The sequence below is a fragment of the Lepidochelys olivacea genome, assembly GCF_965140295.1.
Source record: "Lepidochelys olivacea isolate rLepOli2 genome assembly, chromosome: 7".
Lineage (NCBI taxonomy): Eukaryota > Metazoa > Chordata > Testudines > Cheloniidae > Lepidochelys > Lepidochelys olivacea.
The window spans coordinates 20,040,958-20,185,136 of NC_140417.1; the positions used below are offsets into that span (position 1 = coordinate 20,040,958).

General features: G+C 42.5%; 3 protein-coding genes across 7 annotated transcripts in view; 1 reads left to right on the forward strand and 2 right to left on the reverse strand.

The window, feature by feature from the left end:
- Positions 1 to 21,581: 21,581 nt before the first annotated feature.
- On the reverse strand, positions 21,582 to 71,405 carry LOC311524210 (uncharacterized protein C3orf20; the record flags this gene model as incomplete). Its single annotated transcript, XM_084635090.1, has 12 exons — positions 21,582 to 21,808; positions 24,634 to 24,759; positions 36,662 to 36,804; positions 45,406 to 45,522; positions 47,604 to 47,916; positions 49,870 to 50,125; positions 51,392 to 51,512; positions 57,712 to 57,843; positions 58,968 to 59,088; positions 61,119 to 61,260; positions 69,110 to 69,232; positions 70,967 to 71,405. The coding sequence occupies 12 exons, from the start codon at positions 71,403 to 71,405 to the stop codon at positions 21,682 to 21,684; spliced, it is 2,160 nt and encodes a 719-aa protein (XP_084491216.1). The 3' UTR covers positions 21,582 to 21,681.
- A 3,504-nt stretch (positions 71,406 to 74,909) lies between these two features.
- CCDC174 (coiled-coil domain containing 174) lies at positions 74,910 to 100,850 on the reverse strand. Of its 2 annotated transcripts, none has more exons than XM_084635500.1 (11): positions 100,475 to 100,850; positions 96,298 to 96,402; positions 94,892 to 94,992; positions 93,343 to 93,401; positions 91,857 to 92,037; positions 88,633 to 88,728; positions 86,297 to 86,433; positions 85,788 to 85,882; positions 84,650 to 84,797; positions 82,918 to 83,067; positions 74,910 to 78,062 (listed from the first exon to the last, which is right to left on the reverse strand). In XM_084635500.1, the coding sequence occupies exons 1-11, from the start codon at positions 100,514 to 100,516 to the stop codon at positions 77,788 to 77,790; spliced, it is 1,389 nt and encodes a 462-aa protein (XP_084491626.1). In that variant the 5' UTR covers positions 100,517 to 100,850; the 3' UTR covers positions 74,910 to 77,787. The 2 variants fall into 2 exon arrangements, with proteins under 2 accessions (XP_084491626.1, XP_084491625.1); XM_084635499.1 differs by having other exon boundaries at positions 82,918 to 83,070; positions 100,475 to 100,842.
- A 24,197-nt stretch (positions 100,851 to 125,047) lies between these two features.
- GRIP2 (glutamate receptor interacting protein 2) overlaps positions 125,048 to 144,179 on the forward strand; it is a 479,198-nt gene continuing 460,066 nt past the window's right edge. For 3 of the 4 annotated variants that reach the window (XM_084633196.1, XM_084633197.1, XM_084633198.1), the window contains exon 1: positions 125,048 to 125,257. In XM_084633196.1, coding sequence (XP_084489322.1) covers positions 125,203 to 125,257 — 55 coding nt within the window. In that variant the 5' untranslated portion in view covers positions 125,048 to 125,202. The remainder of the gene's footprint in view (positions 125,258 to 144,179) is intronic. The other variant, XM_084633199.1, reaches the window with a different exon arrangement.

Sequence of the window (144,179 nt, forward strand, 5' to 3'; positions counted from 1 at the left end):
CAGTCATACCTTCCGTGGTGGTGAAAGGTCCTGAGGCTGACAGCATGGGACATTGAATACTCCTGGGGAAAGTACAGCATTCAAGTGTCTTCACCACCAGCCTGCCCATGTGCTTCTCCCCTGTCCTGAAATGACTCCTTCCAAGCTTGGGGAGGGTTCATCTCCATTCAGTCCCTGATTTCTCAGTTGTCCAGTTGAAAGGGAGCTAGAGAGATAGTACTGTAAAGCGTATACTTGTTTATAGGATGTGGACTGAAATCACTCATTTACTGTATGTGTATTGCCAAACAGCCCTCAGATGGTAATGACATTTGCTCACTGCTGACCTGGCTGGATTTCAACCTAAAGGTGAAAGGCTCTATATGCCATTATCAACCCCCTAAGCGATCCAGTCCCCTCTACGCATTCACCTCTGTGACCCATCCAAGCTTATGCTCAGCAGTACAGCCCATTTCACTGGGCAATGTACATCTCCATCACCTATTGGTATATTCAGTTAAATACAGTTGGTTGGGTATGGGAAGAGCGTATGGGTTGTAGCAATCCCAAACAAAGGTTAATTGTATCTGGGACCTAGACATTAATCTCCATTGGGCTATAAAAATGAAATACAATGGAGACTGTTTCAAACTTTCCTGTTCCTGTTGGTATAGGGAGCAGTGAGACAATGCATTGTAATGTGGATTCCACTGATTTGTGCCCAAGAACAGTAACAAGAAACTTTTGAATGAACTGTAAGATTAATGAACTTGGTTTCATGCTGGACAAGGGACCATAACAAAATTTAAATACTGTAGTGTTCACATAAGCCAGGTTTTGTGAGTTTCATGCATTGCTTACACACAATCAATAGAGCAGACCAGGAAACCTAATGCAGTTTATTACTATGGACATACCAGAACTAGCCAACAAAATTAGTAGCATTAATATAATAAATGAAGACTGATCTGAAATACAATCTCCGTTCCAGACACCCTTGAACTTTGGGGATATTAAAAATCCAGATCCAAACCCTCCAGATCCAGCAGAAATATGGTTGCTTGAAACCATCTCTAATAGTAATAAATTGAGAATAATAATTACATTGTTATATTTAGACTGTGGTTGACCCTGCAGGAACCCAGAATTAACTGTGGGCCCAGTTTTCAGACTTTGGGTGTCAATTGGAAATACAAATCATGCAGCTGGATTGCAAATCAACACTCAGGCAGGTAAAATACGAATTTCCTTACCTAACCCCTGAAGTGAGCATCAAAATGTGGGAAGTGGATGTCCAAAAGAATATATTTGAAAATGGAACTTTCCACATACAATATAGGGATCATCCACCCACCAGTGAAATTGTAGCCACCTCTAGGATGGAACATAGCAGCCCTTCTGCACACCATGGTGCAGCCTTTATATTTTTAAAAGACGGAGTATCGAATAACTTCTCCAACTGAAAGGACAGAGGCAGTTTATTTTTTACATAGGTGGAAGATGTAAGGGGTTAACTTCTTTTGCACTCTTAGCACTGGCCTGGTGGGCTGAAAAGAAGGAAGGGAGGACAAGCAGAAGGAGAAATCAGCAGTTTGCATTTGCTGAGCAGCACACAAAGCCCTGGTTTTAATACTGTAAATCCCCAAAACCTCATAAGCACTAAATTAATCCCTACAAATTAAGAGCACACGCCACAGCAGGATTCATTGCTGTGCTACTCACTAGCAACTGTATTTAAGACTATGTAACTATAAGCGAAAACCCTGAGCTGGCACAGCCTGCCATCATCATGATCCCTTGACATGCTTTCTGTTCTCCCAGTAACTTTTGTAAGAACTAATCTCAGATGATAAATTCTCCCCTCATGTAATCAAGAGGGGAATTTGGCCCTAGATATTAACAACTTTCAGGCTGCTTTTAAATCAGGGTGGCTTGAAAACAATTAGTGCTTTGGTTAATTATGTAATACAGCTGGGGTGGGAGAGAAACTTTTGGGGTGGGTAAGGGACACTTTCAAACCAACCCTCTGATCCAAACACCCATAAATTAAGGGAAATTTTAGAATCAGATGGGAATTTGTCTCCCAGTCTCCTGAACAAAAAACTAAAACAGAAAAACAACCAAAATGAAAATCTCATCTTTTTGTGGATGTTCAAATCTGGGTCAGTATCTAGATCAAGGGTGGGCAAACTTTTTGGCCTATGAGCCACATCAGGTTTCTGAAACTGTATGGAGGGCAGGGTAGGGAAGGCTGTGCTTCCCCAAACAGCCTGGCCCCTGCCCCCTATCCGCCCCCTCCCACTTCCTGCCCCCCTCAGAACCCTTGACCCATCCAACCCCCCCTGCTCCTTGTCCCCAACCGTTCCCTCCCTGGACCCCCTGCCCCTAACTGCCCCCCTGGGACTCCACCCCCTATCCAACCCCCCTTCTCCCTGTCCCCTGACTGTCCCAACCCCTATCCACACCCCCACCCCCAGACAGGCCCCCCGGGATTCCCACACCTATCCAACCCCCCTGTTCCCCATCCCCTGACCACCCCCTAGAACTTTCGCCCCATCTGACTGCCACCTGCTCCTTGTCCCCTGACAGCCCCCTGGGACTCCCTGCAACTTATCCAACCCCCCCACTCCCTGCCCCCTTACCATGCCGCTCAGAGCACCAGGACTGGCAGCCGCACCACCTGGCCGGAGCCACGCAGACTAGAGCAGTGGGGCAGGCCAGCGGCTCTCGCAGCCACGCTGCCCAGCAGGAGCTCGCAGCCCCGCCGCCCAGAGCGCTGGCAGCACGGCGAGCTGAGGCTGTGGGGGAAGAGGGACAACAGGGGAGGGGCCGAGGGCTAGTCTCCCCAGCCGGGAGCTCAAGGGATGGGCAGGAGGGTCCCAAGGGCCGGATGTGGCCTGCAGTTTGCCCACCTCTGATCTAGAGCCAAACTTTTGTGTGTGTGTGTGTCTATATATATATATGTATATATATATATATATACATTCATTGTTCCAGCAGCTTAAAGTTCTTTGGGTTTATTCAGTGTTCGAACATGTAGAATCCAGCCTGCAAATCAGAAACCTTGGTTATTTTTTATATCCTTCATTCTTTAGTAAACAAGTCCCTGCTCTCTCTAAATTCTGAAAGCAGCAGGCGTGTGGGTCATCTGAAACTGTTCTCAATGGATTCCCTCAAAGTTAGAGTCTAAGGAAGCTCCATACAGTAGACTTCCACTTGGTACTAGGGTAAATGCCAGGAACTGTCATTCAACTTTAAATGGTGTGATCTTAATCTTTATGGACGGAGTAGTAGTAAAGTATAGCTGTGTATATTTCTAGCATATTTGTTCAGTGGAAAGGGGAAACTGCGCACAGTCCCAATCACATGTCAGGAAAGTAGACATCAGGGAGTTATATAATCAAACAATGTGAAAACTGCCATTCTTCCCCCCCCCCCCCCGGTTTTATCCTCATCCTCACAAATTGTCATCTCCTGTGTGTAAAAACCAAAAGCAACAGAAAAGCCATCAGAATCCCTGTCTAATTGTTAACACACACTTACCTTAACCAAGCAAATGCAGTTATTAACTAGCCCTTAAACAATAAGTGGTGTCTGTTGGAGAGACTGCCCTGCAGTCATTACGACTCTAGGGTATTAATAAAATACTATGTCTGTTACTCCAATCTCCTGGTTTCCATACACTGTAATTTTCACTTTATATTGAACTCCTCCCCAGAGCAGTAAAATTCCACATTGCTTTAAATGTTGTCTTTCTCTCATCAGAGTGTGAAAGAAGTGAAGCCTGTAATAAAAATCAAGATATATTAGCTTTTCTCCGCTGTCCCCAAGGCTTGAGAGAGAAGCTTATTGGAATTACCACGTCAGATGGTCCAGCATTCATGCAACAGTCATAAAACTTCTATTAGGTGCAGGGGGCTGGAGGGGCGGGTGTAGATATTTACTTCCGATGCAGCAGGAACCGCTGCCAAGACCTGCAGTAAAAGCCAGATATTGGTTCCCTTCGCAGCACTTTGAGTCTGACTGTGTGTGAAATAAATAAGGGAGAATTAAAGTGAATCCCAATAAAAAAAAGAAGAGGATATTAATGACCCTATTTCTTAAATGACAGCGTTACTGAACGTGAACGGTCAAACACACACAAAGAAAATGACTTTGGATTTTTTTGATGGCGTGGTGGGTTACTTGCACAGACCCAATGTCTTCAGGCGGAGAAGAATGTGATGAGTTATTTATCTGGCTTATTATCTAAACAGCGGGGTCCTTACACCTGCTTGCTCACCCTAAGATAAACTTGTGCATTTTGGTGCCCGCTCCCACTCCTATGGGCCACTGATATAAATGAAGTGGAATCAGCCCTTTAATAGGCACATGCTGCGAAATAATAATAATGAATACTTGGTCCCAATTCCAAACTGCTGTAAGCAGGGGCAACTCCATTCATTTGAATGGAATTGCAACTGCTCAGTCCAGATCTAAGTTTGACTGGAAGAGAAAAATCTACCATTCAGCAGCTTCTCCAAGTACGTTTCCTTTTGGGTGCTGCTCCGCAAGACATTGTACTTGATCCTCTTTATCATTCCATAGCTGGGGATATGGCAAAGAAGGAAATGACTACAGGTGTGTTTGAGCCATTGCATTTGGACCTGGATTTGGAACACCCCAAAGTGGGGCTGAGAGTCAGGCCAGTCTAGAGATATGGTCTCGCTGCAACATGTGCCTGTGGATCAGGATTCAGATTCTAGCCCTCCTCCGCCATGAAATTTGTTGGGATATCTTGTTTTGAGCTCATTTGTAGCAATTGAGTGCAGGCGTGCACTCACACACCCATCCCTCTTTCTCTCCCAGACAGACAGACATAGCCACTGTCATGCTGTCTGGAGTGGCTCACAGCCATGATTGCCAAACTCAGGGCAGACTGTCAAAAAAGCAGGGCAGACACCCCAAGCTGGTGGTGTGTTCTTAATTAGATTTCACCAACCCAGTGACAAGTGTGAATTCCTAAATAACAGTCTTACCATGGAGTCACCGACAGTTCTCTTGGGCATCCCAGACTATCCTGCCACCCAGGCAAGCTGGACTATGTGACAGATGGTCCCTTACACCAAAAATCGCAACAATATTCAGGTTACTCCTTGCCCCAAAGGACCAGTCACTTACCCCAGGTCAACTGGACTCAGATCTCAAACAAAGGACAATTGCCTATAGCCAATTCTGTAACAAACTAACTACAGATTTACTAACTAGGAAAAATAAATCTGAATTGGTTACAAGGTTAAAATAGGAAATATATACACACAAATGAGTTACAGTCTTAGATTTAAAAAGGTAATATCAGCTCCTGTAATAAGCAGCTCTATATGGCTAGGAATCTTTGTCCTCAGAGCCCAGACAGCATAGACCCGCCCAGTTTCTCCATGTCAGGGACTTTTATTCCCCCCTCACCCCAGAGTCCAAGCTGATGGGTGAGTTCATGTGTGGGCTTTTCCTTCCTTACAGGAGTTAGGGATGCAAATAAGGTCTTTGTCCTTTGATGCTACACAATGCCTCATCTGCCTTCATTGGGCCATCTTGTATGCAGGACTGAGCACTTTATCTTAATTAATGCTTTTTTCCCGGGTTGGTGAGTTACACACTTACAGAGGTTTACAATGCAAACACTCAACATAACTTCATACCATGTAGTACAGATGTTATAAGCAGGATTCATACCTGCAGCCTTCTGCAAGCATTCCATAAAGTCTATACACTAAACGCACTCTTATAACGCTAATATCTATTTTAACTACACTAACCCACAGATGATTTGCAGCTGTGCATTTGTCAGTGTTCATGGCCTTGCACGAGCTGGCACATGGTCTGCCAGCATCAGTCATATTGACTGCCCTGGAGAAGGAAAAACCACGCTTTATCCACACCTCAGACAGTGGCAGTGGAAGCTCTACCCTTCTCTGAACCTCCCAGCGTGCCCCAGCCTTCCTGGATGGGACTGCCTTTGAGGGACAAAAGAAATATAAGGGTATTTCTTCTGCTGCTGCATGGGATTATCTGTTTATACAAGCATAGCTACTGAGCACCAGAGGTGTGAATGGTGCTGTGCACATGAATAAAACACATGGTCGCTGCCCCAAAGAGTTTGCAATTTAAGATATAGTCATAACATGACAAATGATAACACACACAGGGGTCGCTAAGGGAATAAGGGAGAGCGGTTACATAAAGTAGTTACATCTTTGTTGACATGTTTCTAGCCTAGTGACGGATTAGGATATTTGGAGCAAGGGCGATGGGGAAGAGCTTTTTACCATTTTGACCTTGTTTCAGGATCAGCCTCAAAGTGCCATGAATTTTAATTAACTGAGTGACTTTCAAATACCTAGTGGACAGTAGCACACATGGAAAACACTACCCTGACACATTCCCTTGCATTCAGACTCCTCTATGTGAGGACTGAGCAAATGTGGTTGCACTGGACCAAGAAAGCCAGTGGCAGAGAGATATAAAAGCTGATAAACAGAGACCTATAAACGAGTCATATTAAAGATATAGGGACAGATTAATCAGAGTGCTCTGGTTGTTTTGAGCCTCTCCAGTGATGCAGAGCAGCCATAAACTCAGTTTAACTTGCCAATTAAGCTGATTTTACTGTTGCTTTATAGTGTCAGAACAGCAGAAAGCAGTGGGAATTTCACAATGAATGAGGACCACAGATTATAGGTAGAAAGGCTAGAATTGGACCATGCTGTGATTTTGCAGGACTCCTCACTATTTTAACATAGCATAGAGATGTCATACTCCCTCCTCATCTGAGCTTTGTCTAAACCTTTACATTGCAGTTGGTTACAAGAGTTATAATTATTTTACTGACATTTTTAACATCCAATTTGCCTCTAGCTTGGTGTATGTGGAGATGAGAATAAATGCAAAATCAAAATGCAAAACCAAAGGAAGATCTAAAAGTCCCATTGAAGCAATTGTGAGAACCTCACGTGAAAACTGGAGACCTTCAAACAGCTTAAAGGTTCAGGTCAGGTAACCACCTATAAGTTTGGGTGTTTATCCCAACTATCTGAATCTCCTGCATTTGCAAAACTGGGCTGGAAATCTCTTGAGACGAGACATTGAGAGAGTCACTTTGCTCCAACTACCTGTGCACTTTGAATTCAGAAGAGTGACTGCATAATTGGGATTAGTTAGTTGATTAAAAACTTTTTCAGGAATCCCTCATCCACTTTTTTTTTCTGTTGAAATTTGAGATTTCAATTTAAAAAATTCAGCAACATTAGAATTGTTTTTACCATTTCTAGTTGGGATTTAGAGATAGCAAGTGTGAGGGAAAGAGGATTTGGTCATTCAGTATTGCAGGGTTGTAGTGAGGTCTCTCATGTTAACTTTCAGTGCCTACCAGCACAACAGAATTCTGTAGTCTCTTTCAGTGACTCCAAATCAAATTTGCTCATTTTGCAAGTCAAAACATGATTTTTCTAATTGCTACTACAGCAATCTCCACCAGGGAACAGAAAACCAAGCTGGGTTCTTTCTGTTTCCCATACTATTAGTAATTAATGTTCCTCAGTCTGGAATTTAACAGGCATCCTTGACAATGCGGAATGGAATCTAACTTGCTCTCCAGAAGCTGTATTGGCTCCTGGACAACAGTATAAACTGCTTTTCTCCCAGTAATCAGATGTGACTTTAAGACACTCAGGGAAGGATGTATGTAAATTGAGTAAGATGGTGCCATTTTTACACTATCATTATTCTGACCATAACACACTTTAATTCTTGACATTACAAAATACAGACTACAAACGCATGGTCTAAAGGATGTAGGATTTCCTCTGCAGAATGGCCATCTTTAGTATATATTTATATTTCCAGCACTTGAATACCAAGGTTATAGATGCTTTGTAAATATGATAGATATCGAAGTAAAGAATCACTGATGGTAGCTTTTCTTCAGAGCAACAATGTCCCTCACTAGAATATCTGACAGAAATAGGTCTGAGCCATCATATACAGACCTTGAGCAAAGTTTGGGCTTTTGCTTCAGGCCATTCACTAATCTCAGACATGCTGACACCCCATATATTGTTACAAGTAGCTGAAGGGGTGAGAGAGGATGGAGGATTCCAGTATTTTTGCTTGAGGTTATCATTGATCCTGATACAGGCTCTGAGAAGAAAGTAGGAACTTTTTTTTGCCTGGTGAATTGGCAAGCTTTGTGCATATGGAAATTAGTATTCTTGCCAGGTACCTGCAACTGTCTGTCAGGGGCATATCTCATTAATCACCCAATTACGCAGACAGGCAGTGAAACCTTCCCTGCAGAAGTCTCCATGGCTGGAGACTGCTGTGCTCCTGCCTGAATCAGGAACACCAGTCCCACCAAGCAACACGTTCAACACCATTAGATTAATGGATTTTCAGAGGAGCAGCAAGAATTACCTGAGGAGGTGTCTGTCTGCTTACCCCTCTATCTGGCCTCACACTGTGAGACTCCTGCACTCAACCCCTCCCGAGGAGGTTCCTGATCTTCCATCTTGCTATTTAAAAGGGAAGCACAGATTTTCACAGCTGCTGCTTCGGGCATGGGCTTCAGCCAGTGCCAGGGGCTGTCTATCATAGGATGCCATTTTGCCATTTTCATACATCCTCTGCACTGGCTCCAAACACATTCATTAATGAAGAAGTTGTAAGCATAGGGATAATATCCGTGTGAGTTTCCTCTGTGCTGGACTGGGAACCAACAGGCGTGCTGTTATAGCCGATAGAGACTTCCGCTTTCTGTGACAGCTACAGATGGGCTTGAGCACCTGGGATTCCCCAAAATTCTGGGGTGTTTGGATGCAGAAATTTGGTTCAGGCCCATCTTTTTAGTGACTATGTAACTCACATTAAGAGGGTGGCTCTTTGTCTCCCTCTTGTGGCAGGACCACAGAAGAGTTTATGAATCTCATGCAACTCGTAGCTACTAAACCTGTTGTCGGTCCAAATTTGAGTTGACCAGAATCAAAACCAGTTGAGGACTGGCTCAGGAATAGGACAAGCATCTCAGTTCATCTCCCTATTACAGCAGTGCCCACAGAGGGCCAGAGCACTCCATTCGCTGAACGCGTTTTTTTCAAACAGACATCTCCACCTCGTGAATGTTCTGCTGCTATAGTTGAGGGGGGAGTTTATTTAATTATTTTTTTAATCATAGTGTGTTTAGGCTGATGAATGTGAAGCCTCATTAAATATATAATAATATGGTCCTGAGGACATCTGTCATGTTAGTCTACTGCCTGACTCTCAAATCACATGAGAGCCACCTATTCTCTCTATGATACTATTTAGGTTTTTTGGGTTGCCAGCAACCCTCTAAGAGAAGACATTGTTGGGCGTATAAATACATGAACACACTTATAACAATTCATATATAGATGAGATTAGATGATCCTTTCTCTATTAGTCCTCTGCTTTAAATCTAAGCCAGGAGACCAATCACTGAGAGTCATGACTATATGATGGCCAAGGCATGAGCTATGTCACATGGGCTCTAAGCCTAGCTCCTAGTGTGGACAGGTACCCATTTTACAAAACCCACGAGAACTATATCTGGTTTCTTTGTCTTAGCAGAAGAGTGAGTGGGCCTGGAAAAACCAAACTACCCTCTAATCCCTAGAGGTGATTCCTCTAGGACAGAGTTGAGACATGTGAGAGGGTCGGAGTAGGGGAGGTTTTCCTGCCCTTGTGCTTGCTTCCCTTGTTCTGTGGACGAGTAGAAGACTTCATTTTCCTGTCAGTCTGGTGCCTTTCATCAGCACTAATTAAATACATTCAATTAAATAGAAAAAAAATGAAGATAGGTTGAAAAATAGAACACAAAAGTGAAATCCATACAAAGCTACCAAAAAGCCTCAGCAATTAATTGTTTGTTCATTATGAGATTAATATAGTCCTTTGTTCTAACACTACAACAACAAGACTCTTACTATCCCTTCCAATATATCACAATAACCAAGAAGACGGTTATCACTGACAAACCAAACAACGTTGTAGAAAGAATAACAGGGACTCCTGAAGTGTTTGCTTTGTTGGGAGAGCAAATGAATGAATGTCTCCTTAATAGAGAAAAATAGGTAACATTTTAATATAATGAGCTAATCATTATTCACTCCTATGGTATATTCATTATGCCTTATGAAGTCCTGTCATTATAATCTAGGTGCCAGGAATCCTTGTATCGGATTTCCACTGTAATTTAGCATTCATTAGCGTCACCATTACTTTAAAGTGTTACAGACATGGGACTCCAAATGTATGTTCTTTCTGCATTTTCGGCCCCCTTTTTTTAAGGGGACACTGCCAATTTAAGTCATATAACAAATGATTTTACCTGCGTAACCAGCTGCAAGAATTTTAAAAACCCAATTTACTTTTCACGGTTTGTGCCTGTTGTTTGCTTTGTATACTTCTCTCAGTGCGGCAAAGGAAACACAATGAAGTCAGCTTCACTTTAGTGTATATTCCAGTTCACTTTCAGGTTCTCATTCCTGAAAAATGTTTCTTGCACACAGAGCAGGGGAATAAAAAATGGTTATTTAAAAGCAGTTGTTTTGATTGGAGTTTTTAAATATGAACAGAAACTTTTCCGTTGGGCTTAGGGTTATATGGCTATTTATTATTATGAGAGGTGCCGAATTCCTCTCTATCCAGAGGGTGCTCAACCCCGCCTCTGCCCCAGGCACTACCTCCACTCCATCCCTTCTTTCAAGCCCCCGCCCTCCACCCTGCCTCTTCCCTCCCTGCCTGTTCCTGCCCCCGCTCCTCCCCCCCTCCTAGCACCTCCTGCATGCTGCAGAACAGCTGATCCCCAGTGGGCAGGAGGTGCTGAGCAGCGGGGCCATCAGTGGGTGGGAGGCGCTGGGGGAGGGGTAGGCACTGACCCACAGGGCTGCCAGTGGGTGCTCCAGCCCTGGAGCATCTACAGAGTCGGTACCTATGTTATGAGATGGGTGCGGTCTGACTGGAAGGCAGTTAGAAAACTCCCCTGATGTTCAGAATTCTTAGAATTCTGTTTTGTTTGGCATGAATAAAATATCTCACCAACTTCATCTTACAGTTGATTCTCCCCCTCCCTCCCCCCAAATAATACAGTATGTCAGGAATGATTTAGGTGTTCTTTCAACAAAGCATTTACACACAAGCTAATATTAAGCATAAGCTCTTTGGGGGCTGTCTGTTCTGTATTTGTACAGCACCTGGCACAAGGGGTCCTGGTCCATGACTAGCACACTCCTAGGTGTTATTGCCATACAAATAATAATAATTAAAAATTAATGTGCTTAACTCTAGCCCTATTCAAAAGACATTTAAACACAGGCTTAAAGTCCACTGACTTCAATGGGACAGAAACACTCTCTTCAAGTGAAGCAAGTGCATAGCTACTTTGCTCAGTTGGGGCCTTAGTGGTGGTGGTCAAAAGTGTCAGTCTTCAAACTAAGCAGCAGCAATAAAAACTTCCCCACAGCACCCCAGCAATGTACTGCCCTGCCAGACTGGGAGGGACCCCTTGCTGGGCTGAAATAATAATTGAGTCTTTGTGCCCCATCGATCTTGGGCATCTCTGCTCAGGTGCACTTGATGCCAATTGCAATGGTGGCCTTTAGGATAACATTGCAATCTATAAATTCTAACAGTTTCCTCCACTGGGGCTAAGAGAACCATGTGGCTGTGATTAATGAATCTTCTTTAGCTGTCCACTATTAATTGGGTTTTTTTTTAGCCTTATTACAGCCAGTAAATCTGAGGGGGTTTAGCCCATATTTCTTCCACACATCTCCCCCACCTCTCCACTTTTTCCATCCTTCCTTATTGCATCCAGTTACTCTGTTTGAGCTTTTTTTAAACTCCTTACATGATTTTACATACACAGATGAGATTTCATTGTGCACCAAACCTCTTCTATTGGATTAGTGTCCTGGACCTCTCTGGGAACATCCAGTAATTGGGTGTTATTGTCCTTGAACCATCACTTTCTTTGCTTTTTCGAACATGTATGAATAATTAGCTTTGGTCAGTCATCTGGAAGGTGCTCCTTCATACTGTACAGCAAGAATCAGTCAAGTCTAGTGTCACGGTATGGGAAGTCATAATTCTTAACAGAACATATACACAGGGTCCCTCTAACAGAAGTCGTCTAGATGTGCTGTATCTTGACTGTAGGAACTCCATTAGCCTTACCCTGGTTATTTCACTTCTTCATATGGCTATTCCTGGCCTCCCAAAGTTGCTGTTACATTGCAGGGGTGATTGACAGCTTTCTTCACAGCTGTCACAAGGTACTACATATTGCAATGCTTCTGGTGTAAATGAATGGCTATAAATGGGGTGTGTGTATGGTATAGGAGATGACCTATAGCATCAAGCACAGATATGAGATATGCAAACCTTGACTCTGGCACCTAAATAATGGACTAGAAGAACATACCCAGGAAGGTGTACAGAAAAGAGTGCATTCACTGTCTGAGCTGTTCAGATTTTCTTGCAGGTGTTAGCCTTTGGAATTCTCTGCATTCTGTTTAAAAGTGGTTGGAAAGCCAGTTCTTTGTTATCTTTTAATCAGGAGAGTGGGTGTACAATATGGCTCTTGTTTCTCTAGTGCCTTTCATCGAGCATATCAAAGTGCTTTAAAGGCATTAATTATTGAGCCTTGCAACAGCCCTGTGACGTAGCTTCTTATGATCCCTGTTTTGTAGATTGGGAAACTGAGGCCCAGGGACGTTAAGTGACTTGCCCAAGTTCACATGGAGTGAATGTGAGGCTCTGTTTTTTTTAGTGCTATACGTATGCTTTATTTATGTCTGCAATTGCGTGGCTATTTGTGATAACTGCATATGCAAATTATGCAAAACTGCACATGCAAATTTAAAATGTATACAATTTTAAAAATCTGAGTTTAGCCCTCTTGGTCCCTGGTCCTGTGCTTTAATTAGCAGACACTATTACTATAAATTCCCACAGAGCATATCAGTTGTCTGTGATTGTGGCAGAACAGGTGTCCACTCCTGCCAAGGCTTTAGGCCTCCGCTGAGCACTGACAAATTCACTGCTGCAAACCAGTCTGTTTCACCTGTTTGTTAGTATGGTTAAGATGGGTATTGAATTTATAAAAATGTGTTGAGACTTGTAAATTGCTGCATGCGCTAATCTCACTTATAATATGTTATCATGTGCTATAAGGTAAGAGTTACATTTTTTCTTTAGGCCTGTAAAAATGTTTGTTCTGAAACTGTGAACCCAGTCAGGAGGGATTGTCTTGTAACCATCAAGAAGGCCTATCAAAACTAACTGGGCCATTGTCGGACATCACAATACAAAGACTTTGTTAATTGCCTCTTCACATGCATGAAGACGGTAGGTTTCAGAGTAGCAGCCGTGTTAGTCTGTATTCGCAAAAAGAAAAGGAGTACTTGTGGCACCTTAGAGACTAACCAATTTATTTGAGCATAAGCTTTCGTGAGCTACAGCAAATAAATTGGTGAGTCTCTAAGGTGCCACTAGTACTCCTTTTCTTTTTATGAAGAGGGTAGTACAACAGGCATTGTCCCACTATCTTGAATTCTGGACAAAGGAAATAAAAACATCCGACGAGAAAATTTTTCATCTCTCTTTGCTGTTTGGACTGTCATAAGGCCAGAGCTATGAAACAAAATCAGCGCTCCCCAGGGTCAACCTGGGTTAGTCCTAAAGCCATTCAGAGCTGACAGATTACTAGAACTCTGTCACCTTTTAAAACCATAGACCAGTGTTTCCCAAACTTTTTTGGCCATGGAACACTTTTTAGCCTATTACGGAATACTGAAATATATTTTTGTAGTCGTTTGGTTTTCAGATAAAAAATTGCATTATTTATGCTCCAATATATTTTATTTTATAAAACAAAGCAAAACCACAAATTTAAAATAAATTGAACTAACAATTTCTAACTGGAAAGCGCATATAAAGTAGTACAAAAATCAAGTGCAAGAGTCAAAATTTAATTCTAGATTCTTTCACGGAACACCTATTCACATTGTGTGGAACACCAGCGTTCTGCAGAACACAGTTTGGGAAACTCTGCCATAGACTATAACTCATTTGTGTATATGTGTTTTCTTGCTTTCACTTTATAATACTCTCATTTATTTTTCCTAGTTAATAAATCTTTAGTTAGTTTATTACAGGATTCGCTACAAGCATTGTCTTTGGTGAGAGATGGGGTATAAATTGACAATGACGTTGGTTAAGTGACTGGTCCCTTGAGATAGGAAGCAACCAACTATAACTAAGTCCAGCTTGCTTGGGTGGCAAGATAGACTGGAGTGTCCAAAGGGACTGACTGTGACGCTGTGGTAAGACTGTTATAGGGCTTCAGGAGTTCACATCTCTTGATGGGTTGGCAAAATCTAATTATAGAACATACAACCAGTCTGGGGGTCTCTGCCCTGCTTCTTGACAGCCTGCCCTGAGGTTGGCACTCACGGTTGAGTGCATGCCACTCGCTAAATGTATTGAGTTTTATGCTGTTGTACTAAATGGAAGTTTGAATTTGTTACACACCAAAGATTTTCAGTATAAATAATCCAGGCTGTCTACAGAATATATGGCTGGGATGTGTTCCACATGGATTAAGGCTGCTGAGATAAATTACATTTTCCCCTGCTGAGATAAGTTACATTCTCCCAGCTGGCACTGGATTCCCTTACCAGAGCACATCACTAAGTTGCACAGATTGTAAGTGTCTCTGGTAGGGAGATACAGTGCAATGCAGCATGTCTTCGTCATGGCTGATGATATCCCTTTCTCAGGGCAGCAGGCTGGGGCAGACTCGAAAGCTCTCTTGTTTCAGTCCTTGTGATTCAGGAAGCTACTACGAAGCTATACAATAAAATTCTCTTGAAATCACCCTGATGAGAGGGCGGTTTTTCTTCATGTGAGAGATGATTCTATGGGAAATTGCGCAGCTACAGCTTTAAGGCTAACCCAAGGGGTGGTGGGTGAGAGTCTGCCTCATTTTACTTCCCGGAAGCAAAGCCTCAGCCCGAGTGGAGGCTCTGCTGTCAGTTTCCAGATGGAGGGAGATGCCTGGAGATGACAATCCAGACAGCTGTTGGTCCTGCTGAAGCTGGGTGTACATTGAGGAATTACCCATATCCAGTGTGCACCAGAGCAGCACTCTGGATAAGCTGGAACAAAGTGTGGGTGCAGGAGGTTGTGACAGGAATTCAGGGGATCCACAGGATCTATGATTATATAGATCCAATAGCCAAAACCTCCATGAAGGGGGTACAGAGGGGCATGGGCACTAGTTGTTATTCCAGCCCATGAGCTTGCAGAGGGGCTGTGCCGTATTGGGGAATTCCATTCCCTTGATGTCTGCCTAGTTCCTTGCCTGAAGTCTGATTACCTGGGCTTTGTGAGGGGAAGAGATTAATTTCACCCTTTGGGACTTCCTTGATAAATAATTGGGCTATTGTTTAAAGGTCCTGGGATGCTAGATTCTCCTCTCACATCAGTTTTACCCCAGTGTAACTCCACTGAATTAAATGGAGTTAAATTGGTTTTACATCACTGCAAGTGAGACATGAATCAGGCCTAATATCTTCATGCTCACTGCTTTAGAAAGATTAAATCTTAGGGCTGAGTTTAGTAGTAGCAATCCAGGATTTTATATTCTCCAAGAGCATGGTGGGGTAGATTGTTTCCCTTGGGTCTATTGTGATTATACTGCCTAGATACCATGGTGAGTGACTCAAAAATATCATAGATAGATGATAAACAAAAGGGTAATTATTCCCTTGTGATCTTAACTATTCATCTAGATTCCTTTCTGTCCTCCTCTGCCCCACAGGATTAATACAGGCATCAGTTGTGTAAAATCACACAGCATCTCTTAGATAATATGGGGAAGAAATAGACAGCTACGGCAATAAAATGTTGTTTTAATTATGGCAATTTTCTGGCCCATATTAATTTATCACACGCTCCAGAGGGCACTTTGTTATGAAGCTATTGCATCCAGCACTTGCCTGCTTTATTGAAAGGTAAAGAAGAAAAAAAGCTCTGAGAGCTGGCAGAGGAATTTTATACCTGTTCTCACAATCTTGATAACTTGCTATCTGTATTGAATGGATACGGAAGCAGCCACTAAAGATCACCAATAGGAGTGTCAGGAGGAGTAACTCTGGCCCATTCCAAAAACAAGGAAAGGGCTCAAACCTCCGCTTCCTGAAAGGGCCCAGGAGCTGAGGTAAGTGAAGAGGGGACCTGAGCCTCTTGATCCCAGCCGCTTCACCCCCACCCCCCATCAGTTTGTCCAGCTCAGCAACATAACGAGTTCCTTCCCAGTGTCATTTCCCTCACAAAGACATCCCTGTTTCTATTCCAGTCATGTTCACCTGCTCCCCAGAATCCTTTGCATTGGCTTTAAGGAACTCCAAAAATTATTCTTAGATGTAGCTGAGAATCAAGGCTTCAGATGCACATGACGCCATGTTGGGCAAGCAGAAGCTCTACAGCTGAAGAAGGGAGGTTTGGGCCTGCATGACTCTGGTGGTCCCAGTACTACATCGCTCAGATGGACAACCCTACTCAACTTATGCCTAAAGCCATCTGCATAAGTATCTTCTCCTCAGTAGTGGTGCCCTTGGGTAAAAATGTCCAATTTTCAGAATCTGCAGTCAGAAAATTACAGGTATAATCTTTCCCACTGATACCCATTAACATCCATAGGAGTCCCCTGTAGCATTTGTTTGAACAATTATGCCTCACTCACCCCTTGTAAGCAATGCTGGCTCATAAGGCTGCATCACCAAAACAGAGTCAAATGATGTTCCATCCCAGTCTGCCTTCTGGCCCTGGGTCTAGTATGAGGAAGGCTTAAGAAGTAATGAAAGCTTAGCTCACTCCACACTATTAGGTCACATTTACATATCTGACTTCTGGAAATTATTCACTGACCCCTGGAGAGCCCAAGGAAGCTGTAGGGCTGGAGTCACAATTCAAAGGGAAAATTTCACATAACAATTATCCCGAATCATAAAACTACAACACAGTACCAGGGGAGACTAAAACTCTTAGCACACAGAAAATGTAAGATCAGTCACCACCATTTTGTTACCTCTGTTTACAGTCAGCACCTTCCTTACAGCATTTCCCTCCTTCTATTGGGAATGCACTGACACAGAAATCACAGTGCTTCTCAAGGTTCCATTTGGGAACCTTATGGTGTGGAAAAAAAAATCCAGATGTTTACACTATTATTGTCATCCGTTGCTGAGGTCAAAACTAAAAGAGGAAACGGAGACAGAAGAAAGTGACGGAGGAAACGTTCACATTGATTTTATCTGCTTTTCCAACTGTAAATGTTTTTACAAGCAAATCTGTCACACTGTGGGAGTGGGAGATGGTCTGAAAGGAGCCATCAAAGTGAATTGTGTATGGAGAAAAGCAGACAAAAGACCCATTCAAAGAGACTGAGGAACAGAAGAGGAGCCAAGAGACACAGTTTGGGATGGAACAAGGACGTACAAACTTTTGATGCTTATCTAAAACTCCAAAGCTGTTGAGGTTCACTCTCTTCTATTGTGAGCCAGAGAAGTGGCATTGCTATGTAATTCTAGCGTGTGACTTGGAGTCAGGCTTCAAATCTCACCTTTGTCTTGATGGGTGTGTCTATAGTGCATGCTATGTCCAGGCTCTGACTCAGGTCTGAGCCCAAGCCTGTGCTTCCGTCCACACACAAATCAATCCGACTCAGGTCAGCAAGCACTCAGGACCTGGGTCCTAGAACCCCGCTAGGAGGGTGGATCACAGCTTGAGTCCTGCTATAACTCAGGTCCAAGTCCTGTCATTTTGCAGTCTGGATGCAGATCAAGCTGCAGACCCATATCAGAAGGTCTTCGTAGTGCAGTATGGCCGTGATAGCCTGTCTGTGACACCCAAGTCCAGCAATTGTAAGCCCAGGTTTACCATGCAATGTGGACATATCCTGGGTGTCTTTGTGCAGGGCATTTTAATCTCTGTTTACTTCATTTTCTCCATCTGTAAAATGGGGCTAATAATTATTTCTAAATTGCTTCACGATCCTCAGCTGAAAGGTGCTATGTTAGTTCAACACATTATTATATGCTTCATAATAAGGAACAATAATGGGAATGCAACCCTGACATCCCAGCTGTACTTCATGTTATGCTGATAGAATATTATCATTTAAAAGGTCAGCACTCTAATCCATGATCGCTATGGTTGCAATGTGCACTCTTCACAAGCTCTTTTGGCAAGCACATTTCTCATGGCAGGGGCTTTTTATTTGTACCCTTTGTGCTATTTAAAGATCCATGTTTTGCTCCCGAGGTATCTTTATTCCTAGAGAAGAAAAAAAGTGAACAAAGGAATAAAGGTCACAGCACATTTCAGACAATGGCTTAGTACATCTCACTCTCGTGCCCATCTGCACTGTCAATCCACACAGGATACATGTAGCAGCTGGATAATAATTAGGCATTATGGCTTGGAGGGCAACTTGTAAGTCTGATGGATAGTTCATGGCACTGATTTTCTTCCTTGCTGACACTAACAAAACACGACAGGGAAATAATCAAATGAAGTCAAGAATAAAATCAACCCAACAAGCTGCCGGCAGAGGAGACTCTTCAGCCCTGGACTCCCCTTCAATTACTGAAACACAGAGGTGTCTCCCAAGTACTCAAGGTTGGGTCCCCATCCTGTGAGGAGCTGTGCATTCTCAATTCGCCAAGGCAGTTGAGGGTATTCAGCACCTTCCAGGAGGTGCTCAGCACTGGTAAGGATGGGGCCTTTCCTGGGGAGCACATAACTCTCTCTCTCTCCCCACCACATGCATCTGTGCTTTAGCAGTGCACTCACACCCAGTTCTAGTCATTAGCTTTTTTCAGTTACCTTTAAGTGAACAAATTAAAGGGACATCATGAGAACAGAAATTACAGTGTAAATCAGGGCAAATTCTAGACCTAGAAATGTAACAGAAAAAGCTTTATCTGTGATACCAGTAACAGAAAGATGAAAGAATTTTAAAAATTCTAATTTGTTTTCTTCACTGTTATTGTTTCCTTCCTGCACCTCCCCCACTTACACTTCATTTAACTTGGACAGTAAAACTAAGTGGATCAATTTCATTTCCCAGTCATAATCGGTTTCACTTTTAGGTTTTTCAGCAGCCCTAAGGCAATTCTGATACTCTTTTGAGTTGCAAATGATGTGTGCGAATGTTTAAATGAAACAGAAATGTTCTAAGCAGATTAGGTCTTAGTATACTACATTAGATAATATTTACAACTTACACAGTTCTTCAGAGATATCCAAATTGCTGTATGTTAGCCAATTTGTATAAAACACTGTTTAAAAATCCAAAATCTGAATTGTGGTCATGTCCCTTTAAATATAATGACAGATGTCCTTAATGGTCGACAGAAAAATGTTACACTAAAAAATGTGATGAAAGAAAGAAATATTGAAATACTCTGTATGGGTGTATGAATGAATGAGAAATATTGATCTCCAGTGTCTGCCTCAGAGACAAGGTAAGAGTTCTGCTACTACTACTAGCCGAAGGAGATCTCAAGTGGCAGAGGGCCGTGTTTTTTGGCACTAAGGCTGAGGCTCTGGGCTCAATTCCCCACATGGGTGGGTGTGCAGTTTATACAGAATTTGTCTGTCTGCAGCACATGCATTCACTGCAAGATGATTTTCAATTTTTGCTATTCAGCTAGGTTCATTAATCAAACTGACCCAAAGGTACAATATCTGTTCAAGACTTCTGAAATCTAAATCCCTTAGCTTATGAAAATCTTAACCTCTTTTACTTTTCTTACAGTTAGACAGTGATCATGTTCATTTTGTTTCACCCATTCCTTCTTTTAAAGTAGAGGTGCCTCCCACTGCTTGAGGATACCCTCTTACTCCTTTGGCTCCTAGACAAATGGACAATAGTTGGGAGCCCTGAAGGGATACTTTAATACAAGAGGAAAATCCAAATCTGTGTAATTGGTGATGACCTACTGGACAATTCAAGTTCAATAAGACAAGAGCTCATGGGATGGCAAAGAGAGATGGACACCCCTAAAAATATGTATCATCTCAAAAGGATGTGAGAGGATGAGATGAGGGTGGATTTTTTTTTATACATATACAAAGCCAATTGCTGAAGTGCATGCCAGATTATGTGCTTAAATTAAAGAGCCAAGATTTTTCTACCACTCATTGTCTGGACAGATGTTGATAACAAATGTATCAATCAAAAGCAAACAACAAATATTGCTAAAGAAACATTGGCATCTACAGCTATTGCAGTGGCTGACTCTGAGCTGGCTTCTTTGAGACTGCTGTGCCCCTGGAAGCCAAGTGAGTTTGATTAAATATGCTGGAGAAAAGCCTACCTATATGTTCTGATGAGGAAAGAAGCCTGCCTTAAATACCACTGCAGTTGTGTTGTAGCTGGGTCTGTCCCAGGATATTAGAGAGACTCTTCTTCAGGGTCATATAAGCTCAGAAGCTTGTCTCCCTGACTAACAGAAGTTGGTCCAGTGAAAGATATTACCTCACCCACCTTTTCTCATTAAATGTCGTTGGTAGGTAGCTCTCCATATGTATTTAAAAACAAGGGCATTATGCCAGTGCAGTTTTGTTATGTGTTTAATGTTAGATAAACTCCACCTCCAATCAGCTGGGAGCTCTTCCCTGATGTCCTTCCTCTTTTATCTGCAGACAATGGAGCAGATTCACTCCTGCTGGCAAAGGGATGTGAAATGTCCTCCTTACAGACACAGGGGCTGTTGCACTGGATTGGAATCCTATTTCAGGGGGTGGGTGGCAGCTTTAAATTCTGACCAGAGCACCACATGGCAGGAGCCCACTGGTTGGGGTTGCCTGGAGATGCACTGAAGTATCTTTGCCAATATGCCTTCATCCTGACCTGTATCAGTTCCTTTCCAATTGTAGGGTCACCCCCACAGCTCTGTCAAAATCCCTCTATCCTGACCTGCTTTACTCCTAGTTATTTCGGAGAGCCCCCTTCTCACAACTCTGCCAGGGCACCTCAGTACTGCTCGCCAGCATCTCTTGTTTATCCCAGTCCTGGGCCTCTCCAGTCATATAGAACTGAGTGTACTATCATACTGGTTGCCAGAGTATTATCTAAACAGGCTGTTATCCTCCCTTTTTTGCTTCTTACACCTTTATGGCAAGCCCTCGAAAATGCAGATACTCCAACAAGCTTACTGCAGAGATTCCTCTACGTTCCTGGCTCACCTGGACTTGTTCAGTGTTAGCTTATTCCCCTACCTCCATTGCAAAGACATTCTAGGATGTCTTTGGACACTTGTTAAAGCAGACACTTAGTTCACATGAATCCTCAATGATTTGGTTTCTCTCTGGTTCTTCTGTCGAGCTCGAATTCTCCAGGCATTGTGCAAGCACTGGGGTCAGTGTACATGGGGAGGAACCTTCTTTAAGTGAGGAAAACAAGACCAAGCAAACCAAGAAGCATTTGCTGACTGCAATTTTATATTGAGATTTTAAAAGTAAATATTTCCTGTTACTAACAATCAAAATATAACAGATTGGACAAAATGGCAGAGTAGGTTTAGAAAGATGTAGCTATGGACAGGTATCTCTGTGTGAAGTAGATGCCTGGGGTGTCTATTTTCTAGCCTCACTGGTTCTTCTGCTGTCTTTTGCTTGTGCTATTTGAGATTTTTGGTTTTTCTTCTGCTTCTGCTGCTGCTGCATTGAAAAGATGCACTTTATGGCTGTCAAAGTCTTTAATCTAGTAAGGAAAATACAGAGAGGGTAAAGGGGGTTGAGTTGTCTTGTAGTTTGAGGGAAGGTATCTATAAATCAGATCCTAAATATTTCATATGGGAAAAATAAAGCCCTGTTAGGAAAAGCACAGTTCAGCAATATAAAGATATGATACCTATTAAAACAGCCTCCTCAGAAATGGGCTAACTCATTTAAATGCCCAAGACAGTCCTAATTATGTCTTATTTGACCTGACCCCACACTCCTACTCCACCCATTGGGGCTCTGATTAGAAAACAGGAGAGGACTAGATTAGTCTTAACTGTGGGGGTTGGAGCAAAGTGCAACAAACCAAACCAAAGCGGCAACATAAGGTTGAATTTAGCTCTCTGTTACACCAAAGAAACTCCTGTCAAATCAATTAGTCCCAACTGAGGAGAAGGACATTAGTGTGAACTAGGGATATGTATATTTGTGCCCACAGCATCCACATGGGGGATTTACAGTGCAGCATTTTGGTGCATGCTGCTATTCACACCTTCACAGTCCAAACTGCAGGGCAGTGTAGACATGCCCTTAGAGCAGAATTCAGCCTCTATCTAAGGTCTCATTTTACGCTTTGATAGGTTCTTTGTGCTACATTCTGTCCTTTTTATGTATATTCATGGGCAGATTCCCATTGTGTCCAGTGGGAGATTCACAGGTATATGTCAGAGTGGAATCTGACCCACAGAAATTTAGAGTTGGGAGTGGCCTACTGTGTGATAATATTCACCTGTCCATCCAGAACCATTTTCTGGAGTGTACAGTCAATTGCTTTGTCTAGGCTAGTTCTAAACAACTTGAGGGATGGAGTTTCTATCCCAGGCATATTATCCTACAGCCTGAGACCTCACTGTGAAGATACTTTTACTAATAATCACCCTACATGTTATTTTTTCAGTTTCCTCCCACTGCTCCTCGTTAAATCCTATGGGCCACTCTAAACAATTTCTCGCCCTTACCAAGGATTATGATGATTGCAAAAAGTTCTACATATTTAGGGTGCCTAAAAGTTTAGACAGCACTCCTCTAAAACTTGAACTCTACAGATGAGGGGGATGTTTCTCTAGACACATCACTTAACTTATTAAGGGCTTCAGAGGCACAAAATCAGATTCCCTTCTCCCCCTTATTGTGGAAGTACTAAAAAACTGTGTCATTAATTTAAAAAGAATTAATTTGCAAGTGGCTTTCCACAAGACAATGCTATTTTATTCCTTTTAGAAAAGCATGTTTTTAAATTCCCCGGGAGTGAATGTCCAGTCTGTTGGTCAGTCCTATTTTAATACTGACTACAGTAACTTGACTGATGTAATCAGTGCTGACTCATCAGAACAAGAAAATCTAAGAGTCCAACATCTAAGAGGTGATGTCCTGGTCAGCTGAAGTACAGGACCAAGGGGCCTCCTCCACTTCTGCGCAGGCTCTCCTCCCCCACCCATAGCTCGGTAAATGCATCTCAGCATCATGGCACATAGCCCCACATATCCCCTGTTGCAATCTTCAGAACTCTACACCGGTCTGCCAGTGTGCCTCACACCTGACCTGTTTTACCCCTTGTTAACTCCACTGCTGGGCTTCTCCTAAGCAGAACATATCATTTATGCTAAATGCTGAGGCAGCTGAGTGATGGACAGGTATGGAAATTATGTTGAGACTACAAATAAAACAAATTTTGGGTTGACTTGAATTTGGGCAATCATAGTTATGGAAGCCACTGATGGAAAATTAATTTGGAACACCAAGATAGCTTGTCAGAGCATTCAGCACCTTTGAAATAGTGGGAAAAACTTCATCAGCCATAACTGATCCCCACATCCACCCTGTCATCAGTACCAGCCATCACAATTCTAGGGTGCACATCATCATAGTATCTGAGATAATTCACTGGCCTAATGCACGAGATAATGTCTCACTCCACTGGTTAGTTCTAGTGATTATGGAACCTCCTACTATTTCACAACTAGAAGGGTTCTCCTTTAGGTAACATGGTTGAAGCCCATGTTTAGGTGCTGAAAGTACCATGAAATCAAAGAACCCAGTTCTTCATGCAACGCAACCCCATTGACTTCAATGAGAGCAAGTGAGGGCATAACTGAGCCCAGTGGCAGAATACAGCTTTGTCCTTCCAAAACTCTCATATGTATATGATGCCTCTCACAAGCAAATCTTCTACTGACTTGAGCTCAGTTCCATGGTCACTGTGCTAAAGTCAGCAGCTACCAAGAGGTATCACACGGTGGCATGAGATCCAAATGGAATCAGTGGGTGAAGGGTGAGGCAGAGGAGAGACCCCCATCTAGTCCCTCCTCAGTCCAAACAAGGAGTGTTTAAAAGTTCCTCTTCACTAACATAGGGGATGCAGGCACAAAAACAAATGACATGTTTTCCTGAGGATCTCTGTGCATCACCACATTCCCTACAGCACTTTTAAGGAAAGGTCAGATTACACAGAGTCACCTTTTCCATTAAACTCGCCACTCCCGCTGCAGCAAGTTGTCTCCTGAGTGGAGGGAGAGAAATGGCATCCTAAGCTAAAAAGACACCAATCCTTTCTTTAGCTTCTCTCTGCACCAATTTTAAAAAAAGATGTCGTTTACAATCAGGGTTAGAGAGGAGCTAGCAGAAAGCCCAGGAGGCCTGCAAAATAAGTCACTCCCATGCCTCTTTTTTCTCTAAAGACCAAACCCTTGATTTAAAAAAAGTTTTTAACCGAGGGCAGCTAATAGGGAACACCTGCAGATGTTTCAGCTAATTCCTGGCTTTTTCAGGGGCAGCCTTCCCTGGGACAGCCTTCCCTGGACTTACATCTTTAGCTTTGAGCGGGGAGTATCTTTCCCCTTGGGCACTAAAGAAGGCTCTTCACTAGTTGTCTCCACTGAATCTTGTTGGCTATTCAATTTGTCCTGGTCAGGGTCCTCCACAGGGATAGAACTGCAAAGACAAAAAGAATTGCATTCGGTAATGCCGATTAGCATTTCAAGAGCATCTGTTCAGCATTGCCAGTGGAGAGCCAGAACCACACGTCCAGACCTGAACACAGGAAGTCTAGGGCAAAGCCAGGAGCAGAATCCAGAGTCTGCTGCCTTGACCACAAGATCATCATCTTACATCCTGAAGAATGAGTTTTTATAACTGTTATTACCTAAGCCTAAACAGCCACTAAATATTGGATCTAAAATTATCTAGCCCTTTTCTGAATTCCATCAATAGCCAAATGGAGAAGGGCAACATGGTCTGGTAGACAGAACACTGGACTGGGAATCAGGAAAGCTGAATTTTATTCCCAGCTCTACCACTGACTAGCTGTGTGATCTCGGGCAAGTCACGTCACCTCTCTCTGACCCTGTTTCCCATCCTACCCTTTGTCTGTCTTGTGTATTTGGACTGTAAGCAATTTGGGACAGGGATTATGTCTTACTCTGTGTTTGTACTGCACTTACCACAATGGGACCTTGATCTCAGTTGGGGCCTGCAGATGCTACTGTCATATAAATGGTAGCAGTAAAATTCAGAGTTAGTGTGTCCACGTACACACCATTTACTCCAGCATTGTTCTTGTTGCACCCAGTTACACCAGTTCTGAATCTTGCCCACTCTCTATCTGGTTTCTATAAAAGTGAGGGAGATTAAATCTCTGCCAATTTGTTAAACAAAACTGGGCTTCACCATGGAAAATGGCAAAAATTTGCTGCGTGGAATTGAAAGGGAAAAAAGAAAGCTTTCGCCCAAGTTGATATGTTGCCTTGTTCCCAGTGAAGCAACATATTCACTGGTGGAAATGATCCAAAGTTTGTCCTGAATGCTCACAGAGCTGTAGGTGGAATCATGTCCCAGAATAAGCGAATGGTCTTTAAATGCGACATTATTTAAAATGAAAACAAACACACTGTTCCTTATAACCGCTCCTTGCAAGCTGGAACTAAAACCTTACCACCCATTTCGAATTCCCCCTAGACGCTCACAGTGGCTTGTGTGGGAGACACCATCGTTCTGTGGTGCCTGAAGATTTGGGTCCTATTCCCAGCTGTGCCACTATCTCACCGTATTAGCAAAGGTAAACCTCTCTGAACACCTGAAAAATGGAGACAATTATGTTTATTCGTCCTTGTAAATCACTTTCAGATCTGTGCTGATAAGGAGGGCTGCTTATAAGTGCTAGACTTTAGTTAATTTTTGCAGTGTGACTCATGAGAACTAAGCCAGGGCCAGTAGTTTGTGGTCCTAGGGTTACTGTGGTGGTGTGATAGATTTTAGGACGGGGTAGCTAGCACTGTTTATAGAAAAGAGAGCATTGGGGGGGGGGAATCACATGTAAGAATCAAAGAGAACAAAATGAGACAAAAGTCAAGTTTGGGGCTCATTAAGCTTAACAATTTCCCTTTAAAATGCATTTTTCCTAACTACTTCTTTATACCCTTGCTAGCCCCCAGATAAAGCACACGGCTTTACAAGAAACCGAATTTCCAGAGGGCTGCTAAAGGGTGAAGTGAATAGTGAAACTTCATTACACTAAATGGGGCTGATAGCTTTTGTGTAATGAAGTGATGAGAAGAGTCCATTATGAAATACACCTGTGATCGCATTCTCTTGTTAAGGGAGAATGCATACCTGCAATTCCCTTCTAATAGGTTCTTACTTTGCGTCGTTTATTTTTTCCTAGCTAAATTAATTCATAAGCCTGATTACTCACAATCCCAGCAGGTTCCTGATGTACAGTTTAGCACTAGTACTTGAAACAGACCATCTGGATCATAGGCATCAAACTTTGCCCAAGTAAAGACTGCACTGACAACTCCTCGTAGGCAGCACCCTGTATCAGCAATTAGGCTGGCTGCGTTACAGGACTTCATGGGTCTTAGCTCTGTTGTCCATGATCTGGACACTCGCTGTAGCTTACCCAAACCATTTGTAGCTAAACACAAATCATTAAAAAATTATATGCTATGGTAAATATGGACAGTCACAGACCCATGCACACGTGAACCCTCTTTATAGGGTGAAATCATCAGGAATTTTAAATGGGCACATAAGGGCCTAAAACAGTGGAAGTGATGTGTTTCTATTGGCTTGGGGAGGGAAGGGGAGCAAAGCAGCAGAGAACCTATTTGGGAAACAGTACACCCACTCTGCATGCTGGGAAGGTGATAGCCATGCTGTCTCCTTCCAGGGAAATGGAGCGGGGAGAAATGAATGAGAAATGGCCATGAATGAGAAATGGCCACGTGGTCCAAAGACAATATGGATCTACCTTATGGAGGGGACAGACGAGAACTGCACCCATGCCTATGTAGAGTATAATCTTCACAGGGCAGGACATTTAGTCATTTGCCTCTCTAAAGTATCACGCACTCAGTATTAGACTCCCATAGCCTAACACCCAGCACTAGCCATCAGCGAGCTGGCTGGACACGTATACCAGGTCCTATGATCGACATTGGGATGACGATCCGTCCCTTCAGCTCTGCTGTGCTTTAGCACATTTTCATGCTACTCCTTTAACTGGGGTTTGCTCACTTTTTCAGGACAGGGCTCACACAGAAGACTTACATGGCAGGCGGAGGTCTCATCCAGCTATAAGTAGATGTCTGCACACTACAATGCATTGAAATAAGTCAGGGCTTTCATTCTACTTTGCCACAAGTGGAGTTTCGCTATACCCAAGGTCACTGTGACCCATCTAGCTGAGGTTTTTCTAAGGCACCTTCCACTGTGGTATCATCTCAGCATGTATATAGACAGATTCTGGTGTATGGGGCAAGAGAGAGGGACTGCAGAGTTGCAACTGAAATTGATGAGGAACACATGTCAAAGGAGACTCTGTACCACATTTGGAGAGCTAGACGCTAGCAAAGTGCCCTCAGTATATAACATCATATCAATGGCCTCAGCTATGTAATACAATGGCAGTGCCAAGGGAGGCACATTCATTGAGCGGTGTCCCAATCAGCCTGCTTTATGAGATCCCTGGGAGGAAGATATTGAAAGTTTAGTCCCATTTTTCAGTGACCTGATATAGTTATCACATGCTGTTTTGCAGGATAGATTGTGGAAAATCACAGCTTGATGGAGGATCTCTGACATTAAGGGTGGAAATGCTTTGGGCTTTATTTTTCACTACTTGCCTCATTTTATCTTGGATTGTTCCTGATAAAACAAAATGAGATTTCTCGTTGAAGTATCCATAAAGGGACTTGCCGCTCAAGCAACAGAAATTGCTTCTATCCAAGGAGAGCCAGCCGTCCACAGGTGAGACCATGCCTTGGAGCTGCTGCCCTTTCCAATTAAGAGGTAACAGCTTCAATTTCCAGTGCTCCAGCTGCCGTGGCCTGTTATTTAGATACTGATGGTATCTTGGGCGTAGTGTAATGAGATGCTTAGCCATGGCGATTTCTGTCAACATGGGCACGGTTAAACTGAGTCCCAGGTTGGGGAAAATGTATTCACATAGGCTTTAGGGTTTTGCTGTTGTCTTCCTGTGCAACATGGGTGTAGGTGGGTATACGTCATGGATACCACCATAGAATAAAACCTTTAATTTCCCAGAAGAGCAATATTTTGTATTGCAACTGGCAGGTTTTTCATTATTCTTGTCAGAATTTTTATTAACATTAGTACTGGGTCTTTCCAGCTAACTGCACCGACTGTGTCAATGATCATATTGTGTGCGAGGGTGACTGTACCTCAGGAGATTTATGGGGATACTGCAAAAAGGAGGCTGATGGATCAGCAAGTCTGATACACATTTTAAATGGTCAGCTGTAACCCTGCTTTCAGAGCAGTGGGCAGAGGCTGCCCATTTGGCTCAGACAGGCACATTCTATATGACCTGTTTATTACCAATGCCAGAGTGTGGGGAGCAATTAGCAGTCTTTTACATCTTCTTTTTCTGTTCCTTCTAACAATGTCCACATTATTCAGAAGTTGGAGGCACTGTGATTGAGAGGCGAAGACAAAGGACTGGGAGACAGGAGATCTAGGCTTTGTTCACAGATTTGCCCCTGACTGGGCTTGGGAAAGTCACTTGGTAATAGAACTGGTTGGAACTATTGGAGGAGGTTGGAGCAGAACTGTTTCAGTTCTGCTGAAAATTTTGACTTTTTGGCCAAAAATCAAAATCTTTCAGATGGAAAATGAAATATTCAGTGTGGAAATGCAGGGGCTGTGCCTCATGAGAGTTACAGTTTGGGTGTCCCATGCTCCCATTCTCCTCTATAGGCCAGGCTCCCTGATCCGACTACATTTCTCATGATGAATCACACCCTTTGCTCGAGGGAAGGCAGTACATCAGGTAAGGCCCATGGCCACAGTGCATCACAGAAGATGAAGTTTAGCTGAAGAGCCCAGCCCAGGAAGAAGAATGGGGACATGTTGCAACTAAACTCCATTCAGTTTTCAGCCAAAAACAACACACTTTTCAGTTTTGGGGTACCTGTTTGATGAAAAAAATCAGACATTTCCAGAGAAAGGTGACACTTCACCAAAAGGTTTATTCTGTCAAAAAACAAATTTTCCATCGAAAAACAGTTTTGACAGAACATTTTTGGCCAACCGTACTAAATCTCTTTACACTGCAGTTTCCCTGAAGAAGGGAGATGACACTTTCTTAGTGGAGTAAAGTGCTTTGAAAGCCATGAATGAAAAGCATCCTATAAAGTGTTATAAAGCTGAGGAAATCCTTCATGCCAGCATGGACTCTTGCCATCTGGTATTTGCCTGAGCAAGAAATTGCTCTGTGGTTGCATACTATGGGAGAGGATTTCCTGTGGTTTTAAGCACTAAGATTAGTCAGAACTCAAGTTCTCTAAAGACCTGGATTCAGTTTTCAGTGGGCTGTGCTTTTCAGGGAATATTCCCACAAAATTAATGCTTGAAGTAACATCATTCTCAGGATTCTCCTGTATGGTGCTTTGAAAGTTTCCTCCAGAACACTGAAGAATGGAAGCAACAGTAAAGAAATGCAATACGAAAATGAATGTCAGAAGAGAAGAAAAGCTGGGATCAAATCAACATTGGCTTTATCCAAGAGCCTTTACAAAGCAGAAGTTGTTTTGGTTTGATTTTGGGGGATGTCAGAAAGTTGGGGAATGTATATGGAGGGCTATTCGAACTTCCAGCAACAGGAATAAAGCTCCAAATGACCCACCTATGGACATGGTTTGCAGTCAGTCTTCTTTGTTCCCTCCATTACTCGCTTTAATTTGAAAGCATTTTAACTATTAGCAAAGTTCCAGCCTATGTCACTGCACTCAATTATTCACAGCAATGGACAGAGACATTGACGGACTGCACAAGCATTAATGCAGTTTAGGACTGGGAGCGACTGGCTCTTTGATAATTTATTACAGCCGATTATGCAGACCAGCAAAAACTCAGGGACTTTACTTACGATAAATGTGCAATGCATAATCCATCACTACCTGAAACATTAACTGGATAACCCAGTTCCTTAGTCTCTGTGGGGTTTAAGGCACCTGTGTTTGCCCGAGACACAGTCTTGTATTGTTTTCTGCATACCCTGTCCTGGGATAAATTTCACTATAGGTGCATTCAATGCAATAGCAACACTATTGCAATATTCTTAGTGCTAATAAAAACTAATAGGAATAGCACTGAGAAACAGCAGGGACCTCAGACTCTTAAAGCAGCTGAGCAAATCTTATGACTTCTGCATATTTTGCTGCTGTCATGCTGAGCCTTTAAAATAATTACTACTAAATGGCCAGTACTCTAGGAAGCGCGATTCTGTCTTAGATTGTCTATTTGTCTTATGACAAAGCCATGATGTATTCACCTTCTTCTTACTCCCACTCTCTGACTTGTTTCAACAAGACAAATATTGATCGCTTGCTATGACTTCTTAGGAATCCAAGCAGGTGGGGTGGGATATGGACCTGTCTTGAAACGTTTCATAAACATTCCACTACCTTTGACCTTTCCTGAAAATTCAGTGCCAGAGATTTGTCTCACTGTCCTTCAGACTGATAGGTTTTCCTTTTTTTTGCCACTTTCTAGCATTCCTTTTCTATGTTGAATGCATCCTAATACACAAGCCTTTGGCTTATTTTCTTGCCCACACCCCAGGCAGTTCACAATGGCACGCCCAGAAGAGAACACAGCTGTGGTGCTTTCCTGTTACTGGCTGAACTTGGTAGCATGGTTCTGTTTTCTTGTTTGTTTTGTAAAAACACACCACCACTGACCTGTGTTAAATCCTTGGGAGACTCCAGCCATTGACTGCAGCCCTTGTTCTTGTCTTGTCTATGACAAGCCATGTTCTAATTATTGGGTTCATGTACAACTTGATGGCCCTGACCTCTCCCCTTCTGCATGGTCCCACATCTCCAATTACTCCCACTACCAAGTCAACTTCAGCAAAACTGGAACTGAACTCCTCCACTGTCTCCTTTCTTCATCACCAGATGTGCCATCCTCCATCCCATTACCCATGTTTGGAAGGGCACTGCTATCAGATTTAGCCCTGTTCATATCACTCGCACCTCTAGGCTGTCACCAAACCCTATTCGTTCTTCCACCGCAGCATCTAGCCAATCTGTGCTTTCTTCTCCAGTCTGACAGCTAAAAGACTCGCCATTGGCTGAGCCCTCTTCCCTGTCTCACCTGCGTCTGCTGTAGTCTCTACACCATGCTGCAGATCAGGTGTCCACAGCTGAGGCAGGAGGGAAAATTTTGCCTTACATGTCTACATTTTCCACACTACAAACTCCTGGCTTCAGACCAGCAGAAGGGAAGGTGGAAGCCCTTAGGAACAAACAGTTGATCCTCACTCTCGTTTTTTGTGATCCAATCTATTTATGACCATGGGAGAGGTTGGGTGAGGAGGAGCCACATTCCACCTCACTATCCCACCCGTCCTTCCTCCCCATTCGTCACATTCTGCAGGGAGAATGAATGCTTGCAGCCACGATGCAATGTTTCTCTGCTTCCTCCCTTATCTCAGCCTCATCCGTCAGTCCGAGTGTAAGATCACGGACAAGCCCCGGTGACGTAAAATGGCTTCCTGATTCCTACAGCTCTGCCGTCCCCATCGCACGGAGACATCTTGTTATCAGCATGCTAATGCCCCACTCCAAGGGGATGCAGTGCTGCAACATGGGACTGTCTGGGGCTCTTTAGTGTTCTGCCCTGGGGCTGTGTGAAACATGGTATGGTCTGAAATACAGCAAACAACGCTACTGCGGGTCACTCACTGGGATACAACAGCCCCCAGATATACCTGAGTCTTGTGCCATCATTGTGCCTTCTGCACAGACACCCTCCCCCCCAGACATCTGAGCCTCATTGCACTTGGTTAGTGCCTGGCTGTGATTGAAAAGTCCATCCAGATGAGGTTCCTCTACCATCTTTTTAACGTAATTTAATCTATCCTGTGCCTTTATTTTAAGACTATCGGGCTGGCCCCCCATTTCCCTCCACAGTGCACACAGCCTCACATGTAAGCTCCCAAATCCATTTCAAATGCCAAGGGCTGGGAGCACACTCAGACCCGGAGGACAAATGGGGCCAAATCTACCCCAGGTTTAGGCCCGTTGACATGAATGGACATAGAGCAGGGACGGATTTGGACCCGAGCGCTTTGTGTTATTCTTAACTGACCATCACCCCCACCCCCAAGTCATACAGCCAAGCAGCACTGATTGGCTCCAGAGTTGGCTGCACTGAGCTCTCCTCCTTTAGAGAGGGGGTTTGCAGAATGTGCATGCTTTGGGTCAGCAGCTTTCCTCACGGCTCTGAGAATGCATTTTATTAAACCTTTATACACAAACACACAGTGAGAATCGCTGTGAAAGTATGATGGTCCCCAGACAAAACTTGATAACTTGCTCTGTCTGCCTTGAGGTCATGCAAAGTCGTGCCACTTTGTGGTGACTCCTACTACATGTAAGCAGCCTGGAAAATGTCTATGGTCCTGGGTTTAAAAGGGCTGGTCAGTTTAGCCCTATACAATATAGAACAGAGGTCTCAAACTTAGTTTACCTTAGGGTCAGTGCCAGTCCTCAAATCCTCCCAGCGGGCCAATAAGGTCACTTCGCTCCCTTGGCCTCACGCAGTCCTGGCTGACTCTGCCCGGCGACTAGTGACGCTGCCTCCATGGCTGACTCTGCCCAGCGACTAGTTATGATACCTCTGTCCCTCTCCCCCGGCCGATGGGAGCTGTGGTGGGGGGAAGGGGGAGCAGCACCTGCAGCAGACAGAGCCAGCAGCGTGGCTGCATGGGTCTCTCCTCCGGGGGGAGGGGCATGCAAATCTCTCCTGCCCGCTCCCCTCCTGCCCCTCCTCCCCCCAGCTGGCAGCCATGGGGGCCGGATGAAATAACTTTTTAAAAAGTTTCCGTGGGCTGCAGTACGGAGGTTCTTGGGCCGCAGATGGCCCACGGGCTGGGACTTTGAGACCCCAATATAGAACCTGCAGGATTTTCTATGTTATATTCACAGTAACATAGGAACTGCCATATCACATCAGACCCAAGGTCCATCTAATCCAATATTATGTCTCCGGTGATGGGCAACATCAGATGGTTTGGAGGAAGGTGCAGGAAACCTCATAGAAAACAGTTATGGAATAACCTGCCCAAAGAGAAAATGTCTTCCTAAACCTGATGTCCTTACTCAGACAAACATCCGTTGAAGTCAATGGGAATTTTGCTTGGAGCAAGGACTGAATAAAATATCTGGCCCTCAAATTTTAGTACAGATCAGAAATATAAGATGCCAAGAAAGAAGATGAACAACAAAGAAAGAGAAAGAAAGAGAGTGTGTGCACTGACCTTTTCAGTGTTTCAAAGGGAACCTGCAGTTACAGAGGTTTCAATTACCTTAGTCCTTCAAAGGCATAAAAGCTCCTGCAAACAAACCACTAGTGCCCAGCAGCGAAAGGGTCAATCACCCTTGCTGTATCAGTCTACTACACTCAGGAGACAGGTTCCAGTACACAGTGTAGTCTGTGTTTCCTGTCCAAGAGCAGCAAGATTAAAGTGAAAAAGAAAACAAGTTAACACTGTTCCTGGATATTTTTGCTACCCATATTACAGCTGCATTAAAAATAACTTCGGCCTCCATGAACATGACGGTAGAGAACATTACATACCACAGGAACGAACAGGCATTAGTCAGCGGTGGGGAAGGGTTACTGTAAGAGACTGCAAATGAGTTCATACCCTTCCTATATCATACGTGCAGCTAAGGATTTTCTCATCTGGCCTAATAAACTCCCAACACGCAGCACCAATTAACCCTTTGAATGCTAGATGTGCTCTTTGGGGCATCCAGTTTGGCATAGTGCAGCGATTGTGGATGGAATCTTGGCATGTACCTCTCATTGCTAGTTTACAGACCAATGCTCCCGGCATGCACAGCATGAGATATCCCCTTAAAGCACTGGAAAGGCGTTTATTTGGAGTTACCCATTTTAAATAACAGCTAATGTTTAATGCTTTTCCTCTGGAATCTGTAAGTGCTTTACAAAGGTGATTCAGCATTATTGTCATCATTTTACACATGGGGATTTTATGGAGCAGACATCTCACTGAAAGTAATTGGGCGCCTAAATCCATTAGCTGCTTTTGAAAAGCTACCTTGTGACTTGCCCAGGGTCACACATTAAGAGAGTGGCAGAGTGGGAACTAGTATTGAGATCTCTGCATTAGCAGTACAGGTCCTATCCATTGGGCCATGATGCCTCCCAGTTCAAGTAGGCTGTTACCTCTTGAATATTGCGTTTATTTGATTCATTTGTATATTTATTTCTTTATCGTAGATTTCATTTATTTTATTTTAGTTATAGCCGAGCTGTGGTTTTGATTTGCCTTGCGCACCTTTTGTGCAGCCATTTAATTGGATTTAGAATGGGATTTTCAAAAGTAGACATGTGCCCACTGTAACCAGAGGTGTGACTGCAGCATGTGTGGACATTCGGTTTGGAAGTGAATTAAGATAAACTGAATTAAGGCCACTTTAATTCTGAATAACAGCATCTGTACAAGATCTTAATGCGGTTTGACTAGCCCACTTCAAATTCACACCTTTCGTTGATTTGGATTAACTTTCCTGGTTGTCCCCTGTAGACAAACCCTGACTCAGGAGCACAAATCTCATTGAAAATCAGATTGATAGCTGCTTGAGTACATAGCCAGGGTCCTAGGCAGGCTTGTGCAGCCTATGCTGCCCGGGCTTCGCTGCTATTGTTTGCTAGATCAAAATGACCTCTGGATTTTTCTATGCCTGTGGGGTGGGAGAGGGGGAGCAGGATTTGCCTCTTAAATCAAAGGGGCTCAGAGTAGGGAAATCCTTCTATGCATCTGGATTGTAGACACTGAAGTCAGGATACTCAATAGCACAACCCAAACCTTTGAGTCAGGTCCCGGAGCTCAGACTCCAGCCTTGCTATAAAACAGAGAGGAGAAGAGTGTTGATACTGAAGCACCCTCAAAGGCCTGGGCTGTGCTTGAGGGAACTAGGTTCCCATCCTGCCTGTATATCTGGCTTTGAATTAAGTGATAAAACTGCCATTTCCTTGGCATCTAATATGTCATGTAAATTGGGCAAACAAGCACACACCTGATGCAGCTTGCATGTGCCAAGCAGTTCCCTTGGGACCTCCGTGGATCACTAAAACACCATGGCTAGAGCACAGAGGCCAGAGTGGTGCAGTGAAGTAGATAACTGCCTGCTGGTTACAATTTAAGGGCTACATTTAATATATATATATATTCTTCAGATATACAGGGGGAAAAACCTGCGAAATGAATGTGAAAATATACGCATAGTAGTAAATGTCTCAAGGTGAGTCCAATAAATGCATCTCCCTACCTAAGAGATACACCCTGAAGTATGGGAGAGTTTAAGGGCTTGTCTACACAGGGAATTATTTTGGAATATCTATTCCTGAATAACTCCTTGTGTGGATGCCCTTATTCTGGAATGAAAGTGCCTTATTCCAAATCAGTTTAATTCAGAATTCTTCTGGAATAAGAGCATCCACACATGGAGTTAATACGGAATAATTATTTTGCGTTAAATTCACACCCTACCTTAATGTGAATTAAATTCTCACTGGAGACATGCCCTACCTGTCGTATAGTTCAGCTATGTCTCTGAACTACAAGGGGGATAGATCTCAGTTAAGATATAGCTTCCCGCAGAATAGTGGCGGGCCATTAAAAACTTCAGTTTGACTCCCAGCAGTAACTAAATTGAACAGATTCCCATTCCAAAGATAAGGAAACCCTCAAATACCAGAATACAGGTGAACACTTCAGTGTGGCAAAATATCTGTGTCTTGATGGCAGGCTTAGTTGGCAGGAGTAAGGGGTTGTTGAAATGAAATCTCAGGCAATCAAGATGGAGATGTTCAGTTGTGATTAAATCCAATTGGCTTTGAAAAGCTCACCACAAATTTGTAAGGCAGCCCACTGACTTTGTTAACTGAAATGTAACAGCATGGCTACATCTCCTCCACATCCCTCCTAGTACATGCTAGGCCAGATCTTAGGGAGTTGTGTCTGTGCTCTGGGCATGCCCACATAGTAGGGGTGATTGATCAAGCTCTTAGTTATGCCTCTATCGAGTCACAGTGCTCTGAATTAAGGAGCTTCCAGAAACACGTGAGGGAAGAATATTCCACTTGATCCTACTTTTTTTCTTCCATTATTTTTTCCGTTCATGCTGTTTATTAACTGGAATGGCCGATAATGACCTTATCAATGCCCCCATGCTCCTTATCACAGCCCCCTCGATTTCGCCTAGTTAGCCAGGTTCATGTCACAAACAGACCTCAGTGTGACATGGGGCCCCCTTCCCCGCATTTCCTGCTTTACCTAAATTTGAAACTCTCTGGCAGGAAGTGACCCATCTTGCAGTCGAGGCGAGCTTGGCCGATCTGTTTCAGCAGGTCCTTCTTGCTGCAGCCATATCCGTTGAAAACACAGCCCCCGAAGAGCAGCTTCCCTCCAGCGTACATCTGTTGACAAACAGGCAGGAAGAAGAAAGAGGAAAAAAAACCCGCTTTACCATAAAAAAAAAATAAAACCAAGCGTGAAAGCTTGGGCCAAATGGCTTCCTTTTCCTGTTTTGCACAGGACTCTTAGATGTTTTCACCCAGTGGTTAGGGCCTCTGAGTGCTGCAAACACACTTTCTGCCTTCAGAGCAGTTAACACCATCAGTGCTGACTGGAATTCAACTTACTTTTGGAGTGGAAAAGTATGGGACTGTCCTCCACACTGTGAAAGCCCTTTTGCCGGCAATGTTTCTATGAACCCGCTGGACATTAGTGACAACTAGACGCTACACTGTGCTTTAGGAATAGAGTAGGGTAGATTGATCGAGAGCAGGACCAGCTCTAGGCACCAGCAAAGCAAGCACGTGCTTGGGGTGGCACAATTCCAGGGGCAGCATTCTGGCCATCCCTTTTTTTTTTTTGCTTGAGGTGGCAAAAAACCTAGAGCCTGCCCTGGATGTGAGCGTAACATACGTATGGCTGCATGAATTCTGAAGCTATTCAAGGTCGTAGAGCTGGGCAGAGTTTGGTGGTTTCCTGGTCAGGAGTTTTTTTGGGGGGAAACATTGTAGGTTCTGATTTGTGCTGGGTTTACACCCAATGAGTTTTGTTTGAGCCAACCTCAAATCTCAAAACATTCCCTCTTCTTCCTCTGGAACAGCGGTTGTAAGCATCACAGAGGCTGGAGGAGAGGATGGCTGAGCAATTAATTGACGTGTACATGGGACTAATGTGAAGCTGGTGATGTAAGTGTGTCAATACATGACAACTTTTTTCCATTTGCATGCCTCACTTTACTTATAAGTGCTGGCTAGGAATAGAAACAGAAGCATGAACATTCAAGATGGATGCTGTTTATATGATATCAGGTACCTCCTGGGCCCTGTTTTCTTGAGACCTCAAGCCTAATCTTGCAGATCAGAGGATCAAGGAAGCACTAGAGTTTGTGCAAAAATTAAGGGTTATTTACATTTTCTTTTGATCATTTGTTTCAGTCTGTGTGGGTTTATTAACCCCTTCCCCTGGAATTTAAGGCCAAATGAACCCAAATGCTCAAACTGATACCCACTGGAAACAGCTGTGTTTTTCCTGGGTTGGGATGAAAATGCAGCCAACTGAAAAACAGCAAGATTTTGTAGAAAAACTTTTGCAAAAATTCATCAATTTAACTGGAGAAAAAATCAAAATGTGAATGTTTTCAAGCAGCTCTAGAGCTAGATGAAAAATGGGATGTATTTTTCACAAAAAATATACATGAACATTTCACCCTTTTTAATCAATGACAAGTTAACTCTGAAACGTAACTGTTTCACTGCTGACCATTTTAACTGAAACCTCCAGGTAACCGGGGATTGTGGGTAACCTTTTTAGTAATGGGTACTTCTGCTTACATTGCATGGTCTGATCCCTAGTTAGAAACCATGTGAATCCAGAGCTTCCTGGTTTTTCTACTCTAGCTCAGAAATCAGTCCAAAGCTGGGCCCAGATTTGCAACTTTCTGCAAATCTGGGTTCTAAATTCTTCGGTATAAACCCAAGCTGAACCTCTGAGTCTGCTGAGGTTCATCAGTCTCTACTACAGGGAGTCTTCTGGCCCTCTCTGCCGTTTCTTCATGCCACTCCTGTGATGTATATGTGTCAAAAAGGGGTGAAATGGGCCTGTGGAGAATTCCCCCAGGAAGGGGGTGACATAGGTAGTCCTAGAGCACTCCCGTGCAGCCCCCAGCACAAGGGGCTGGCTGAGGGCAGGAAGGGAGAAGTGCCTAGAGTACGGAGTACTTCATTTGTTGTGGAATACAGAACAGCCTAGCGGTGGCTGATGGCAACTACCATCAGTTAGAACAGCCTTAGGATCCTCTCTAGCTTACATTGGGGGCCAAATCCCTATCCTCAAAGTAGCCTGGAATATCAGAGGTGAAGAGTTATCACAAAGCTACCTTTGCACCCACCTCTCCTGGGCTGAGCCTCCTGCTAGGCACAGCATGGTCCTTCAACTTCCACCTTCTACTTACAGCAGGATACATTCTGCAGCAGCTTTTGTGTCGTTCAGGATTTGCAATGAATAGATATATACCTGATCCATATGAAATCTTAATATAGCCTTGACAGCCCTAAAAACTCTGTTCCCTGATTGGGGCAGTGCAGAAGAAGATGCATTACAATTCAATACTGTGCATTCTATTTTTTCCATAGTGTCATTTGCACATAGAATCATAAGGGAAAGAGACGATTTCAAGCCAAGACTTAACGGAGGAGAAGTGATTCAGTGGAACACAGCCCAGGGGTAGCACAAATGAAGGAGCCACCCTGCTCCAGCTGTAGACCACCGTGGGGAGGAGATCTGGAATGAAGGTGGCAAAGACAGGTGGAGAAGTGAGATGGCAAGTGGATGTGGGGGACAACATGTGTGGAGACCTGTGGAGTAGAGTGAGTCAGTGGATATGAGATCAGAGCAGCAGGGTGGAGACTGAAGGAGCATAACGATTAGGGGAGTGATAATTAGGGGGAACAGGGTGGGATAGGAAGACGTGAGGTCAGAGCAATAGGATGGAGACAGAGAGTAGGTGGATATATGCAGGGTGTGACAAAAGGAGTGGAGTGAATGGGTGGAGGGCCGGGAAAGGGGAGTAGAAGGATGAGAGATCAGGATGGTGGGGCACAGAATGCAGGGAGATATGGAAAGTGCATGGTCAATTGTCAGTGGTGGTTACTGGATCACACACTTGCTCTATTTGTACATCTGTGTGAGGAAGAAAAGGGTTGTTTCAAAGCTGAAGCTCACTGATTGCCTCACAAGTTACTCTCTCTTCTGGTCAAAGTGCCGTGTGTGGGCAACTGGCCTGAGTTCTGAACGCCAGCAGCTCCCTCTGGTGTTATCTGATTAATCTCTCTGAACTGCGAGGAGCAGCAGCAGAGGGTGTAGAAAGGCACTGAAAGCCAGCACTGGTGTTAGGATTGCTACCAGCACTTTCATATCTTCTCACAAAAGGAAAGCCAGAAGGGCTGCGTGTTTAGAAGACCAAATACATCAGGCATCTAACTACAGGATCTGGAAAAGGAGCAGGTGTGTCTGAAACCAAAGTGCAATATACCCATTTACTTGAAAAACTTTCAAGCTGAATTGCTGTGTTCCTATCCTGCCTACCCACACTTTACAATTGGGTAGATGTTTCCACGTTCATTTGAACAAAGCTAATGCGCCACTCGATGTCTCCTGACATAGTTATAGATACATATCCTGATTTCTCCCATTAGATCTACCCTCTGTGTGAAAGAGGTGGGAGACATAGGGGGGTTCGGAGTTGAAATATCTTCCACATTGCAGGGTGGCCTTTCTAAATTGGAATCAGTCTCAATGTGCCCAAGTATTTTGCATCTCTGGCTGCTGTATTCATCAACTTCTGGAGCACAGGGGACTGCAGGCACTGAGGGAATGCAGTAGTGTTGAATGAATTAGCTTATTAGCTTGAGGCTGGAGCAACTCTGTCTAATTTGGCCTGTCCCCAGTGACCACCTGCAAGCTACAGATGAGTGAACATGTAGCAGCCTGTCTGCTAAAAGGAGCAAGCCAACCAGAGTGCTTAATGTCCCCAATGTATGATCTATGTTGCCCATCAGACCCTGCACAATGTTCAAGAGTCTGTTTCTTAGCTTCTAAGCCCTGGAAAGGGGAAGGACCATGTTATCCCCAGCACCATCTCCTTTTCCACTTTTAATTGCAACAACTGCGTTCCACAGGAATGTTACGGATGATAGAGTTCAGGTTCACCATCGAAGGAGGCAACAGCAGGGCCTTGTTGTTGGAAGGCTCATAGCAAACAACGTCATTTTCACCAGTTATCAGGTTAAGTCCAACTCTTTGCATCTACAGATCCCGCAGCAAACCTCAGCTAGTTTAGCAGACATTCAATTAACAGCTGTGTTGAAGCAGCCCCAACAACAGTCTGGTAGCTTCAACAGGGGATGGAGGATGAGGACTCCTGGATTCTATTCCTAGCTCATTTGGTGACATTGTGTGTGCTTCTGGCAGAAGGGACTTAGCAGGAAAAACAACTAATAGGAAGGTGCTAAGAAAAATAATCAAGATTCCCTACTTAATTTTATATGTTATGGGACAATTCCTCAGCAGGTGTAAATCTGGGTAGCTCCATGTAAACCAAAGGAGGCAATGAAGCTACACCAATGGACACCTGCTGAGGATCTGACCCTATCAATCTATTTACTCATAAGCCCCTTTCAGGGCAATATTTAATTTCCCAGCCCACCTGCAGGCAAAGCAATAGTTCAGTAAAATGATTGCAGCTATTAGACATTTAAAAGTCCCTTCCACTTCTGTGGAGACAGCACGATCTGAGGAAGGTTTGTCTGGTCTTTTGGAGCCACACTCTTATTGTCCAGCCAGGATTGCATTCCTTACAAGTGTGTTGGCTATTCACAAACAAAATGCCAACATACCGTTTGTTCAGGAAGTCTTCAGTGTAAAAATTCTTCTAAGTACGGGATAGTCACAATATGATAATCACACTACAGAATTGGTCACCTAAGTTGCACGGGCCTGTTTCTAGCCCTGACAGACATTTCAAGATGGCCACCTGAGCACTCCTATAGTGAACCTTCATGCAAACACAGTCACACAGGTGTCCGCAGATAAACCCTCTCTACCCCCAAATCTGTACTCAGAGTATTACCTGAGTGCTTTTGCTGTGCACAAACAGGAAAAGAAATGGCTTGCATGCATGTAGGAGTGTTTGTGGGAAAGGGATGAGCATGATGTGGAATGGAACTTAATTTAGATGTCACCAAATTATTTACAATAACCTCAGGGCAGTGTTTGTCCAGCTCTGCTCCAACTGATATTTCTTTGCTGTGGGGCTAGGCAGGAGAATTCTTCAAGTGATTAACGAACTATTAAGCTCAGTGCTAATTACACTGGGGGTACAAGCAGTGCTTAATTTATGCCAAGGCTTGCCAGGGCTGAGCCCTGGCATCTCTGGGCTTGGCTGTTCATAGCCCCGGCACCTCTGGGCTCGGCTGTTCATAGCCCTGGCACCTCTGGGCTTGCTGTGTCAGTTTTGAAAGTAAAAAAAAAATTGCTTGAGCCTCAAGTACGTAATTGCTTGAATCCCGACACCTCTTTCATTACACATTAAGCACTAGGTACAAGGATCAGGAGGCCTACCCTAAGGAGAATGAAGGAGATATCAGGCAGTAACAGCATCTCAGGACCAATCTCATTTCTGCAAACATCACAAAAGACAATTGGGTGGTTTCCATCACACTAGTACCTAGTAGAGCACAGATCAACAAGCAGCCCTGTGCAAGAGGTTCGGTAAGGTAAAGCGCCATTATCAGTCCGTAAGAGTCAGTCTCTCTGTAACTGTCATGGAAGAGGAAGGGGAATCAGGAAGGGTCATTTGGAGTGGAATGGCCAACGTCAGCTTCATCTGTTGAAATCTCCTCGACAAAGAACTCCTCCCTGGGCGAGAGCCTTACAATTTTGCTTTCTACTCCAGCTCTCTGCATTAGCTCAGCTCAGTTATTCAGCAGAGCACATAATACCCACCAATGCAGTGGCTGTTAAGAGGCATTTACACATTTTCAAACAGTGGCATTTGTCCAGGAAGAAATCACAACATGCAGCCCAGCCGAGCAGACCAATGGACCTTTCCTAGACACTCCTCTCCCCGCTCCTGCCACCACCCACACAGGGCTTTTTAAATCCTCCCAAGGGATTTGGTGCATTTCATGGGGTCAGACATGGGCATGTGCGGGATCTGTTTACTGCTGGCAGCAAAGATAAAAAAATGTGTGGGGCAGGGACAAGGGTGTGGGAGCTGGGCTTAGTGGCATGATGAGAATTGGTGCAATGTGTCACATGAAGGGGAGATTAAACAGGCAGAGCAAGAGCTATTGTACATCTGCCTACTCAAGCACAATTGGAATAACTGGCACTTATTCAGCAGCTGTCATTCCGGGCTATCAAAGCACTTTACAAAACGGCAAATTAATATTATCGTGTCCATTTTACAGATGGAGAAGCTGAGGCACAGAGAAGTTAAGTGACTTGCCCAAAGACATACAGTGAGTCAGTAGCAAAGCTGCAGTGAGACTCCAGGTTGCCTGATTTTCATGCTGTTTCCTTGGCGAGGCTCAGTTTTTCTATATTTCTGTCTCCCTCAGCTATCCCTAGTTTTCTTTTCAAAACTGTAATCCTCCCCCCTCCCTTGTGCTTTAAAGTTACTCATGTCAAACAATGATCAAAACCTTATTTTAATAACTACACTTAAACAAATCTGTCATTAAAATTTCATCCCTTCATCTAGGTCCTTCCTTTGGAAAAACTTTAGCAGTAAATTCTTGGTTCCACAAATCAAAGTCCTTTCAAACAAAACCATTTCATGAAGTTCAAATGCTTCTGCAATGACCTCTGTTTTGACCATAACATCTTATTTGCCTGTACATCCAGACTGTATGTTAACAATAAGCTTAAGTGTGTTGCAGAGGTCAGCCGATGGATTCTGGTTGCTAAATGGAATGAATAATAGCCTTATAACCATTCCAATCCCTGGTCTTGTCTGTCCAGTGAGACAAGAGTGTTACACTTCCACAGTCAGAGATTTACAGGGCTGTAAAAGAGCCATTCTAGAACACAGTAGGGCATTCATTAAAAGGCTCTCTTATACAGCCTTATCTGACTTGGCGCCTCTTTCAATGAACCCAAATAAAAACCTGTGTGAGCCAGGACTCCCAAGAAGGGAACTGTACTTCCATGGAAATAGCCCTTCCCAAAGCAGTGGAATGTCTAGCCGTTCAATAGCACGGTATTTCTTCTGTACAAAACGTGGGCCTTTGGCAAGTGGGTTCTAGTCCCAGCTCTGCCACTGACTCAGTGTGCAGTATGGGCAAAGCCCTTAATTCCTTCCTGCCTCGGTTTCCCAAGCTGTTAAATGGAGATGGTGCTTATTTCACAGAGCAGCTTGAAAGACTGGATTCATTGTAAATTGTGTGATCTTTGGATAGACAGTGCCATGTACCAGCAGAGACTGGGTGAGGACAGGGTTTTGGCTGGATATCAGAGAGGGCTGGTGAAATTATTCACAGTCATCAGATGATTAGGAATAGCCAACATACTGACACTGACTGGCACATTTTTGGAGTAGAACAGCTGAAGAGTCTATACTAATAGAAATTCATTGAGTGCTTACATATTGAAGGCAAAATCCTGAAGTCCTTATTTGGTTAAAACTCTCACTGAAGTGAACAAGAGATTTGACCCACAGGGATTATCTAGAATATCTGATGAATACTTATTTATTCAGTGAGGTAGCTGTTACTGTTAGGGTTGAGATGGCTGTGTCTATTATTTGTAGGGTGTTTTAATCATAAGTGAGTGCTCATTAGGGTTACTTATTTCACTTTAGACATGTGCTTAAATGTTAGGCTAGATGGGGGCTATATAGGCACAATATTACCACATAGACAGCTTGACCCTGCAACACTAGATGGGAGTTTTGCCATTGACTTCAGTGGGAGCAGAATCAGAGTGAGTATTTCACAATAAAATCCATTACTCGGGTGAGACAGGGCCACTTGTGGTCACTAAAACCCCTTTAGAAACTTTTCATAATATAAGGGTGCCAACCCCAGTGTCCTAGCCAAATTCCAGTGTGGGTAACATTCTGCCACCCTAAACTGCTACTGTGGTTTCATCCAGATATGTTATTCTTCAGTTCCTATCCTAAAGTGTTCAGTAGTCTTGCTAGGCTGGGTAGTCTTGCTCTGATGCACACCACCCCAGAAGTGGCTTCATTTCAGGGAGGGGTAAAGTGAGTCCTGACATAGATTGTACGTCACTGTAAGTTTGTGCTCAGACAGCCTAGGACAAAAGGTGCTGGATGAAGCTGAATAGCTATTGTATTGGTAAAAACAAAATAAGGAAGACTTCTACAGCCAAACAGGAATATGACTGGTGACCAAACAGAAAAGTGCCTTCTGTTCTTCAGTTGTAGACACTCTCCTGTCACACATTCACCTCCTAATTTGGTAATGCATATGGATAATGAACGGAGACAAGATATGCACTGGAGGAACATATACAGCATGGCCTTGGGTTTCTCTTAGAGGCATTGGATTCAGCCTTCTTCAAATTTTGGGGGAAATTCGTGGTGTGGGCCCATCTTTATAAGATGGATTTGAACTGTATGACATTAGATCTGAATCCACCCAAATGTGGGGAAGTTTGGATCAGGATCCATATCGAAATATTGCAACTTCGGCCCATCTCAACTTTTTGTAAAGGAACTTCTCTCCTGCCTTAAACCACCATCCTTCCTAGAGGTAATGTGATTCATAGCCAACAAACAGATGTTTTAATGAGTCAGTGACTCTTTCTCCTTCAGATCAGGCTGGTACTCAGCCTCATTTACAATGGAGCTGGCTGGCAGGCAGCACTATGTATAATGTAGTCACCCATGAGTACCATACATCATAGAGACATAGTGTTCTGACTGAGTCACTGAGCCAAAGGTTCAGGGTCCTTCCAAGTGGCAAAACTTCCAGACTTACCAGCACCATTCCCGGAGTGACAGCATGCTTCCGCACAAGCAGAGGTGGCAGGGGGGGCTTTTTTCTCATGACACTGTCCATGTTGTACCTCAGCAAGCGGTAAGGGTCACACCTGCACTAGAGATGGACAAACACATTCATTCTTTCTAGGTCACAGATGTGTAGCCACGTGGCTTAATGCACTAATGGAAGGGGCTAATAGTACAGTGATGAGCACAGTATAAAAACTTGAATAGAATAAAATAGGTCTTTGGGAACTCTAGTGGGGGGGTCTCAGCTAAAAAATAAAGCCCTAATGTTGGTTGTTATAATTTTAAAATGGAATGTGTTAGAATCACTGAAATTGATGATGGAGAAGAATGTAAGTGATTTTTGTCAATCCCAACGACGAAAAGCTATTGCTCCTTAGCAGTATTTGTGAGGGACATATCCAGTCTAGTTTTAGATGATACAAGTGACATAGCACTAGTTAACAGGGGTCACCAAAATATTTTATCTGTGAAGGTTTCGATAGAAATGAGTTGCTGCACTGCATTTGTTGGAGCAGAAGAGGTTGACATCTGTCTATTTGAGGGTTTTCTACTGCTGCACATCACCATAGTATTTGAGCGCCTTCCATATAAAATCAATAGGAACAATCAAAGTCCCAGCTGGACTTCCTGGAGTCTCTGGCACTTCTCCCTTTTCAAGGTGTGGGGAGGAGTTGGGGTTTTGATTTTTTGTGGGGGTTGGGGTTTAGGAGTACAGTGTTATGAAATTACAGTCTAATTACTCTGCCACATTTGTGGCCAGATGCAAGGTTGTTTTGGATCAGGCCCTTGAAGCACTGCAGCAAGAGGTATGTCATTTATATAGCCTTAGCGGTACACAAAATGCTCTTTGATTGTATCATTTATTTCTTCTCGCTGACTGTGACACTTTGCCAGATAAGCTAAAGAATGCTGGGAGTTGCAGACTTGACACAGAGTCGTGTATATACAGGACTGTAACCACATCTGGAACTCAGGCCAGCATTTAATTGTAGGACTGTGTATAAAAACGGTTGGAAATACAATTCTCAAATCCTTACATATATGCTGGCTCTGAGCTCTGACACTGCTATACCATTTCACTGTCACTGTTGAGTGAAACTTGCTTGGTTTTATTATTAATCCAGTCTGGAAAGACTTTCACCACAAAGTGTTAACTCAGTAATTAATCTGATACTCTCATTTGAGTAGAACCTATCTTCTGAATATGTATAATACGGATGTAGCAACATCCTCAATATTTGAACTGGACTGGAGACACTGATGTACAGTTTGAGTCTCTCTCTTTAAGGGCTGTTTTTCTTATAATTGCCATATAATTGCACATGCAGCTGGTTCTGAGACATCAATAGTGACCCCTAGTGAGATTAAAATAATTGCACTTGCAGTTGTTTCTACTAGAACAGCAGCACATCCTGGTGGCTAGTTTGCAAAATGTGGGTGCAGTCATTATTAAGCTTTATCTTTTAAATAAAGATAACAAAGATAAAGGTAGCAATCAGAATGACATCTTGTGTTGGTTAGACATCTCTTCTGCCTGGTCTATGCATGTTATCACACCAGTGACATTCTGTAGCTCAGTGGTAAGCAGAAAGCCTCATATTTATCATTTCAAGGGGAAATGATCAAGTAGTTTAGGGACAAATTTTATAACTTAACAGTGACTTAATGAACGTGGAGTCTGAACTCCCCCACTCATCGCTAGTAATGGTTCCTCAGCGCCCAAGGTCAAAGTTGGAGCACATTAGTGGACAGCATGAGAAAACTTGAACTGCTGCTGCTGTGTGTTGTAGCTTCTCCATGAAGAGTTCTTCCGTCTCAGATTCATAGATTCCAAGGCCAGAAGGGGCCACTGTGACCATCTCGTCTGACCTCCTGCATAACACAGGCCATAGATCTTCCCCAAAATAATCCCCAAGACTGTCAGTCTAATACTATTCACTAGTGTCACTCACTCTCTGATTAAGTGAGCTGTAGCTCACAAAAGCTTATGCTCATCTCTAAGGTGCCACAAGTCCTCCTTTTCTTTTTGCGGATACAGACTAACGCGGCTGCTACTCTGAAATCTGAACGTTGTGTTTCTTGAAAAGCACGAGGCAGTCCCCCTTTGCTGTGGGTCGCCTACGTGTGTTTTCTGTCCTCTGATCCTTCTCCCCAACCACAATTTACCTGAACACAAGGGGATGGGCGGCCATGCTGTTTTTCCATGTACAGGCTTTGTAACATCCATTCCAAGAAGGGAGAATAGGAAGGGTTTTGGGATGACAAGACAAAGATCACCAGGATCTGATCGGACTTTCTGGGGGCTGAAATAAACTTGTCAAACTCCAAGTCAGTAACAAATGGAATTTTCACGACGCACTTGCAGCCCAGGCCAGTGTCCTGTTTGGAGAGCAGCCTCCGGAGCACAACTGGGCAGTCAGCAATAGATGATGCCCAGGTACTGGCAGGGCGTGCCCCTGCAGCTGAAATAGTTTTAACTCTGCAAGGCATATAAAGTTCAGTTTAGATACATACATAACAGAAGTACATAATATACAGTAGATATTTATTGTAATCCAAGAACGTAGTTAAATACAGGTCACTTTGTTACCATGATTTCAGGCAGAGGCTCCAGTATGCCTAAGACATGGAAATCTGACCCTTTAAAAAGTTGAGTCGGCTTGCAAGTATGTCATAAATATAAAGGGAAGGGTAAACCCCTTTAAAATCCCTCCTGGCCAGAGGAAAAATCCTCTCACCTGTAAAGGGTTAAGAAGCTAAAGGTAACCTCGCTGGCACCTGACCAAAATGACCAATGAGGAGACAAGATACTTTCAAAAGCTGGGAGGAGGGAGAAAAACAAGGGGTCTGTGTCTCTCTGTCAGTATGCTGCTTTGCCGGGGATAGAACAGGAATGGAGTTTTAGAACTTTTAGTAAGTAATCTAGCTAGGCATGCGTTAGATTATGATTTCTTTAAATGGCTGAGAAAAGAATTGTGCTGAATAGAATGACTATTTCTGTCTGTGTGTTTTTTTTGTAACTTAAGGTTTTGCCTAGAGGGATTCTCTATGTTTTGAATCTAATTACCCTGTAAGGTACCTACCATCCTGATTTTACAGGGGTGATTCCTTTACTCCTATTTACTTCTATTTCTATTAAAAGTCTTCTTGTAAAAAAACTGAATGCTTTTTCATTGTTCTCCGATCCAAGGGTTTGGGTCTGTGGTCACCTATGCAAATTGGTGAGGATTTTTACCAAACCTTTCCCAGGAAGTGGGGTGCAAGGGTTGGGAGGATTCTGGGGGGAAAGACGTGTCCAAACTACGTTTCCCAGTAAACCGAGTTAGAGTTTGGTGGTGGCAGTGGTTATTCCAAGGACAAAAGATAAAATTAATTTGTATCTTGGGGAAGTTTTAACCTAAGCTGGTAAAAGTAAGCTTAGGAGGTTTTCATGCAGGTCTCCACATCTGTACCTTAGAGTTCAGAGTGGGGGAGGAACCTTGACAATGTAAAATAGAGAAAGGCTTAAAAAAACCCACCAAAAAACCCATTCAGTTGAACCTCCCAAATTTTGCAGAAGGCTTTGAACCTGCATCCAGACCCTGATTTTGCAACTTGGGGCTGTCTCAACTTAAAAAGCATCATATTCCCTAACATCAAAGGAAAGTGGCTCTTTGAGAGGCAGAAGATGCAAAACTTCTCTCCCACTAACAGTTGTGTTCATTCAGGAATGTATGACAGAGGGGAAGAATCCTCCAACAGATGCAGACAAACCCTTGGAAACTAATACTCGGGCATCAGGTCAGATTGAGCTGGTTCACAAAGGCTTGATCCTACACTCTTTGAAGTCAGTGGTGAAGCTCCCATTGATTCTACTAATGCAGGATCAGGGCCTATACCAGCACTCTTTTGATGGCCCTTTACCAGTTCTTGTAGAACCTAAGCTTTATCTTACAGGAATATTCAATTTCTAGGGCTTGTGGTGGTGCAGATATTCTGACCCATCAAACAAACTGGGCAAATGTTAAATGTTCTCTGTAGGATGTGATCATAAAACTCTCTTCAGTCTTCCTGTGTATAGAGATTTATGGGGATTTCATCTACCCACTGAGGAATAAATGTACTACGCACTTAGGAATTCTAGCGGGAACTGCAGCAGGAATAGTGGAGCAGGTTGAAAAAGAAGGCAAGATGATGCCATTATATTATGTAAAAGGCCAGCTCCTCGGGTAGTGTATGTCAGCAGAGTTCCATTGAACCCATTAGAGCTATGCTGATGAACACCAACTAAGGATCTGGATCAAAGAATCCAGTTTAATCCTGCCAGCTGCCTGCTTACCTCATTCACCACACAACTATTTCCTTTATGATCAATATAAACTGTGAACCCAAAATTTCAGTGACACTGTGTCCTCTCCCCAACCAGGAAGAGTGTAGGCATCACCAAGCAAACCTTGGTGCAGGCTTTGGTTGGGTCACGGTATCCAAGTGACTGAAAGGTTTCCTTTGATCCACGGGTCTGCGAGAAGGCTTGGGAGGAATCCTTTGGTCAATTGGTCTGCTAGGAGGTTTTTGAGGCCTTTTCATTTCTGAAGCTATTGGAGCACGTTCGTTCACTCTTTTAGCCCAGGCTTGAGATGACGGTTCCTTCCTTTTAAATTTGACATACTTTGCTCCTTCTAGAATTGGATATTCTATAGGAATCATACCTGCCAAATAAAAAACAACACTTAAGGATGTGCTTGTTTAGAGAATTTTCTTTAGCTCAAGTTGAAGGGGATGGTTTGGGCTTTTGGTTTGAAAGGCCCCAAGAGTTTTATGCCTGCAGAAATTCATACAACCAGAGTGACTGTTTAGCTGTTGACCTATGAAATCTAACCAGCCCTGGAAGCACTATGCCTGCACTCCCCTCTTTCTGACAGGTTGTGCATGATTGGCCTTGCCCTGGCTGCACATATTGGATGCTCTTAAGTCACTTTTTAAAATTAGTGCATCTTGTTCACTCAGCCTTGAGTTCCATGATAGTTTGATGAAGCAAAAATGGGATATGTTCACCTGGGACCGGAAGACAACTTGAACAAGGTTCCCAAAGGTGAATGGGACACTGAGTAACTTGTTGATTCATGTACCTTCCCAAGTGTATGTAGGTATTCTGGAGTTACTCAGTCTACCTCTAACTTGTATGGCTTTATTCAAATTTTCTATTAGGTCTTCTAGTTCACCCCCTTCAAATCTGCTGTTCAACATATCCATTGATATTTCAGTATTAAATGACTTCAAATATTTTAATCAAAGTAACTTCAGCTCTAGTGCTGGGTGAAATTTTCTGGATGAAAAAAATCATTCCTTGCAAAATTCAGTGTCAGTCAAATGTATTCACGAATTCAGGTCAGATAGGGATAATAGTTTTGGCTCCAAAAACGAAAAGATGTTCAAAAAATCAACACATTTTGATACGTTCCATTTTGGAAATGTAACTTTTAGTTTTGAAACAATATTTTGTTTCGAAATTTAACAAATTAAAAAAAGGATAAAGACACCCAAAAACAAAACCAAAGAACTGGGGGCAGGAGGGGGAACCATTTCAGGTCTAACAAAACATTTCATTTGACCCAAAAAAAGATTTTTTCAGGTTTTTTCTTTCAGCAAAAACCTCCAAAACATTTCCATTTGGGGTCAATCCAAGTTGATTTTTTTTGGTTCAGCCACTAAACCAGAAATCAATTATTTGCTCTGCTTTATTCAGTACCCACATCGTTCTTTCCCTTCAACTCATTCCTTTGAGCCCATCTCTTCCAGAAAACCTTTCTGCAATTCTCTCTCCCAGCCTCTCCAGTACTTTGACCTTACATCATCATCCTTGCATTAATATGTGTTGGAGCTAAACTGTAAGTCCCTTGATGGAGACACCAGAACTTATTATACATATGTACAGGAGTAACCACTCTGTTGACACTCAGCAAAAAATACGATACCTGAAGCTATCAAAATGGCATTTATAAATTGTTTCACTGTCTTCTGAAATCGCTTCTTAATCTCTTCCAAGGCTCTCTCCAGTTGTTCCTTCTCTTCACCATCACTTGCCTTTGCATGTATCTTTAAAGAGTGAAAGGAGAAACCCAACCATTGTTAGTTAAGATTAGAATCACGTTTCCAGCACTGTAAACTTTGAATGACATTATGATTGAGGGGAGGCTCGTGCAGTCCTGTTAGAGACCTGTTCCGTTGATAACAGTCTTACTTCCTAGTTATGATCCAAGGTCCTGTGTTCAAGTCTCACAGAAAGAGTGGATCTTTTACCCACTTAACTGGTAGCCCATCCCAGGATGAGGATGACTAGGTGATGATTTCACTTTCCCTTGTCTTCTCTTTTAATCCCTGTCCTCTGTTGATAATAGTTCAGTATTAGGTAGCAGAAATATGATATCGGAGCTAAATCACCTAATGACATCCCTCCTGTGTTGTTCCTCTTTCCTTTCCAATGGAAACGTGACATCAAAAATAAGTTAGCCAAATAATCAATCTCCCTCTTTTCTCCAATGCCTTCGCATCTTGAAACCCTATGGATGGAAATGCCTTAAAATTCTCACAGCTCTTTAGAATTTATAAACTAAATTTTTGATTCAGTTTTATTTTAGGGCCATGAACAGCTAGAGAAAAATGCAGTTTGAAAGGCCACTCTCTCCTGCAGATTGGTTGAGAATGGTAGAAGGACCTTTATGCACACAAGTGCAGACAGATAGGGAGATTGTGGAATCTACATCACTGGAGGTTTTTAAGAACAGGTCAGATAAACACTTATCAGGGATGGTCTAGATAATACTTAGTCCTACCTCAGTGAAGGGGGCTGGACTAGATGACCTATTGAGGTCCCTTCCAGTCCTACATTTCTATGTTTCTATGAAATGAAAAGGTCAAATCCAACATCAAGGTTTCAGTGTTGAGCAAATGGTGTCATGAGGCTGTGAAGGCTCCTCCTGGCTACTGCTGTTCTCGATCTCAGAGGTGAGGAGGCCCTGGTTTATCAGTTCACACCTGACTGTATCTCATACTCACTGCTTTGAGGAAGGAGCCTTGAAAGTCTGGGGATTTCTGTAGTCTTCCTGTCTGAGCTTCTCCTGGCTTCTACTACTGTTTCCTACATGGGAAGAAAACTGGCATCTACAGGGCCTGGTGTTACATGTGCATCCTCTGGGTACACAGTAAGAGGGATGAGCTGTACCTGATGCTGGGTGCTTTGGGGAAGGAGCCCTTAGCATCTAGGATTTCCATAATTCACCCCTATGAACACTTTCTGGTTGTTTCCATGTGAAGGAGGGAAAGGGTGGTCTCTGGGTCTAGTGGGAAGAGAGTTCGGTTTATTGTTGGATTTTATTAATTAATATATATTGGTTAAGACATATAAAGATGTAGGTCTGATATTGTTACTTATTACTGTTTTTCATAAAATAGTTTATTTAGAACAATAAACCAAAAACTCTTAAAAAAATAGAGGCACTATGCATACGGCATAAATGTGTATATACTTTCTTTCCTACCGATTATTAAGCACTACAGTGAGAGGTGAAATAGAAAAATTTGACAGAGTTGGATACAGAGAAAAGGAAAGTGATGTACAGAACTGAAAGAGTGATCTTGTTTTAAATGGAAATTTAAATGGGATAAAAGATGGAGGTAAATATTCCTACAGGCTGATTATTGTATTTATTTGTAGTGAGAGACGTCTTGAAGGATATAATTATGGAAAGGGAAAGCGGAGTAGAAATGTGTCCATTTTAAACAAAGTAAACTGAAGTTTTCAGGTGAACTTTAGAGAGGATTTAACTCAGACAGAGGGCATTGAAGTTACCCTACAGTGCTGTACAAAGTGAGAATGACCACTAACTATGAAGAGTTTGTGGTATGTAAAAGAAGAGACCAAGTCCACAGAGAATCAAATAAGTGGAGGGATTATTTTTGAGAGAGAGCTGGACAAATGTAAGAGTGGGATTGTATGACAGCGTCGCTTGTGATGGTGGAGGGCAGGGCTTGGCAGCCGTGAGGGTCCCTTCTGGTTCATGTGGGATATTCCTAAAATTTCCTGCTTCAAGCCTTCAGCCAGTCACCTGCAGAGATCAGGAATGGATCTTGCCCTCCTGTCCCCCCGCCCCCCGCAATGTGTTCTGGGTTTTTTGTCTCCTTCCTACAAAGCATCAGAGATGATCACAGCTGGAGATGAGAACTTGGACAGGATGAACCAGTGCTCTGAGGTGGCACCGTGCATTCTCTCTCTCTATCTCTCTCTCTCTCTCTCTCTCTCATGCTTCACTGGCTTGTTCTTGCTCACATGCTCAGGGTCTAATCATAATCATAGAATCATAGAATATCAGGATTGGAAGGGACCTCAGGAGGTCATCTAGTCCAACCCCCTGCTCAAAAGCAGGACCAATCCCCAATTAAATCATCCCAGCCAGGCCTTTGTCAAGCCTGACCTTAAAAACTTCTAAGGAAGAAGATTCCACTACCTCCCTAGGCAACACATTCCAGTGTTTCACCACCCTCCTAGTGAAAAAGTTTTTCCTAATATCCAACCTAAACCTCCCCCACTGCAACTTGAGACCATTACTCCTTGTCCTGTCCTCTTCTACCACTGAGAATAGTCTAGAACCATCCTCTCTGGAACCACCTCTCAGGTAGTTGAAAGCAGCCATCAAATCCCCCCTCATTCTTCTCTTCTGCAGACTAAACAATCCCAGTTCCCTCAGCCTCTCCTCATAAGTCATGTGTTCCAGACCCCTAATCATTTTTGTTGCCCTTCGCTGGACTCTTTCCAATTTATCCACATCCTTCTTGTAGTGTGGGGCCCAAAACTGGACACAGTACTCCAGATGAGGCCTCACCAATGTCGAATAGAGGGGAACGATCACGTCCCTCGATCTGCTCGCTATGCCCCTACTTATACATCCCAAAATGCCATTGGCCTTCTTGGCAACAAGGGCACACTGCTGACTCATATCCAGCTTCTCATCCACTGTCACCCCTAGGTCCTTTTCCGCAGAACTGCTGCCTAGCCATTCGGTCCCTACTCTGTAGCTGTGCATTGGGTTCTTCCGTCCTAAGTGCAGGACCCTGCACTTATCCTTCTTGAACCTCATCAGATTTCTTTTGGCCCAATCCTCCAATTTATCTAGGTCCCTCTGTATCCTATCCCTGCCCTCCAGCGTATCTACCACTCCTCCCAGTTTAGTATCATCCGCAAATTTGCTAATGATTGTCATATACGCATTTGGGAAGGGATTTTCCCCCCAGGTCAGATTGGCAGTGACATTGAGGGTTTTTTTGGCCTTCCCCTGCAGTGTGTGGATGTTGCTTGCTTGCCAGGATCCTTTGGGTACATCTCATCTAAACAATTTGTTGCCATTGAGGGGCCTCAGGCATTGGTGCACCTGTCCTTCCTGTTCTCTGCCTGTGACACATAATAGTCTAGTCTTCTGTGGGCTGTAATATTTTGAGCTAATTTCAGTTGTTGGGTTTAGTAAGCAGGTGCTGGGTGGTGTTGGTGGCCTGGGATATACAGGAGGTCAGACTAGATGATCTGGTGGTCCCTTCTGGCCTTAAATTCTATGACCTCCTACAGCATAACAGTTCCATATTGACTCAGCACTGACCTATGAAGAATGTTTCCTACTGAATGCAAACTCTCCTTGACAATAGTGAGAATAGATTTTTAAATATTTCATAGAAATTTATATATTTCAGTGAAACTTGCATTTTCAAACATGGAGAGCAAGAACATTTTGAAAGCTATCCAGAATGTCTAGCATCTACATATATGTGATTTAAATTGGCCAGATCCCTAATTAGTGTAAACTGAAGTCACTGGAGCAACACTAATTTACACCTGAAGATCTGGCCCGTTCTCAGATACTAGAAAAATGAAGCTAGCATTCCACACCAAATCTAAAGTTCTTAAAGGACACTAGAATCAGGCCCAAAATTTAGACAAGCTTTTACAAATCTATCACCACTAAAAAATGCTTCCCAGATTTTACCCTCTCTTAATTCAATGGTAACATTCATTTTCCCATCATTTTCCCCTGCAGTCCTGCCTTTTCAGCACTGAAAACCTGAAAATGAAGTCGACCATATCACTGAGAGGGCATGTCACTGAGAGGGAAATGCAAAAAGTAAAGAAAAGATTTTAAAAGGAAATGGGATTTCAAACATTCTTTCAGCTTAAATTGGCTAAGAGGTTAGCAGCAAGTAAAGACATGTATTTATTTGCCACATACTGTTTGGTTTTGAAGTTGACAGATTTCCTCTCTGTATGATGAATAAACCTTTTATTTTATTTTATCTGTCTTCTAAAAGTGAAAACAGTAAAAACAAAAATGCCAGCTGGGAGGATGATGACTTCTAAGTATAAAGTCTGGCCCAATTAATACCAAATGGTGGAGAAATATGTCACTCAGGCAGCCTATGAAGGCAGCCTCTGGGCTAATAAAGCATTTTAATTGAAAGACTGTCTTTCTATAAAAGTGCATTGACAATATAAATATTTAGGGAAGGACCTAGGAATGATTCTTAAAAGAGAGGGTTGTCTCTAAGGTAGGTTTCAATGTAGTTCCTAGGGGTTACTTTTCAAAGGTCAATGGGAGCCTTGGGAAGCAATTTAAAAACATCCAGTCTTAAAACAAGGGGATGTATTGTTTATCTACTTTCCTTAAATGTAATGTTTGCTTTTGCTGATAAGTCAAAACCTGAGGTAAAAGCATTTGCAAGCAAAACAGCACTATACTGTAATGCCTGGGGCTCAGGGGGCAATTCACTCCAGTACAGAGGTCCCATGCAAGGTTTATTCCTGCTGACTACTTACTTATGTACCATAAAAGCCCCACTCAGCCAGACCCTTAACACAGGATTTCAAGTGCTTAAGGCTTGGCACTAGCCCCCTTATCCTGGAGTAAATGTCACCACTAGTGCATAGGAAGGGTGGGTGAAGCATAACCCACGGTTTAGCTACACCCCTCAGATGAGGAAACTAGGCTGGAAATTGGAAGAAAACCACCCTTTCATGTGAATTGTAGCATTTCTGGTTGCAAGTCAGTGGGAAATATTGCTGATTATTCTTAATATTTGTATTATAGTAATACCCACAGTGCAATAAGTACCTTCCATACCATCCCTGCCTGAAAAGCTCACAGTCTAAGACTTACAAATGTAAAGAATGTCTCTGATAACACCCCGTAGTTTAGAAATAGGTCATTCATGCCTCACTATGGGCCTGATCCTGCATTTTTTGCACACCTAAGGCCAGATCTTCAGCTCCCTCCTGCAGTCCCTCCCTCTGCTCCTTTGCACTGCTTCAGCAGCACACTGTAATCAGAAAGCCAAGGTAAGGAGAAGCCATGGGTGGAACGGAACTGGTACAATGATTCTACACCCATCCTCTTCTCAATCCCTACGTAGAGGGCAGCAAGGTCAGGGAACGATGGCGCAAGTGGTGCAAGAACAACCCAGGGGGGCTCTGTTGTAGCTGACCACAGCTTGGTGTGGCCATGGGGGATCAGATACCAGGTCAGTCACTGGATTTGGGGCACAGAGGTAGCAAAAAGTTATCTTTGTCCCTTTCTCAGTTGCACTAGGTTCAGCACAGTACGGTTTGATGGTTCATTGGGCATTTGGGATATATAAGGAATGCAGGATCAGGCTCGATACTGAATCGTTTCTGCTTCTGGTCTACTTCAAAAACAAGAAATGCAAAGTCACATGCAAAACAATAGCTCAAAATATTAACTGAACTTATCTAAAACTAGAGTAGATACCATTAAAACCTCAACATTTGCCTCTCTAGTCCCCTGCAATGATTATGGTCCTGATTTAGTTGGGGATTGGTCCTGCTTTGAGCAGGGGGTTGGACTAGATGACCTCCTGAGGTCCCTTCCAACCCTGATATTCTATGATTCTATGGTACCTTCCTATTCTTAGGAGCGGAAATAGCTCCTTAGTAATTGCACTGTGTCCCATGGTGACATGCACCTTTGTAAAGCCTGAGAGAGGAAGAGATGAACAAATACCGAGAGTTTTAATGACTTCCACTGTACAAAACAAGTTTTATGTTTGGTTCAAGTTTAGGACCTGTCCTTATTTTATCACTCTAGTAAATAGGCTTGACTAGGTCAGTGAAAATAGCAATATTTTAGCCATATTTCACATACTATGGTTGGTTAATGGATTTAAAACTGGCTAGCAATTAGTGGGGCACCCATCAGCCATCCTCCTGGGTGTAATTCATATATATATTACTGCTGCTTACCCATTTTTCAGCTTTGGGTGTGTGTGCACATGGAGTTCTTGACAAAGACATATTGATGGTCTCATTCAAACAGGAAAAAGAAAGAGTAATGGAATTTTGACCAAGTACCTTCAGTTTTAGCTGTTCATTTATCTGAGGAAGATAATGGACAGGGTAAATTATGCCTTCATTTTTGCTGCCACCATTTTCCTACTACATACTACTCCAGGAGATTTGTATCCATCTTTCCACCTGTTAGCTTCCCAGGTCTGTGAAACACCTCTAACACATTTTGCCAGAGTTTATGCCTCCTTGGAGCAAAACTGAGTTCATTTGTTAATCAGGGACAGGTTTCTATATTGAAAACATGCAGAAATTCAAATGATTTTGATGGGAAATCTCTCTTCTGTCAAAACTGTGACTAAAAGGAAATACAGGGGGTTCTGAAAATGAAGTGACGTATGAGAAACTCCTCAAAGTTAAATTCTGTGAATTTGTCACAGCCCCACAGGATTGTGATTTCCAACTGGTATGGTTGCTTCATTCAGACCAGAAGTTGAGGGTGCTCAAAACAACATCTCACAGGATTTGGGCTTTAGTCTGCAGTATTCCAGGAGAACACCCTCAAACAGAAACAATTAGCATCCTGGGGTAATTAATTCTTGGGAGATAGCCTGGCGTCAGCTACATTTTCTTCAGTGAGCACAAACCAGTGAAGCTTCTGGTTCATAAATCTTCAGTCCATTCAACCTGTCCTATCTGAGTTAGCATTAAACAATTCAGCTGAGATTTTTAGAGCCACCTAAGTGATTTGGATGCCAAATTTCCATAAACAGTAATCAGAATTAGGCACCCATATCTCTTAGGAGACTTTGAAAATTTCAGCCTTCATTTAAGAAGGTCTCCTCAGTCTGATGGCACACAGCTTCTTTTCGAACTAATAATGCCGCAGACCCATCTTTTTCAAGAAGATATAGCCGGAAACTGAGATGATAAGTTACATCTTTCCAAGGCCATATTATTGCAGGTTTGATACTTTAGAAATAATCTGCAGATTGAGACTGGGTGCCAAAGTAGTATCAGAGGGAATAGGCAGAAATAAAATACAACGCATCTACCACCATCACATCGAACAGAAGAACTCAGACAGGATCAAAAGTGTTCCTGGTGCAAAACCACACTACACAGACAGCTATTCTGAAGTCTGGGAATGTTCATAATTTTTGACTCTATTAGGTCTGTGAATATTGACACTTAGCAAGAGTTCAGTTTTGTACCTGAAATTCTAAAGACTGAAAAGTCTGGGTCTTTGAAGCCCAACTCCACTTGTGAGTCAAATATCCATCTCTGTCCCTGACTGCTCCTCCTTCAAGATCCATCATCAATGCAAGTGAACAGCTGGGCAGGACAGAAGGGGAAATACGAGTTAGACTTTGTGTTGATTGGCTGGACTGATCATAATAAACATCCAACACTCAGGGGAGAATTCTCAACTAAGATCTTTACACTCTTACAGAGAATCACATAAACCCAGTGCAACCCTGAGCACCACTACTCGAACAGATTTGCTCTGTTCTGCTCCCCTTCCCTTTCATACACATTGCTCAGCTCTCTGATGACCTTTTCTACCTGAGCTATGGCAAGCACAGTAACCATCAGTTACACCTGCTGGGATTAAACTCTTACAGGCACCATTAATAAGCACCAATACCATTCTGTGCAAAGGTTAAGGGTCAGGAGAATTAATTGTCTTTCTTCCAGAAAGAATGATGGGGATGATAAGCATAAACAGTAAGTAATAGGTCAGGGTGAGATTCTATCACGGGTATTTTTAGTAAAAGTCAGGGGCAGGTTGCAAGCAATAAATAAAAAATTGCACGGAAGCCCGTGACCCGTCCCTGACTTTCACTAAAAATACCCTCTGGGTAGAAACACAGCACTCCCAGGGCTTGCAGCTGCTCCAGCTCCACCACTGCTCCTGCGGCAGGGCTGACCGCTGCTGCTTCAGCCCCAGATAAAGCGGTCCCCACTGGTCTGCAGGCTGGGGACCGCTGCTCTGGCAGCCCCAGGACTGACCGCGGCCGCTGTTCTGGCAGCGGCTGTTCAGTGACCCCAGGCTGACCACCGGTCAGCTATTCGGCGTGGCTTCCATGGCAGAATCCTATCCTTAGTTATAGGAGACTCTTTTTTATAGTATATTCAGTTATTATTAATGAGAAGGAACCATTTGATTGGAGTTGAGACCTCTGGGTTGTGTTCCTTTGTTCATTATCAATTAGCAATGTGAATCTTTTAACTTCTCTGTGCCTTCAGTCTACCCATCTGTAAAATAGAGATGATAATGTCTACCTCACAGGGTTCAGAGACTTGCTTAGGTAATATTTGTAAAGTATGCTGGTGTCCTTAGCTGGAAAAGCACTCCAGGAGCCTAGAGTCTTATGCACAACCCAAATGGAAGCAATACAGAATTACCAAGAACCCAGTCTTGCAAACACTTGAGCGCATGAGTAAATTTATGCATGAGTTGTCAATGGGATTGTTGCGCACGTGCATAAGGTTACTTGGGTGCCTAAGTGTTTGCAGGATTCAGGCCTAAACTGATGAGAACACAACAAAAACCCCACCTACTAATTCATTAAAATGTCCTTGCACACCTCTTCTTGAACTGATATGGCAACATTAGCTAATGAATGTCCAAAGCAAAAGATGGGGAAAGGCCTGCAAGGGCCTTGAAAGTAAAGACAAGCAGCATCTGTTTGATACAATAGAGAAGGGGGTCTGGATCCAAGTCTGGGGCTGCTAGGTGCTATGGGAATACAAATAAATAGACAATAATAAAGTATGAAAAACCATAATCCAAGAGCACTGGCAAGTCCTCATACCTTAGAAATTAAATGTTACCATTTAGAAAGATTTCTCCCCCTTGCCCCATTGACACCACCCCTCTGGATGATTTCAAACCCCTAGGGTTGCAATGTGTCAGCTCTGTGTTCTGACAGGGCTGCACCTGTAATAGAAAGTCATTGCATGCACTAGGTATCAATAGGCTTTATGTAATGCACGGGTTATAATGTTAGCTGCAAATATTTTAAGCTCTCTCACAACATGTGCTCTTCTGTTTTAGAGCTATGGTTATTGTTTCTTTCAGTCTGCTTTTGATACATGACACTGTATCATGTACTGTTCCGTCCACTGTTTCCACCACCATCTACACCAGTACAATAAGCCACCATTTCCGGTTGCTGGGGACTCAGTCAATCACTTATATTAGATCCCCCGGCCTGATTTTCAGAGGTGTTGAATTCCCACATTTCCCAGGATTTAATGGGAGCTGCTCAACAGCTCTGGAAAACGGGCATCAGTACTTTGCCCCTCCCCCCTCCCCCACGAATTATCTACACTATAGAAGTAGGTTAAAATCCACTCACCTGGCTTTGAAGGAATAATGCACACATGCCTGGTAGTCAGCTATAAAAGAGGCCAGAAGAGCTAGACTTGGAGCATTATTAAAGAGAAGGGTGATTGGTTTTCCCACACAGCACATGGGGAACTGGCAAGCAGCAATATTTCCTGTTGGGTAACTTATACATACTGTCAAGTACTGTCAACACTTACATATAAGGTCTCAGAGTAGCAGCCGTGTTAGTCTGTGTCCGCAGAAAGAAAAGGAGGACTTGTGGCACCTTCAAGATTAACAAATTTATTAGAGCATGAGCTTTTGTGAGCTACAGCTCACTTCATTGGCATGCATCCGATGAAGTGAGCTGTAGCTCACAAAAGCTTATGCTCTAATAAATGTGTTAGTCTCTAAGGTGCCACAAGTCCTCCTTTTCTTTTTACTTACACATAAGAGACCTTCTGGGATGCTCTGTCCAACTGCATCTTGCCACATTAGAAGAAGCACCAACTCCAGTTCTTGCATTTGGACCTCACAGTGCCCAAGACATTTTTGGCCTCCCAAGGCAACCATATTTGTTTTGTTCCCTTCCTCCACCACCATCACACTAGCCCCATTTCCTGAAACTCACAGTACCTAACAGTACCCTAGCAGAAGCATAAGTTCTGTACCACAGAATAGCCTCTGAGGGAATACCTTTGTCCTACATCTCTGGAACCAGCTCCATTCACATGGCTACTAGAACCAGAGTTTGACAATATTCAGGGCACAGTACAAGATCTATGATTTTTGGCTATGTCATAAATATAAAGGGAAGGGTAACCACCTTTCTGTATACAGTGCTTTAAAATCCCTCCTGGCCAGAGGCAACATCCTGTTACCTGTAAAGGTTAAGAAGCTCAGCTAACCTGGCTGGCACCTGACCCAAAGGACCAATAAGGGGACAAGATACTTTCAAATCTTGGGTGGGGGTGGGGAGGAAGGCTTTTGTTTTGTGCTTTTTAAGTGGTAGTTCTCTCTTGGGACTGAGAGAGGCCAGAGAGAAATCCATCTTCTCCAACCCATCCTAATCCAAGTCTCCAATATTGCAACCAGTATAGGTAAGCCAGGCAAGGCGGATTAGTTTATCTTTTGTTTTATGTGAATTTTCCCTGTGTTAAGAGGGAGGTTTATTCCTGTTTTCTCTAACTTTAAGGTTTTGCCCAGAGGGGGATCCTCTGTGTTTTGAATCTAAATACCCTGTAAAGTATTTTCCATCCTGATTTTACAGAGATGATTTTTACCGTTCTTTTAATAAAACCCTTCTTTTAAGAACCTGACTTATTTTTCCATTGTTCCAAGATCCAGGGGTTTGGGTCTTTGATGATTGTGTAACCAATTGGTTAGGATACTATTCTCAAGCCTCCCCAGGAAAGGGGGTGTGCGGCTTGGGAGGATATTTTGGGGGGAAGACATCTCCAAGTGGTCTCTTTCCCTGTTCTTTGTTTAAAACGCTTGGTGGAGGCAGCATACTGTTCAAGGACAAGGCAAAGTTTGTACCTTGGGGAAGTTTTTAACCTAAGCTGGTAAGAATAAGCTTTGGGGTCTTTCATGCGGATCCCCACATCTGCACCCTAGAGTTCAGAGTGGGGAAGGAACCCTGACAGTTTGATCAAACTTTTGTAATATCAAGGAACAAGGAAATTTTCTTAGGAAGCAAGGCATTTGTTAAAATGTCTTTTGCAATTGGCAGCTTTACTGATGAACAGCACCAGTATAGATTACTAAAATAAATAATAAGTGTGGTGTCTGTAGTTAGGAAGCTGTAATGCCTTTTCTCATGTACTTCAAATTTCTAAGGACTGTGTTTATGTGTAGAGACAGTAGCCATTGTGTTCTCATGGTTGAGGCAGATGAGAGCTAGATGAAGATCTTTGGTCAAAACTATTTTTCGACAAAAAATTTGACAATGTGAAAATTTGTGCAGAGTGTCTGCCTCCTTGAAAATGGTTGATTTTTCATCAGAAAACAAAACACCTGAAAATTTCCAGTCAAAAATCTACGTGTTTTTGGTCCTGAACATTTTTGGGTGTTTGACAGCATGTTTGCCAAAAAATTGGGGGGGTTAAGCTTTTCAAAAAAGTCAAAATTTTGGAATGACCATTTTGACAAGAATGATTTTTTAAAAATGTTAATGAAAATTGTGGATGTGTTTTAAAAAATCATTTTCCAACCAGTTCTGCTGCAGACTATCACAAAGAGGGTGACATACACACATACACCATGGAAACTTTACTTTTGTTCTTTCTTGATGCTTTTCTGATGCTAAAATAAGTCACTCAGCCTGAAAGGTAAGTGGGTGGGTATTTGTGTGTAGAAAAACATAAGAGCAATTCCTCCGTCTAGAAATAACTATCAGCTACAAAGTTACTGCTGTGCTACCAATTACTCCCATTATATAGCATCTTGGCATAGTGGCAAACACCTGATCCTGGTTGCAAATACTTCCAAAACGCCTTTCCATCCTTAGTATTGATGATATGTGCATTTTGCTAAACTATTAGAGATTAGGTTGAATTACAGACAGCTGAATAAAGATTGTCTGACTGAGCACAGGGTCTGTCTCTCACTCGAGCGCCAGTTCTTTAAGGGCTTAATTCACTGACATCGTCACAACCGACACTGCAGCAATTGATTCTATTAACCAAAGTGAGGAGCTAGAAACAGAATAAAAAAAGGAAGAATGTCGCCAAATGAGCCCTTTGTGTTTTATATTAGAAAGCATTTATATTAGAAAGGTATTAGAAAGCAGAGACTGGATAAAATGTGATGAATGGATTCATTTAAACTAGAGAAATTATACGAATTTTTTGACTAGCTGCTTTAAATTCTTAATTCCCAGTTCAGTCAAAAGGTCAAACTGAACATGAGCTCTTGTGAAACAACCACAAATTGAACTGCAATGGAGCTCCTTTGGAGAAAGGTAGTGGGCAGAAATTGCCTCAGAGATGGAGGGAAGGAGTCAAGAGTAGTTTAGACAGCACCCTCGTCCCCCCCTTGCCTTTTAACAGTCTGTGAACCTCCTGAAGGACTGGAACTGAAAGTTTAATTTATGAAAATTTAATTATGCTGGGAAAGATGCTGCATGTCTCCCCACTATTCCCAACAATTTCAGGGTCTTTTGGGGGATGGACGGGGTTATTAATTACGAATGACAGCTGAATGCCAACGTTTCCAGCTATGCTAGGCAAAGGGGTTTTCAGTGAAAATCACTGGCCTACAATTAGCATTGGGAAAACTTGCCCGGGTAGCACGAAAAATGGATCCAAAACTTGGTGTGTTCTTTGAACCTGAACTGGAATTATCTGGGGATTCAAAACAGCTTGGTTACATTTCTAAACGTACAAAAGCGCATGCTTAGATTGTTAGCACTTTCGGGCAGGGACCATCTTTTTGTTCTGTGTTTGTACAGCACCTAGCACAAAGGGGTCCTGCTCCATGCCTGGGGCTCCTAGGTGCTTCCATCGTATGAATAATAATAACTTCTGTGTCTTTGAACTTCCTGATCATAATTGGGACCAGAAGCAAAAGGGACAAAATCTAACTTAATCTATTCCATCTATCTAACCTAAATGTATACATCACCCTAATCATCCTGGCAGCTGAGCACTAACATTGGTTGCACTACCAATTTGAGAGAGTCTACCAGTTATAATAGAAATCTCTCTCTGGCCAGTAAAATCTTTCAAATGAATAGAAACATTTTAAGTGTGACCATTGTAAATGTCGCAAAAGGGGCTTTTCTTATGGTCTTTCCAGCCCAGGAAAAAGCCCTAGAAATCACCTGCTCCCATGAGATTCACATCACAGTTTGGCAGGCTAATGATGTCTGGATGCCTTAGGTGAGGTTTGGCTGAGTAATCCGAGTTTCTTAGTGCTTGGTAAACCAAACCTTTGAGTCTTTTGGTGTTCACCCATCCCTAGCAATGGTTCATGTAAGGACCAGATGGGCGACAGGGGATGGATCACTTGATGATTACCCGTTCTGTTCATTCCTTCTGAAGCACCTGGCATTGGCCACTGTCGGAAGACAGGATACTGGGCTAGATGGATCATTGGTCTGACCTAGTCTAGCCGATCTTATGTTCACATGGCAAAAGCCAATGACCTTCTCCATTCCCACTGACTTCAATCAGCGTGAGATTAGGTTCTAAATGCAGGACTTCATCCAGCAGTCAGGTGAGAACCAAAGCAAATACTATACAATGCTTTTATAGACAATGTTTCCACTTTTTGTTTCAGTGTGGCTTGAGCACACCTTTTGTTAGAACCCATTGGCTGGCTCTCTGATCTCTAGGATCAAGACAAATGCAAGTAGGAACAAATGCAGGGGGAAAAAGTTAGTTTCAATTGAGGGAATAGGAAAGGTTAATCTGTCATTGGGTGCTCACAGGAAATCAGATCAAAGTAGTCTCCAGGAATCCACTGAGCCTCAAAGCACCTGGAGAACTCATCTTCTCTCTCAACTATGTTATCCTGGGTTGTTATGTGGTACAAGGGTGTGTTATAGGCAGGAATGTGTACGTGTGTGTCTAACTAAATCTGATCACTTTCCAGTCTGAATTTTCTCTTAGCCCATGAAAAAGCACTGTTCTCCTTTCGCTTCAAGACACATTGGAAGGCAGTCAACCTTAGCGTCTATTAATCTTGCCACTATAAATCCTCCCCTCCCAGTCCCTCACCAAAAAATATCTAACTCATGGATGAGCACTATTTCCCCCTAGGATATACCAGGGGTTGATTTCTCCTTAGAATGAGCATTCAGTAACTATCTACAATATTTTGTTCCTCTTTGGACATCCGTAGGGAACTAACCCGAAAGCCTGGCTCCCTCAGCAACTCTTTCTTTGTGCCATGTTCTGTACATTTTGATATTTCACCAAGGAAAGGCAATGGTACTTGTGTCGCTACTATGTGGTTCAGGGGGATTAGTATCGGGGGAGCCTATGTTAATCTAGGGCCTGATATTGCGTGACCAGTTTATGGCTGTGGAGTGGCACAGAAGAAGCATCTCCCTGTAAATCCTGTTATAAACCACCCTATTCCCTTGGTTTCAATAGAAGGATACAAAATAAATGCTGTCCCATCAGGAAAGGCAAAATAGAGCTTTGGTGGTTTAGGCTTGCGTTCTGTTGGCGGTGGGACCAGCTGCCCACTTTTCCTAGAGGAGATGGACGGTGACCCGAGCACAGTGGCATAGTTTTGCACTATTAGGGGTTTGGTATGGCCCTTTGCTTTCATTGCAGCCTTCTCTTCCTCTCTAAAGTGAATAGGAATAAAGAAGTTGTCTGTCTCTGAAACATTCCAAACTCATGAGGCCAGGGGGTGAGGCCCTCAGCTGGCATGAACAGGTGTGGCTCTATTGATTTCATTAATTTATACCAGCTGAGGGTCTGGCCCTCTGCATTTATTTTGAGATTACTACTGTACAAGTCAGGCTTTTTTTTTTTTTGTGGGGGGGGGAACACCTTTGTCAAGAAAGGGCCCCGCCCACTTTTCTTTTTAGAGAATCTTATTAATTTTTTTCTCTCTCTCACTCTCTGTTTTAAAGTAGTGAGTTTACTGCTTCTGAAAGGTACTGGATGAAAAGAAATGCATCCACAAAACAAGTAACACACAATGAGATACAGTGCAAGCTACTGCCGAGCCTCTCCACTCGCTAACGTGCTTCATCCCTGACCTGGGTCGGGGGGACATCTCTAGAAGTGAGAGGGATGCTCTTTCAGTCAGTTCTTGGCCTCTCTATTGGGACTACCACGAAGGGCATCCTTCAGTGCCAATTTTCTGTCATGTGGATATCTAGCCAATGGGAACCAGATGTGAGACTGGTCACCAACTAGCCATCTGATGGTAACAACTACCAGCCTGTCAGTGAAAAGTTCATTCCTCACTAGCAATTCTCTGAGCCACCCATTCCTTCTTCTTTTTATAGCACTTTATTTGCTAGAGTTTTTATTTTCTTTTTAACCCCCCCCCAGTGATGTAATACTCTATACATCTTGAAGATAATATTCTATTCCCCTACTGAGTTCATCCCCTTCCATTTACTAATACTGATCATTTCCCCCTCTTTACATTTCTAATAGTTGTTTTTAGATCCTATCTTCTTGTGGTCAGGAAAGATCAAAGGGAACATTTCTCACAAATAGGAGCCTAAACCATAGCATTATCATTAAATTCCAGTTTGGGTAATTACAGATTGTGTCATCATAAATTCCCCCTGCAGTTTCAATTTAAAAACTAACCTTTTGCTTCCCCTCCTCTGACACTGTTGTGGGACGCAGATTGGATATTATGTTCTGCTCCAGAGATGGCTGAAATCTCTGTGGTCTTTAAAGCACTTTGGGGTATCTCAGGATGACAGGCACTAGTTATATATATATCTATCATAAATTGTTGTCAAAAGTTATCTTCCAGAGAACCTTGCTGGCATTCTAGTCTTTCAATTCAAGTCAGCTACCTGGGAGGGAGGGCCTATAGCTTCATGGCCAATACAGATGTGCTCAGAGTGTTTATTTCTATGCCAGATAAACAAACACAACTCTTTAAAATGCATATTTCCTTGAAACCTGAAGTTAATCAGACAAGAGAAACCTATCAGCCAAAAACAGTTTTCGAGATATGAGCCCTCATGCTTCATTGTAAACCAGCCACTAACTGAGAGGAATTAGGAAGAAACTTTTGTGGGTAGATTATTCCATAATTGTCCCTTATGGGGTTGCCTTCTGATCAAAAATCTATTGCTGGCCACTGCTGGAGACATGATATTGAACAAGACTGACCATAAATCTGATCTGGCATGGACTTTTCTATGTTTCTATCCCACCACTTGAGTCTTTTTCCCACCCATGCCTTAGGCTTTAGCCTTGGCCATTGGAGATGCTTACATATGTCGGCACATTTCTCTGAGCTTCTGCCTGGCTTCAGGGCACGGGTCATGCTGATGGTCAACATTTATCACTTCCTGCATAGGTTTGAATTTAGAGGAACCTGCAAAAGTAAATGTTAAGACAAAGGCTAAAAGCAGCTAGTCTCCTAAACATTCCCTCTTATTGCCCTTGCCCTGAGAATCTTATCTGTGCAAAGGGATGGGGGAGCTGAGATTACATTAACCCCCTTTTCACCATGGACAAGTTGTACCTGTCTGAAAGTTATATTAATTTCCGCTCTAAAAAATAATAAGAAGCAATAGCTTGTCTCTGAATAGCCATAGTACCCTTTTCAGACCCTGCTCCATCACATCTACAAACCACTGTAATTTTAAAGCCATCTGAAAAATGGGGATATTTTTCATGAAAATATTCTCCCCTTTTTCATCAGGAAATTTCTGAGCAGTTGTAACTGTAATGGAATAAAGCAGAAGTCAGTATATGCAACACACACATGGGAACAGTAGAAGGGATTTCGGGAAGGAGCCTTGAAGGGAAAAAAGCAGAATACCAAAATGGAACACAGTTCTACATTCATCTGAATAAAAAGATCCTGAAGATTGCTTGTTTGGGGGCAGGGAGAAAAGATGATCCAGGAGTTAGGATGCTAGCCGGGAAATCAGGAGATGTGGGGTCCGTTACTTGCTCTGCTACAGATCTCCTGTATGAGCTTGGACAAGTCACTTAGCCTTTCTGTGCCTTACTTCTCCATCGGTAAAATGGAGAGAATAGCACTGACCTATCTCACAGGGGCATTGGGGTGGGTAAATAAATGTGTTAAAAAGATTGTAAGGCACTTAGGTACATATATGGCTCTCGTTACTACACTAAGATAGATAGTTCAGTCAAAACTTCACCCAGGCTGTCTAGCATCTCCCATCGTTTGCTGGTATATTTGCCTGTGTAGTTGGGAGTGACGCTGATATTAATAATGTAGATGAGGGATCCCCCACCCTGCCTGTCACAAACTCCTATATGGGCCTTTCTTTTGGCTGAGGGTAAAGCACTTGCTATTCACGGTGAGGGTGAGGCGTTCCCTAGGAATCACACTTACCTGGGGCCTTTGGTAGTTTGTTTTCCTTTGAAGCGAGTGAGAAGGTGAGGCAGGACACAGAGACTTGGTGTATTAGTTGGATGGTGGAGGAAATAGGGATGGGCTTGCAGGTGCTGGCTGACACTGGGATTAAGCAGAAACTGGGGTTTAGAAGTTAAAACCAACCAAGAACTTTCAAATGAAAATAGCTATGGAAATAAAGACAAACGCCTCAGTTGTGTCACAAGTCTTGTCAGCCTGGTTTATAAACCTGGGGCCAGAGGAAGAGAGGAAAGATGTTCCTGGGATTAAAGCACTGGACTGGGACTCAGGAGATCTGGGCTCAATTCCCTACTTTTCATAGCCTTTTGCATGACCTTGGGCAAGTCACTCAATCTCTCTTTGCCTCATCTGTAAAATGGGGTTATGATTATAATTTCTTCTCCATGCCCTTTTTTGTCTTGTCTATGTAGCCTGGGAGCTCTTCTTTGTTCACAACTTAGTACAGTAGCATCCCACACTTGTTTGGAGCCCTTAATAATAATGAATTTAGTACAGTGAAGAGTACTAAAGAGGTGGGAAATCTATTTATTGTGGACAGCGGAGGGCGCTAGAACTGAGGAATCCTGGGTTCTTTCCCAAGCTGTGCCATTAATTTTCTGTCAGGTAATATCTCAGTGCCTCAGGCCCCCTTCTCTGTAAAATGGATACCTTCATGGAGTATTGTGAGAATTCATTAGCATGTGTAAAGCCCTTTTGGGCTTTTGAGATCCTTGTAAGAAAAGGCCCACTTATACAGGCAAACTATTAAGTTTATTTATTTTATTTTCCATAAGAAGGATACAATTGTATCACAGCCTTCAAAAACATGGATACTGTTTTCTACCCCCACCTCTTTTTTTGGGTGCTTGTGCCATTAATTCAGTTGCCTCCTCTTGGTTCTTGGGACATAGCAGCTGACCTGCCTCCAAAAACTTTCTGGTAACCTCATCGGAACTACATCCTGAGGGAAAAAAAATCATGCAGAAAAAAATTAGAGGTCTCTCCCTGTTAATGCCATCTTCTATTAATAAATCAGTTTCTCCCTAAGATAACAAGTGCATAGAAGTGTTAATATGCTGTCTCTTCCAGAGCTGATGGTGTCATTTGAAAAGTTTGACATATCAGATCAGTTTAACTGAGGCAGTACAGAGAATGGTCTCTCTCAGATGCTTAGCTGTTGGGTCTTGCTCACATGCTTGGGATCACCATTTTAGGGAGTGGGAATGAAGTTTCCCCCAGGTCAGATTGGCAGGAACCTTGGAGAGTGGGGGTTTCACCTTCCTCTAGCATGCTGGATGGGGGTTGCTTACTAGGCTCATCTGGGCACACTCACCACATCGGTTCTCTGCCATTGCAGGGGCCTCAGGCATTGATGCACCTAGCTCCCTCCCATTCTCTGCCTGTGGCACACAATAGTTTACTCTCCAGAGGGCTATAAGACTTCAGTCTAATCCAGGTGATTGGGCTCAGTGCAAGAGTAACTAGGTGTGGGTAGTGGTCTGATGTGCAGGAGGTCAGATTAGATGATCTGTGGGTCCCGTCTGGCCTTAAGCGCTATGACTGACAACTATGTAGGAAGTTACCTGAATTGCCATATCTGCTCAAAGGCATTGAACAGATGTAGAGATAACTGGGTTGAATGGCTATCTAAGGGCCTCTCCATGCTAGGGTCACGGGCACACTTGCTACAGTCATATTTCAACATGGTTAATGGGAGCAAGGGGTTACCATAAAGATTCTAGCACAGTTTCCCAGGCCAGGGGCAGGTTCTATTGTGGTGTTCTGTCGGTGTAGCGAAAGAAAACTTACGTAATTACATTACTCAGGTGTCCTTACCAGTAACAGAATCAATCATCACCTTCATCTTCAGCTTGAGGAGTTCGCTCAGCAGGTGGACTGACCTTCGCTGGAACTTGAGGAGTATTTGTTGATTTTCTGCTGAAGGAGACAGATAGCTGGGCTCTGGCATTGTGCTTCTGGGGATAGATTTCGTCCCCGTATGGCTCTTGTAGGTCGTGCTAGAGAAAGATGATTCCATGGTGGGGACTAAATAGACCACAGGACAGTATTCTCCAGTGATGGCTTTCCTTTCTGTCATTACTGTTAGCTCCTCCCATGTGAACTCGAAGAGGTTCTTGACCCCTCGTGGCACATGGATGTTCATTTTATGGCACAATGCAAGCAGCTGGATGATTTGAGCCAGCATTTCCGGTGCTGCCACTTTAAACTTTTCATACAACTTGGCATCACTCCTTTTGGCACTCATATCACCCATGTAGCTATTTCACTTGTGGGTATTTCATTTGATGTGATCTATGGGAAAACAGATGATGAAACAAAATCTATCTTCCATCATAGGCCTATGCTGCAGACAAGGTGACCAAAAGGAATATGTTTCACTGGAATAATAGTAAAAAGTGCTAGTAATGGTTACATTTGAATAATAATAATAGTTTACAGTCTAAGGTATTAATTGATCCGGGTGGACTGTGAAGTGGATTAGCTTTGCAAACTAACTAAACTGATGTACAAATGGATTGCTTCCCCCAGTATTGAAATGAAGCCACCTCTGCTGGAACGTGGCAGTTATTTAACAGCACACAGCAATACCACACAGGAATTTCAGACTGTTTTCTTGTTGTTTCAAGCATGCCCTGGTGTGCATGAGTATACAATTTAAGCTGAAAACATCAAAATGAGGGATGGGGTAAAGCATGGGAGAGAACAAAGGGTAGAAAGGTGAAAGATAATAAAAGATATCTATAATTGCAATGTACTTGTCTCATTTTGACTTTTTAAAATTAATGTATTCAAATTTATGGACAGTGGGCCAAATCCTGATACACTGGAGCTACTCTGGATTTGGCATCTAAAAATTAATGTTTTGCATGCTACAAGTATCTTAGATAAATCAGTTTGACTTACATTAGTATTAATGAGAACAGAATCTAGTGCCATGTCTCAGCTGAAGGACAAAGTGAAAGAGAATATCATATGCAGCTGAAACAGCAAAGGGAATTTAAGTGTATATGAGATATAAAAACCATTTTCTGAATACGTATCACTTGTGGTACCAACTCTCAGAGGCTGTCAAACCGCAGTGCTTGTCATAAACATACAGACCACTTCTACAGATGATTTTGACAACCCCTGTTCTGTATACATGTGGCTACACCAGGTTCTCTTAATTGAGTATATGAGTATTTGTTTGGCCAGTACTATGTATTTGATGCCTGATCTGTGTGTGCATATTTAGATCAATTGAAAAATAGGGTTTGATTTCATAAAGTTGAGGTATGCAACTGTAGGTGCAAAATGCATGCACAGCTGTGTCCCTAAGTTGCATAGACAGCTGCTATACCAACATATAGCTGTTTCACGCACAAGTGTATTTAATTAGCTAATTGCATGCACAAATACTTGTGTGTAGTCATAGTACTGGCATTTGAAATATTGGGTGCACACTTGGGTGCTAAACTATCTGATGCATTGAATATCATTTATTTATTTTTAGGCCTGTTTTTCAAAGTTATTACCTTCTGACAGCTTTTGGTGGTATAGGAAGTAAGATGGCTGCTGTAGTTTCTGCTGCACAGCTATGCACCTCACAGAATCGGCTCCCACAGTTAGGTACTCTTGTTGGCAGCCCCAGCAAAGATGCTGAGAATGGTATGGGTCCTGGAGAGTCAATTACAGATACAGAAGTGGGCAAGGAGGCTAAGAATAACAGAAGAGGAGGAGGAGATGATAAAGACTTTAGGCCATTAAGAAGCAAGGGTGAGCACACCTCTTCAGCATGAGCATGCCTACCTTACCACTTTGATAACAGCAGAGTCCAGGGCAAAGACTAGGTTTCAAGAGACTAAAATGCAACTGATTATAAGGTCACCATCACCTTGCACTTTCCCATTAATTAATTAGTGAATTTATAAAGGTGGCTATTGCAAAGTACATCTGTGCCACAAATCAAGCCATTGAGTGAGTTAGTGGCAGAGCACAAGTCTGGTCTCCTGTCTAGACCAGGCTACCATCATGCAACTAAAGATATTTTAAACTTTCCAGAGTGGTAGCCCTTTTATTCTAAATATAGTTGCAAGTACCTCAGTGTGGAAGATCAATTACATTTAGGTTAATTAGGAAAAGGAAGCAAATTTTCTTAATTACAAAGTAAACTTTCAGCTGGAACTAATGAAGCATCACACTAATTTTTATGAAAGTTCAAATTTCTATGGCTGGCTAAGGGCTAGCTAATCCAGACATCGGCATGCAAATTGGCTCCTGATAAATTTTTACATTCATTTTCATTTCTGTTCTGCCATGTTTACTATATAAGATGGGAAATCAGTACCCTTTGCCTTCAGTTATTCTACTTTATTCCAAGTCTAGCTTTTTAGGCACGTTTTCAGAACCAAACCCAGGACATTACAGTTCCCAAGTCACATATACCCAAAAAACAGAAAGGTCCAGAAAACAGGAAGTCTGAGTGGAATGGGGATGGTGGAAAGCTTAATGTCAGTGATTAAAATGGGAGGCAAAATAGGAACATAGAACAGGAACTGATGTGAATAGAGTTCAAAGGAAACAATAACGAACAACTTGTTATTCAAGTTGAGCCCAAAATTTAAAACATTCTGGCTGCTGTTTTGCAGGAGTCTGCTCAGATCCAATTAAATCTCTGTTTCTACTCCAAATAATGCAGACCCGGGAGACAAGAGACCTGAGTTCAAGGCTCTGCTCCGCCACACGACGTGTTGTGACCTTGAATGATAGACATAGTGTGCTACAATTTCACTTCATCTGTCAAGTGGGGACAGCAAAACTCCCCTACTTCAGAACAGGGATGCGAGTCTTGATTCCTGAATATTTGCAAAGTGTTGAGATCTTAGGAGGAAAGTAGTAGTGGAAACATATTACCCAGAAAGATGATAAAAACTTGCATGCAGGAATTGCTTCACCCATTGCAGAAATGCAGCCACTTCTGGTGTGGAATCCAAAGGCAGTGTAAAAGTGTATAGCAACACAGCACACCAGCTTAGGACAATAAATAAATGCTAGTGTGGTGTTTAAACTATGCAGACTGTCTCGTCCTGGAATTTGAGTAGGATTCCATGATTAACACCCTAATGAGCCACATTGCTTGGGTCATTTAAAGCTGAATTGGACAAAGTACTGAAGTCTGAGCTGGCAGAGACACTCCTACGGTGGAAGACGAATGGACTAGATGACATACTGCTGCAGGTCTATTACAGCAGTCACGTCGACTTTTCCACTTTAAAAGAATGTTAAATGTCCAACACACAAGGTATTTTGCTACTTTCTAGCTGCCATATCTTTCTGTGGGCTCAGCTTATACCTTTAGGCTAGGATTTTTAAAGAGGCCCCGGGGAGTTAGGTACCTAAATCCCACTAAAATTTAGCAAGAGTTGGGTGCCTGGCACCTTTAAAAACCCACCCTTTATTCCTAATTGCGCAAGATATTTAGGGCCAGATTGTGATATATGTGCAGAAAAACCCACTAGTGAGCTCACATGCACAAGTCCAATACCAAATTATTCAAGACATTCAGACAAGGAAATCTGCACTGGGCCTCTAGACATCATGTTTATTAGCTCTAATTGCGTCTTGTGTTTTAACCAGGCCATAACCCTTTTCCAGCCTGGGTGATTTGCTCACTTAGCTGCAACCAACTGTTGGTTTTCCTAACCGGTTTTATTTGGTACTCCGGATGTGGTTTTGATCAGAACACAAGTCTAGTACAAATACTAAGTACAATTTAGCATCTAGTTAATGAACACCAGAGATTTTATTTTTCAGTAAGTAATGACAAAACACAGCTTCAAAATGGGAACCAACAGTAGATTAGAACTTTTTGCAGTAAAGTATCTTGAATTTCTTACCTCGATCATTTAAGATGCATCAAACCCACAGCTTTAAATGCAGCCTACTCTTGATTAAAGAAACCCAACCCCCTAAAAGGTAATCCGAACACGAATGTTGCTATTATAAGCTATATTAGTTGCCAAAGAGAACAGAACAGGGTACTTGCTCCAAGTTCTACATTCTAAAACTTGAACATTTACATGTCACAATAGGTCAGAACCCTATAGTATAAACCACTTGCTTTTTACACAGCATTGCTCACCTATGTTTCAAAACTACTCTGGCCCAAAATTTAAGAGGAATTTAAGAATGTGCACAATGGGCTTAGGCTTCAGTTGATACTGCGAGGGGAGAAGAGTCCTCCCCATATTTTGATTGGTAAATTGACAATCAGTAAATTAGGGGAAAAGAGAGCCTCAGAATTATATAGGAGTACAGTGTTAGCATGGCTTAGTGGCCAGAACATAGGACTGGGAATCAGGAACTCCCAAATCCTTATCCTCCTCTGCTGGTGGTTCTTTGTGGCCTTGAACATGTCACATAACCGGTCTCAATTTCCCTTCTCATAAAATGGAGATGATAATATTTACTTCCCTACCTCCTGAAGGTGTTTAGTTAATATTTGTAAAGGACTTTGACACTTGAATCTCTGATCAAAAGCCAATTGTGTTTTTCAACAGATTCCACTGCCATACATTCTAGCTACCATTACATTCTTTAAATGATATGTCAACATTTCTAGGCTAACAAACCATTCTCCCATCCCTCATACACTGAAGCTGTTTATTTATAAGAGGAATCTAGGTTATTTATTCCAGGGGCACAGTGCTGGGGACATCGTATAGCTGAGCTATTTGCTACATGGGTTCAAAAATGCATTAGTTCCTAAAGTTTGCAAGATTTAACCTCAGCATAATGTCTGCAAATTCCACAACTAATGGCACTCCATTGAGACTGCCCTGCCCGTTCCACGTTCAGCTCTGGGTTCCATCTGCAGGTGTCGTTCTTGAATGCAGCTGCCTAAATGTAGAGAGGGCTGCGTACTAGCCCAGAGATCCTGAACTATACATTGTTCAGTGTAGCATTTGGGATAATTGTTATGGGTTCTATAATAGTCTGTCAATATACTGGAGATGCATACAGGTAATTCCTCAAATGCTACTGGGAAGGGAATGGTACATAAATTGTCCACATGGATGAAAACAACTGCAGTGAGTTGTTACTAGCAAGTAAATACTAGGCTGCCATCTGGTGGGCATTAACTTTGACACATAAACCAGAGAGATCAGAGCTGAAAAACATCCATTTTTGTTGTGCCACCTTATCACTATAAAAAAAGTTAAAAAATTTGACTGTCAGTAAAAGTGGCCAGATTTAGAACGTTTTCCTCTCATTTTACTTCAGTGTAAACTGGCTAATTGTTTTGAGTTCTTTAGAAAGAAATCCATGGTTATGTGTTTTTGTTTTGCAGGAAGGAGAGAGGTGACTGGATGGCCCAAACAATTATTATCAAAACAGTTCACTTCTAGTTTGCTGCTTCAAATTCTTTCACACTGGGAGAAACTCAGAGGATGAAAGGGATAGGGGGATGGACGTCCCCTCTCAACCCTTAAAAATGGGTCCCGGTCAGGGTTGAAACATCAGAGAGGAAGGCATAGAAGTTTGCACTGTTAGCTGAACTGTACACACTGGGTGGATTAAACTTTTCAATCTGCAGCACCTTTTACAAGCACTAAATCTATTTAACAGAAATATGAAACCAAAGTTACTTTGGCACTCCTGACTCTATTGGTAAAATGGGGATACTCTTATTTACCAACCTTTGCAAAGCACTCTGAGACTCTAGGATGAAAAGCACTATTACAAGAATAAAACATTGACTGTCTCCATGCCCACTGCAATGTCTGCTGCCGTGCTTATCACTTTGCCACTGTCACTTAACCTTATAAATACTATCAATTTGGGAAATTTCATTTCAAAATTTACTCTTTTATCTTGGTGTCCTTGTATAAGCTTTCAAAATACAAACTCCAATGATCCAAACTGCCCCCTGAAATCAGAATTTATTTTTTCTAAATATCAACCACCGCCCACTGTCTATTTAGCTAACTGAAGTGTAGTAGTAGTGTGCACATCAATTTGGTTACACTACAACTATTGCAATAGCATATAAAAGTAATGTCAGTATGTTGGTAAATGGGTTTTGTATTTAACACTCGACGGTTTAATTAGCAAATAGGGGTAACTGGCTGCATGTTGTTTCTTTAGAAGTATTTGACCATATTATCAATGGACTTGATTTTCAGTTTGTCAGAGTATTCTCAATTTGACACTTCTTAGAAGTTAGCTCTTATAACAACATCCCTTTCTTTTTGGGCAGGGGGGAGAGGAAGTGTCACGGAAAAAAGGACTAAAACAAGCTTTATCTAGTTAAAATAACATCTCTATTTGTAAATTTCAAAATAGGGGCAAAATGCAGGACAATAACAAAGAATAGGGTTAGAGAGTAAAGAATAAGTGTCAAATTCCACAATCAAATACCACCATCAAAACTTATCCTTTTAATACAATACAGGACTGATGGAGCAAATGCGTGGCTGTTGTGTGATACAGTTCAGACAGCCTTACTTCACATAACAGATTTCTTTAATTAATAAGAAATCTACTTACAGGAACCTTATTTCCCCCAAAGCTGGGGAAAACAATAGGTGAATGCTAAGAACATAATTCTATTTCACTTATTTAAGTTAAGATTCTTGCTTATGCTTTTGATAAGCTCAAGTCATTTGTTTGTAGTAAGACAACATGTCATCTAGACTTTGGTAAACTGGTTGTTGTTCCTCTGAGCTGTTGCAGTAATTCTGCATCGATGGAAACTGCTTGTTCTGTGTTGACTCCTGTCCCAGTTTCTCAGGAGAGGATCCAAGCTTGTTCCAACTCTGGCTTTGGTAGTTATTGGCTTTCTTTTGACAAACGAAGTAATTGGAAGGTGGTGCAAATTCTGGATCTCGTTCATCTGCACGTTTCTTTGACCATTGTCCAAAAGTAAACTCTATTAGATAGGAAAAACATGGTAACAAACAAATTTTACTTAACAAAGATCATTTATGTTCCCTTCCTGTGAAGGAATTTCTCCTTCAACGTTTAACAGAAATGGAAAACTGAATTGCTTGAAATAATCTGCAACAGAGCCTTTCACTTAATTTCCTCAGTATTAAGTTGACACTCCACTTGCTTCAAACCTCAGGAACCAAATCACTTAAAATTTTAAAGACAACTTTTACCCTTTATCTTAAAGAATGTTGGTTATTTTAAGAAGAAAGTTGCTAGTTATAAGGGGAAGCCCACCTTCTAAATGAGATCAAAGCAGTAAGAACCCAAAAATATTAAAAAATGACAATTATGCTCGGGTAGTCAACAATGTCAGAATGTGCTATACCCTCCGGTGGTAGGCATTTTAACTTCTGTTACAGTCAATCATTTCCCATGACAAATTTTTAAAAGTAGCTACAAAATGATGTGACAACAGCTCAAGTTCACAATAAATACGTTTTATTTTGAAGATGAACTCAACAGCTTTTGACCCCATGTACAGTGGTACAGGAACCTGTCAACTGATTATAAGCTCCTGGGGGCAGGTGCTGTGGGTTTGTACAACATATAGCAAAAAGGGGCTCTAGTTCTGAAGACGGCTTTTTTACACTACTCCAATACAAATATTAACTGTAGCAAACAGAAGTTTCGAAACAGAGCAAGAAACTGCACATCTTACACTGTACAAATTGATTTACAAATCACTGATTTGTAACTATTTTTTCTAATTTTATTTGTAATTTAGGTCTATGCACTATATGTAGAGCAGTGGTTCTCAACAAGGGGGCCAAGAGCAGGTTTCAAGGGGTCCGCCACGCAGGGCTGGCATTAAACTTGCTGGGACCCAGGGCAGAAAGCCAAAGCCTCACCGCCTGGGGCTGAAGCCAAAGCCTGAGCAACTTAGCTTTGCAGGGCCCCCTGTGGCATGAGGCCCCGAGCAACTGCCCTGTTTGCTACCCCTAACGCCGGCCCTGGCTTTTATATGCAGATAAACCAGTTGTTGTAGCACAGGTGGGCAGTGGGGTTTTTACAGCCTGCTGAGGGAGTTTCAAAAGAAAAAGGTTGAGAACCCTTGACCTAGACCATCCCTGACAGGTGTTTGTCGAACCTGCTCCTAAAAACCTCCATGGACAGAGATTCCACAAGCGCCCGAGGTAATTTGTTCCAGTGCTTAAATATCCTTACACTTAGGAAATTTTTCCTAATGTCTAACCTAAATCTCTCTTACTGCAATTTAAGCCCATTACTTCTTGCATCTAGGAGTCCCGATCATAGCTCATGTCCCCATTGTAGTAGGTGCTGTACGAACACAGACTAAAAAAAAAAAAAAGATGACCCCCACAAGTATGAGCGCAGGGGGCTTGACTAACATTTTTTTCCCAAGTTATAGAGGGTGACAAAGTTTTTGTCAGAGTGCCAGAGGTCCTTACAATCTAACCACAAAGACAGAGCAAAGAATAATGACAAAAGATCATGTTGGCTAAGGGCAGGAAGGTGGGAGATGCACAGATAATCAGTAGGAGGGGAATACTGTAGACGGTACATGATTATATACGTCATCTGTTTTTATTTTATTTAACAACCAGGTGCCAGAATGTGAAGTGAGAGGCCTGAATGCTCTAAAGGAGTTAAGTACCTAATTCCCTAATTTAGGTACCTAAGACCTAGTTTTGGCTCCTGTGTGATGCACAAAACTGCTGCCTAAACTTCTGTGACAGGAGGTATAAACACTGAACCGGTAAGGAAGGGGTTAAAGAGCTGCTATGGGCAAGGCTGGCCCCACTCCTCCGGCCCTATAAATCATGTCAAGGATGGAATAAAGGGCTTAAAACCAGGAAGTTCCCAACAGGTTCTGGGCAGGTCTGGGAGAGAGCAGATGGCTGCTCTACAGTTCCCGAAGATGACTTCTGGAAGCCTTCCGGGAACAGCTCAGGGAGCCCCTCACCTTTTGCCTACAAGGAGACAACAACCCTGGGGTACTGGCCACATACAGTAGAATCAGCAAGGTGAGCCTAACAGGCAGTTGGTGGCGTTACCCCCTTCTGGGGTTAGGGAATCTGAGACCATAAACAACGGACTTGGGGAATGGGAGCCAAGAGTCACTTCAACATAAAAGGACTGTAACACAATTCGTATCATAGGGACCCCTACCTAGGCAGATGGGAGAGCCCTAAGGATTTTTCAGTGCCAGCCCAGTAGGAGGGGCCTGTCAACAGCCTGAGAACTGTGACACCACTGTAGGCACCTAAACTCACTGTCTAAATTTTCAGGACAACTGTCCCTAGGTACCTATGTTTCTGTCTCTGGCCATGTGCACACTGCCTCCCTCTAGGTATCTCCCACCTATGCCCCAGAGTGATTCAAAAACCAAGGGAAGATAGGCATTTGCCCACTTAAGTTGTGTGCAGGGCCTCATCTGGTAGACATGAGGGTGGTGCAGCCCACCTTATAAATTTTATCCCAGTGGTTAGAGCACTTGCTTGGGATGTGGGAGTCCCAAGTTCAATTTCCTCCCTTAGGCAGAGAGGGAGAAAGGAGTTGAACAAGGGTCTCCCACCTCTCAGGAGAGCACTCTAATCACTGCACTGTGGGATATTCTGATGTGGGGCCCACTGGCTCCCCTATTGAAGCTGTTTCACTGTGGATAAATAATGGAATGATTAGAGCAGGGGGAGCAGACCTGGAGTCTCTTACCTCCCGGGTGGGTGTCTTAACCACTAGGCTACAGAGTCTCTCTCTCTTGCTCTGTGGCTCAATGACTATTTAAGTATTTATCTACAGCGGATCAGTCACTGGGCGGGAGAGAGAGAGCGAGCGAGCACGCACATGTGCAAACGTATACAGCCCTCGTCAGCATTCCCCCCGGGCTAGGTTAGACAGCTCTCCATCTAGTGTGTTGCCTTTTGTGAATCACAGTCTAAGGCAGAGGTGGGCAAACTATGGCCCGCGGGCCACATCCAGCCCTCAGGACCCTCCTGCCCAGCCCCTGAGCTCCTGGCCCAGGAGGCTCGCCCCCGGCCCCTCCCCTGCTGTTCCCCTTCCCACGCAGCCTCAGCTCAGGGGTAGGGGGGTGGGCTGTGAGCTCCTGGGGCAGCGCAGCTGCAGAGCCCAGCCTGTCCTAGTGCAGCCGCACCGCCAGCCACCAGTGCTCCAGGCAGCGAGGGCAGGGGGCGTTGGATATAGGGCAGGGGAGTTTGGGGTGGTGGTCAGGGGCCGGGGGTGGGGGCAGGGTCCTGGGAGGACAGTCAGGAAGGATAGGAGGGATTGAATGGGGAGGCCGGGGGCAGTCAGGGAAGGGGGGTCCAGGGGCGGCCAGGGGACAGGGGGTGGTGGATGGGGCAGGAGTCCTGTGGGGGTGGTCATCAGGAGGCGAGAAGCATGGGGAGTTGGATAGGGGTCGGGGGCTGGCCTACACCTTGCTGTTTGGGGAGGCACAGCGTCCCCTAACCGGCCCTCCATACAATTTTGGAAACCTGATTTGGCCCTCAGGCCAAAAAGTTTGCCCACCCCTGGTCTAAGGTGCCTAAGTGCCTAACTCAGGCTTTGTAAATCCCAGTGTTGTTCCAGTGGTTTTCTAGCGCCTAGAGGTCAGGCGTTGTGTCACAATGTTCCTTCGGTGCTCTCAGGCCAGAGTACCTGAGATTAGATTAATGGCAGGGAGTGAGATGAAAGGAGTGAGTTTTGAGAAAGGATTTGAAGGACAGCAAAGTCACTTGGCATTCAGGAAAAGGAAGATGCTTCCATGTGTAACCACAGCATGAATAAAGGCATGGGAAGAGCGGAGGGCACTTGTACATTAATGATTGAGATATAAAGTTACTTCCTTCCTTCATACAGCACTTCTGTTCACTTCTCTGAAAAAGTTTGGCCAGTTAAACTAAGTTACCCTCATGTGCTGTAGTGGGGTTGATGTCACCTCATAATCAGAAGGCCAAAAGTCAAATATCATTTTTATTCAGTATAAATTAATATGGTGGTCTTAACTACATCACTTAACTCTTGACAATTTGATACAAATTGCTGTAGCCACATATTTAACTATACCTCATTAGGAGGGAGGGCCCTCACTTCAGTTCCAAATTTACTACTTTCTATCACACAAACACTTACACTTCTCTTGCATTAAGTTCAAACTGCTTGTCCACACCTTTAAGGATCTGCCCAACGCTGCCTACATCTCTCTCACTGTTTCCTCTTTTTCCCCTTTTCTTATCTTCTTACATGCACCTTTTTTCACAAGAATCATAGAACAGCCTCCACTTGCTGTGTGCCAAGAGCCTTTCTGCTTTTCCCTCAAATCCTTCCCTCAAAATTCACTTTGACCATGAAGCATTTTAGGGAAAGTGACCTTGCACTACTCCATCTGCCTCCATGGTGTCTGTTTATGTAATTTAGTGCAATACTCTACCTACTCATGCATTTAGAGTTTAGGCTCTTCTGTGTGACACATCCTGCCCATCTATACCACATCGTATAAAGTTACAGCAATTATTTTGTGTATCAGGATAGGTTACAAACTAAAATAATTCACACTTCAACCTTCCTCCATCAGTATCTTTGTAGGGAACCCAATAACCTGTGTCAATGGTAAAACTAGGATATGTTAACAGCAGCTGCTCATGTCATGGTCTAGGCTGTCAATCTCTTTCTAGGCTCACCATAAAGTAATGACAATGTAAATTTGACAGGGAAAGGGAAAGTATATTTCTTTACTTTTCAGCTTCATCATGTATAAAAATGACAGTAGTGCTGAGCCCATTAATAAACAGTGTTTTTGACTATACCATGCTACGTTTATAGTTCAGTTTTCTTACCTTTCCCTTTATCCCACTCTCGAACATAGGGCACACCAGCCTTTGTATCTTTTCTCTCCTGAATGATGACCTCCACTTTTCTACTTTCTGCAACTCTTGGAGCCACAGGGGCTTCTGGTTCAGCTGGTAGTGGTCCAATAACTGCTTCCTCTTCTTTTGAAAAAGGGAAAAGAAATTTGTTAACAGGATAAAAGTTTATTTTTCAAATATCATAGGATACATGACAAGAGCTACTCCACATTCACACTGATAACGTCTACAGCAGTTATCTAATCAGAATGAAATACATCTGACTGGGGAGGTGTTGTTTGTTTGTTTTTAATTTACTGTGTATTAGTTCAGAAGCCATAGTGGATAAGCCAGATAATCTAGAAATGAATCCACAACCCTTCATTAGCTTTTGAGTGTAAAAGAAGAGACTGCTGGAAACGTATTACCTAATAACATACCTAGGAATAGGCTGAGTGGTCTACTGACGATGGGAAATTAGGGAAGAGTGAAAATATCACTTGCATGTATCTCCGCTTCAGTGATCTTAGAAAAAAGTTGTGTTCTTATTCTTCTCTGTAAGAATAATACTTAACACTGATATACTACTGTTCTGCATTTCCAAAGTACTTTACATTTAAGCACTCTCTCATTACTGGGTGGTGGAAAGTACTAATTCTATTTGACAGATGAGGAAGCAGATAGCGTGACTCAATACCATAGATGGAGCCAGTGTAGAGCTGAGATTAGAACTCAAAAATTTATGTCTGCAAGTTGTGAAATGAGGCCACATTCCCTTTATATGATTTCTGACATTCACCTTTTTCAGAGCTTGTAACTTGAGTGTTGCCCCTAATTTGAATTTCATCCACCCAAAAACTCTTAATTTGAGTGTGGTGGCTGACCCATCAGAGGGTCTAGGCTAAAGCCTGAGTTGGTACAACTTAGCCACTAACACAACCACTCTGTGTAGCTTGACTGTGATTCCACAGTGTGGCCACTCTCACTCAAGTGGAGCTAATTTAAGTGTAGATAACTCAATTTAAGTCTGCAGTGAAGACATAATCTCATCATGCTCACCCACAGACTGCTGTTACTAGAGGGTACTATAACTCTTTTTTGTACCACCAAGTTACAAGTAAGCTTTGGAATGTGTCCATTTGTACATACTGAACCTTTTACTTAAAACAACTCTCACAAAAATCACATGGCAGAAGGGTTTTTTCTGCATACATAAATTAAGCTATAGGCTTAATAGAAAATGTATGTTGTGCACAGTCATCTGAATACAGATTCTGGCCCTTAATTACCACCTACAATCATTTTAATTTTATGAATATACAGTATCTGACATTCCTGACAAGATAGCTCTGCACAAATTGCTTGTATTTCTTCATACCTCAATTAATTGGCTATCTTTAAAATCACCATTTAAATACATGCAATTCTAGCTTAGAATGACCTGCATAATTCTTCCTGGCATGTGTGAACCTAAAAGGCAGTACAATGCACACAACACAACATTTGCCTCTCCACGGGAAGCACTATTTTTAGTATATATGATTTTATACCTATGTGCAATTAATTTAAACTGTTAATTTTTTCAAAGCCATATAATTCAATATATTCAAAATATATAATGTTGGTATTCAAACACAGATATTTCATCTGAGCAAAATATTTTTTCCACGATACTGAGGGAGAATGATTGTTTTAAAACAAAGATACTTGTTACAGACCATACCTTCATTTTCCAGTTTGTTTGCCTCTTCCTCTAGTCCATCGTCTCTTAGTCGCTTTATCTTTCTTGCTTTAAGTTTAGAAAGCCTTGTTTTCAGAACTGCCTTTCGTTTTTCCTTTAAATGTTCACGTTTAGTCCTTTGGTCTGTGGTCTTAACAGTAACCAAAAATGTTCATTAGTTAATCCTGCATTTGGTTATAATGAACTGTGCATCTCCTTCAATTATCCCCAGAAATGAACTGAATATCAGCTGCATTGTCTCAATGGGGAGGAAAATGACCCCATTCCTTGAATCCAAACTTGCACACACTACCAGGCATAATACTTACTGCCATTGGTTTAAGCTGTGAGCACGGTACAGTAACATTTGGCTAAGTATGCCAAACAAAACATGTCTCTGTTCTAAGTAGCTTGCTATAGAGAGGCATGAGGAAGAGATGTAAAGATACTTATTTCACATATAAGATGAAAACTTCAAGAGAGTAGAAGAAACAGGTTTTTCACTGAAGCTACACCTAACCTCAACTCAAAAGAAATCCATGAATGAAAAGCCAAAATGGGGGAAGGGGTTTATTTTAGGATTTCAACACTTGTTTTATGTATGTAACTTTGTACCTGTTCCTGCAACCCTTCCCCTATACTGATGGGATAAAAGCATTCTTAATATTATATTATACTCAGAAATTAATACAAAATGTAATAATGAAAAGTAGTTCTTCAACTTTAAGGGCCAAATTCCAGTGGGTAGGAGCCATGGCTGTGTATTTATCAAGGCTGCACATGTGCAATTATTGCAACTGTGCATGCAAGTGGCTATTCTGAAGTCTAGATATCCATCTGTTGACACAACTACAGTAAATATATGTACATGGCAACACTTTCTTGCATGCAGACCTCGGGTTACTTCCATTGAAAATTTATTTCTAAATATTTTGCCTTTCGGCATCAAGATCGTGAGTGGACAATTACAGGTGTCCATGCTCTGCAGTTCAACACCTTACACAAGTAGTTTTGGTTTTGCTACTATTTTCCAACACATTTACTACCCGGTATACAGTGCAAAGGTTCCAAAATAATATATAAAGATGGGGAGCCAAGGCTGGTCCCAGCACAGGCTAAGGATCTACTTTTAGCTTCATACCTGCTCTCTCAGCATTTCCAAAGTCTCCATTTGCTTATTTCTCTGTGCTCTATCACGAGCAAAGGCAAAGTAGCCAACGCCTAGTTGTCTGGCCTCTGAAAGGAACAATTTTCAACAGTTGGTTTCATCAGATTTACAGCTGCAGCAACCTTGAAATCACCAGGGTGTAAGTTATTGGAGAAAGACTCATTAGGTCATCCGGCCCATTGCCCTGCCTGCCAATAGCATTAGAGGGTTATGGCCAGTCTAGTTTTAATTGACTCACGTGATGACGCTTCCCAGCAACTTTTCTTAGGAGACTAGGAGGTTTTTTCCTGATTTATTTTTTCAGTCAGGAGATGAATGCATGCTATCCCTTTGTAAATTAAGTGGCTATTTCTAACACAGTTTAACAAGGTGAAAATATATTTATACTGGAGTAATTTTTATACTTAGAGGTAAATTACACCTTCTTTCTCTACAAACCATCCTACAGTGAAGATAAGCCATACAAAGGAACGAATATAAACCGTTTTCTCTAATGTCCTCATAATGTATGGGTCCCACAGGTTTCTTTAGGGCCTCTTCTTCCTCTCTTTCCCATTGCTGCCGCTGAAGTTCTCGTCTCATATCTTCAGACGATAGAGTCTTCACCTCAATGCCTTGTCTAGTGAAAAACAAAACCCAAACAAAGTGTAAAGGTTCTTTGGTATTGAACAATGGAAGTATGACAACGGCTAAGCCATTTTTAATTACTCATCAGGAGCGTGGACTTGGTTTGCGGAAAGCTAATGGAAGGCGCCAAGATACTACAGCCGTGAGCACAGTATGAGAATTTATAGTACATTGCAGAATAGAAGAGGGAGGAAAGGATACGATACCACATCTGGCAAAGCACAGTAAACTAATTCTAATTAAAGATCCTTAAGAAGAAGTTGATACCATTTTCATAGGCATTGTGAAGTCACTAATAACTGAAAATAGAATAAGTGGGAGATGACCAGTGCTCAACAGAATAGTCACCAAAAGCAGAATAACAGCAATACTTTCACCAATGTGAAGTGGATACAAAAACGTGAACAGCATTTATTTGTTTAATGTAAAAAATGAAACATTTAAATGAGCAACATCAGCAGCTGAGGGGGAAAATACTTTTATGTTTTTCCTTGGGAGGCAGAAACGGTTCTCTCCCCATTTATCTAGCTAAGTTAGATCAAAATATGATTGCAGACCACTTATCCAGGTGAACACAGAGAATGTACTTCCTAAGCAATTTTATATTCTTCATTCTGTTTCGAACTATAAAGAACAGGCTGTAAAATTTTCAAGAAGGAACGCTTACAACTCAATAATATAAGTGCTCAATTATGGTACATTTCGTTCCAATATAATTTTCATTTCTGCCATTAGTTTTATCAGAATTGCTATAATTAACTATACAACTGGAGTTCTAACAAATTCACTCAGAATGTCATGTATTGGACTTTATTAAAAACCTTAAAATCAGATCATCCAGGACAAAAAAATATAGATCTGCTGGGATTCTTTAGGTTTAAGGCACATTAAAATACAACTTCTATAGAAGGACCATAACTTTTAAAAAAATAAGTCAAGTTCCCGATAGGCTGCTAAATTAATTTAATAGACCTTTGTTTGTGGAGCTAATATGAGCCAATGCTCTACAATGAAGTTTTTGGATTTCATTAGCATTTTCCATCAGAATCTGAGCTTTAATAGTTTATAAAAATTCTGTGTTTTAAGTTTGGCATACATGGCCTCAACTCAGGTACCATTTAAAATGTGAATATGCCACACACTTTTCAGAGGATTAATTCAGTTGCCAGTGAAATAAAATAGCTTAGGACAAATGCATGTGTTCACAAAGGAAGTTTTGATAAAACCACACAAAAGATTGTGACACTCTAAACACACTGAATAAGGATGGATAGAAGTTGATGATTTTAAAAACAGAAAAGATTTTTTTAATTTAAATTAAATACAGGTTTATTTTTTAAAAATAAACATTTAAAATTTGATTTTTTTAAAATCTAATTTATCCAATGTTAAGGTCCAAACTATTAAAATCATTTAGATTAAATACAAAAAATAATATTAAGCAGTACATGTTTGCTGCTAAATTTTAAAGAAAGTCAGACTATGGAACTGGACCCAGAGTTTGCTGAAGTGCTAAACTAGTTTTTGACATCAGCACTCTCTTCTACAGGGGCAGAGAGAATAGTTTCTTTATTTCAGTTTTTTCAACTAGTTCAGTTCAATGACAAGCTAATTTAAAAATAAAAAAACCAAATGGAGTTGAAAAAACAGGAAAGCTTGTTTTTCTCTCCCAATCTATGAATAAAAACAGATCTGTTAGTCTTTAAGGTGCCACTGGACTCGTTGTTGTTTTTGTGTATAGACAGTGTATCTTCCTAGTTACCAAACAGCAGCACCAAATTCAGTGTAAAGGCTGATTTGCAAAGCATCATGTTTTAATCGTTACCAACAGTGATGAGTGGTGTGTATGTGTGTTGCCTTCCTGCTGCCTTTTAACATAATTTAAAAGTACAAATGCAAAACCATGATTCAAATTGGTGATTTAAATCAAGGTTTCCTGCTTGTTGATTTAAATCATTATTAGAATTGGTGATTTAAATCAATCCATCATGCACTGACTATTCTCCTCTTCTTTTTTTGGATACATTGGACCAAATTCTGCAGTTACACCAATGTCAAAAGACTTTGATGGCTTCAATGAAGTTAATCTCATTATACAACTCTGCCAAGTGTGTGTACAAACTCTCTTCCTGCCATAAAACACGTCTATGAAATCCTGTGGGAGAAAATACTTTCCTTAGAGAAGCCATACCTTTTCCCCTGAAGTTCTTTATCCATTTTAAGCAGATTTGGCAAATCCTTCTTCATACAGCGTCTAGATCGGCCCAAGGAATCCACATAATCAACCCTGTAATCAAAGTAACAAGAATTTCTCACAATTTATATTCTCAGATTTACAGAACTCTTGTCCAAAGGATACAAGTAACTGAATACTTTCCATAGAGAATATTCACATTCAGGGTGCTAAAGTTACCACAATCCTAACAGTTAACAAGCCTAGTGTAACAATTTAAAGGACACATTTTTAACAGGGTTTGTAACAGATACATCACATTGATATATTTTATTCAATCTCATTTTGAGACAGCTGTCTTCCTTCATGATAAGACAGTTTGAAAACTGTTTACAAGTTATGATGTCACGTAGCTCCCAAGTCAAAATAAAATTGAAAGCATAATATCTGCTTCCTGTGGTGAACATAATGATGCAGCACTGACTTCTCACACAAATATTAAATTGCTATAGTATAATGCAATTATCAGTCTGTGGCTCATTTACTAAGAGCTTCAGTGATCATTCAAGTGGTTTAACAAAAGCCTAGTAAATCAAGCAGAATGTTGTTCCTTTGAAGGTCCCTTTACATAGTGTACTTTGTGTAAAGCTATTTATCATAGTGAATGCTCCACTTAAAACTGTGAGGAGAATGAGAAACAGAGGTACTTACTGTTCACCAATGCTACAAAGAGTTCTTTAGCATCAAGTAGTTCTAGTGATACCATTTTAGGAAACTCAAGACATACAGCCAACAAAGTATTGCTGACCCAGAGTATAAAATAGTCCCCAAATACTAAACTTTTAAAGATTTATTCTGTCATTAAGTTATGCTTTTAAAATAAACATTAAGGGCACTGAGGGTATGTCTACATTGCAATTAGATACCCATGGCTGGCCCGTGCCAACTGACACAGGTTTGCAGGGCTTGGGCTAAGGGGCTGTTTAACTGTGGTGCAGACATTCAGGCTCGGGCTGGAGCCTGCCCTCTAGGACCCTGCAAGGGGAGAGGGTTCCAGAGTGCGGGCTCCAGTTCGACCCCAAACTTCTGCACTGCAATTAAACAACCTCTTAGCCCGAGCCCAAGTCAGCTGCCACGGACCACCTGGTGGGTCTAACTGCAGTGCAGACATACCCTTAGAGCTTAGTATTAGTGCCATTTATTTTTACCAAGTAAACAATACGAAAATTGAAAAAAATATTTCTATCTGTGACCTATACATAGCTGGAGAATAATTAGTAGTATATATTAATCCTATGGTAGTGCCCAAAGGCTTCCAATCAGATTGGAGCCCCATAGTGCTGAGACAATAATGTTCCTGGGGGCTTATCAGTAAATAATTAGAATTGTCTTTTTCATTTTACTGAGGTGGGGTGAAGACAAGTATTGAAAAAGTATATGGAAGGTGAACAGATTGGCTTACATTTCTGATATTTAAACTTGATAAGGGCACAGAATAACTTGACAGTTTCACCTTAGACCTAGTAGTATACCAGTAGCACATATTTCTTTCTGATTCTTCGCCATGGACACACTCCCCTTGTACGCTGTAAGAAACAAAATGACTATCTCCTACCTTAAAACTAATAAATTGAAAAACTGGAATGCTATTTTTCAGACTAGTTATTGTTGTTCAAACCTGATTACCAGGAGTAAAACCTCCATCTGCCTACGCTGTTTTCTTTATGAACAGACAGGAAAAAAAAAAAAAACCTAGCTAGCTAGGTTTCATAATTATTTACCGCGTCTTTGCTGAAAGATTATTGGCCGCCTGGAACTTAACTACAGAAGGGTTTTTATGGATAGTTTAAAACTCTGGAGCTTAAAGAAATGCTGGTAATGCACTGTCTTCCTCCATATAGAGAAAATCTGTACATTCAGTAATGCCAGAAACCCAAAACTACTGCTGCTTTGAAAGTCATGAGATCAGAGGAAATAATTACTTCAAAGGGGGCAGAGTTATTTCAATAAAAATTAGTCTAGTTAAAGAATGCTTCCATGCAGGACACACCAGATGTACAGTCTGCATCGATAAGAGGATCAGAACTCCCATAACTTCAGCAGGAAAATGTATGAGCCCTTTTAATATCATTCTTATTCATAGCACATTTTCTTGATCAATACATCTCAAAACCCTGGGTACTTAAAACAGCATCTATTGTGGGCCATCCGTTTAAAATACATTGTTGTGGAAGGAAATGTTACTTGCAAATTTGCTAGCAGTTTGAGAAACTTTGAACTTCTGGGTCTCTTTCTGGAAGATTGAAGGTTTTCCCCTTTCAATCTAAAAAGGCTCAGTTTAAATTTGTTACCTTAAGCACTAGGTAAGAATGATTTAGCTCTCATACAGCCCAGCCTCCCCCACACACTGAAACTCCTAGAATTCCCAAGTCCAGCTGCACTAAGCAAGTTAATGTTGCTGAGAGATGAGAAAGTAAGGGAAAATAATGTGTTCCATAAGGCATATAAATAACGTATTCTAATACCTATTGCATTCACCTCTTTTATAGAATAGCATTAAAAGAAAAATAACTGGTAGATTACCTAATTTAACATTTTGTCTCAGTGATCTTAAATGTAAAAAAAAAAAACCAAAAAAACCCCAAGAAGCTAAATTTTTACTATTTGACTTTCAAACAACTGCATAGGTACCAGATCGCAAAATCTTGATTGTGAATAGGAATGGCGTCTAAACTCCCCATTCCTCGCTTTGAAAATGTAACCCTCTTTTAAAAAGTAGATCAATCTACATAATCTGGTCTATATAATGGAAGCCTTTCCCTGAACTAGTTCATAAAGATCAATAATGCCTATGTGGTTATCCATTCCAAAGGAAAGAGTTGGATTTGAGGAGGTATCTTCACACGATTACAATGCTCTTAGTTTTGACAGAAGAAGAGAGACTATAATTGCATTTAGATAAAACTAAACTAAAAATTTCACACAGATTTTAAAAAACAAATTAATCTTAAACTATACACAAATAACCTATTCTACCTGGAGTCTTTCCTGCAGGGTAAGAAGACAAATGTGAAAAAAGTGCTTCTTAAAGGGAAAAAGTTATAATCACAAGTGATGGACTGGTATCAGTCAGAATGATTCCTTATTCAAGATGTTTTTTAAACTAGACTAAATGCACACGAGATTATCAAAAAATAAAAACAGATTTGTCAGACTTGTTCTGTCCATACAGTATTACCAACCATTCTTCACTGGGGTCTTTTGGGGGTGGTATTTCTATTTCAGGTAGTGTCTTCTCTTCATCTTCCTCCTGTTCTGATGTCTTTCTAGCAGCTTCACTCTCGCACAGATCTTTTATTTCTCTCCGTTTGTCTATGATCTTCTGAGCGAAATCCACAAGGTACAAATCCTCAGTTTCTTCATCTAGGGCAGAAAAATCAATTCTTAGATAACAGGCATCAAAAGAACACAACTGAGCAAGAAATCAATATGGAATAGCCAGAATCATAGCTGCCAACAATGCCCTTGACTATACTATTAGACAATACTTTAATCTCATCTACTGTCAAGAAAATTCAGCTATATGGGATGATTCGCATTTCTGTATGTAAACTTCATTTGTTTAAAGCAATTAATTACATATACCCCAGAAAAGAGTTCACAGCAACTGTGCTGACACCTTCTTTAAAAAAAAATAAAAAATCTTTATGCTAATTAACAGCTACAATACTAATTCAAGTCCTAACATGAAAAGGAAACTGGCAGTAACGTGAGTGTTAGGATAACCTTCTTTCTACCATTTGGAAAAACAGATTTAAAATTGCTAATTTTATTTTAGAGAGAGAATAAAATAGTTCTTTGACAAACTGTGAATATGAAAGAGATGAATGGGTACAGCAGGCTACTACATTCAATAGTTCAGTTTCCAATGATGGTGTTCATAGAGGACAATTACTTAAGACTGAGTGTAACATGAGGATGCATTTTGCACGTAGAATGCACCTAAGCAGTCACTTGAGTTCTCTTTCCAAAAGGGAGAAGAATGATGAGAGTACATTTTATACGATGGATCTTGCACATCGAAACTAGCGAAAGAGATAGCACTGAAGGATTAAACTGAATTTGAGCCTTTCTACTATTAACTGTCACATCACACAAAGGACTGGATGTGTGCTGAGAGGAAAGTGGAAGCATGTATATGGATTGGAGATTTTCAAAGCTGGGAAGTGAGAAGTCAGACCCTACTAGCTACTGGCATTCACACATGGACCAGCCAGTCACCTCCTCTCTTTCCCAGGTTAAACTCTTCATATAGTGAAAAGGAAGCATGCAGAAGCACAGATAAAAGCCAAGGATGTCAACATGACAAAGTAACTTTAGTTTTCTAGAGTTCTATACTAAGAAACCAGAATATATTTCTCTCACTTGATGATCAAACCAAATGATTCTCACATTTCTTTCCTAGGCTGGACTGTCCTTCAAGAAGTAATATTCTTTCCTTAGCACTGGCTTTTCTTTCTCAGCAAAAATAATGGTTATCAATTAGTTTGTATGCTGTGCCTCCAAAACGCGTATTTAGTGTAAAAGCTACATTTATTAACAGAAGTACTGTATTTTATAGCATAACAGCTGTCAACTATGAGACTGTTCAGGTGGCCAGCTTCTAGAGTGACCAAATAAAAGCAAGGTTTTTAGAATATATACTGGTTTTAGGCAGGTTTTGTTCACCTGGAAAGTCTCCTTTTGTCATCTTCTCATACAGCTTTGCTTTCTCTTCCAGCTTCTGCCTAAAGAAAAAGCAGGTTATATTTACAGTATGATTCCAAATACACCACAAACAGAATAGTCTTTCATTATTTAGGCTGCAATGGAATAAATGACAATAATGTTTGATATTTTCCCTTACAGATGAACAGCAAGAGTTTTTAACCAAACAATGGCTTAGGGGACACTGCAGGAAAAGCACCATTTTTCTTATACTGCTGAAGGTATCAGTGAAGTTATCAACTGTAGTAAGTGGAATCGTAGAACCCAGAATTCAGATCTTAAGAGCTAAGCAAAGGAGGAATTTTGTTTTAAACTGTAACTGACATTTCTAAGAACACAGATTCCTGATTAGTCTGTATTGTGAACAATTTTTAATAAAAAGTAATATAGTTCACCTTCAATGAAATGATCAAATAGGTAGCAACATATAAATGTAAGTATTGTACATCTCTGTAATTACAATTATCTAGATGAAATACCAAGATAAACTGTATATCAGCCCAGAACCTCTCTATGGTAATTACTTTCAGGCAACAAGATATGGAGCACAGCATAAAAGGCATGAGATACTATGTCTCAGAAAACACCATCTAAATCAGTGGTGGGCAACCTGCGGGCCACACGCGGCTCATCAGGGTAATCCGCTGGCGGGCCACGATACAGTGTTTACATTGACTGCCCGCAGCTCCCAGTGACCACAGTTCGCTGTTCCCAGCCAATGAGAGCTGTGGGAAGCGGCAGCCAGCACGTCCCTGCAGCCTGTGCTGCTTCCCGCAGCTCCCATTGGCCGGGAACGGTGAACTGCGGCCACTGGGAGCTGCAGGCGGCTGTGCCTGCAGACGGACAATGTAAACACTGTCTTGCGGCCCGCCAGCAGATTACCCTGACAGGCCACATGTGGCCCGTGGGCCGCAGGTTGCCCCCCACTGATCTAAATGGACACAGAAACCAGAGAGAATACCTTAAAACTAGCTCCTGGAATAGTTTACACCTATGTATTCATAAGAGATGGGGAATTTATTGCAGAGAACCAGCAGATGTCACATTTCCAATGCATATTTTAATTAAACAACTAACCGACTCAGGTCACTGACCTGTAATTTTCCTCAAAAACATATACATATACATACATATATATATATAAATAGGTAAGAGACAGTTTTCTGCAAAAATTATAAAAAAGTATTCTTTGGAGCACAAAATACTGATTGTGGTGTTTGTATCCATGCTTTTACTGATATGGAAGAAAATGCTTTAAAAGAAAATCTATACTCTGTCAAATTTCTGTGGATACAATCATTGAAGTGTAGATGTCACAAAGTGCAGCAAGTGGAGAGACATTAACAAGCAATGAACTAGTTGCAGCCCAGTAAAAACTGAATAGCTGCCACTTTTACCTGCATTCTGCTATTTGTATGATTTCTTTTATGCAATTTGTTACAAGTGTAAAGAAATTCTAGCAAGCGTTTGTTCCTCTTATTTATTTGTATTGCTGTAACTTAAAAATTACCTCGCTTTCTCTAACGTTTGATCTTCTTCTATCTTCTGCTCAACATCTTTCTCAGCTCGACTTGAAACCCCTGTGTTCTGCTTAGTCCAAATGCTTGGTTTCTGTGGAACATATGTTTTTAAAACACAGGATTTCAACCTTATTTGACCATTAAAAAAAAAAGAAAAGAAAAAAAAAAGAAAGGCTCTAGAGTTATTTATCTGCTTAAACATTCTTCATATAATCCTGCTGCTGTGTTGTGGAAAGTAGCAGGTGCGTCTTAAATTTATGACAGCACAGGAAGGAGAACCAACAAAGGGGTTAACATGAGTTTATGATTTTTTTATTTAAAAATTTGGAACACAAGTTTTATTCTTGAGCAGCTATAAATAAAGATAATAGTTGCTTACTGGACATATTACTAAAAGGAAAGCAAATCTAAGAATAATTCATATTTGTTCTTGGAAGTGAAGATTATCAGGAAGAATGATGCCAAAGACTTAGTGTGAGGAGTACTGATTCAAGTATAGTGTACAGTATCTCTTATATTCTAAGAGAACTTGTGTTCTTAATTAGATAAGGTCAACAAAAATAACTTTTATAAAACTAGTCACTGACATTTTCATACAGAATTACATAGCCAATTATGGGATTGATATTTTTCAGTGTTATAACCTATTAATTTCTTCAAAATGGCACATAATTCTGATCTTTTTGCATAGTTCTTCCAGATGTTTATTTCTAGTTCTACACATAACATAGTAACAAGTCTGATTTTTTGCATGTAAAGGCAAAAATGCTGCATGGTCTTCAAACACAGCAATAATACTACAGTCTACTACAAGACAGCCACAAGATCACACAAATTCATTTGGTCTGAATGTTAAAACAAAGTCTGAATGGGACTGAAAAGTCAGGTTTATGCAATATGTTATTTTAGGAAAAAGAACAGAGGTTTTAGTGCAGTAGAGACTGAAGTATAAGATTGCAGTGCATCTGATATTATTTCCCCCCATATAAATGAATAGGAGCTGATGGCCGGGCATTTTCCAGGAAGGTTCACTGACTCTGGAAAGTGCTTTCCTAGTCCAACTGATCATGGATTTATCAAAATTCAAAGCTCACTTTTTTCTTGCTGGCATTTAAGGAGGTTGGGGCTCATTTAGATTAAGAGATTATTTAAATACAGCTTTGCAGTATAATTGAACGGTTAGTTTTGATTTTTGTGAGAGAGACTCAACTAGAAATGAGTCAATAGAAATTTGATAAATAAAGCCATCACAACTTTTGTCCTACAACTGTAAACGAAACACTGTATTAATAACTTTTTACATTTTCTAATGGCTTGTTCTTCAATTCTGGGCAATGCCTAGAAAAACAAAGAAAAACAGAAAAATAATGAGTAAGGATGGATATTTTATTTCTACCTTGTTTGTTGTTTGGGGTTTTACAGAGACTCCAGCATCTTTCAGAAGTTTTTCCTTCTTGAATTCTTCTTGCTTTCGGAAGAGTTCAGCCTTTAAATCTACCAACTACATCAGCCACCATAAAAAACGACAAAAGTCATTTTAACAAAATAATTAGGAAATTTCTAGAATCTTATGTGAGAAATCAAGAGTTTACTTACACATGTAATAAAATAAACTGATTGCTTTTCTGATGTAGAAAATAGGAGCAGTGATTTGAACAGGAAGAACTTTGTGACATTTGCAGCAATATGTAATCCAAAATAATGAGACAGAACATAATTTATGATTAGGTGGTTAGATAAGTTAATTAAAAGCTTGCATTTATATTACTGATCCTTCACTCCATAATGGAAAATCTGCAGGAACAAAATGGGCATAATCCCATACAAAGTTTTCAGCAACCACCTTTGAGCCAAAGACTGTAATAAACTAACAATAGTTTGTTTTTAATTTAAAAAGTAACCCCTAAGGAGATTTGCTGGCAAGCAAAGCTTTTTTTTTTTTAATTATTATTATTATTATAAAAAGGAACTAGCTGATAGACATAAGTCTTTATAAAAAGTACCTTCTTCCCTGCTGCTTTTAGACTTTCTTTTTTATACATATGAATATGTAACTCCCATTGGTATTAATCATCACCACCACAAATGTTAATTATCAAGACCCACATTCTCAAAGGTATTTAGGTACCTAGCACCCATTGACTTAAATGAGAGTTAGGTGTCTAAATACCTTTGAGAATCTGGGCCCAAGAAACTTCACTCAGCAGGTTCAACTTTTGAACAATTGCCTTCAGGAGTGTGGGAGTCCCTTTTTAAAACAAAACAAAACCCCCAAACAACCAAAAAACCATTTATGATCTGATGGCTTCTTCAGCCAGTCCTCCAGTAAACTGATTTCTACAAGAAATGTAACTAGGCTGTTGGTTGTCCTTGGTATTAAATGTTTCAGAGTAGCAGCTGTGTTAGTCTGTATCTGCAAAAAGAAAAGGAGGACTTGTGGCACTTTAGAGACTAACAAATTCTATGAATGCATCCGATGAAGTGAGCTGTAGCTCACGAAAGCTTATGCTCAAATAAATTTGTTAGTCTCTAAGGTGCCACAAGTCCTCCTTTTCTTGGTATTAAAATTTGCCACAAACACAATGATGCTAACCAACCAAGCTTTTCCTAAACTGTCAGAAGTACTGATGCAAAAGTTCATTAAATGTATGTTTTGGATACAACCCTATTTATTTTCATTGCTGTGTTTCAATTAAATTGCTAGATTATCCTGACACACAAAACGCTGATAGTTTCACTCCATTATTTCTATTATTAATGTTCTATCTAAGACTTCGATGAATCAATGAAAGATGCTTAGACTATAAACAAAAGTATACCACAGAAAATAAACAAACAGCAAAATGCCACCTTATTTCAGGTTATGTTTAAGTCCTGACAACCTCTTAGGTATGAATGAAGTTACCTACTGCTTTCATGTTTGGGACTTTTACAGAAACTTAATCTCCCATGAAGGATGCTCCATAAACAAATGTTTAATAGGAATGTCCCACTTAACCAATCTTAATTCCATTTAAGCACACCCTTAACAGCAAGGGAATATAACAAGTTATGGGAAATCAATGAACTGTACCCTAATGCCCACAGAAGGCATTTCCAATGACAGTCAGAGACTATGCATCTTCACAAAACCTCCTTCTGCCTCCAAAAAAAAAATAAAAAAAATCAGGAAATACATTCACATTCTTCTCCTTCACAAAATACTCAGGCTATATTTAGGGTTTGTAACATTAGCAAATTCAATACTGACATAGATGCACAAGTTAAGTGTTCAGTGTGCTGTGTTTGAAGGGGGAAGTGTAAGGTCACGGCTACAACTGCCATGCCAAAGCACAGCAGCATCCCTCAGAAAGACACACTTTGAGATAAGAAAAGGAGTACTTGTGGCACCTTAGAGACTAACCAATTTATTGTGCCACAAGTACTCCTTTTCTTTTTGCGAATACAGACTAACATGACTGCTACTCTGAAACCTGACACTTTGAGATATTGAGAGACACTTTGAGATAAAGTATTTTTTTCACATTAGGGTTTATTTTTTATTAATAGGGTTGAGGTGTTAGGGGTGAGGCAAGAGACAATACCCCATGTTTACTCCATGGCATTTTATTTTCTCATGAAGGTTGGAGAAAGACTATTCTGAGATGCTGTTGAACCTTCTGTATTTAGACCAACCCAAGGATTATATAACTTTGTGGCTATGTAACGGGGCACACAGACCATTTTACAGCTCTTAAGGGAACTCTCATTGTCCAGTAGCACCTCATCCCTGTTTCAAACAAACACACTCAATAGGTAGAGGCAAAGAAAGATCATCAGCTGGAATATACAAGGCACAGCTGTTTCTCCAGACCAACTCTACATGGGGTGTAAAGTAGCTGTGTTCTTACCCAGACCCAATCAGGATGAAGAGATGAGTGCTGCAATTCTCATATATATCCTCTCAGAAAGAGGAGTTACCTGGGTAGGAGGAAAGAATTCCTAGAGGGCTCTTAAAAACTGGGTAAGTACAAGTTTTGCTTAATTTAATTTGTGTTGCATGTAAGTGTGATTACCAACTACAATAAAATAGCTCAGAGATACAAAATCATTTAAATGATCTGTAATGAACTACAAACCAACTGAATAAAAACCCAAGGGAACTTTCCAGGAGGAACTAAAACTGATGTGAAGGGGCTTCTGTTGTTCTCGCATGAACCTTGAACATCTTATAAATAGTTCTAAAATCATTTACTGTTGCTGTAGTACATGAGAAAGTAGGAGCTTTTAATATTTGTCCTACTAGACACCCCCCGTCCCCCACTAATGTTTGCACCTTGGTAACACCGTATGGTGTCATCTTATGATGCACCACACCACTTTAATCTCTCTCTCTGTCTTCACATAGCAGAATCACTGCACCTACTGACTCCAGCCAGGTGGAGACTAGCCATTCACATACCCTGGCCGAAAGGGGATGAGCTGGTGCTGTACAGCCACAACATGATGGCATTTCCTGCACTGTGCAGAACCTTGGCTCTGATGCGCTCACACCGCTAGGAGGAGCGAGGCCTTGAGACAGGCTTGTAGGGCCATGAGCAGCTAGACCAGTGGTTCCCAAACTTTAACAACCCGTGAACCCCTTTCACTAAAATGTCAACTCTTGTGAACCCCCCTCCTAAAAATGACTAGTCCCAGGGATTTTCTCCTTTACTTGAGTACAAATTATAAAAGGAGTGATCTTGGAAATATAAAATTTGTTTTTATTACATGCTTATTACACGCTAGTATCTATCATTACAGTATTTTTATTACATTATGAAAACAGCAACACTCTTCCAAGATCTCACTTTTGTAGCCTGTATCACTTTGAATAAGCCTGTTATAAGACAAGGCTCCTATGTTTCATCAAGGAGCATCACATGTGAAACGGCAGGAAGGTATTTAAGAAGCCAGCTCAGAGTTCCTCCTACACAAGCATTCAGGTCTTGAGCGGTCCAGGCAAACAACGCACATTACAACAAAGTTTAAACTTGTTCTTCATAATAATTTTAAAAATACTAGCTGCCTATTTAATTTTAGAAACGGCAAAAAAAATATCCACCTCCCTTTCCATTTCTTATAAGGCGTCTTGACATTTAAATCTCCTCAGGGTGACAGTGATGCTTGCTTTGATCTGCTTAGCTCTTGGAAGTCCAGGGGCTGCGGGCGGCTGGCCCCGGGCTCCCCGGAGTCCCTAGGGACAGCTCTGCCCGCCATTAGGGAACTTTCCCCGAGAACCCCCTGTGACATCTCACGAACCCCAGTTTGGGAACCACTGAGCGAGACCAAGCTGCCCTGCTCGCCCCAGGGGGCGGGTTTCTGCAGCACCTCGGGGGAGGAGAGCGACTACAGTCTCCCCCCGGCTCCAGTCCCCAGCTGGGGGAGGAAGCCGGGGGTGGGGGGATCTGTCTGGGGAACGGAGTCGGGGCGGGGGCGCAGCAGGAACCAGTCTAGGGCATGGGGCTATCGGGGAGGGAAGAGGCTAGAGACCTACCCAGGAGACACAGGGAGAGACCCGCCCGGCTGCCCCCACCCTGGCCAGCAGCACTCACCGAGGCGACTGTGACCTCCAGGGGCTTCTTCCTACGGTCCATGGCGCCTCTGCGCCGGGACAGGGGAAGCGGATTACGAAGCCCGGCCCCGGCCCATAGACGGCCCACAGCCCGGCCCCGCCATCTTGCCGTAAAGCGCAGCTGAGCTCAGACCGCCTGTATGATTGCGACAGTGCCGTGAAGCGCGAACGCGAGGGGCGGCTGTTTCTCCGGCGCCATGAGGGGGAGGTCAGCGCGGGTGGCAGGTGCGGCGGGCGCTGGCACGGCCTAGGCCCACACGGTGGTAGGGAGCAGCCCTCAGCCCCGCCCGGCCGTCCGCGCCGCCGCCGCCGCCTTGTGGAGGGATCCGCCACGCTCCTGCGGCTGCGCTCGAACTGCGTCCCCCCGGGCAGAGCCACCCAAGCGCCGCAGCCCGCGCTCGAAGGGCGGGAGAGAGTCGCCGGGGTCCCAGTCCCGGCGCTGCGCCCTCGCTACGGTAACCGGGCCGCGGGGCCCCCCGAGAAACCCCCGCTTTCCTCAGCCCGCTGTAGGCTGCTGCCGGTGCAGCAGGCCGGGAACCAGGCGCTAACTCCAGCCTGGGGCCGCCGGGGGCCGCGCCCAGAAACCAGGGCACAGGGGCTGCCCACTGAGATCATGAGATTCGTGCTCTTTACATTGAGGGCTCTTTATGTGCCTCTGGGTTTTGAGCCCGTAGCCGTCAGAGGGGCCATTCTCAAGTTCCTCTCCGCAGCCTGGAAGGCAAGACACTTACTTTTTTTTAAAAAATGAAATCTCAGATCTGAAAAATCACTTAAAGCCAGGGCTTGGGGTTCAGAGAAAAAAGATCAAACATTGTGAGAGAGGCAAACGGATGGGGGTGAGGCAGGGTTGTATGATTTTTCTTTTTGTCCCTCATTAGCTAATAATCCAGTGCCTTTGTTGCAGTGGCCACTCATGCATGTAACAAGTGTAATGACTGATATTTAACATCCATATTTTGACTTTACCTGCAAAGTGTATATTCTATATACAATATATTTTAACTCCCTGATCTATTCATGTGGTGAAGTGCCCCACAGGAAATTACACTGCCTGAATTACAGTATACATGATTTCCAATATGTAAGAATGAAATGCTGTGTTAGAGTAATGATAATCCCCTAAATGAGTCAGACATATTGCTGTCCACTAAAAAAATCAGTAAATCCCTATTGTGTGCAGCATAAGAGGAAAAAGAGTAATTTAAAGGGACACTGACAATTTGAAATCTAGTCAATTTCAAAAGAATGGAGTCATGTTCCTATATTACCCCTCCTCCTGAGTCTCCATGCCAATTTGGGAGCTTTAGTTTTTTTCCTTCCTAATTAAAAAAATGACTTGTCTCTTCCTTTTTGTTGCATGAGACCTTATAGTCCTTTTGGGTGAAGATTTTTTTTTTTTCTTAATTAACTGAAACTCTTCAGAAAAAATCCTAGTTCTACCGTATATTGATTACCAAAGCCCTGATCCTGTAGTGTGCTCTGTTAGGGTGGAACACTGGGCCTGAATCAAGCCCTATTAACTTAATTGCTTCAATGGGGATCTTTGTGGGTGCACCCCTGGAGTCCCACTGTGGCCATGAAGTAATGGGACTCAGTGCAGGTGAAAGTGTCTGAATTCACAGAACTCGATTTGGGCCTAAACCGGGGATTAGGCATTAGTTTTGCAATACCTACACTTAAATGCAACAACAGAAGACTATCTATACCCCCACAGCAGTCAATATGTGAGTGACTGTGAGAAATAAGTGAGATTTAAAATGTCTCATTGAACCAGACTACAACAACCTTTCACACAGTGGTTCTCAACCAGGGGTACATCAACTCTTCTAGATATTTGCTTAGTTTTACAACTGGCTACATGAAAGGCATTAGCAAGTCAGTACAAACTAACAGTTCATACAGACAATGACTTTTTTATACTGTTCTATATACTATACACTGAAATGCAAGTACAATGTTTATAGTCCAGTTGATTTTTTTTTTATAAATTATATGGTAAAAATGAGTCAGTATTTTTCAGTAATAGTGTGGTATGACTCTTGTGTATTTTTATATCCGATTTTGTAAATAAATACTTTTTAAGTGAGGTGAAACTTGGGGGTATGCAAGACAAAACGGACTCCTGAAAGGGGTACTGTACAGTAGACTGGAAAGGTTGAGAGGCACTGCTTTAACACACAGCTTTAAAATCTGTCTAAGAAATACTCCCATTTTGGATTATCTCCCTCCCTCCCTAAGAGTGAGCTTTTTTGACTATCCTTTCGAATAGCCACAGGGCCAGCTCTGCCCTTTGTCTTGTTCAAATAGTTAAATCAAATTACATTTGTCTGTGTGTCTTTTTGGAGAAAGAAAAAACTGAGGTCCCATCTGCTCTAGTCTGTTTGGCCATGAAGGATGCCATGGCCTTTCATGTAAGAGTGGGGGTTGCCTACTGATATTTATGGATGCTCAACATCTATCAGGAATCTGGCTGTTTTTAAAGGTTGGCAATACAGTACAACCTGAATTAGTGGAATGTCAGGAAGGGGTGGAGTGCGGGGCAGTATGGAGAATGTTTGAATAATCAACGTTTTTAGTTAATTGAAAATTCCTTCAATGTAACTAGTAATGTTGGGAGACAAAGCTGTTTCATATGACAAGGCATTTTAGGTAGTCTAGGTTCTGCTGTATCTATAATATTTTTTTTTCTTTCTAGAGCCCAAGGGTCATGGTTGTGGGGAATACAAATAGTTTTTTCCTTTTTTGATCCTGTGATGGTCACCTTTGAGGCAAACACACACAAAGCATGAGCAAAGGCTCTATGGCTAGGGTCTGTAACCAACTTGTATGCTCTGTGGATCAGCACAGAGGGGAACCTATAAAGTACATTCACCAGTGGATTACAGTCTCTGAGTTGTGATGAGTAAGGGATCTGATACCTAATAAATCGTGTATTTGGGGTTCCAGCTATAACCCACGGAAGTCAAATGGGTTCTTGCCATTAACTTAGTGGCTTTTGGGTCAGGCCCAGAGTGGACAGACCTAAAAATGGACGTGGCCAGAGGAAAGGAAGAAGAACTCTGATAGTTCTCAGTTGGCTTGATTCCAATTCGCTTACTTGTGTTGAGTAGCTCCTTACTCCACTCATGTTTCCACTGAAGAAATGGGACCATTTGTGGCAGTAGATGTTACTCAGTGTGAGTAGAGGAATAGGAATTTGTTCTAGTGTTAGAAAAGGAACGTGTAAATCTCATTACAGTAGAACAAAAACAATTAAGATACTAGAATGTTGTGGCCTTTATTACGTATGACAGTTATCATTAAACATTACATCGAGAATTTAAATCTGATGTCTCCAGCATTTGTGTTTGGATCTGGGAATTTGGTTCAGGCCCATACCTATTTAAGTGTATTTATGGGAAAAATCAACAAATCATCCTATTTTTTTAGATACTTGGGAATTTAATACAGTATGTCTGTATTCTAAGAGATAAGTGAATAAACATGGACTTCTGAAAGAGCAAATACTGGGGAATATGAAATAAAGTGAATAAGGCTGACTGGACTCGCTTATGATTTATTAACAGAAAACTAAAGTTGTGGGGACAGAAGCAGAAGATTGTAGATGATATCATGGCCATAAAGTTGGCCTCCTTCAGGCTTTGGGGGAGGAAGAAAAGTGAGCATTGCTGGAAAGTAGGGGAAAAAGCACAATTCCCTTCCTCCCCCCCTTCCCCCCCACTTCTCATTTCAGTAAAATATAACTGTTACAAATCACACCAGGACATGTATATACATGCACCCCACCCACAGTCAAATTGTTAAAGATAAATTGCTGTAAACCTGAACTCAGTGCAGGTTCTGACTTCTTAGTAACCTGTCCATCTCCCCACCTCTTTTCTGGAAGGCGGAATTCTCTATTTGAGGTCCCCTAACTTGCAGTGCAATGTGTCGCTTACATAGAAATCCTCAAATGATCTACTTGCAGATGCCATTATCATGCAAACTTCTAAGCCTTACATAACTCTCTTAGGAAAGGAGCTACAGAAGAACTGAATCCAGGTGAAACTGCAGGAGGAATTTAGGTAGTTACCTAAAATGAAATTTTGGCCAGGACTCCAGCGCTCACACACCTGCTCTTGCAAAAAGTGCAGTGGAATCTTCAATACTGGGAGTGGAAAAGGCCTTTGTTTGCTATCTCTGCAATATGTTGTGGAGCAAGTCAATCAATTTCATTCTTTTATAGTGTATAATTTATGGAGTCCAGCTATGAGAGAACCATTAGCCAGTATTCCCTTCCTCAGTTAACATCAGGAAGACCAACAGTAACGAAAACTTACGCAGATATGTGATTGTTGAGCACACAATGGCTGCAGGATTGGTCTGCACACAAGTACTGTTTTAGGTGTGTGATTCATTGCTCCGTAATGTGCATTCAGACAGATGATTTAAAAAGCACTCTAAATGTCAGTTCAATAGTCCCATTCTTACTGTCTAAGAACTGACAAGCTTTTACACATGGTTTCATCAAGAAGGCTTGATGTTAACTCCAACCTATTGGAGACTGTCTTAGTTTAGTCTCTGGCATACAAGCAGTTTATCAAGGGTTTTCACGTGTATATGGTGCTGGGGGAACGGGGGGGGGGGGGGGCCGGGGAACTAAAATAAGAACAGCTCTGTGAACTTTTGTGAAGCAAAATCAGATGAACCGGATTAATTCAAACAACCGTGGTGATTAATTTTTCAATTTCAATGTAGCTGTCTTCTGCTTAACATAGAATTTCTTATCAGAAATGTGAAGTCTAAATAAACTAGCTTTTATAATCTGACTGATAGCCATGAATCCCTTAGGAATAATTGATTCAGTATGTCTCATTAGTATGCTGTTCATTTTAGCATAAAAGAGGCCTAATTGTGTTTACTTCCACATAGCTGCATCAACACAGGAGCTTGTTTATTATTTTTGGTGAAGATGATGCTCATAGTGGATCATATTAAAGGAAATTTAAAAATAGTGGAAGCTAAGGAGTTTCAGCACCTTGCAGGATTTGGCCCAGAATCCTGCGTTATCTTAAAATGGGCCATATGCAAAGTTGGGGGTTTTTTGTGTATCAACTAAAATTAGAATATGTGGCTTTAAAAAAATAAGTTGTAATTTTGATGGATTTTGCTATTTCGAGACTGATGCTTATACCACAGCCGCTAGGAACAGCAAAGCCTCAAAATACAATAAAACCTGTCTACTTTGCATCTTTACCTGTCCGTAACTTTAACCTTAAGCATGTGTTTTTTTTTTTGTTTTTTTTTAAAGCAAACCCACACTTTATAAACTCAAGGTCTCTGGTCTGGCACACCACCTCCTCCCACAACATCTCATCTCATGTATCACACACAACTTCTTTTAGGTGAGAGAAATTCTGCATGGAATTTTCAAGCTTTTTTCCCATTCATGTTCAGGTTGCTCTTAGGAAGCAATCTGTGCCATGTCAACGTGCACCTTTTAAAAGTGGGTATGACACTCCGGGGTGCAATCTGGACCAGTGAGGGGCTGTGAGCCTGTGTCACCACTTGCCCTGCAACCTGGGGTGCCTTCCTATGCTTTTCTGCTGTAGCTCCTACCCTGGGCTCTCCACAAACAGCTGAACAGCATGGAGGTTGCACCCTGAGTGTCTGTATGGCCGCAGCTCTGACCCCAGCAGCCTATCAGCAAACACCAGCCACACTCTGGCGTCCAGCAGCCTTGGGTACTACTTACAGCGTGAGCCCAAACCACTCAGAGTCCCGGACTTCCCCCCCAAAAGCCTGTGTTTTGCACTCTCCAGCCTTCTCCTGAACAGATATTAGGCCTTTTGCCCCTTTAAGGAGATCAACATATAACAGTCTGCTACCTTAAAGGGAGTTACCCAAACAATTCACAACACTAGATTAGTTTCAATTAAAGAAAACAAGTTTATTTAACTACAGAGAGCTAGATTTTTAAGTGAGTACAAGTAAGGAGGCATTAAAGTCAGAAATGTTTACAAGAAAAATGAAGATAAACTTTTTAAACCTAAACTAGCTTTGGTTCAGAGTGAAGACCGTTTCTATATTTTCAACTGTGTCAAACTGAAAATAAAATATTATCTGCAGATGAACATAGGTTCTGAATGAGAGTGACTGTAGGTTTATTATACACTACTACTTTTGTTGTCTGAGTCTAGAAAGTCAAAACCTCTGTTCAGGAGTAGCACATAAGCACTGTGTGTCTGTAATCTCTCCCTGGTAGATAAGTGCCGCTCTGAACCTTCAGCACTAGGGTTAGAGGATGCTGCTATGGAATCCTTTAGTTTCTTTTTGCTTGTAGACTATTTGGTGAGCAGACAAGACAAGTATGTTATAGTTCCCAAGTTTAGTGCTAAATTGAAATGAGTTGTCTTAACTAGCCTTGAACTTCTTTTTTTAACTAGAAACTGCATTTTACATACAAGTTTACAATGCACTTAGTTAAGATAACCACAGTATAGGTCCTAAGTCTCTCTCTACATATGAGAGAGGGCAACTTTTTATTCAGAAGGACCCTAAAGCACTTTATAAAATATACAGCAGTGAACTGTATTTCTCCATCACTGCAACGCAGCTAGAAAGCAACAGTTTAACAGTGTGCAACAATTTTGATAGGAAATGAGAATTCTATATGGTGGTATAGAAACCAAAGGAAGAATGTAATTCAACTGCAATTTTTTTTTACTAAACTTGTGTTGACATCCTTTAATCTTTTATTTTTAATACTTTTTTTGGTGGATTCTTTGAACATTGGGATATTGATCTCTACTCAAGAAAGCACTTAAACATGTTCTTAAGTCTCATTGGAGTCAAAGGTCCTTAACTTTAAGCCTGGGCTTATGTCCTCGCTCACGTGCTTTCATCACCTGGACCCTGAAGAAGCAGGGAAAAATATCACAATACACCACTATATATTTTGTTTTAAAATTAGATTTAAAACACTTTTCACTCCACTGATAAGCATTCTCTAAGCAATTCAAATATTTTGTATCATGTACCCCTTTATTCTGCTATCATCTGTGACTTTTGTACCACAGGAATTAAAGGTTCACCTGCCCTTTAAGGAACTGCTCAACTTCTTGAAACTTGCCCGTCTATCTGTCCTTCCTCTCTCCAGCCATCTGTTTCTTTTGCTTTGGACAGGTGACATTGCTCCATCCCTGCAGCAAAATTTGGTCTGGGTGCTTCACAATCAGGTTTTCACATACACCAGAGAATTTTCATGCCTTTGCAAGCACTGATGAAACTACCTGCACATCAATGTCTAGCCCTATAAATGAAGCTGGCTTTCCAATTCCAGCTGCACATCTACAAGCCACTTTACAGACTTGCAGTTCTCTGTCTCTCCTGTGCTGGGATGCCAGGCTGGAGGAAAAGCCTTATTCTTTGTCTGCAGAGAATGCCGCATTGAAGTAAGGCTGAAGAGGAATACTACCAACTAAGAGGAGATTCTAATGCTTTGTAATCTTGGAGCAGCAATGGGAAAAGAGGATCCAGTGTTCCTTTTTTATCTATGAATGATTCCGCCAACTCCAAATCTCTCTTCCAAAGCCTTTGCCTACTCAGTGTTAAAAATATAATTCTGATGGAGCTTTATTTAAAAAAAAAAAAAAATGGGGGCAGCACAAAATTTCTTCCAATCAAATGATCTTTCCAAAGAAATCCTTGGTTAAACCCAATTCCAATCTCCATTATGCTGGTGTAAATCCAGAGGAACTCTATGATCACTCCTGTTATACCAGTGTCCCTAAAATCAGAACCTGGCCTAAAAATGTAGCTTTAAACTGTTCAAGTGTACATGTTAAGGGGCACCTACAGGATGATATCAAATGGCTGGGAACTTTTAACTAAGATCATCAATCATGATCTGATTTTCTTTTAAAGAAATCTTTGGAGTACTGATTGTGGCAGGTAGAGAAGCACATGCTGCCTTTCACTGTGGATGTTTCTTTTCAAAGATGCTGTTTTCTAACCTCCGAGTTTAAACCCTGTTATTTTACATTCCTCCAGTGACATCCTCAGGGTGATATTACGAGCTGTATCTATAGCACCGGCACTGCCTGTGACATGATTCTCTTTATATCCCACTGGTGTTTGATAGAATTATTTTTATACCAGAAGGTTCATGGCAACATCCCCCCACAGGATGGCAAGAATCTGGGTCCTATGGAATGTTTCTTGGCCTCTTTCAATGGGACACTATTCGGAATTTACTAGCTCTAGTACAATGCCTCTGAATTGCTATTAGGGCATTTAAAAATATAAACCGCTGAGAAGTGATACAGCTATATTGAACTTAAATGGGTGCATGGGCAAGATTTCAGTTCATTGCAAAGTAGCAGATTCTGTTCTGGGCAAACTAGCCTGAGGTCATTTTTTGCTTTTGAGGCTGGAAATTCCTTTTAAAATACATGCAGTGCACTTAAAAACAAACAAACAAAAACCACCCCTACTTAAAATATTTTTTTCTGTTGCCATGTCAGTTTTATCAACAATTGTTGACATGGGCTTTGATGGCTCATGCATAAAGCCAAGTATTCTGCACAATTTCTGCTTATGGAGGGTTTAGTTCTTGATGCTCAGTAAAGAGGAGGTGGACTGGCCCAATGTGTGATGTGATTCCTTGATGCACAGAAGTGATTAAATCAGGGTATTTGCCAGAGAAATACCATGCCCACAAGATTACCTGTCGTCCTCCCCATGCTAGCAAGAATGGCTAACTGGCAACTATTATTTGGCTCAAGAACTTGCTGTTAACCTGTATGTTTCTACATTAGAAAACATTTTTAGAAATGTAGGACTTTTCATAGTGGATCAAATCATTGATTGGTCTAGTTTGGGATCATCTCTACATCAGAGGTAAATAGCTGATCACTTAGAATAACATGCCCCTTTGTCTCCCTCTTCCCTTCCAACATCCATGCATCCTGAAATTTAAAGTGGCTAGGTATATTGTTTGAGTCTTGATCTGCTCATTTCTTATCGCTTATGTAAACATTTTCTCAATTAGACATTTTATAGCCCATTTTGGGAAGGGGGAGGAATTATGTTTGGAGTCAAAGCAACTGATAGTCTTTTTTTGAACACTTACTGTTGAGATTATCAAGTAAATAAAGTAAAATTTACCTAGGAGAAAAAAAAAGGCCAGCTGTAGGTGGTCAAAGGCATATTACTGGTTTCCATCTGCAGCAACAGCATGGAGGTTAATCACCCCCTTTGGTAACTTGCTCTCTCTCAGTACAGTAGATGGCAGTACAGGCCTGTTAGATCCACACAGCACACCAGTGCTTGTGATCACTCTTAGCAGAATTTACTCTACATACATGAGAACATCTCTACCTTCCCATAGTCCATCCTCTCTCAAACTGCTACATTATGAGAAATACATGGCTTTAATCTTTTATTTCCATAGTACTATAGAAATGAAATAATGCTGGAAGTATGGCAAGTGAAGAACTCAAATGTGAGAGGGACTAACTGGTTCGGATGATGCGCTACCGTGCCTTTACTATAGGTTACCACTGCCAATCCAGCAGTCGTTACCCTCTGAGGGTTGTTTGGTAGCCTATGTGAAATGAGCCAGTGATCAGAAGACAAGTGCTTATATCTCCAATCACCCCCATGATTGGTAGCAATTGACACCCTTGTCACCATCACAACTGACACTGGCAGTCTCCGCTGCAAGGCTAAGGACCAAAGAGGCATGGAAACTGAATTTCTCTCTCCCTCACAGGGGTGGGAAGCTAGCATTGCTCCTGCCTGAGCTATTCCTTTTCTGTCATTGGCTTGGAGCACTCCTATCTCCAGGACTGGTTTCAGAGTAACAGCCGTGTTAGTCTGTATTCGCAAAAAGAAAAGGAGGACTTGTGGCACCTTAGAGACTAACCAATTTATTTGAGCATAAGCTTTCGTGAGCTAGAGCTCACTTCATCGGATGCATACTGTGGAAAGTGTAGAAGATCTTTTTATACACACAAAGCATGAAAAAATACCTCCTCCCACCCCACTCTCCTGCTGGTAATAGCTTATCTAAAGTGATCACTCTCCTTACAATGTGTATGATAATCAAGTTGGGCCATTTCCAGCACAAATCCAGGTTTTCCCTCCCCTCCCCACCCCACCCCCCACAAACCCACTCTCCTGCTGGTAATAGCTTATCTAAAGTGACCACTCTCCTCAGACGGTCTTGTTAAACCCTGGATTTGTGCTGGAAATGGCCCACCTTGATTATCATACACATTGTAAGGAGAGTGATCACTTTAGATAAGCTATTACCAGCAGGAGAGTGGGGTGGGAGGAGGTATTTTTTCATGCTTTGTGTGTATAAAAAGATCTTCTACACTTTCCACAGTATGCATCCGATGAAGTGAGCTGTAGCTCATGAAAGCTTATGCTCAAATAAATTGGTTAGTCTCTAAGGTGCCACAAGTACTCCTTATCTCCAGGACTGTCACTCCAGCACTAAATTGGCTTAAAATAAAAACCCAGAAGGCACAAAAATGTGTCTGTGTAGCTGGCTGGCAAAGGAAATTCGAAGTAGGATTATTAATACCCTCTTAGGAATTGAAGTAAGGAACAAAACTGACCCAGGCTCTATGCCCCTGGGGAGCTTACAAGTGTATGTTGCATGTTATCAGCCCAATACAAAGGAGCAGAATGGGACAGAATTGTCATATTTCAGAGGGGATGAAAATTACGTTGGGTTAAGGTCCATGCTGGATCAATGCTAAGAAATTCCTCTACTAAACTGAGGATCCACAAAGACTTTAAAGTCCAATATTTTGCAGAACATCCAAGCAGGATATCATGCTGAGTGTCAGTAGAAGGCTGGGGGTAACCTCCATTTTCTTGCTCCATCATAGCACTTTGTTTTCACTCCGGTGGGGTTGTGAAATATTAGAACGTGAAATCACATCTCTGATTACTGTTTTGCTTCCCTTCCCCCCTGAGACACACACATTTCAAATATGATTTTAGTCATTCTCTTGAGAACTAACTTCAAGCTCCCCCACCACCATTTTGAATTGGTTTGATGTGTTCATATAAAATTCTAACCATTAGTGAGATAGAGAGCTAAAATCATGTCAGAATGAAAGGGGTGCACAAGTACTGACCCATCAGTGCATATAATTTCCTAACTAGTACATTTTTCTTACCGCTTCTGGACTGGCGATCAGAAAAAGAAAAGTATCTTAGTGGATTGGGGCATTGATGCCTAAACCCCAGGCTACAGAGTGTGTCTGTGTGTGTCTCTCTCTCACTGACCTAATGACTATTTATCCACAGTGGAACAGTCACTGGGCACATGCACATGAGAGAGACTCTGTAGCCTGGTGGTAAGGGCACCTGCCTGGGAGATGGGAGACCTAGGGTCCTGCCCCCTGAGTCAATCATTCTTGAATTAATCATCCACAGTGGAACAGCTCCAACAGGAGAGACACTGAGAGCCCCGCATCAGAATATCCCACAGGACAGTGGTAAAAGCACTCTCCTGAAAGGTTTTGAGCAGGGTCTCCCACCTTTCTCCCACTCGGGCAGAAATTAACCTGGCTCTCCCTCATCCCAGCTGAGTGCTCTAACCAGTGGGCTAAAAGTTATAAGGTGCATGGCACCACCTCCTTCTCCTGTAGTTGTGTGCAGATGCCTAACCTCATTTGTACAAGCGATTTCTGAGGCTTTTGAGCCCCCAGACTCCAGGAGACAGGTGCCTGTTCGTGGATTGTTAAGCAGAGATAGGTGCCTCCCTGCAGCCTGGCTCAGGTGCTTCTCTCAAAGAGAGGGGTGAGGCTTAGGAAATTGCTCTCTTGTCAGCATCTCCCATGGCTAGTTTAGGCGTTTCTGTCTAGAGTGTTGGCTTTTGTGGATTGCATTCTAAGGCCCCTCTCTCTCTCTCTCTCTCCATTCTTTGGACAGGGAGCCTAAGCGCTTAACTCCAGCTTTGGGGAGCACAGTGAGTGTTCCTGTGATTCTTCTTCAGTGTTATGACGCCTGTGTCCCTTTGTGGATCCGAAACAGTGTTTTAATATCTGCTGTTAAGAGGTGGCTGCCTTTATATAAGATCTGAAGTTGCTTACTGTGAAGTGTATGGTAAATACACTAATCATTATCACTCCAATGTTCGGTAGGCAGAGTGACCAGGGTGTCTCTTGTCCTCACCACTGAGGTTTTTAATGAATTCTCAGGAAGGAGACTGTATGTTCTCAACATGGCAGGCCTGGGCTGTTAGTAAGGAGACCTAGGAGCAGCTCCAAATTGCATCACCATGTGTAAGTGTCACAGGCATTAGAAGGCTCCCAGGAGATGATAGAGATCCAGCTGAGGAACTTCTTTACTTGCAGGGCTGGCAGCCAAGAGACATGTGCCAATTGGGAGAGTGGCTAGGCAGGCGTGGAACAGACATGTACTCAGCAAGGGCTTATTCCCCCTCAAGTGAAAATGTTTATAAAGCTGAGATCAAGCCAAAAACTCATGTACTAACTGGAAACTCTCCCAGACTGGGGTTCAGCCAAATCATAGAGCTGAAGGCCAGAGGGGCCACCAGATCATCTAGCCTGACCTCCTGTGTGGAGTGCTGACTTCTCATATGCAATGGCCCTCGCTTTTGCATTTAGCTGATTTATGGAACTTCCCCTGAGCACCAGCCCAAGGAGAAGCTGGGTTGAGATTAAACCCTTATGTACTAGGTAGCAGTTAGTGCTGCTGAACCTTGTAAAAATGTTCACTGCTGGAGGCAATGCTGTATAATTGTACAGGGAACTTGGCAACTGTGGTACAACTTAAAATGGGTTTGTTTTACAATGGATATAATTGCACCCATCAGCCAGGGCCAAATGTAGAATGGTGTAAGCAGGTGCAACTTCTTTCCTGTCACCATGTCTGAATGTGAGGTTGCAAGGTGGATGGGGGAGAGAAGAGGAGGAGTTAATAGAGAAGAAGGAAGGAAAACAAAGGGGATATTGAAAGGACTGTTGGGGAGGAGAGACGGGGATATTGGAGATAACATCCAATCCATAAGAATTGAAAAAAATACCCAGAATTGTAGCAGAAGTTTTATTCTCCCCAAAGAGCTTCCATCCCACTACAAGAGAACATGGAGGTTTTCAAAAGACAAATGGGTGCTAACACCACTATTCTTTATTCCCAGTAAAGAAGTAGCCTTTGAATATACTGCTGGCTGAACTCTGGCTGGTTTAGCAACACACAAAGTTGTGCATTAGCTCCACTGTATTTCCATGAGGAAGATGTCGACTGGCACCCTTGTGACTGTTCCAAACAGAAACAACTGGGCCAGTAGCTGTTGTCCCCTATGTGATACAATTACAAGCAAACGTTAATGGTGTTAAGCAATTGTGTCAGCAACTAGTGCTTCAAGCACTTTGCTGACTACTTGGAATAGGAAACTTTATAGACTAACATGGTCAGTCACCTCAGTGTATTGAATTACTAGAATCTGCCTCAGCAGACCTGAAATCAATACACAGCAGCTGCAATACAGCTGTGTGCACAACACTATTATAAACAATACAGTGTTGGGAGGAAAAAAGACCATCCTCTCTGACTTGCTTAAACACTGATGTGTTTGAGTAAGCACTGACCAAGACACAGGCTCCTCTGGCTCTGCCCTGCTCTCCGCCATAGTCCTACAGGCCCATAACCTTTAGTGTCACTGGATAATTGGAAGTAAGAAGTGTGGAACTTCTGCAATGCTGTACTGCAGTCGTCAGCTGTCAGGGGTGGTGGGGGAAAAGATTACATTGAAGTGGGAAACAGCATTGCAGAACAAATCCTGTAAGACTCTCTTATTGATCCCAGGGTGTATCCTGATGGAATGGCTCAGCAGAATCCAAACAGCTGTGCCGCTGTAAGGTCTGTAGTGTAGACATAGCATGTCTGTAGACATGTTTAAAGACCCCATCAGTCCTGGCCACAAGTGCTGATCAACTACAGACAGCCCGTGTGATAATGAAAGGAAACTGAGCTGACAGAGTGTCTTTCAGAAATAAGCAATCAACCCACTCTGACTTTCACTGTGTTTTGACCCTGGCTGGCAGGCAGCCTTGTTTCTTCAACAGCAAGAAACTTTTTGGGTCCTTATCTTGCAAGATCTCCATGGCATGGACACACTGGAGAATACCCATGAACTGATCTTAGCCCTTTGTTGCTGGTGCTGTAGTTCCCATGTACAGCAGGAGTGTGTGTAATAACTTACCTCTTGCTGAAGGCAAATTAACTGTTGCTGTGCCTCCTGGAAACACAGCTGGCAAATGGATGTGTTTCCACTTCCATCCTGTAGGAACAAAGAGTGGTGATGATTATATCCTGATCCTGCTTCGGTTGCATAGGGACAAATTTCTTGAACCCACAGTGTTTCCTGTGGTTTTTTGTGGGTGCTTCTGAACAAAGTTTATACTTGTGCATAAACTCTTGGTAATGTAAGGTGATTCTGTACTTTTCACAAGTATCTTGGATGGGTAAGGTTTTCTCAGCCACAGTTGAAAGGGATAGTGGCTGATCACTCTTAGGCCCAAAATGTAGATTTGGTTTAAAAAAAAAAAAAAGCTTCCATAGGAATGTCTTCATTAAACTACTCTTTAAAATTCCAGCAAACCCTCTAAGCATTCCCCAGCAGTGTTTGCAACCCAAGCATTACAGCAGTGTGATTGTGTATGAAAACCTAACAATGAAACATAGGCTTGATCTACACTTAAAACTTACACCAGCATAGCTCTATTGATCACAGGTGTGAAAAATCCTCACTCCCTACCAACACTGCTACGCCAGTAAAAACCCGCAGTGTAGATGCAGCTATGTTGAGAGAAGACTCAGGGAGGTGGTGTTTCTACACTGGCAGCAAAGCTCCCTCACTTGGTGTAAACTGCATCTACACTAGGGGGCTCTGCCAGAACAGTATCTGCAGCATAGACATAGCCCCACGCTATACAAATGTGAAACTGACTAGTGTATTATTATTGTCCATTATTGTCTTGAAGTGCAAAATGTAAATAAGCTGCACCAGTAAGTACATTTTGTATCAATCTTGTCAGTAACAAAATGAAGGTGATTTGATATTTACAGTGATTTTTAACCTGGTAGTATTACCTTTAAAGGTATGTGATTTACACAGCAAATGTGAATCACTGCTTTAGATGAACCAGTTAGTATTTTCAAGGCACAGCCCCACATAGGAGGGAGTTGTAACAGTAGCCACGAAAAAAAACCCTGATTCCGACCCCCCTGTTCTCTAACAAGGGTATTAACCTTTTGTAACCAGACCCCTTTAACATATACACAGAATTGATTCTGAGACAAGCCTTGGAAGGTTTTGACAAAGAGGAAGGAGCTGGGAATTCCACTGAGATGCCTCTTAACAGACCTCATATATGCTGATGACATCATACTCTTTGGTACCACCACTGATGCAATGCAGCAAATGTTGCAGTCTTTGAAAACAGTTCATGAGGAATATGGACTATTTCTGAATGCTACGAAACAAAATGCAGGACAGTGACATGACTAACAAAAGCAAGATGCATGCAGACATCACGATTAATGGACAAGCTGTAGAGGCAGTAGATGAATTTAATTATCTTGATCATATATATCCAATCAACGAGGCTGTTCCAAAGAAATCAGAAGAAGTAGGGATGACTTCTCAGCTATGGCCTTCTTTAAGAAAGTGTCGGGGGGAAAATGTGGCGTCTTGAAATGTATGAAGGTGCAATTAGTGAAAAGCCTCTCTTTTCCCTCCTCCCCTCCCATAGTGATTTATGGATTTGAATCATGGGAAGTTAATGGTGCTGACAAGAAGAAAATTGAAAGCTTTGAAATGTGGCGCTGGTGAAGACTCCTGCATATTTCTTGGACAGAAAAAAATATGAATGCTGATGTTTGAAATATTATGGGAGGGAAGCAGACCCTGATGTTGGAGATCAACAGTTGCAATCTTTTATACTTTGGTCACATTATGTGTAGAAATGGAAATAACCTAGTGAAAGTTTATCATTGAAGGAGTGGTAGAGGGTCATTGTAGTATGGAATGACCATCAAGGAGATGGATGGATGGATGATTTACAGAAGATCACTGGAAGGTCAGTTGCCGAGTGCTTGAAGTTATCAATGGATCGTGAAGGCTTCTGAAAATTCTGCTATGATGTTACCAATATTTGGACTTACTTACTTTTAACAATGACTCATTTCACGTGGCTGGGGCCTGGAAATAAACATTTACTTAATACAGTAGAGTGGAGGCAGATTGCTACACAACAAACTTCTGGAGAGATCCTGCTTTACTCAGACACAAAGCTTCCTGGAGCTCCGGGTTACATGACTAATCTACCACTCTGTAAAGATGCAGAGTGCACTTCCTCTGCATCCCCACCCAGGGCCAGCTGAACTAGCCAGTGTAGGAGGGGACTCTGTTGGCTCTTAATTTCACTAAGTGCAAGGACCAGATTACATCCAGTCCCTCATGCAAGGACCTCTGGCAGAAACTATTGTTCATATTCTCTTCCTCCTCTGCAGGTCTGGCCACAAACTATTCCAAAGTGAGTAACATTTTGTAAACATCTATATTATCAGCATATATGCTTATGCCTCTCATCACCATGGTATCTGAGCACCTCACAATCTTCAGTGCATTCATCCTCACAACACCCTTGTGAGGTAGGACAGTGCTATTGTCCCCATTGTACAGATAGGGAACTGAAGCACAGAGAGGTTAAGTGAGTTGCCCATAGCTATGCAGGAAGTCTGTGGAAGAGCACACATTTGAACCTGGGTCTCCTAGGTCCCAGGCTAATGCCATACCCACGTGGCTGTCCTTCCTTTTCTTTACAATGGTGTCCCAACCAGGACTGGGGCTCTGTTATACTAGCCACTGTATAACCATAGAGTTAGGCAAGGCCCCTTCCTCAAAAAACCTAGTTTGTATTAGTATTTACACATTAAAATCTGAGTTTGTATAGTGTTTACTGACAAGCTATACTTGAATTATGTGTGAATCAATGTAAATACTAATTTACAGTGATGGCATAATTCACATGCAATATCTTGCCATCGCTTTGTTTGCAAGACTCCCACAGAGTCAATAGGAAGTTTACATCAAAACAATGACAGGAGATGGCCCTACATAAACGTTTTCCCTGGATGTATTTACAATACACTGTTTGCCCAGCAAGCCACTTAGTGAAAGATAAAAAAATAAACTGAATGAAAGAGATTAAGCCCAGTAGTGAGAGAGAGAGAGTCTGGAAATAATTATCCAAGTATGTTTCCTTTCTGCGGAATTAAACAAAACTAAGATTGTAGCATTGTGCTGGCTTCGTTTCTAACTATATGTTGTATAGCAGCAGCAGCAGCTCACTAAGTGAGGTAAAGCCTCCACATATAGACACATAAGCCTGCTCAAAATGAAATGCACCTTGGGTTGTTGCCTCAGCAGTCCCTCCCATTTCCCAGGAGGGCTGTCCAGGAACGCCTGTCAACAGTGGGGTAACATGGCTTAGAGGACAGGGAGGTTTGCTTGGAGAGAATACCAAAAAGTACTTATTTAAAACAAGTCAATAAGAGGGGTAGGAAGAATGCCCCACCAGTCGCTAAGTTGGGACCAAACAACCAGGCAAACAAGCACTCCTACCTAACTCATGAAGCTCAGTGTGAGATGTATACAATCCGCACGCCTCCAAATTTCCATTTGCCTGAAAAATCCCTCTCTGACCAGTTGGTGGTGGTTGCCAGTGAAAGGATAGAACCTTCTACCACCAGGTTGGGGCACTGATTCAGAGGGAAGATTGGCGAGGAAAAGTCAGAATGCAGCAAAAATGTTAGTGGCTCAATAGGTAGCAGTTTCCTCTTCAAACAAGGACCCATTGATTTCAGGGGAACAGTGTTACGCTCACATTGGATGCTCTTGAAACTCCCAGCCTAGTAGCATTGGTACTTTAATTATAATTACTAGGGCACATACAATTTGTAAAATTCATGTGGCAATATTTTCAACTCGAAATCTGCCTATTTATTTATTTCCTTGGCACTCAACTGTTTTAAAAAGGTAGACACTTGTCATCTTCATGTTCACCCTTTCAAACAGCACATTTCTGAAAACTCTCATTGACTTCAGAGGAAGCTAAGTTAGGCCACCATGGGCCATTTTTAAAAATCTTTTCCTAATAATACTGCACCTGTCTTGTGAATATTTTTGAGCAGCCCATAAATGCTGAATAAGCCACACAACAGCCCTGTGAGGTAAGTATTGTACCGAATTAACAGATGGGAAGACTAAGGCATCAAAAGGTTAAAAGATTTGCCTAGGTCAGTAGTGGAGCCAGAATATAACGCCACAGTCCAGGCATCCACTTCCATGTTTTAACTACTAGAAAGCATTGTCTCCTTTCATTAGCATTTAGGGTGATATTCACTGATCAAATTCAGCTAAAGAATTCTGATTTACTGCAGCTCCCCAAGTTATCACGTACTTTTGCACCCAAACTACAGAGGATTGTTTTTTCCTTTAAAAGCAAACTGCTGCACACTGTCACATTCACTGTAAAGAAGCCAAGAGATATCTGCATGTCAGAACTCCAGCTGAAGACACAAGCGGGATTCATCACTGCAGTATAATTCCAGTTAACTAGGATTTTTGGATAAAAGGATTCAGCTATCTGTAGAACCTGCAGATGTGGCTACCTGAAGACCATTTTTGTGGATTGCAGCTGCATGCGGATCCAAATTTTATACCTAAAGAGCTGCAAATCTGCAGATACATACTTTATATCCCCGGATCATTGTTGCGGATCACAGATTGGATGCACATGCAAAATTTGTAGGGCTCTAATTATCTTAATCCACCATGTGTCCCCTTGTAGGATTATGTTAGTTGACAGCACTTCCATGCATCTGAACACTGGGTTAGCCAAAAGTTTCCACTCCTCTCCCCCCCCCCCCACCCCAGTACATTTGGATAAACAGGAGTTTACTGTATTAGGGTTGCAGTCTAGCTATTGCTCCAGTAGCAGGTCAGACAAGAAATGTACCCCTCCCCTTCATCCTTTGTGATTCAACCTAACCACCCCATCCGCTGTAATCTTTGCTGCTCTGCTGCCGCTCGTGGATATGCCATAGTTTGAGAGAGAGCGGTGCTGTTGCTGCCAGCTGACGGTCATCGTGAAATGTCCCTTAGAACTGGATACAGTGGGGGGAAAAAAGAGGCACGCTGCGCACCTTTGCCTACAGACTTTACAAGCTGGTTTTCTAGAATATATCTTCAGTTGCCAGCATCTAGATATATTTCCTGTTGTGGGATGAGGGATAGCTCCAGGAGTTAGAAATTATTGGCAAAGGGGAGCAATCTTTGTGGTAATTGGGTTCAGTTCCTGGGCTTGACTGCTTACTGCCTCAGTCCCACCAACATTTATGCATGTGCTTAACTTTAGACATGTGAGTAGTCCTATTGAATTCAATAGGATTACTCATGTGAGTAAAATTAAGCACGTGCTTAAATGTTTGCAGGATCAAGGCCTAAATCTGCAGGAACTGACAATGTCACTTTTCTTTGCAAAGAGGGGGTCAGTCTTGTGTTCACCACCACTCACTCCTCTGGCCAATACAGGAGTGACATTCAAAAGGAATCCTTTTCAGCCAGGGGATGGTAGCTGCAGCACTGGTTCCTTGAAGGGGTGGGGGGATTAAAGTGTGTCTGTGTGAAAGTCCTTCATGTTTCACAAGGATGCAGAGGAAGCCTTCAGAATGTTGCTAATCAGTTTGGTGGTGGGCTACGTTATCCATCCACCTTATGTTGCCCTTAAAACAACTGGCTTTTACGCTACCCATTATAAACATTCCTCAGATCCAAGATCTAACCCAACGATGGTGGGTGAAGTTACTGCTACCTCAGCAGCAATCATGGGTATCCCAGCTGCAGACTTGGATCACTTTATGATTACCTGTTCTGTTCTTTCCCTCTGGGGCACCTGGCACTGGCCACTCTCAGAAGACAGGATACTGGGCTAGATGGACCTTTGGTCTGAGCCAGAATGGCTGATCTTCTGTTCTCTTTCTTACTAAAAGGGAAAATAAAACTGCAATTCCTTTTTCTTGCCTCCCCCCAGCTAAGCTGAAATAGACAGACACCCTAGGTTATTATGTCCCCATAGCGCGGCAGCTGTCCCAAAGAGGGCCAGAGGGGCAGCTCTTTGTAACACAAACTGGCTGATCTACTGCACCCTACCCTCTGGGGTCTGAGTGAAAATTTGGTCCATAATCTTATAAGTGTAAGCAGTGTCAGGATGAGCTCCACCCTGACATCTGGTGGTGAGGTGTGGCAAGTTGTGGAAAAGAACTTCAGGGGCCGATCTCATTTGCATAGGCACACCCACCACGCCTAGAATGAGACCATAGCTGCCCAAATGGTCACTTTGGCTGCTGTGGGATCCCCAGTGTCTCTGTTATTGGGGCAGGAAGAATAAATTGTTATTACCCTGATTATGGGAACTGTGCTTGGAACTGTACGTGGCCTTTTGTTATGATGGAGGGATTCACCATCAACTAAGTAGCACTCGCTAGGCAAGGGTCATGGGTTCCAAAACTGTGTGAATGGAGAGAGGCTGGGGACAAGTAGTAGTACTTGGTGGCATGGGCCCCTTGGTGAGGGCCTTACATGCTGATTGCACTTCCTCCTCTCTCCACTGTGGAATATCAGAGCTAATTTTGATTTCATTAGAAGTCTAGTTATAGGCTGCTGAGCTCACTTTGGGCTGACAGTGCACCAGCACTGGGGCTCCCCTACTATAAGCTGAATTCACCTAAGAGCTGAAATCACTGAGTGTTGTGTTAAGTAGTGGGGGAGCCTGAAGATATATTGTGGAGCAGTTTGTGGGACGGCTGGTGAAGCAGTTCGACACGGAGCAGTGTGTGGATGGCAGGAGCTGCTTGTGGGCCGTGGAGCTGAGCGAAGGAGTTCGTGGGGCAGCTGGCGGAGCGGAGCGCAGCTGAGCGAAGGAGTTCGTGGGGCGGCTGGCGGAGCGGAGCGCCGCTATGGAGCTATGGGGCGGTCAGCTTCAGATCACGTAAGGTGCCTCTTACCCCCGTCCCATTTCCACCCAGGTTGGGAGGTAAAGCTCCGCCGATAAACTTTCGAACTCTGGGGCTGCCCTGACCAGGGACAGAGACTTTTGGGGCATTGGACTTTTGGGACTTTGGGTGATTTGGGGTTGCTGGACTCAAGAACCAAAGGGAAAAGGGCATGCCCCAATTTGCCTGGGGTGGGGTTGTTTTTGCTCATGGGTTGTGTTATGAATCCTGTTGGTGGTGTTTCCCCAACATAATGCCACATTGTTTCTCTCTGTTATTAAAAGACTTTTGCTACACTCAGACTATGTGCTTGCAAGAGGGGAAGTATTGCCTCTTGGAGGCGCCCAGCGGGGGTGGTATATATTTTCCCCAGGTCACTGGGTGGGGGCTCGAGCCGGTTTGCATTGTGTTATTGGAATGGAACCCCTAGATATTGAACCCGGCCCTTGTTGCTGCCAACTCTGACGGGCAGAAGGGTTACATAAGGTTACACCTTCCATTACACACAGTAAAATAGCTACCACCATGAAGGCAGAGATATACATGGAGACCTACCACTGCTTGTAAAAGGTCTGACGAAGACCAAACAGTCTGCCAGTCACTACTAAGAAATGTTGCCCTCAGGAAATTAAAAACATGAACATGGTGGCATACGCAATAGATTTCTCCTTTATAACTGCATGTTCAAGAACGAACAAAACTCTGGCATCCTAAAAAAAATAATCACAGAGGTAGTTTTCAACCACCCCCAGATTTTTTAAATACTTGTGAATAGTCATTACAATGGGGGGGGGGGACGGGACAAAAACAACTTTGGTCCAAGTCATGCAACTTTACTTAAATGAACAGTTTCAAATATTTAGTCCTACTCACAAGAGCAATGTGTCACATACAGGCATGTTAGCAGGACTGGGACATAGGTGCAGAACCAGGGCTTTAGAGACAAGTTTTGGATGTGCCTTCACTGCAAAGTGAAGGTGCTACTGTAGTCCAGGTAGGCACACCTGGACTGACTTTAATTAAGCTAGCACAGGTAACAATAAGAGACATGGCAACATAGGCTAGCAACCAGAGTATGTACTCAGGATCCCTGATGGGCTCATGCTTGGGTTGCTAGCCTGTGTTACTACATCTTTGCTACTATAGTTTCCTGTGCTAACTTGTTTAAAGCTAGCATGGGTATTCCTACTTGTGCTGCAATCACACCTTTGTGGTAAAGACACACACAACATGTCAGGTTAAAGGGATACATTCCATTTAGTTATATATCAAACTTCTTTCCCTATATTACTAATAACTTCTTAGTTTAGGAGGTGAAAGAATTTTTAGAGTCCTATTTACTGGTCACTCTTTCAAAAGAAAAGGAGTACTTGTGGCACCTTAGAGACTAACAAATCTATTTGAGCATAAGCTTTCCTGAGCTACAGCTCACTTCATCGGATGCATGCAGTGGAAAATACAGTGGGGAGAGTTATATACACAGAGAACATGAAACAATGGGTGTTACCATACACACTGTAAGAAGAGTGATCAGGTAAGATGAGCTATTACCGGTAGGGGTGGCCCACCTTGATTATCACTACAAAAGGTTTTTTCTCCTGCTGGTATTAGCTCACCTTACCTGATCACTCCCCTTACAGTGTGTCTGGTAACACCCATTGTTTCATGTTCTCTGTGTATATAAATCTCCCCACTGTATTTTCCACTGAATGCATCCGATGAAGTGAGCTGTAGCTCACGAAAGCTTGTGGCACCTTAGAGACTAACCAATTTATTTGAGCATAAGTCCTCCTTTTCTTTTTGCGAATACAGACTAACACGGCTGCTACTCTGAAAACTCTTTGTGCTCCTCATTTACTCCTTGCATTTCGTTCAGCTTGGACAGTGAAATCGACTGAAACGCTTTTGTTTATGGACAGTTTCACTTTTAGGATTTGAGTTTCAGACATTCCAGGAAACGCTTATGTTCAAAATCAATTATATTAATTAATCATGCAAATATTTCTCTTGGTCTCAGGTTTTCATTATAAAATGTAAATGTTGAACAATATTTAATGGGACACCATCAACTTAAAATCAACCTGACTGATTTTTAACTTCTCATTGTTACAAGTAATGCCTCAGATTAGAGAAAAAGAGACCAGAAAAATATTTTCCTTCAAAAGATGTGTTTGATTTGTGCATTTGATAACATATGGTAAAACAGACCCTCCCCCCCCTTCACCCGTTGTTTATGTGGGTTTTCACACTGCTGCAGGGGGGAGAAAATAATGGGAAACATAAGAAAATGTGGACGTAATGCCAGGAAAATGAGCAGACGAGAGAACTAAGAAGCCGGAGTCGTTCCTTTAACTCCTTTTAACTCACTTATTCAAGTAGACTAGATTGCAAGCTGACCTTGTGCATTGAAATGGTTTGATCAGAGAGAAAACACCTAATTACAATACTGTGTGATGGGGTGTTGGTTTTGGGGCTGACACCTCTGGAGTCTGGCGGGGGCTGAATAATCTGCCGTGTGCGATCTTCTACGACCTGACGGCACGCCCCTGCCGTGGGGCCGAGGAGGCAGCAGCCCCATTTGTGCTCAGCAGATTGGGGGGCTGGGTGTGTTTCCCCCCTTTTCCCCCCCTCTCAGTTGACAAACAAGCCAGGCGCTGATACAACTATCAAAGGCACAACTCGGAGGCATCGCTCCCTTGCGAGCTGCGCCTGGTGTCATCGGGCTCAGTGTAGCCTCTCTGGCCGCGGAGACAAGTGGTTTCAGGCCCACCCTCGCAGCTCCCGTTTAGACCCACATGGTCCATGCGCTTCCCACGGAGAGACCACAGCGCTCTTTGTCTCTTCCTCCCTGCCCCGGCTCCCCTTGGAATTCTTCGGGGAGCACCTTCCTGCGATGCCCGGGGCTCCCCAAATTAACCCCCCTGCAAGGGGCGGAAGAAAATCACGCCCACCCCGGGGGGAAAAGGCTCCTCCGGCTGCTCTTACCTGCTCAGCTGTGGGAAACAGTGACTCGGATCCAGCCTGGAGCCGGACTGTACTACCTCGGGCACCTCCTGCCGGGAATTGCAGCCACCCCAGGCCTGGTGGCAGGCGGCGAGGCTCTCCCTGCAGGACAGCCGCCCCGGGGGCCCGTTACCGGCCCGCAGCTTGCGCTCCCCCAGCCAGAGGCTTCGCCGAGGGAGGGAGGAAATGAACGATTGCGTCGCTCCCCCTGGCTTCTGCTGCCACTTAGTACGATCCCCCACCCCACGCTGGGAACCGCAGCTCCCGTGGCTACAGTAAAAAGCCTCAGCAGAGCCCCAGTCCCGTGCCGTGGGCCAGGAGAGGATCGTTTAAAGCAGCCCTAGCCAGCGGCACGGCGAGGTGATTTCTTTGCTGCCTCTGTTAGTCCTGCCCCCACCCCCCCGCACTGCACCCCCCCCCCAGTCCTTGTTCCTGCACAAGGACTGATGGAGCACATCGCACATCAATGTCTAGCCTTGTAAAGCCCTCGGTCTCGCCGCTGCTCGCTGCGCTGTACCCACGGCACTTCTGGAGTGGGGCTGGGGGCCCTGTCCAGACTTGCCGAAGAAGGAAAAAAAAGGCCCCCTCGCCTCATCAGCAGGTTGCTGCGGTGCCGGGATGCCAGGCTGGAGGAAGAATCTGACCCTGTGTCTGCAGAGAATGCAGGAGGAAGGTAAGGCTGGCGACAGAGCGAGGGGGGAATGCCACGCGGGTGGGGGGATATTGCACTGCCCTGAGAAACTGCCTTGGAGTTTTTCGTGGGGTATGTGTGTGTGTGTGTGGGGGGGGTGGTCTGTTTCTTTGGCTCCGGAGGGATGCTTGAAAATGCAGCCTCTCTTTTGAGGCCCCTGTTTGAACTGTGTGTTTACAAACAATTGTTCTGGTAGGGTTTCCTCCTCCCCCCCCTCCCCCAAGAATACAAATCACTTTGAGCCCTGTTTGGTGTTGACCTGTTTGCAAGGAACAGCTGCATAAATCAGATGGCTGATGCACTGGTGGAAGGGGTGAAATACACCAAATGCCAATAAACTTTAAAGCAGCACCTCTGTCCTCCATCCATCATTCTGGGCGTAAGATTGTAGCTGATGCTCATTTACTTGTGTTGGGAAAAGATATGAGAAAGGGGAAATTGAATATTTATTTTTGGCAGTAGAGTAGCATGCAGCATCTTGCATGTAACTTTCTAAAGCTGCTGCTGCTTCTTCCAAATGGCAATTATTTTTGGTGCTTAACTTCAAACAGGGATTTGGGTCTTGTGAATTTCACTGTGGTCCTGCAAGCTTACTACTACTCATATTGTCTTTCGTACTATTACTCACAGCATCTGGGAAATGTGTTCTACAGTGTGATGTTAAATTAATGTTGGATCTGCAGCTCATAAAAGTTGGACGGAAACTCCCACAAGGTGGCAGAACCTAAAGAATGTTTAAAATCTTACACACCAGTTTATTTTGGTTCATGGGGAGTATGTATGAATGGGGATGATAGTAGTCAGGGGACAGTACCTATGTCAGAAATGGGGTATAATTCTGTCTTGATCCCATGACAGTGGTTTTAGGGAGTTAACCTGACACAAGCTTTTGGGATCAGAGATGAGCAGGAATTCCTTTTCTGGTTGCCTTTGCAGCTTCTCCTTTCAATGCAGCCCCTCAGCTCCTTTGCTACAGTTGGCTAGCAGTGAGTTGCGTTGCAATGCCAAGCAGGGCTTAAGAATGATTTAAAGCATTACAGTTGCACCAAGTGAGTAATGGAAAAAGCAGAGACTTTTCAACCCTGTTGGTTACCAGACACAGAAACAAATTTCACTGTTACCTGCTTTGTGCTGTGTCAGGTTTGGATAGTTAAGCTGGTATATTCAGTGAGTCTTTTTTCTGAGGCTGCTTGTCTCTTTCTTGCACTCTGTTTCAAGATAACAGCATATATATATATATTTTTAACCGCTTGAGTCCATTGCTTCCACTTGGACTCCAGGCTCATTAAACTGAGAACTTAAATTCTGCTGAAAATTAGAGATTTTATTCTATTAAAAAGCATCTTTTTCAACAAATCCAGTGTCTTCAGACTAGTCCTTTAATGCAGTCACCGTGGGATGCAGTGCTATGTAACACTGTCCTGCAGTAATACATATGGGTGCTCTTGCACCAGTGGAGGTTTGGAGGTCAGTAATTCTTAAACAGTATTCACAGTACTGAGCTCCTGAAGTACTAGCTGCATTGTTTTAGCGTGATTGGATTTATTACTTTCTATGACTTTCACAGATATTTAATGGTTCTTCCCTTCTGTGTCTTTGGAATTGACTTCCCTGCTCCTCTTGCACACAGCACTGCAGTGGGTTTCTTACCTGAGTATGCTGGTACATTATCCACATTCTTATAGGCTGTTTACCAGATTCTCATGTAACAGTCATTGCCCTTAGTTCCTTGCACAGCTCAAGAGCAGTTTGCCTTTGGAAGTTATGACTTAACTACTGTCTGATTAACCATGTGAAAAAAGAAATCTTGCAGGATAGGGAGCATCACAAGCTGGTTTGATGTTTAGAGGACAAGCTATATGTATGGCAATGGACACAGTGAAGGCATGCAGGGAAGAGATTTTCTTCCCTTTTCTACCAGGTATTTTCTTTTTTTACAATGCTAAGTAGTCAGCTGTTCATATTTCAGTGTGAGACTCTGTTGCCCTTCAACGGGGAAAACAAATATGGACCCATTTAAAATTCTGTACTACTAATATTTTAACAGACACAGTACAATGTATAACTAAGCTCCAGAGAAAGTTTCACATCTTGTCTTGTTTAACAGCATCCTGAAAACAGTATTTTGTTCAGATTTTTTTTTTGTCAAGCCAAACTCCAATCATCCTATTAATAATATTCTTTTCCAGTTATCCTTTTTCCAAACAAATTATCTCTGGCTGTTGTCTCTTTGTGATTGTTCAAATGTGGCATTTTCAGTTCAGCCATCCCACAACTAGGAGAGACAGCACTGTAAGAGCTACACACACTCACCACACAGTGTATAAATTTTGTACACAGACCATAGGCCTGAGTTTCCAAAGTAAATGTTCTGCTAGTCATCTAAAGGAGTATATTTCAGCCTATGCAAATGAGTGGTACATTTTGGTTACTCCATATTGCTGCAATGGGCATCACTTGCTACTTTCAGCCATTCTACACAAGAGTGGGTGCTTCATTAATCGAGGAAGGTGTTCAAAGGGTCAAGAGCATTAAGTAACATATTTAAAATACATAAAAGTCATATGGGCTGTGCTGAAGTGTGGCATTCATTCATATTTTAAGCATAAACCAACTACAGGTATTTTCTTCATACATTTGGTTTGCTGTTAAAAGTCTATGGTTTGGAGTGTATGATCACAGGAGAAAGCACAAAACCGTTGTGATCATGAATAAATTCTCTTTCGCCATCAAAAAAGTGTTCTATGGTATGTACAATTGTTGGGTTTTTTTTTAATTTGGAGGAGGAATTGACATTAATGACTTAAAAAAAAGTTGAATATTGTCAGTAAGATTCCATGTTACCCCTACCCCCAACACACATGCTATGTAAACAGCCTTTTTCTTTCCAAGTCAAGGACCAGTTACTGTGACTACTTCCTAATTCACATGAATAGGTCCATCAGCACCATTATGGGCCAGCTCCAAAGCACATTGAAGTCAATGGAAAGACTCCCATTAACTTCAGTGGCTTTGGGTCAGGTCATATTGCATAAGTACTGCTCAGCTGACTGCAGGATCTGGCTTGAAGACTGGAAATTCTCTGGTAAGGCAGTCACACAAACAAATCTACCTTGCCTGCGTGCTTTATAATCATGTCCTTAATTACACACTTTGTACTCACGCTTTATAATCATGTCCTTAATTACAGTATCACACAGTAAGATACAATTCTCTTATTATAGTTTATTATATTGGATTATTTGCCAAATAGTACCACATAAATTATAAACTGATAAAGGTTGGAGCAATGTTGTGGGTCACTGAGTTTCTAACAATCATGAAAACTCAAGAATGGCAGAACGAAATAGATCATGTTCATTCTATTTATCACTGATTAGTTGTCAGGCTACTTCTTGCAGTCCTGTTGGAGAGAACTATCTTGCTGATTTCAGTAGCTTGTGAATGAAGCTTCTGCAAAGACTGCAGGTTATGGCCCACAATGCCTGTAAGTAGGATTTAACAACCTGATGCTGCAGTTCTTAATGGGAATTTAGGTTGAGAAAGGACTGCAGGACTGGGCCCTTATTCATGGTTTTCTCAGGATGTCAGTAGTGGAAAAAATAAAGGCCACATTCTGATTTCAGGGTTGTGCATACATGTGGGTGAGTGGGAGAGTTCCCACTGTAAGCAACCAAGGGCAGTGTTGCCATATAGCCATAGGGCTAAGTCTTCTCTACTGAACAAGAGAATAAGACATTTTTGTTGTAGCAAGTATGGGAAATATAATATCTACCTGTGTAGTCACTCTAATATCTAGACAGCATTACACAGTCCTTAGATGTAATTCATATACTACTGGGGACAAGTATAGGGTTGATTGTAAAGGTCTAGGTCATTAATATAGGGCCAAATCATGAAATCTTTACTGTGGAAAAACTCCCGCTGGCTTCAATGACATTTTGTTTGAGTAAGGACTTCAAGGTTTGGCCTATAATTTGTACACTACAAAGCCCAGTGTGGTGATTTTTTTTCCTCCTTGGAATACTACAGGACGAGTGATAAAGGGGAATTATAAAATCTAAAGTGAGTTACTGATTCCTCACATGTGAATCGACTGGGGAAGATAAAAGAATAAATTTGTAACAAGTTAAAGCTGTTCTTGAAAAGTCAAAATGTTACAGGATTATGTTGCTGCTGTTTATTTCCGTCCATTGCATCTAGCCAGTTTATGTAGCTCCATGCTGGTTACCTAGGAAACAGCTGTAGCAGTGTACAATGTAATTTTATTGGCTGTGTGGTCACGCTGATTGTCAGGGTTGTGGGCAGAGGTTTCCCATGGTAGATCCGTGCATGTGCAGCCCAGGAAAAGGAAATGCTCAATGATGTGTTTTGATTTGTAAGATGAAAGAAAAAACATGGAAATTATGGGATAAAATATTACTTACATACCTTGCAGTGGGATAATCCATGCTAAATATCAATGGGTTAAACGTGACACAGTAAGTGGGAATCTGGAAGTAGTTTTCAACAAGGGGAGTTTTCCATGATTTTGATGGAAGTGTTTAAATTTACATTTGAAATGTAACAGCATCTATACGTTGAAGATCTCAGCTGCTGCTGCTGTGCTATAAAAATCTAGTCCAGATTCTGCCCTCAGTTACATCCATAAATGATGGCAGTTTTTTTCAGAGCTGTGAAACAATATGATTCTGTCTCGAACTGGGGTTCTATCTATGTAAGCTAACATCTCAGAGTGCAATGCCCCAGTAAGTCAAGGATGGGGAATTTGTGAATCTCACAATTAATTTATCAGAAAATATGCAGATTTTTGAGGGACTTCATAAAAATGGCATTTGTATATGTGTATATAAATATGTAGTACGTGAGAATGTAAGACAGAATACAATATCAAAAGAATCCTGCAAATGGAAAAGAACTTGCATTATTTTTTAATGTGCTTGTTCACTTACCTCTGAAGGCCCCAATACTGCAAACTCTTATGCACATGCTTAACTTGAAATCAGTTGTACTATTCACCTGCTTAAATTAGTGTGGGTAGGATCAGGACCTAACTCAGTAACTCACAATACGTCTCCTACTTATTATTGAGAATTAGCAAAGTTTTACTATACTTGCATTTAAATAGCAGGCTGATGCTATGCAGTTTTAGCATGGTACCTTGCTTTGAAGAATCCCCATGTTTGAATCTACAGCAATGTGGTTTACTACCTTATTGGCATCTTTTTAGTAAAGAAGTTCTGCTGGATTGCAGTTGTTACAAATAGTAAGTGTCTGGGTGCTGAAAAGACTTTATGGCTGTCTCTATATACAGTGTGTCTTCTAATATATTTCTAGATACCAGCATCTAACTTTACAGTGCATCTAAGCTTTGCCAGAGATGAGGAGCTGCACACATGGTGCTTAGGAATTTATGGGCCGCAGTTTGTTGGCAATACTAATTATACAGGCCACTGCTTTTAAACAAAATGTTCAAATAGAGGTTCTGACCTCCAACAACGTATGGTAGGAAATTAGAATGGCTTTAACTCTGTGGTAGTAATGCTTAAAGGGCAATGTTCATTCATCAAACTGAAAGGACAGTCAGAGCAAATCCTACTAGACCGTGATGGGTTCTTTTTCCTTCATTAAAATGTTGGTGTGGATTCAGCACCACTTAAAATGAGGGACAAACAGCTGTGACCATCAGTGTGTTTTGGGTAAGCGCTCCCTGGGACCCCCCCCCCAACTCTCTGTCACGCTGTGGCTGTGTCAAGTGTGGTGTTTGGTCCCTGACTTAGCCATTACAATCAACCCTTATGGGAAATTCTTTAATAGGGATGAAACATGGGATTCTGAAAAATGGCTCTAAAAACCTATAGAATTTGATTTTAAAAAATAAGATAGTTTATAACAGCCTTTTTGAACAAGGCTACAGAATTGTCCAACATAGCTATAAGTTCGTATTCACTTGGACGGGCTATTATACAGGTCTTTTGAGAAAAGAGGCTTTTCATGAGCAGTGATAAAATGATAATACTGGCACAATACTCTGTGCAGTGGCATAGTGCTGGCTGCAATTACTTGGCACTATCGGACTTCAGAGACCTCCACTCTGCTCGTGCCATACTGCGGCAGTTGCAATCAGTGGAGACACTCAAGCTGGTTCAACCTTCATTTCAAAGAGAGGAGGCCAGGGGAAGAGTACTCTCCATGAGGGTCCTTCAGCTTTGGAAGCTACTCTCCCTGCTCTTGGGTTCCTGGGTCTGTTGGCTCTCAGAGCATGCTGCAAGGAGGGTAAAACTCTGAAAAAGCTTATGGGGAGTGAGGGGCTTCTTGATGGGGGCTGAGAATTTTGTGGGATTGGAGAATTTTGCTAGTGGGAAATGGTGTGTGTGGGGGAGTGGATTGAACATTGTTTACATAATTTATATCAGAGTTTCCAGTAGTTGCTTTTTTATAAATAGAAATTAATAACAGTAATCTAGCGTGGGTGCTCTGCAAATATGCCATGCTTCTCGCTGCTGGCACCCTGCCTTTTCCATTCCTGGGCTTGTTCTGAGATGCTGCTGCTTATCATGCCAAATTACCACAAAGTTGCGGGCAGCTTATATGATGTGGCCCAATATCCAGATGGGCCTGAGAGGACGTTCAATGCTAATTTTCACTGGCACGCTAGTGGTGTCCAAACCTGCTCTTGGAGGGAAGGATGACTCACGGGATAGATTCCTGTTCCTAGTGCCATTCACTTGTAGCTCAGAGTTTCAAATTCAGATCAGCATGTTAGGGACAAAACCACCTGAAGGCTGTCTGTAGCCTTAGTTCTTTAAGTCTGGCTCTCAGTGGAGAGGCCACTGGGGTGGGAAAAAACAGGCACTGCCATTCATTGCTCATATTATACTTGTTTTGTGGGTGGATAGAGTCCTTCAGTTCCTAAGGGCTTACCAACATGGGGAAATTTCCTGGCATAGCTATACTACAATAGCTATCATAAAGCAGAGTATTTATATTGGAATGAAATCACTTTTTTATTCTAGTATTGAGTGTCCACACAGAGACTCATACTAGTATAATTATAATGGGATAATTATTCTTGTGTAGCTACGCCAGGGAATTTCCCCATATAGACATGTCCTAAAACTCAACCAGGCAGTTTTTAGAGCATTAAATTCACTTAAACAGAGCCCTGGTCTTTAGAGGTTAAAGTTCAGTACGGTAACTCGTGACTGCAGCTCTAGATCATGAGCTTTAAAGGTTCCCATATGTGATGTTAGGAAAGGTGACTTGGCATATCCAGCAAATCATTGGGTCGGTTGTGGGGGAAGGAAAACTTATTTACTATAATCTTCCCTTAGTGGGTACAAACAACCGGCATGAATGAAATGAGAGAATGTGCAAAAGAGGAGAATAACCCCTGAATCATTAAGGGCCATTTTTTTCATATGAACTGAGCAACTCCAGTTCCCACTGACTTCCAGTGGAGTTGCAGACACTAAGGCCATGTCTACACTACCAGCTAAATCGGCACTGCTGAGATCAATGCAGCAGTATCGATTTAGCGGGTTTGGTGAAGACACGCTAAGTCGATGGCAGAGCACTCTCCTGTTGATGTCTGTACTCCATCTCCCTGAGAGGCAGAAGCTATGTCAATGGGAAAGCGTCTCCTGTCAACATAGTGCGGTATAGACACTGCTGTCTGTAAGTCGACCTAATTTCCGTCAACTTCAGTTATGTAACTGAACTAGCATATCTTAGATTGACTTACAGCGTTAGTGTAGACCAGCCCTTAGTGTAACCCATGCCTGCTGGGTGTGGTGCTCTGTCCCCCTCTAATGGCACCTAAACCACCTGAAGATTGATGAGTTTGCTACAGCCTTGGCTAAGAGGCCTGTGGCATTTAGCTCATACAGTAGAAGCTCATGCATTCGTGCCTACCAAGAACCGTGGTTTGTTGGCGTTATATTAGCACTTCTGAAAATCAGGCCTTGGTTGTCTGTAGACTGTGTTTCTCTCTCACCAACAGAAGTTGGTCCATAAAAGATATTACCTCACTCACCTGATTTCTCTAATATCTTGGGACCACCATGGTTATAACAACACTGCATATGTGTCTTCGACCCATGCTGGGGAAAAATACAGATCTTAATTACACCAATGTAAATCAGGAATAACTTTCCTGAAATTAATATAGCTATTGTGGATTTACATCAGTATAAATCTGTATAAATCAGTATAAACTGAGATCAGAGTGAGTCCCAGCCTTGACTGACAGTTATGATGAGAAAAATTGTAAGGGAATAGATTCCACACTGGTACACTGGTCCTTATAGAGGATGATAGGTTCTCTTCTTTCTGGCGCTTAAGTCAGCTGAATCTCACGCTGTGATAAAACAGTTTCTATTCAAAGGATTTTTATTTTGTCCAATTATTTTTGATGTTCCTGTGGACTTGTTCCATAGAAAGAAAGAGTAATGAAGCTTTTTGTTTTAGAATTCATGTGTAATAATTTTTCCAGTCATCTTGCTTTGTCAGGGGAGTGACCTACCTCTCCCATCCTTTTATTCCTGGAATATGAAGTAATTTATATAGAACAAAAGAAACATACACAGTTTGTAAGTTCATAATTATTTCCATTTTATCTACTTTTCCCCCTCTCATTAACGTTAGATATTCTTGGCATCCGGTAACTACTGGCTCTGATTTTTCCAGCCAGAACTGTCTTTGGCTCAGACTAAATTCACTGATTCCAATGACAGTGTTGAAAATGTTGCCTTCCAGCAGCGAATTCATTCAATCGAACATGCTTTCCGCTGACATGTTCAGCGTCAGGTGAGCCTGCACTGCATTTAAGCAGAAGGGGCTACTATGTGCTGTTTGTGTTCAAGGGAATGTTAGGGATCAGAATTCGATTAAATCCATGCATTATGTGGAAGATGTCATTGACCCTGCCAACTTAATTGCTCCCTTCTGGTGAACAGAGGGCAAAGATAATACAGCAGAAGAAACTCTCTGAAGCTGCAAAATAAATTCAGTTGCACAGTCTTCAAGTTGTTGTGTTGTCCTGTTAAATAAGGTACATTTTCTGTCAAACTATTCTACTGCTATAGTGACCAAAGCATTACAGAGCTTCATTTTAGCAGTTATATTAACCTTGGTGTGCTCTTGGTTGCAGACGTTAGAAGATACCCTATATATTTATTTGGATTATAGATGCTGTCACCTTCTCTGCTAATGTGATGCTTTTAGTCATTTGAGTGACACTTCATTTCATCTGCACAAGGAAATAAGGGTCTCAGCTAATGTCTGAACACTGCCTGTGTAATGAAAAGGGGAGGAACTGCTCCCTACATGGAATAATTAATTAGAATCATAGGACTGGAAGGGACCTCGAGAGGTCATCTAGTCCAGTGCAGGTCTAAATATTCATTTAGACTATCCCTCTTTTTTCAATCTCTCCTCATAGGTCATGTTTTCTAGACCTTTAATAATTTTTGTTGTTCTTCTCTGGACTTTCTCCAATTTGTCCACATCTTTCCTGAAATGTGACACCCAGAACTGGACACAATACTCCAGCTGAGGCCTAATTAGCACAGAGTAGAGCGGAAGAATTACTTCTCGTGTCTTGCTTACAACACTCCTGCTGATAGATCCCAGAATTATCATTGTTTTTTTGCAACAGCGTTACATTGTTGATGTATTTATTTAGCTTGTGAGCCGCTCTAACCCCCGGATTCCCTTCCTGCAGTTCTCCTTCCTGGGCACTCATTTCCCCTTCTGTATGTTCAGCTTTTGGAGACCCATGGGAGATTTCAACTTGGGTCCTCTGGGAGATGAGTTTGGGGGGAGCCTCAGCACAGTTTCTCAGATCTCTGTCAACATTTGTCCACGCTGACTTTTTGGAGCAAGGAGGACTATATGGTTATGCAGCATCTAGTGCAGTGAGGCCCCTGTTTGGGTTGAGGCCTCTTCCACAATATGGATAGATGATGATAATAATCATTGCAACACCACATAGTTTAGCACCGTTGGCAGCGTTTGCCCAGCAAAATCCCAGCAATGGAAGATTAGACCATTGTATGACACAGGGGAAGGCAGAATGGTAGAGTTGGATGTGGGGAATCTTGTGGAGGGCTTTCCTCCCTGTCTGTCTGTCTCTAGGGAAGCTTTCAGAGCTTTAGCAAAACTATCAAGCAAAAGGGAGTGAAACAAGGTGTCAGTGAGTGCAGCAAGTGTCATTCGAGATGGAGGGTGTGTCTGCACTGCAAAACCCTTCCCCCTGCGGCAGCAAGTTTCAGAGCCCTGGTCAACTGACTAAGGCTTGTGGGGCTTGCACTACACGGCTAAAAATAGTGGTGTAATTGTTCCCGCTCAGGCTCTGAGACCTACCCCATCTCGACAGGTTTCAGAGCCCGGGCTCCAGCCCAAGTGGGAACATCTGCACTGCTGTTTTCAGCTGTGTAACATGAGGCCTGTGAGCCCAGGTCAGTTGAGCCAGGCTCTGAGAATTGCTGCTGTGAGATATATAGATTTTGCAGTGTTGATGTACTCTTTGTCCACACATACCTGGCCAGGGTAGGATCATTCCTGGTACCCTGCAGGAGTAAGCACTGCCTGTGTTATCCTTCGAAAATTCACTGTGTTATCTGAGTGCCCGGAATGAGTCCCCAGGTTCTCTGCTGAGTCGCCCAACTGAGGTCCTTTGACAATTGCCATGCACACGAATCTGCCTCAGTTTCCTTGTCACTATTTTACGGGGGGGGGGGGGGTTTGCAGGTTAATTAGTTAATGATTGTAGGTGGCAATATCTGTGCTAGGGATTAGCACCTTAATAGGGGTCCCTGCTAAAATTTATTTTATATTCAGATTAAATTTTGCTTGCTTAATTTAATCTCATAACCTGAAACAGTGGTCCTCCTTCTTGCATGCCCAAATGTGCCCCCAACATCCACATGAACTGCCCACACCCCTGCTTGTACAGGGGGTGGGCATTGACTACAGGAGCCATCATCCTTGTGATAGAGCAGTTGGAGGAAACCATATGGAGCTCTCCTCCCTTCAGGACCCCTTTTTGTGGGTTTTCCTTTACGAAATGGTAATTTCCCACTTCAAGCAGGCCTACTTAGCTATCTATCTTCAGTGGGGGCATGAGGGACAAACTCTTGGGTCAAATGTTATGAGTTCTTACAGCAGCAAGATGCTCTATAGCCAGATAAATAACTGTTCATGTGGTCCTGATGTCCATGGAGAGAAGCAGCCGTGTTAGTCTGTATCCGCAAAAAGAAAAGGAGGACTTGTGGCACCATAGAGACTAACACATTTATTTGAGCATAAGCTTTCGTGAGCTACAGCTCACTTCATAAATTTGTTAGTCTCTAAGGTGCCACAAGTCCTCTTTTTCTTTTTCCATGGAGAGAGCTTGTCTGAGTGCAGGAGAGCTCACCACTGTATGGAATTAATTCATAACACCGTACTATGCTCTGAGTGACCATGATGGTGAGTAGGAACCTGCGGTACATCAGTATGGCCCTAGTCACTAGCCTTCTCTTCTATGCTTTGATTACCTGGAAGGTTAAAGAGCACTGTCTTGCTCATTAGCAGTGTGGTTTCGAGGCAGTAATGAAAGCAACGTTCTTTTCTTTTCTTTTCTTTTCCTTGATTACATCCAGGTTTCTATTTTTTAAAAAAAAAAATTTTAAACTCACCATCACGTCATGCAGTCACTCACAGCAACACTTGCATTCTTCACTTGGCTTCTGATTTCTGTTGATGGCTGGGCTCCTTGTCAACCTACAGGATGATTTTAAATAAGGAACAGTCTTTTGATCAATTGAAAGATCCAGGCTTGGAAGAGCAAATCTTAGAGCTAATGCTCTGTCCCAAGAAATATGAGTGAATCTCCAACAGAGTTGTTTGCATTGAGAGAAGATGAAAGACAAGAGCCGCTTTAACTCCTTAATGCAGAAATCAATAGCAGTTGCTGGAAAGTGAATGAGGATTAGAGAAATATTTTGGCTTTTCGGCCCTTTTTTAAACCAGCCAGCTTTGGGCTAAGTCAACAGTTTAAACTGCTGATAAACACAGGAGCCATGGTATCTAGATCCCCCGGCTCCTTTTGAGTGAGTTGGAGGCTGCACGTTGTGCCCCAGCGTGAGGTAGGAGAGCGCTGTGCTGCTTAGGTACCATCCTTCAAATGAAACTTAAATTCAGGCCCACTGCAAATCCTGTGATATTGTTCAGACAAGTGGAGGTATTAATCCTGATGGTGTGGGCCAATTCTATTGTGAGTAATTATATTCTGTCTCCCCTGCGATTTCAGTTGGATATGGTGTCCTCCTTCATTTCCCAACCTAAATACTTGTAAAGTGCTGCCAGGATCTGTTAAATAGCTTCTGTGTTCCACCCCAGAACCGGCTGCATTTCAGTAGTGGACAAAGTGATCCCTAAGTAGCAGGGGCATTTGAGTTAGTAGCTTAGCACAGGGGATTGGGAGTCAGGTCTCCAAGGTTCCATTCCTGGCTTTGCCACTGACTGGCACTGGAGGAGGGTAGCAATGAACAAAAAAAAAAGGCATGGCTTGATTTTCCAAGATGTGTAGAACCCACGTCTCCCACTGAAATTAGTGGGAACTGGTGGCAACTCTGAGAATCAGGTCACTAACTTTTTTCTGCCTCAATTTTCTCATCTGTAGAAGAGGGATAATGGCAGTCTTTGAAACGAACTCTGATCAAAGCAGCTATATAAGTGCAGTGTATTATTAAGGGTGTAATTTCATTACTGCATTTTATCGCTGTGCACAAAATGCTTGTAGCGGCATTGAACTTTTAGAACAGAGTGGCCAGAGTGCAGTAGATAGTAAATTATGTTATATTTATTATATTTGTTATGGTAACAAATATTTTAGAATAACTACATGAGTTGCAGGAGTGGGAGCAAGCAGGTCCTTCTCCAGGTATTCAGCAATTTTGATGCTATCTTTATTAAATCAATAAAACACTTTTAGAACCTGTCATAAATATAAAGGGAAGGGTAAACCCCTTTGAAATCCTTCCTGGCCAGGAGAAAGCTCCTCTCACCTGTAAAGGGTTAAGAAGCTAAAGGTAACCTCGCTGGCACCTGACCAAAATGACCAATGAGGAGACAAGATACTTTCAAAAGCTGGGAGGAGGGAGAGAAACAAAGGGTCTGTGTTTCAGAGTAACAGCCGTGTTAGTCTGTATTCGCAAAAAGAAAAGGAGGACTTGTGGCACCTTAGAGACTAACCAATTTATTAGAGCATAAGCTTTCGTGAGCTACAGCTCACTTCCTCAGATGCATATCGTGGAAACTGCAGCAGGCTTTATATATACACAGAGAATATGAAACAATACCTATTCCCACCCCACTGTCCTGCTGGTAATAGCTTATCTAAAGTGATTTCCAGCACAAATCCAGGTTTTCTCACCCTCCACCCCCCCACACAAATTCACTCTCCTGCTGGTGATAGCCCATCCAAAGTGACAACTCTTTACACAATGTGCATGACAATCAAGCTGGGCTATTTCCTGCATAAATCCAGGTTCTCACATCCCCCCCACCCCCATACACACACAAACTCACTCTCCTGCTGGTAATAGCTCATCCAAACTGACCACTCTTCAAGTTAAAATCCAAGTTAAACCAGAACATCTGGGGGGGGGGGGTAGGAAAAAACAAGAGGAAACAGGCTACCTTGCATAATGACTTAGCCACTCCAAGTCTCTATTTAAGGTCTGTGTGTCTGTCTATATGCTGGTCTTTGTCCGGGATAGACCAGGAATGGAGTCTTAGAACTTTTAGTAAGTAATCTAGCTAGGTATGTGTTAGATTATGATTTCTTTAAATGGCTGAGAAAAGAATTGTGCTGAATAGAATAACTATTTCTGTCTGTGTATCTTTTTTGTAATTTAAGGTTTTGCCTAGAGGGGTTCTCTATGTTTTTGAATCTAATTACCCTGTAAGATATCTACCGTCCTGATTTTACAGGGGGGATTTCTTTATTTCTATTTACTTCTATTTTTATTAAAAGTCGTCTTGTAAGAAAACTGAATGCTTTTTCATTGTTCTCAGATCCAAGGGTTTGGGTCTGTGGTCACCTATGCAAATTGGTGAGGCTTTTTATCCAACATTTCCCAGGAAAGGGGGGGGTGCAAGTGTTGGGAGGATTGTTCATTGTTCTTAAGATCCAAGGGTCTGGGTCTGTAGTCACCTAGGCAAATTGGTGAGGCTTTTTACCAAACCTTGTCCAGGAAGTGGGGTGCAAGGTTTTGGGAAGTATTTTGGGGGGAAGGACGTGTCCAAACAGCTCTTCCCCAGTAACCAGTATTAGTTTGGTGGTGGTAGCGGCCAGTCCAAGGACAACGGGTGAAATATTTTGTACCTTGGGGAAGTTTTGACCTAAGCTGGTAAAGACAAGCTTAGGAAGTTTTTCATGCAGGTCCCCACATCTGTACCCTAGAGTTCAGAGTGGGGGAGGAACCTTGACAGAACCCATCAAATAAAAAGAGCAGAGTTTGATCCTGCCACAGGGTTAAGTTTTGCCAACACATTAACACAACTTTTACTGTCTCCGGTGGAAGTTACACATGGGGATGTGAAGGGCAGAACTTGGCCCATAGAATCAAAGAGAACTATTAGACTATAGTGTCTATCTCTTTCTCCACCTCACTCTCCATCCCACCTGTGTAGGATTGAGACACCCCATTGTACCCAGAGTTTGCAGTTTGTATTTTTCTTTTTCAGAAGGTCCTGAGAACAAAGGGCCACCTTGTCTATCATTTTACTGAGCAAACACTTTTTAGTGCCCTAAAAGTTGCAATCGATGTCACCAGTTTACCCTCTAAGTGTCTGTATTTTGGGCGCCTGACATAAATATCCCATTTCCAACTATTCTGTCAAGCAATCAACTCCTGACAAATCAGGGGCTGTTAACAACTTTTCTGACCAAACCATAACTCTAGTTGCACAACTGCCTTGGGGTTTAAATTTGTCATCTGCAGTGCTTTCTCTTAGCCTGTACTATCTGAGTTTCAGACATCCTGTGCAAGGATGATCAGTTGTTTCTTATTTATGTTTCTTTCTTTTCTCCCCCGCTCCCATGTGCTGTCAAGGATGCTCAGTATTTATGGAAATGTTTTTTGAACATCCATTATAATTTTGCTTTTGACACTCCCTGTCCCACTTTGATTGCATTGTCTGTTAGCTCCTCCAACATCACCATATTTATGAGGGAAGTTGGCAGAGAGCCGAGCCCAGAGTGGGAAGATAAGATCTACATTGAAGAAATCAGGCAGTAGCTGGAGCTCTCCTCCTTGCTTCCTAAGACTCACTATTGGATTGTAGGTCAAAGGTTTATCCACTGAAATATTTCCCTTGCAGCCCTCACCAAGAGCATAGCTGCCAAGAAGCGAGCATACCATGGCCTCTTAAATAGAATCTGAGCATACTCAATGGACCTGCATATAAATCTCCCTTGCTCTGCCACTCCAGATGCCACCCTAAGCGAGAAAGCAGCTTACGGTGGCGTGCCTGGGCAGTGAGTTTAGCTCTTGCCAAGGCTCAGGCACTGCACAGTAGTAATTCAGGGCAGACAAAACTGCAGCAAATGGCATCTACTCTATGGCTTTAAATAATTAAAAGAAGAAATTATGCCTTCAGCAAGGGAGCAATTTGTGTCATTCTTTGCCATCCATCTGCTCTCCCAAATGCTAACTCCTATACAACATTATTGTCCAGAGCAGCTGTGGCCTATCATATATGGGGTCTGGGCTGGCAGGAGTAAGAAGCACAATAAAAGGAGTGTTGCCTAGTGGTTGGAGCCTAGTGGGTGAGGTAATATCTTTTATTGAACCAAGTTCTATTAGTGAGAGAGACAAGTTGTCAACCTGCATAGAGTTCTTCGTCAGGTCTGGGAAAGGTGCTCTTAGTGTCAAAGCTAGATACAAGGTGGAACAGATTGTTTAGAGTAAGCAGTTAGAATATATGTTAACGGACCATTCCTCTCCAGGGGGTTAGTGGGTTACAGATTGCTGTATTACGCCAAAAATACAGCATCTTTATTAAGACCATGATTTTTAGTGTCTAGCAAAGTTATGAATTTAAGCTCCTACGCTTGTCTTTGAAGGTATTGTGCAAGTTTCCTTTGGGGGTGAGGACTGAAATATCAGATATTGAGTGAGCGCTGTGCGAAAAGTATTTAGCCACAGGTGATATGGTGTTTTTGTCATCTATCAGTTTTCTGCCTGAGTTCATTCAAGAGCGTTGTGATTGTTTCTTGATCTCTGGCATGTGAGGAATTGGTCCCTGGGAACATGTGGGTAAGCATTAAGTGAGTAAAAGTCAGAATTACTTTGGGGGGGGGGGGCGGGAGGGAGGGAGGGATTTGGTAGGGTTTTAAAAAATGTTTTCCCTGTTTTTCACTAGTTGGACTTCTGGATGTATTGGAGTTTGTTGAGTTTAGGGTGGTCAATCAAAACAGTTTTTCAGCTAAATGTGACATGTTTGAAATTGTGACTGCTTTTGCTGAATGTGAAATTGCCAAATTCATTATGTAAAATTTGGCTCAGCTCCAGCCAGTGTTATTCCCATTTTGCGTGGTGGGGGATAAGAAGCCGAGAGGCAAAGTGACTTGCCCAAGGTCACAAAATAAGTCAGTGGCAGAGTCAGAGAGTCAGGTTTCCTGAATCCCAGCCCTTTGCATAACTCACAGCTGTCTCCCACTGGAGCTTACGTCCACTGTTGTGTCTGATCACAGGTGGGCGAGCACCACAATAGAGGAGCCTAATCTGGTGTGTGCTTTCAGTGTCAGGAAGATGGTAAAACACCAACCTGCTGGGATAATGTTATTTCAGGGGATCATTGATTTCTTTTAGTATGGGGAAAGTGGGTTAAAATAAGGAGCTGTTGGAAAAGGAACAACCCCCTCGTGCTGTCATTAAATGCCAGTAATGGATTAACCTGAATGAGGGCTGCTGAAAGGGGAATTAGAGATGCTCCTTTACACCAGCCATTGCTCTTGACCAGTGGTTCTCAACCTTGGCCCACAATGTGTTATGTGGGCCACAGGTTGAGAACCACATCGCCCCCCCCCAAGCTCCCCACCGTCCCCATGCCTAGTGCCCCACGCCCAGAGATCCTTCCGCAGAGTGGGGCCAGGAGCAGAGCCCTGGGCATGGGGCCAGGTAGCCAGGATCTGTACCCCGCACCGCAGGGCTGGACCCAGCACCCCGCACTGTGGAGCCAGGCAGCCAGGACCCACCGCGTGGGGTTGAGCAACCTAAAACCTGGGGGAGCTGCAGCCCCACCACAAACCCCTAGTTCCCAACGTCTCCCACCCCCTCACTGCCCAGAGTGTGCCACCTCCCCACAAACCTGCCCAGAGAGCCACTCTCCCACACCCTGCCCCACTGCGACACTCACCACGCCCCTGCTGGCAGGAGCGCTCCAACAGGCTGCCAGACGCTGTCTCCTCCTCAGCCAGCCCCGCCCCCTTTCAGACCAGAGCCGCAAATTTTGAATTTTTTCTTTTAGCACACAGCTAGGCCGCAGCTGTGTGCTAATTGGGCCGCGGGTTGAGAACCGCTGCTCTTGACTGTATGCCATGCTTCTACCTACTGTACTCTGGGCAGAAGCAGGCGGCTTCAAGAGTCATCAGCATCAAGGAAACAAATCCTGATGCCACTATATGACTGGGAGGCAAAACTGAGGATACATGCTCTATATTTAGGGCTCATTGCAGCCCTTCTCTGGAACAGTTGGTCTCCCACCCCGCGTTCTTTCTGTACAGTCTTTGTAATGAAGGACAGGCAGCCAGGGCAAAGCCTTGGTACTGGGGAGGTCCCACCAGTGAGCTACTTGTCTGGGAATGTTTGAATTACCCAACGGCCGTGGTTTTAATTTGACAAATCCCTTGGTGTCTCTCTCTGTTTCCAACTTATGTCCTTGCCCTTCTGCCCCTCGCCACCATGGCATCAGTGCTGGGTCCCCGACTGCGTTCAGAGCATGGAGTGAGCACGAAGAGTGCTCAAGCAAGAACGGAGACAGCAGAGGTGGAGGGGTGTGCTGGTAATTCTGGGAAGCATCTGAAGGCTGGTGCAGAAGCATTTACCAGCAGCACGAGGCATGAGAGGAGCAGTAATTGAAAGCTGGGCAAAAGGTTAATGTCAGAGTTTATTCATAAAAATGGAGATGAGGCAGATTCCTCATGGGCAAAGGGATCTCAAGCGACAATGTAAATAGGACTCAGTTGTGAGGATCCTGTCCTGTGGAAGATGCAGACATCCAAGAAGAGCTCAGACAGGCTTGTTACGCAGAGAAACCACATTCTTTCTGCTTCCCAGGGGCTACGTTTTTTTTCTCAGGTTAATGCAGCATAAGGTTCCCTCAGCTTCCTTCTCAGGCATAGGGTGTTAGTGTCCTGGTTTCAGCTGGGTTAATTACATTGGGCCATGTCACCCCCTTGACCTCCGCTGCTGACACACTGGAAGTGGGTGGTATGATTGGGGGGGGGGTGGTCGGGGGGGGTGGATGTAGTGGAGGAGTTTGCTTGCTGCCTTTGCACCCTTGTCTCCATCTTCCCTTTTCCCCCAGATAAGTCCTTCTGAGGGGGCATCATGGATAGGGAGGAGTGAGCAAGAAGGGGGCAGGTGGACAGCTACTGGCTGGCTTCTTACCCTGTCAAGCTCCCCCTGATAACCTGGGGGAACTTTAGCAGGTAAGTTATTGCATGAAATTACCTGATATCCCCAAAGAGGGTGTAGAGCCAGTGCAGAGGAACAAGGGATCTGTAGATCTCAGGGAATCCACTGATTTGGTGCTACTAAATGCTTGCTACATCTGCAGGGTGGACAGGGAAATGGCAGAGGGGCCACGGCCTCTGTCCCTCTTGGGCAAAGCAAAGTGTTTCCTGTAC

Coding starts and splice junctions, on each gene's coding strand:
- CCDC174 (XM_084635499.1), bottom strand. CDS start 100,516: ATGGACCGTAGGAAGAAGCCCCTGGAGGTCACAGTCGCCTCG. Junction 85,883..86,296: donor TGAGGACATTAGAGAAAACG/GTTTATATTCGT, acceptor TGTTCCTTTCAG/AGGCCAGACAACTAGGCGTT. Junction 78,063..82,917: donor AGAGTGGGATAAAGGGAAAG/GTAAGAAAACTG, acceptor CCTATCTAATAG/AGTTTACTTTTGGACAATGG.